Source organism: Diceros bicornis, chromosome 31 (assembly GCF_020826845.1).
Source record: "Diceros bicornis minor isolate mBicDic1 chromosome 31, mDicBic1.mat.cur, whole genome shotgun sequence".
NCBI lineage: Eukaryota > Metazoa > Chordata > Mammalia > Perissodactyla > Rhinocerotidae > Diceros > Diceros bicornis.
In genome coordinates, this window is record NC_080770.1 from 39268475 (window position 1) to 39412653 (window position 144179).

A 144179-nucleotide genomic window follows, 5' to 3' on the forward strand; every position below is an offset into this window, starting at 1 on the left:
CTGTATAAAAGAAATTATATTCAAAAGGCTATATATTTTATAATTCCATTTATATAAAATCCAATAAAGAAACAAAACCGAGGTCTGGCTTCTACTAATAGTGGAGTAGCTTGTTGAACTAACACTCTCACAGATAACAATGATAAAATCTGCACAAAATATTATATATATTTATACAGACTCGTGTAGCTATATGTAAAACACATTTAATAAATGTGTATATGTGTATATGTTTAAATCAGTTCCAAAAGCAAGCTGAACTGAGAGGGAATCTTCCCTTAAATGATGGGAATTGCACCAGGAGATATTTGCAAGCTTGAATCTTTTGCTTCAAAGCATTCCAAAATCTGTTCATGGCCTAGACAGGGGAAAAACTACAGTCTTACTTGTAATGTTAGAGGATGTATTTTTGGGCTGGCAGAGTAGCTGGAAAGTTAGGGGAGAAATTCTGGAAGGGAGGGAGACACAAAGAGGAAAATCGCAAAATATATATGTAAGTCTCTCCCCCACACACACCAAATTGGCAGATCTTTGAACAACACACATACAGGGTAGGCCCCAGAAGGCCTAGTGTAAAAACAGCAGTTGGAAGATGAAAGAACTGACTGAGGATTTCAGCTATGCCCACTGTAAAGGAGATAGGATTGGAATTTCAGTCCAGCCAAGTTGATTCCCTGCTAGAAAAGTAACAACACTCTTCAAAGAAATACAATAGAATCCGGAGCCTCTATACCTATCTTTCATGATTTCCAGTACACAATTTAAAAGAATCATGAGATTTGAAGAAACAGGAAAATGTAATCCATATGTGACCAAAAGCAGGCAGTAGAAACTCTCCCTAATGTGTTGCAATTAGCAGTCAAGAATACGAAAGCAGCTATTATAAAGATGATCATGGTGGTAAAGAAAAATATTCCCATAATGAATGAACAGATGTGGGAACTCAGCAGAGAAGTGGAAATTACACAAAAGCACCAAATAGGAAGATGAAATGAAATAAATACTTTTGAGTTTACCAGTAGATGAGAAACAGTAGAAAAAACATGAAGATACAGCAATAGAAATTATCCAGTCTGAAGAAAAGAATGTAAAAATTTTGAAGAAAAATGAAGAGAGCCTTATGACCTGTGAGATGATTGAGTCCCCAGCAGAGAGGAGAAAGACAGAAAAATTAAAGGAGGCAGAAAGGCAAATCAATAAGTAATAGCATAAAACTTCCAAAATTTCTTGGAAAATCTAAAATTTTAGATCCTAGAAAGTCAGCAAACCCACAAAGTAAAATATAAAATAAAAGCATACTTAGGTACATGATAGTCAAGCTACTAAAATCCAAAGATAAAAAGAAAATCTTGAAAGCAGTCAGGGAAATACATATATACAGGGGAAGACATTACATACAGGGAGAAATAAGGTGAATGATGGATGATATATTATCAAAAACAAAAGAGACAACTCAACACCAAAATGACATCTTTCAAGTGCAGAAAGAAAACCCAAAAGTCAACACAAGATTCTATATTTAGCAGAACTCACTTTCAAAAATGAAGCAGAAGCCACAATAAGATACTGCACGCCTATTAGGTGCCTGAAATAAAAAATAAAATTGCAAATACCACATGAGGAGGTGGGTGAGGAGTAGGAGCAATTACAACTGGGAATGCAACATGATAGTTGCATTCAGAAAACAGTTGAGCAGGTTCTTATAAAGCTAAACATACACTTATTATATGACTCAGATATCCTACTCCTAGGTATTTACTGAAGAAAATTGAAAACTAATGTTTAAACAAAAATCTTTGTGGGAATCTTTATAGCCATTTTATTCATAATTGCCAAAAGCTGGAAATAAACTAAATGTTCTTCGTCAGGTGAATGGAGAAAGAAACTGTGATGCATCAGTACATTAGAATACTACTTGACAGTAAAAAGGATAAACTCTTTTTTTTGTGTGTGTGAGAAAGATAAGCCCTGAGCTAACATCCATTGCCAATCCTCCTCCTTTTTTCCGCCCAAAGCCCCAATAGATAGATGTATGTCATAATTGCACACCCTTCTAGTTGCTGTATGTGGGACACGGCCTCAGCATGGCCAGAGAAGCGATGTGTGAGTGCGTGCCCTGGATCCGAACCTGGGCCGCCAGTAGGGGAGCGCATGCACTCAACTGCAAGGCCACGGGCCCGGCCCCAGGATAAACTCTTGATTCACACAACAACATGGATGAACCTTGGATGCATTTCTCCAAGTAAAGGAAGTCAGATTCAAAAGGCTGTACAGTATATGATTCCATTTATATGACTTTCTAGAAAAGGCAGAATTACAAGGATGGAAAATGATCAGTGGTTGCCAAGGGATGGAGTAGGGGAAGGGGTTGAATACAAAGGGATAGCATGAGAGAACTTTGGGGGTGAAAAACACAGCTCTGTATGGTACTGTGGGTATGGATGCATGACCATAAAGTCAAAACCCATAGAACTGTACACCACAAAGAGTGAATTTTACTCTGCAAATTTTAAAAATCAATCAGGATGCTGGGGAACTCAGATGGAATGCAGTGAAAAATGAATCTCACTGTATTACAAACATGTGACCTAACCATACAGAAGGGGTGGGGATGAAAGGTCCTGACCTAAGTTACTTTGGAAGACAGTGATTTGACGGGATACTGTAGAACTAAAGTACTGGACACAAACACTGTACTCTAGGTGGTAAATTTGTTTTTCATAAGGGTATGGATTAGCAATTCTGAAACTAGTTGACACAGTAAATATATTGTAGCTAACTGGAGTTAAGTTTCTCACTGTTGGTGAAAGAAGTTACAAATAAACAAAAGGAGAATGCTAGAATAAACTCTGTGGTGCTGGATTGGAGTTTGAAGTATCAGTATGAATCCATGTCTCTTTTAATATATCTATCCAAATAGATAGATAGACTGATATATAGATGGATAGATCGATAGACAGATGTGTCTACCTGAGTTTATATTCATGCATACATTTCCAAGCTCTGCTGAGAGGGTCCAGAAGCAATGATACTCTGGTATTAATGAGCACACCTAGCTCCCAGATCTTGTTTTCTAAATATCATTCTCCAATAAAATAAAGCAGATTTTCTTGGAGAAATGGCTAATTCTAGGGCTGGAGATGGAAAATACAAGATGAGCCTGGATCATCTTGTAGTGCCAGAAAGTAGGAAAGTGCTTTCAAAAAAAAACACACAGAAAATGATGGGACGTGTCAAAAGGAATCAATCTGAAAGACTTTCCAATGACTCAAGCTGGAAAACTCTGAGCAACAAAATAAATAATGGTAGCATTGGATAATTACTCAGAGAATAAAATAAATATCCACGAGGCTATACTGATATAAAAAAGATTAAACAAGAAAGGAAGGGAAGGAAGAAAGAAAAAAGGGGAAAAAAAAGAATGAGAGAATGAGAAAAAGAAAGGAAGAAGGAAGGGGGGGAGAAATCTTGCTCACAGAATTCCAAATAATAAAAGCGCTAGATAGCATGAAATAGAAAATCGCCACTTTAACACTACAGTAATAATTATTGTTGGAAAGAATGACTGATGAACGCAAAAACTGTGGATGAAACTTAAAGAAGAAACAGTACATTTGCAGAGTCTCAAAGCATTTCCTTTCCAAACACTTAACTTGTTTCTCTTATTTCTTTTTTTTATGATTTTATTTATTTATTTATTTTCCCCCCAAAGCCCCAGTAGATAGTTGTATGTCATAGCTGCATATCCTTCTAGCTGCTGTATGTGGGACACGGCCTCAGCATGGCTGGAGAAGTGGTGCATCGGTGTCTGCCAGGGATCCGAACCCAGGCCGCGAGCAGCGGAGCGCATGCACTTAACCTCTAAGCCACGGGGCCGGCCCCTCTTATTTCTTTAAAATATCTATGACTACCTAAAGCAAAAACTATAACACTGTGTTGTGGGATTTATAACACGAGTAGATGTAAAATTTATGACAGCAATAGCACAAAGGACAGAGGTAAATGGAACTGTTCTGTAGCAAGGCTTCCATATTTTACATTGATTAAACTGGTGAACTATTAAGTCTAGGTAGGATGTGATATCTTAAAGATGCATATTGTAATCTGGACCACCCAGTAAGAATGCAAAGGTGTGTCATTTAAATGCTAATAAAGGAATTAAACAGCATGCCAAAAAACGTTTTTTGTTTTTTTTTTAAAGATTTTATTTATTTATATTTTCCCCCTAAAGCCCCAGTAGATAGTTGTATGTCACAGCTGCACATCCTTTATTTGCTGTATGTGGGACGCGGCCTCAGCATAGCCGGAGAAGCAGCGCATCGGTGCGCGCCCGGGAGCCGAACCCGGGCTGCCAGTAGCGGAGCGCGAGCACTCAACCGCTAAGGAACAGGAAGGAGTTTTCTGGGGGTGATGGAAATATCCTATTCTTAAAGGGATGAAAGTTATATGGGCATGTTTATTTGCCAAAACTGTACGGTTGAGATTTGTGCCTTTCAGTGTGCATACATCTTACTCACCACACATGCACAAAGGCTTAAAAGAATAATAAAGTGAGGTGGGAATGGGATGGAGTGTGGATGAAACAAAAATGGCAGATGATTAGTAGTTGTTGAAACTGGGTGACGGGCCTACTGTGCTATTTTGTTTATTTTGTATATTGTTTAAATTGTTCTGTAATAAAACACTTGTATAAGAAGACAAACTTGACATACAGTGTTCGCTGGTAAGATATCAGTTACCTTTGGGGAGGAAATAGGGAGAAAGGGATTGTCGGGGCCTGAGTAAAGCTGGTGCTAGTTCTTGGTCACACAAGTGTGTTCACTTTTTAATAATTCTTTGTGATTTACGTGGATGACTTCTGCATATATTTCTGTACGCATGTTATATGTCAATAATCATTTTAAATCCTGCATATTTGCACAAAGATACTAACTCAATATCTCAGAATAACAGCAGTGTTTTGTTTTAAAGTGGAACACATTCACTCATGACACCATTAGATGGATTTTAATACTTCCAAGTATCTATTAATGCCCTCATCCTTGCATGGTCCCTTGGGTCTTTCCATTTTTGCCTCAGTTTTGTAAGTGGCATGGATTTGAGATTTCATGATGTCATCTTTCTCCAGCAAGGTCCACCCCCACCACGATGCTCACCAAGGCCTTGAGACCTAGCACAGTGCCGTGTTCACAGCATGCACTCAAGACCTGTGGGACTGGGTTGGAAGGAACAAAATGAGGAGCACATGATGTTCGTAACTTAAGTCTAGGTGTCATATTGTGACTTAGGAAATTGGTATAGTTTTTCGATAGATTTGCTATGCCTTCTAGATTTTCCTATTTAAAACAATGGGAAATAGGGTCTCAGAGTTCTTTCTCAGAGAAAGTCTGACATTTCAGGCACAGATTACTGACAATTATTAATGGCATATGACTTTCCCACCTCATCTTAGTGTTAAGTTTTTAATTCCTTACCTTGGAAATGACCTAACTTTGCTTCTTCCAAATCTTGTAGTAATACTGGTGCCCCAGAAAGTCAGGCCACGGATATTCTGCTGTTGTGCTTTCTCCCTGGAAAGAAGTGGAGCTGTGCATCCACCAGTCTAAGAAGCGTGTGGTGCTGTAGTATTTGGAGTCAATCAGAAAAGCTAAATGGAAAAACGACTTCAGAGAATTATCACCATAACCCTCCACAGCAACAAATTATTTTGCTTAATTATTTTGTGATTCTGCAGGTATATTTAAACAGGAATATTAAAACTAGTTCCCAAGGAGCCAGCCCTATATTAGAGCAGAAATTGCATATTACCTTCCTGCACAAACTTGCCTAACACTGTGGGAAGGACCAATGAGAAGTTTCGGTGTTGTTGCCTATGTTAACGAGGCCAGGAGGTCCACACTCGGATAAGAAAGTCCAGTGAACCAGCCTGTGTGCAGCGTGGAAATAGGGGCATGCATGTGTTCCCCTGAAGTGGCTTAGGGGTCACTTACCAGTGCACCTGAGTTTCCTGTCTGTATAATGCAGGTATTGGGGCTGTCCAATGTGATGTTTTCTCCTTTTTATGACATGGCTCAGGGCAGTCCTTCTAAGACTCCTGACCAAGGTATGGGCCCTTCAGGCAGATTGGGTCCAAAGGGAGGATCTCTGCAGCGACCCTGACCACGGGTTCCAGAGGGAGGATCATGGCAGCTTGGAGAGATAGGGGGGATGGTAGGACAGGTGGCATTGAAAAGGCAAATTCCAGGATCCCAGGCACCCGATATTTCCATTTTAGATATTGAATTTACATTTCAAATACTGGCCAGGGGGCTTCCACCAGGGCTGCAGGCAACCTCAGCAATAGCCAGGCTGGTGAGCCCCACCCCTATCTGAGTCCCGGCCTCAAGGGATGCAGCCCAACCACACTGCACATAATCTGGGGGGTGGGCAGGTCATGGAGATTGGGCGTGGTATACAGAACAGGTGGGGAAGAGGGTGGGATGGAGAAGCAGAGGGGTGGGGCCCAGGGGCCGAAGGACAAGGCAAGAGTTGGGGCCAGGAGCTGTGCATGCTGGGAGCTTTTCTCTCTTAACCGCTCCCAGCTGGCAACCTGTAGGGCTGCAGGACTAGAACGCCCAGGATGCTCTGGGCACAGGGCGGTGCCTGGCCCTGGGGGGAGGAGCAGGGCGGTGTGAGCTTGGCCGAGGGCCAAACCATTGACTCAGGACTCAGGTCCTGCACCCGCTCCATGTGGACTGATTCCCAGAGGGATGTGACGAGACGAAAAGTACCAGGGAGTCAGGAGGGTGTGGCGGCTGCATGGGAAGCCGCGGGCCTGCAGCGTGTAACTGCTTTTGTCCAAAATTGAAGCCCAGACTGGCGCCTCTTCCCCACCGCCTCCCTCCTTTGCTTGATTCCTCCTCCCCCCTGTGTACCTGTGGGTCCTTCCACAGCCTCCTACCTAATCCAAGGCCAGGTGTTTCTCTAAACTGCTTATGGGAACTGGTTAGACATTCCAGAAACTTTCCACTTTGCCTGCTGCCCTCTGCCTTCTCCAGCCAAAGTGCCATCATTTCATCAGCTTTTGGGAGAAATTCACCCTTGTGTTCCCTCTTGGATGCACAACTTTGGAGTTTTGCAAAGTGGTAACATTGGCTGTTGCTTGCCTTTTTCACAGATGTGGAAGTTAAAGCATCCGTGAGGTTAATCATTGGTTTCCCCAGGATCTGCTAAGGGCAGAGGAGAACAACACAATTCCCAGGCAAGTATCTAGTAGGCCGTTTTCACTAACCTATTCCAGTGCAGAGGCCTCCAAAACAGCATCGTTAGGATGAGAATAGCTTAAGCATTTTGCCCTTCAGATTGATCACCTAATCTCAGCTCAGGCCTGAGTGGCCAGTCTCTCAGGGACATAAGTGATGACTCTGATCCCTCAGGAAGAGACCGGTAGTCCTGCTTTGGGAGAGGCATGTTCATGGTAGACAACACCTGGGCAGCATTTGAAACCCGTCAGCTTTAACATCTCTGTTTGGATTCCGGCAAGGTTCCAGGATAAACATGCCCAGGGATAGTCAGATGTAACGTATTCTTTAAAAATTGATTACAGCAGTGAAAGGAACAGAGCATAAAATATCCTGATTATTTGCAAAAGATGAAATGCAAGCAAGACCTTCTTGTTAATTTTTTAATGCTCATTCTCTTGGCTGTATTGTACGCTTGAATGCATAAAAAAAAATTTGAATTGAAAAGTTATCTTTTCCTGAGATTGGTAAATTAACTTAAAAGTCTTATTGAAACCTGTGGAGGAATGGTTAGCAGCTTTCACGATTTATGTCCTCCCTAAAACTTTGGGTGTTGATCTCCATGAAAAAAAGTCCTTGTTTATATTACACATCCCAATAGGTTACATTTCCAATTCCTGAATGTGGGGTATTATCAAAACAACTGAATAAGCTGGTCATGGAAACTGGACCCTGTCAGTATGTGAAGAATTTGCCTCGCTATGAATTAATGACATGAATTCTTTAACATTTTTTTAAAGAACGGACGAGAAACTCTGCAGTATCTCTGAATGTGGCAAGACAGGGAATTCTCGTTGGACCACATACTCGGGTCCTTCTCTCGTGTTCAATAGACCCGGGTGATAGTCCGTGTTGTCAGGTGCAACGCCGCTCCCCCAGCCCCCAGTGTTCCATCCTACTCTGGCCTGTGACCTCTTCAGGGGGTTCTGATGACACTCCTCCACAAGGGTTGGAAGGAGACATTGTAACATGAGGATATTCATCATCTTGAAACAAGGATTAATGGAGAGGAATGTCTCGGGGTCTGTGTGCCCCGATGCAACTGCTGTTGGGTTGTGGCTGCAGTGACCACTGTGCTCCCAGCAGTCCCCACAATGGCTGTCTCAGACGTTTGATCTCCTGGTGCAACCACAGAAGCTGTTGACAGAGCTGAGCGCTCGTGGTTCAGTGTCTTCCGTCAGATTTTGTGGCTCTGACCCTCCTATGCTCGCCCCCTTCCCATTCCTATCTGCTGAGTTGATTGCTTTGTAGTTGTTTCCTAGGAGCCACTGTGTGTAACTGGATTTCACAGTGTCTTTAGGGACCCACCCTCACTACACGAGTCACTGTACAACAGCGACTTATCCTGGTGTAGCCCGTGTTCATCGTCTCCAGTGGAGCTGTGAAGAACCCTGCTTTCTCGGAGCTCCTCTCATTCTCATGCTGCTGGGGCTGCTTACGAAGTTGAGCATCCCGTCTTTGGTCTCATTAACATTATTCTTTTCATTGATTATTTTGAAGTCAGATATGACTTTGTTAATAATGTGACACTGGCTGTCACAGGAACTTTTATGTATCTTCCCCAACAGCTCTGTGAAGTAGACCTGTGATCCACACATTACAGGGGGGACACTGAAGCTCAGAGAGATGGAGTAGCTTCCTTCACTTCACAGTTTCTTGGTACATTTTGTGTCTCCACCTGGAGCTCCGCCTCTCAGGTGTGTGCACTTAGCTGGTGTTCCACTTTATGCCTCTCTGCCAGCCTCCCCAAAGGCACACGCTCCATCCTGAGTCAATTGTCTGCTTGATGGCAGTCACCCTGCACAAACAGGCTCCGGGCAGGGAGTGGACTAGCGGGCATGGTCCTCCGGCTTACCCTGGGCAGGTTCTAGGTTCATGGCGAGAGCTGAAGCAGTGGAAGATACTGACCGTCACTCACCTGGAAGGTATCTTATGGAGAAATACTCCACTGACTTTTTGCAGGTGTCATGTCTTCTTTGTCTTCATTGCTCCTCTGGGCTTTCTCCTACAGTCCATGCTGTGCAGTAACATAGAGAACAGAGACTGGTGAACATCATAGTGTTGCCCTGCACCAAACGGTCACATCACTCATTTTTCTAACTATGAAACAAGTACACACTGTAAAAAAAGTCAAATTGCACTGATCTATGTAAAGTGAAACATTCCCCTTTCATCCCCTTCCCTGAAAACTCACTATCCTACTCAGAAGGAACTATTGTTAAGAGGTTGTGACTTCTTCTGGAAATTTCCTATGAATTTGTAAATACACAAAGTTTTTTTTTAAACATAAATTACATAACTACATCGTTTTTCAATTTGTTGTTTCCCAAGCCATATATCATAGACCTCTCTCCTTATCAGTGCACATCATTTTAACTTACCTTTTTAGAAGTTTTAGAGGTATTCCAAAGAATAGGCATACCATGATCTGTTTATATGTTCTTTGATAGCAAAGGGATTACATCCAGTTTCACTATTATACATAATGCTGCTATAAGATCCTTGTGTGGAATTTATTACACTGCTTTCAACTCCTCGATTTGCTTTGTTTCCTTTTAGTCAGAGACTATGATATATTTGTAACAATTTTGTGGTAATTATTTTATAGGGAAATTAATTTTATCACTGAATAACGACATGTATGGGGAAGCTGCACTTCAAGGTCATCCATCTCAGTATTCTGGAGAAAAATCATGAAACTTAGAAGGTATTATGGTTGCTCCATCACATTCTAACAAGTCATGTTAACAATTTAAAGTTGAATCTTTGAATAGCCTCTACTCTTTCTGTTCAAATGAAGGATGACGTTTTCTTGTCTTGAAAACTTCTGACTCCAGGGGCTCTCAGTTGTGCTTCAGAGAGTGTAAGATATTGGTGTTGTATTTATTTCTCTTCACCTATAGGCTGCATCTTCTAAAGATCATAGAATTGAACATGGTCCAATCGATATATATGATTTGGTTCAAAAATTCAAAGTAATGAACCCAAGATAGGAATCTATAACTTTGGTTCTTAATAAAGAATTTCCTTTGATATCCTTCAGTACCTGTCATTACTTGTAAAACCTCACCTATGGGTGAAGAGATGTGGTTCTGCTGGCAATGTCTGGCTTGAACATCCATAGTTAATCCTGCCACATCTGTAGGTAGATTAGACTTGACCTCTTGATGACCTCTGCCCTTGGTCTTTGAGCTGGGAAAAATAAGAATTTAAAAAAGTTGCAGTTATTAGCACTCAATACTAGAAACGCCCATTAAAGAGTGTGTTTGGTTTGGTAAACCAAAGGGAGTATAAGCAGAACAAAGTCTTTAATATCTATAAAATTTCAAAAAATTCTAATTTTTAAAAATATAACTCTAGTTTTGCCACACTGCAAACTGTGTATATATGAATGAAGTATCCCTCTGTCCATTTCTTCAGTTGTTTCCATTGATTTGATGGATTTATCTTCTAACCCGGATTCCAAATGTGAAAGAACATCTTGGTCCTTCAAAGAAAAGAAACCATTGAAATATAATTTTCTTTTAGCTCGGCATCCCACAGGTTTGAGGAATAAATGATCATGTAATGATACAATGATTTTGAAACCTAATTGTTAATTAGGGGGGTGTAAGAGATGATTGAATGGTGGTTCATCCCTATAGTCAGGGGTATTGTACACATGGACGTGTAAACACGATTCAGGAAGCTGCTTCAGCTCCGTGACATCCCTAAGAACCACAGTGCAGGAGGATCTAGGTACACAGCCGTCTGCCTCGATCTCCTGGGTTACATGTAGATCCAGGGGTCTTGACAGTGGCTTCAGAGCAGCTAACTTTTATCTATTTCTCCCTTTCCTTATCTCCAGTTTATCTCAAACAGTCCTGACTACCATATTTTAAAGTAAGACCAATTGTAGTTATCTACATGAGTTTCTTGTTCATTATTGCAGAGTAATAATCAAGGATACCGTTAAATATCATTTAATTGACCTTATTAAATATGTTTTACCTTATAATTGATTAGAACACTGCGTTTAGTTCGGCGTTTGATATTCCCCAAGCGTGTTAATCTGCTTACAACTGCTATGTGCCTCATTCCTCTTAGAAGTGTATCTTTGGCCCATCACAAGATTTCAATGACTCAAATCATCATAAATTAAGATAATGTACTGTCTTTTGGATGATAGGGAGGCATATGGGTCCATTTTGGAAATATGCCCATCTGTCTTTGCTCCCCATGGGAAGTTTCTGGTCACTACGTCTCCAGGTGGCTTGCACAAGCCCTAGGTCTGTAATAGCTTGGTGCCTCTCCTTCTAATTGGGGTAGAAATAAAGGAGATTAGAGAGACTTATTAAAGTTTTGGTTGCATGAAGTCTTCTATGAAGACCATCCATGCATATTGTTCTGGATAGCTCTCTGTTCCTAAGACTACTAGTTATTTTAAGGGCTTGTCGGGAACTGTGAAAGGTCTGATATTTTACCTTACCTGCAAGCTAATAAGTTAGCCTACAATGGTTTAGCAGATGCTGACAAAAGACACAAGACCCATGGGTCAGAGACAAAGGACTCAATGACACAGCAATAGCAGTGGCCAGAGTATCATCATCTGCACCGGCTCACTAAATCTCACTTCCTACAGGGTGATACACAGTGGGCCAGGTGACATGCAGAGGGTTGCAAGATCTCAGAGCCTAAGGAACTCAAATCTTTGATAAGGGGCAGGATGTCTGCTAACCTTTGTCCTGGAGGGTGTTATTTTTATTATACTGGGCAGTAAGCAAGCCTGCCCTTTGTTCCAGAGTAGGCCACTATTTCTATCTCCCAGGGCTGACAGCTCTACACACATCCTTGAAAAGATAACCTGGTCTTACTGACTTTCAAAGATAAGCTTGAATGAGACTTGATCATCATTCGGTTCTTCTGTTTCCTTTATTGAGATTGTGCAAACATGCTCTTTTCTCTGTAAAGTTCACTAACTTTATTCATACATAAGGGATGCTGTTGGTTTTATTTATTAAGTTGAAATTGTCTTATTAGAGCAAATGATGAAACTGTTATGGGTTGGATCTGAAAGTATGATTTCCAGGAAAAATGTGAAAGAAGATTAGTGCGCACAGAACTTTGCCACAAAGAGCTGATAGCAACTTAAATGATTTTAATTTGAATACTGTTTTATACAACTTTCTTCCATTTACTTCATCCTCTCTGCTTCCTTTAACTCTCATATGGGAATGGGGCACTTTCAGGGATTCACTGAACTCATTTACAATATTCAAATGGTTTTGTCTGTTGTGTTTTTTTTTATTGAGGTAAAGTTGACATACAACATTATCTCAGTTTCATGGGTACAACGTAATGATTCAATGTTTGAGTATATATTGAAATGATCACCACAATAAGTCCAGTTAACATTCGTCTATACATAGTTACAAATATTTTTCTCTTGTTATGAGGACATGGCATATTTCAAGGTGCAGAAGAATCAACGATGGTGTCATATTTTTCTATATACAGCTTGATGAATTTGGACATAAGTATACACCCTTGAGACTGTCATCACCATCAAGACCACAAACAAATTCATCACCTTCCAAAGTTTTCTCTCACCTCCTTTATTACTATCATTCTGTGGTAAGAACTCTTAGTATCTACTCAAGTAGCAAATGTGATGTATGCAATAGAGTTTTGTTAGCTGAAGGCACTACGCAATATCCTACATCTCCAGAACTTATTTATCTTGATAACTGAAACTTTGTATCCTTTGATAATCAGCTCCCCATTTCCCCATCCCTCCAGCCCCTGGCAACCACCATTCTAGCCTCTGCTTGTATGAGTTTGACAATTTTACATTCCACATATAAGTATTTGCCTTTCTCTGTCTGTCTTATTTCACTTAGCATAATATCTTCTAGGTCCCTCATGTTGTCAAAAATGGCAGGAATTCCTTCTTTTTTCAAGGTTGACGAATATTCCATTTCTTTATCCATTCATCCATCAATGACGTTTAGGTTACTTCCATATCTTCGCTATTGTGAATTAGCTGCAATGAACATTAGAGTACAGATATCTCTTTGAGACCCTGATTTCAATTCCTGTGGGTATACACCAGAAGTGGGATTGCTGGATCATATGCTAGTTTTCTTTTTTGCAGGAACCTCCATACTGTTTTCCATAATGGCTGTACTAGTTTATATTCCCACAAGGTTTCCTTTTCTCCACATCTTCACCAATATTTGTCATCTTTAGTTTTTTTGATTATCGCCATCTTAACAAGTGTGAAGTGATACCTCATTGTGGTTTTGATTTGCATTCCCTGATGATTAACGATGCCAAACACCTTTTCATACACCTGTTGGCCACTTGTATATCTTCATTGGAAAAAGTCTATTATGATCTCTTGCCCACATTTTAAATTGACTTGTCTTTTTGTTATTGAGCCAACAGAAAAAAAGGAGAACAAAATTTCCAGGCGTTATGGGTGCTTCCCAGTTGATGCAGACGGTTTTGTGTTTACAGTGGTACCAAAAGGTCATGTTTCGTGCTTTTTCTTCAGCTTGTTATAAGACCAGCAGTAGCTGCGGCATGGCAGATAATCGGGATCTTCTGGGTTTGGAGGTTTACAAAATAAATAAGTGGTAAGGAATTTTTTATATTTCCAAGGAAATTATTGTGATCGTAGTCCATGGAATCCAGGATTAGATAGGTGTAGGAGGAAATTAAGGTGAGGATTGGTGATCTGGCATTACTTCTGATCTTGAGGGACAGGTATCTACTGTATGAGTGTTTGAATAAAAATATTAGGGAACAGGAATTTGTGGTGGGTGAATATGTTTTCTGAATTATTTACTTTTGAACATAACCACTAGGATTATGTGAACATCTGGGAGATTGGAGGAAGTCGATAACAGGGGGTGGTTGATAATATCACTATTGATTTAACCTCTATGAACAACAAGTGGTCAATGGATTAAGCAAATGAGTAGACAGAAAACACAGAAATGGTAAGATTTGGGTTTTAGTAAGGACTGGGGACTGACTGTCCTGAATGGGAGTGCCAGGACTTGTGCGGTTGAGAGTGACAAGGACAAGAAGAGAATAGAATCACACTCAAACAAGGAGGGGGTGTTAACAGGATGGAGGGGGAGAAATGATCTGGAGTAGCCTTGAATTTTGACCTTGAGCTTTCTGTTCTTGATGCAAATCTGCCTGATGACATCCCAGGACACAGGTCAGATCTATCCCCAGAGGAAAGAGAGGGGGTGGAAGTACAAAACAGCCAGGATAATTGTCCTAAAAAGGCAGGCTTCTTTTATCATTTGACCCACTTTCATGATTGGTTTTTGTAGGATAAGAGGAAAAGAAGGATGATAAGAAGGATGACAGTCATGTCTTCGCAGAGGAAGGAGCATAACTGTGAAAACCAGTCCAAACCATAGCCTGGTTTAAGCATCTCCATGCCTTTGAGGATGTCCAGTGACATATTCAAGAGGACGATGACTAGAATGCCATCACATGCTGGCAATGACGGGTCTCTGGGAGGATTCCTTGGACCAGCCCCACCAAGTCTGCTGGGCCGAGAGACCGCAAGGACTCCAGGCCTGCAGTAGTGCAGGACAACTCGTAAGTCCTTTCAATCTGGCCAAAGCATTGCAAAAACTTGCACCTAGTCACACAGGTGAATCCCTGCCAGGTGTGCTCGCAGGTGGTCTGCATTCCAGGTCCCTTGAGCACTCCTGCTGGTCTTCAGATTTGGCAGAGATGATTCCAGGAGCTGATATGGGCATTCCACAGCTCGACTGCCAACAATTTCTGACGACTGAAGAAGGTATCAGGAAGGAGGAAAGGGCAGTGAAGAGCACAGGAGCGATACTGGTGATAGCACTGATGGCGGACAGACTTGCTAGTGAGGCAGAGAAAGTGAGGGGCCAAGAAGGCCATCCTGACAGCAGATGAAATGGAGCAGGTACCTCAGTGAGGTCTCATGGCTGCGTCCCTAATGTTTCCTTGCTTTGAGCTCTTGAACTTTTAAAATATACCAATACTTTTCTTGTATTAAACTCTGCTGCGTGACATAGAAAATATAGATAGAGGTTTCTTTCTGAGGTGAGAGGTTGAGTTTCAGGTGAGGAGAGAAAGATCTTCCTTTTTCATGCTGTTTTCTCATTTTCCTTTACTATGTACAATATTTATTTGTATTTTAAAGTCAGCAGCCAGTTATCAACGTCACGGGATGATTCAGCTTTTCCCATCACAGTCACAGTAAAACCTACATAAAGTGGATTATTCTTTTTGTGTAATATTCCAATAGACTCCAAAATATTATTTCAAATCACTTTTGTGTCTACGTTCTCAAATTAGATATTTACTTCTAGGTCTCCATTTTTGTGTTCTCTGTTGCATGCCAATTCAGAGTTGCATCTAAGGAAATACCAGATTTCCCACAGTTTTTTAGATCCATATGTGTTGGAAATGTGATTCATGGAAATGGACATGGCAGTTGGGGGATCGTGCTATTACCGAAAGAGAACTTTTCAGCATCAGTAATGCTGAAAGAAACCACTGCTTGTTGGGATTTAGTTGTCTATTTGAGGGATCAAGCTTTCACTGTTGGCACTTCTCTTTCTCTTTGGAGGGAAAGTACGGCCTTCCCAGTATTTCCATTACCAAATCACTTTCCTGGGTGGCTGTGCCATGTCAGGAAGGTCTTGAGATGACGGGAACCAGGGTTCATCCTCAAATTCTGGCTGTTCTGACAAGGCTTCCCTGGCAGAGTGCAGCCTGTGTGTCTGGGTGACACTTGCAGCCATCAGAAAGGAGGGGATACCTCACAAGTGCCAAGCGATTCATCTGTCCCTTGTCTTACAGGGTGTTCCCAAGTGATGAGGTTCAAAATGCCACTTGGTAACCATTTGAAATCTCCTAGTCATGGGGTGGGTTCTCTGTGTGAGCTCAGAGCAGTGTCTGTTCAGCACCAGATGGGAAGCATTTCAGTATTTTAATTGATAAGGCTGTGTTCATGCACGTCCATGGACCATCAGTTCAGTGGCATTCCCTGCTGGAGCCCCCCACACCCCTGTCATACCTCGTCTTTCAAAGCTCCAAACAGTCTTCACACCCAGGAGGTTGTGATAATGTAACCACAGCACAGGATTGGGGAAAAAAACACAACCACCCAGGGGTGACACATTTTAAGGGCTTGGGCCCAATTGCCCCATTTGGACGAGTTGGTAACACCAACACTTAGTATGTAAACTGGAGGATTGTCCAAGATCACGGACCTAAGAATGACACGGGCTCAGATGTCACCTTGGACAGCAAGGGCCAGTGTAGAGTCACTCACTGGCCAGGATTATGGTCCCTTATACTGTCAAAGTAGAGCTCACCGGGGATCCTCTGGCCAAGCCAGAGAGGAGGCTTGGGACCTTCTAGGGAATTTCTGCCCTAAAGGGAATTGCTTAAGGAAGGCAGGGGTGCTGAAAATCCTAGTTCACAGGGAGCAGTCATGTTTATGGAACGAGGCCCAGCAGTAGCCTTAAAAGCTGCATCACAAATCTTTCCGCCTGGATACAAAACAAGCAGGAAAAGGAATTCAGAGTCTTGGACAAGGATCACAGCAGGATTCAAATCCAGGTCAGGGGTGAACAGGGAGCCCCTAGAGGGGCCTCAGGAGCTAGATCCTTCCTGTCTTTAGTCCATTTGCAAATGAGCTTCCTTGGGCCTTGTCCTCTCCAAGTGCACGTTTTGATCTTTTTACATTGTTTTCCCCACTTAGAGCTGATGCAATTCCAGAGATTGAACTAGAAAACTACAAGTTCCTAAAATTTAGTCAAAAGAAATCTCAACAAGAGAAGCAGAAAATGTTCCCTGTTCCTCAAGAATGTAGAAAGGCTGCCCCTGCCTGTGGCACGACATGGTCCTGGGTAGTGCTGTTTTAAAGACACCCACATTTCAGTGGTTGTTGCTCTGCCTGTGAAAGTACCTTCAACATTTAAATCCCAAGAGAACGGGCGGGGGGCCATGTCTGCTCCTGGAGGAGTTGAATGATACTGAAATGAACTGGTCTTCGGAATTAGGGGGATTTGGGGGTGTCCCCACTAGCCAGGGAAGGGGCTGGCCCTTCTCCCTTCTCCCACATACAATAAGCTGATGACCCGGAAGAGTTCGTGATTCAAGGAGAAATGTGAGATTCAGTGTCTCACTTACATGCCTACAGAAAGCGAGAGAACCACACCACAACTCCCAGACTGTAAAGGGAACAGGACTTTAATATAATATTCAAATATGGCATTTATTGTTTACAACAAATAACTTCTGTGCCTCCCCAGTGGGTGAATAGTTGCTGGGGTAGAGATATCAGGGAGCTAAGGTGGGTGTGTCCCCTCTCTCTTGGGCGTCAGGGGTCGCAGGAATCAGCTTACAATGCTCCCCTTCCCATCAGGTGGGAGGAGCTGGCCCAGTGTATCCCAAGCCTCCCAGCTGTGTCCCCGCTGCTGAGGATGGGGCTGTGATCGGCCACTGGTATGGGGCTCACTGTTGGGGCCTGGGGACTGAGTAGAAGAGTCGGGTTATCATGGTGGCCTGGAAGAATCATGGCCCCCACCCTGTCCCCACTGCACTGGGTGCTCCAGACCCTGTGCTCAGTGCTGTCAGCCACCAGTACCCCATTTGTCCCTGCCACTCGAGCGATCATTTAGTATCACCTATTTCACAGAGGGGGAAATGGAGTCTCAGGAAGCTGAAGAGAGTCACCCCAATCACAGGACTGCTCAGTAGTGCAGCTGGGATCCCAGTGCCAGCTGTTCGACTACCCAAGGCCATGCTGAGCCCGAAGCCTAACTGAACCTATAGAAGTCAGTCACCCCGGCCCAGACACTCACTCACCCCTGACCTTGATGATGGCGGGTTCTTCTTCGCCTTGAGTATTCTGCTGGCCAACTAGGTCTGGGGGTCCAGCTCGCAGGACAGGCTGTAGCTCCAGGACAGAGAGGCTCCTGTGAACCTAAGAGAAACCACACCTCAGGTGTCCCCTCACTGCCTGCCCAGCAGCTGGAGTCTGAGTGTCCCAGAGGTCGCCATGCAATAAGGCCTGGGGCTGAGTGGGGGGCCACGGAGACAGGATCTCTGGACTGGCCAACAGGGAGAGTCCACCCCTGCCCTTATCCAACTCCTGTCCGGCCTCACCTATCATTCTCCTTGAGCAGCTCCATGTCCTGGAACCAGGCCCCAAATCGCTCCTCGGGCTCTAGGTTGTAATTCTTTGTGGCCACCTGGAGCAGCAGGATCTCCCTCATGACTGGGTATTCCTGGGACCAGAGGGAATGAGAGGCTGAAGTTAGGGCCTGGGTGAGGGATGCTGCATGGGCCTTGTCGGGTGTCAGGGGTGGGGCAGGGACCAGTCCTGGGAACTGTCCTTCCCTCCAGTTCCTACCAGGTTTTACCTGTTCTCAGAATGGGAATAAGCAGCGCCTCCTCCAGGATTTTCTCCTTGATGCCATCCTCCTCTCAACCCACCTGCCAACTGGATGGGTCTCCCACTTCTCTGTTATCAAACTCGTCCACTCAATGTAAGATACAGGGGGTGGAGCCAGGGACTGTTCTGTCCAGAGGGTCTCTGAATTCCTCCTCCTTCCCCTCCCCTGAAGGGGGTGCGGCAGCTGTTCACTTCAGTCCTCTTGTCAGGTTGATCTCATTCTCCTGGAAGGCAGACAGCCAGAGTCCATCAGACAGAGCCCCCTAGCCTGACTAGCCCCCTATGCCCACCCCTTCTCATGTTGCACTACTGCCAGGTCCCCAGAGGGGGCCGGGCATGCAGAGAAAACAGGACTTGGACCTAGGCCTGGCTCTGGGATCCAGAGAAGGGGGACATGGGGGAGAGGCTAAGGGACGTGGCAGCACAACCCTCTCTGATGACAGACTTGGAGTCTGAGGCCTCAGGCAGAGGGGACTGCTCAGCCACTTATGTGCTGCCTGACTTGGAGGGGCCCGAATCCTCTCTCCCTCCACGGGCAGCATGGGAGGGAGAGGCTGAGTCCAGCTCAGATAAAACCTCACGCAGCTGTGCCATCAGGCAGCTCTGAGCTTCCCCAGCCTGGGGAACCGGAATGGGTGTCTCAGGTGGAACCTCTGTTCACTCATCCCTAAGATGTGCCTGATGCCCCAGCTCCCAGAGGCAGCTGTGAGGCTCTCAGGAGAGATGTACCAAGTGCTGAGAGCTCAGAGCTCAGTTCAGGGGCTCCCACATCCCAATGCTCAGGATCCTGGGCCTCAATGCTTGGTCCTCAGGTGCACCCACCTCGAGATTATCACCCATCAGCAGGTGCAGCATCAGCAGGTGACCAAGGAAAGTGCCAATATAGGGGATGACACTCTGTGACATCAGAGTGTGGGTGGGATGAGTCCTTGCTCTCAAGTCGGCCCCCTGCAGACCCTCCCCTGAAAAGTCCTCACCCTCAGCCTCCTGGCCCACCCCAGGGTTCCCACGGGGAGCAGCCTAGGACCCTTAGCAGCCTCCCCTCAATTCCTCCTCCCTTCACACCCCAAGAACACCACACTCCTCCTCCTCACCTCCCAGGGGAGGCTTCTGGCAAATCACAGGGTATGCGGTCCCTGGTCCTCCCCACAACAACCATCCTGCACCAGATCTCCCAGGCCCTCCTCCTGGTCACTTCTACTGGGGGATTCAGGCACTGTGGCAGCAAGAGGAAGGACCGTCCTCTCTTGATTTGAGGCCTCCAGCTGGGAGGGCAGAGCCCCTCCCCCACAGGCACACTCACCTGCTGCTGCTGCTGCTTCTCCTGCACTCTATTGGGGCTGATCTGCGGGGGGGTAAACGTGGAGGGCCCCTCCTGCCAGGGTCGAGGAGAGTGTCAACGGGCCATACTCCCCTCACCCCATTTCTCTCCAGCACCACTGGCCTCCGAACCTGGACATCTGACTCGAGTCAACTGGTACCAATGCCAATACATCCTCCAAGATGTTGTGATTCTAGAACAAGCCCAGCTCCAACTTTCACTCTGGGTGTGAGCTTGGGCTTTCTGTATGGCCTCCCTGAGCCTGTTTTCTCATATGGAAGGTGTGAGAACTCCAGCTACCTCACAAGTACTCCTGATGACTCAGTGTCACATGACTGTCATCATTGTGCTCGCCCTCACCCCTCCAGGTGGAGCAGGCAGAAAGCTCCCACAGTCCTGTCCACCCTCTTAACTCATCACCACCCTGTGAGGCCTGCACCACACAATCACCATCCCTCCCTTCCCTGATGAGGAGACAGAGACCCAAACAGGGGCAGTGAGTTGCTCAGGGGCCCAAAGAGGAGAGGCCGCTTGCCCCTCCCAGCCAGATGCCCTGTTCCCACATCCTCACCTAACCCGCAGCCCCACCACTGACAACAGTCCTGTCCTCTGAGCTCTCACAGCTTGGTCCTGGGCCGAGCAGTGGAGAGGACGGGGTGTCTTGGGCGTCTGGTTGCATGGCTCCTGCCTGCCCCAGTCTCGTGGAGTGTCTGGCCCCCAGGCTTGGCCAGAGGCCATGCCAAAGCCTTCTCCTCCCAAAGGAACCCCTCAGGACATTCCCCTGCCCTGAACTCTTTCTTTATCCACTCAGGAACTGAACCCCCAATGTGCCACCTCTGATCCACAGGGAAGGTGGTGACAGGACGCTTTGCTTCCTCATTTACGTGAAGCTCCTAACGTCCTTTCAGCAGGATCCACTAAGAATCCATGAGTTGCCTAGATGCTTCTCATAAGCCCCTGGGGGCATATGTCATTGCCAACCAGGCACTCAGATGAGACTCTTGTGGTTGACTCGAGTGACTGCTCTAAGGGTCCGGGGGTGGTCCCCGAAAGCACACACATCTGTCTCTGGTCTAGCCGTTCAGGCCCAAGGATGAGCAGCCTGTTTGTCCACCTGGACCATGGGAATCCTCTGCCATGCATGTCCCTGGGACAGGCAGGGTGTCCTCCCCTTGGAGACGTGGTGAAGACAGAAGGAGCAGCAGGGGCCTGGCTTCCTGAGGACAGGTTAAGGCTGAGGGCTAAACCCACCGCAACAGCTTGGAAGAAGCTACATCCAGCAGGATGGACGTGCATGGAAGCCAGAGACCTGCTGATGGCACCAGCTCAGCCACTCCTCCTGGAACAGCCCAAACAACACCACTGTGTCCCATGACCAGGGCCTCCTGCCCAAAAATGGCACCCTGATGCCCATGAGCTGAACAGATCCCTCTGCTTGTTAACCTGGACAAGATAGACTGTAATGTTTCAGAGAAAGTTCAAGTGAGAAACTATCAAAACCACAGCCTGCCCAGTAACCCTGCCCCTCTCCCCCTTCCTCTTTTTCCAGACTCGCAGCCTCCACTCTATCTTGGTCATCAGTTCTCTACTCAAGGACTCATCTTGGCTATAGAGCTCCTTAAGTTTTTCAGAGCTTTACCTTAGGGGAGGGGAAAGAGGGAAGGATAAATTTAGGGATAATGTGAGGGGTCTGAGTGCAAATCCCTTTTCTTTGACAACCCAAGAGATTCAACCTGCCTGGAGGAGTGTTCTCACTGGGCTCCTCTGAGCACTAAGGTCTCATGGGACTGGGAGGGGGCTCTCCTGTTAGTCACTGGGGTCTCCACTCTCCAGCTCTACAGAGCAGCTCTGTTTTGACCACTATGAATTTCAACTGACCATAGAGTTCTGTTGCTATAAACACTTGAAAATCTCCAATGTGGCTCAACCCAATAGCTGACATTTAGGGAAACCGAGTCCTGAAGCAGAACTGGTTCACTAAGGACACCAGGAGACTTAGAGACCAACTACCCACTCCCAGGCCCTGTCCCCATCATTTGCTGCCTCCCAGGAGTTCCCGGCTGACTGAGGCACCAATGGCAGACATACAGGAGATCCCCCATCCATCCTGGTCCTCCTATGCAGAGAGGCCTACCCACAGGGAAACTTACCCCCATGTATTCTTCAGGTGGCTTGTGGAGGTTTTCTGCAGAGCAGAGATGAAAGTGCGGGACGAGGAGAAGTTCTTCCAGATCTCACACTCCTGGGGAAGGGAAGAGAATGAGGTGTGAGGTTGGGCACTGGAGCCCCGCTTGCTCTAGCTTCAGTCCCCTTCTATTTACATCTCCCCTCCTGGATGAGACAGATTCTCAGGGAGCCCCAGAAGGACATTTAGGACCCAGAAAGTAACACTCACAAGGAGGAGGAGTTTAGCTCAACCCAGGGAAGGAGCCAGGTAGGAAGTGAGCATCCTCCCACTGGGACCTGGAATCAAGGTCAGCAAGGCCTCTGGCAGGAAGGGCCTAGGGACTTGCAGGAGCTTAGACCACACACTTCAATCCTGGGAGCTGATAAAGGTGGAGAGGCAGTTCCCAAGTCTCCAGAGAGGGGCTCCACTGGGCCTCCCACGGTACACCTGGGCCACCTGGACCCAGTGCTCTACCACCCTCGCCCTGTACTGGGCTGTCATGCTCGCATCCCCGAGGCAGGTGGTGATGACGAGGCTGGCCACCCTTCTGAACTGGTCGATGGTGGCCTGGATGGTGGGTGTCTAGTGTTCACTGCCAGGCTTATTCTTCTTGTGCCAGGTGGATCCCAGACACTGAGAGGGCACCACCTTCCAGAAGAGCTCCTGGGGGACAGGGGGAGTGTCATCCAGCCCTGCCACAGGCCACCTCTGTGTCCACAGCCACTAAAGTCCCACACAGTTTTCACAGTTTACAGCTAGAGCTCAGGAAGCTCAGGATGTGGCCTGAGCCTTGTGAGAGTCCCTGGGTTTTCTTCTCTGTCCACCGAGGGTACCCAACACAGGATGACCCAGGGCCCAATCACGGTAGGGAAGGGAGAGGGGTATTTGCACCCAGCCCGTCCTGGCTAACTCCAAGCTCCAGATGATGGCTCAACTCTGCTCATCCCAAGGGGGCATCTGCCACCACCCTGATCTCCACTCTGGTCCCACTCTCCATTCTGATGCACATTCCCCCGTGGCAGCTACAACCACTGGCCTTGTCTGTCACCCTTGTAGTGAAGCACACATCAGGTGTCAAGTCCTGAGGCTGTTGAGCCTCCTGAGGAGACGGCTGGGCCACCGTAGACCTGGCTGCACACACTGAGCTCCCCTCCACCACTGATGGGCCAGGCCCTGCCCAGCTTTCCATCTCTTCTACCTCATGGAGCCAGCACAGGCACTCTGTGGAGCAGGTCCTGTTAGTGTCCACCTCTACGGTCTGCATGTGGACAGCAAAGGCTTGAGGGTTCCGGGAGTTGCCCAGGTCATATGGTTGGTAAGGGGTGGAGCTGGGATTTGGGCCCAGATCATGGGAGTCTGGATCAGAACTGGGGCAACGATGGCAGAGGGAAGGCCTGTTCCACCCCGCCCTGAGAGCCCAGCTGCTCACTGCATCCATCACGGTCAACTGCTCTACCACCTGCTTAGGAGAGAAGGCCGTGAGGTTGGGCTTCTTCTCATGCTCCTTAACAGCCACAGGTGGAGACGGACTTCCCACTAGAAATGATGATCCAGGTGACTCCAGCTCAGCAGCTCCCACTCCTGCTGGAGCCAATGTTGGCCCTTGCTTTAGCTCCAACACTGCTGATGGAGGTGACTCTGGCTCCAACGCTAGAAGGGGTGTTGTCAACAGAGCTGGAGCCAGCTCTACCTCCACCACTGCCCACTGCTCTGCTTCTGCCACTGACTGGAGCTCTGCAGCTGGCGCTACAGTGGGATAAAGAGAAAGATTCACCCACATAGCTGACTTTCCATGTGTCCTTCTGAACAAAGGAAAAATCCCACTTCCCTTCCAGGAATATCCAGCCTGCAGTCCCCCTTACCCTCTGCCTCTGCCTCAGTGGTCTCCAGAAGCTCACATCAGGCAAGGGTAAGAGGGTCATGGCAGCTCAGCTCCGAAACAGGCAAGGTTACCTGCATGTACATCCCCTTTAGCTTGAAAAAGGGACAGCCCCAGTCTGGTCACTCCCTAGTTCTGGTCCAACCTGGTCATCTCAAGGTCCTGAGTGTGGAGACCCTCTGTTCCTGTTCTCATCTCAGAGCAGCACTGGATGGTGTTTGTGGCCTCAGGCACCTTCCCCTTGCCTAGTGAGTTGGTGAAATTGAAACCATTGGGCAGCTCCTCGATGATCTTCTTACTGGAGATCTGCAAAGACTGCTCCGGAGCTGGGCCTGAAGGGATCAGGGGCTGCCTGCACACTGCCACTGGGGTCATCCCCCAAGAGAAAGTCTGCTCCTCAGTTCAGGCACAGAGGGACATCCCTGCAAAGAACTATGGTCAGGCAGGAAAAGAGATGAAACCTCTATGGCTCAGTAACATAAGAGTAGAGGAGCTCACCTTCTCATGCTGCCAGCCATGACCTGGGCTATGAACATGACAGGCCCACCACACTTCCGACACCTAACAAGCAGCTCCTGCCCAGGAATGGCCTGCCCCTCATACCCTGCCTTCTCCCCTCCACACAAACACACACAGACACACACACACACAAGATGAGGGACAAGGGGTGTGGGGCTGATCAGGTGGGATCACAGTTGTGACCTGGCCTGCACTAGCCTTTCCTGGGCTGCCCCGTGTTACCCTTCACTGCCTCCTGCCAGACACCCAGAGGCGTCGGGGATGAGGGCTGAGCCAACGTCGGCAACGACCAAAAAGTTTCTCTTTCTGGGTTTTTTTGTGCCTAGATCCTCCAAAAGTTGGGATACAACAACAAAATATTTTTTCCTGTTGACTGTCTCCAGTCAAGTGAGCTGGATGGGGGGCTGTGGGTGCCTGGTTACCAGAGTTCTAAGATCTTTTGAGGTCTATGACCAAGGAAGTGAGGTCTTTTTTCAAGACTCCTTTACCTAGGCCCCTTCTCTCAATCAGACTTGTCCAGAGCTGCCCCCTGTGCCCTGGCTGCTAACCCTCCTCCCCCATGTCATCTCCTGAGCTGTACACAAGGAGCCTACACAGCCCTAGCCACAGCTCCCTGGAACCCTAAGTCGGGTCCTAGCTTTGAGGAGACAGAGATGAATGCAGACCTCCTTTTTCTTACCAGTTCTTCATCCTGAGAAAGTCCCTGTACCTCTCAGGTCCTCCCCAGTCTCTAAACCTGCACCATGGGGATCAGGCTAGAATCTACTTCCTAGAGATGTCGCCCAGTGTATATGACATAATATCTATTACCTCTGTGGGCTGGTGTCACATGAACCTAAGGCACAAACTTAGAGATGGAAGAATAACAAGAAGGGGTGACAGGTAGCACAGACCACCACTCAAAACAGGCCTGGATGAGTGACGTCAGCATGACGTTGTAAGGAGCTGGGCTCCTCTGTGCAGGCAATGCCAACTCGGGAGGGAGCCAGGAGGGGCGCCAAAGATTCACAGGACTCTGCAGCACTTCTGCAGCTCACTAGTGTGGAGGGGCACCAAGGCTTCACCTTGGCCTCTGTCTCCAAGTTCACATAAAGGAGGGTCGGTTTCTTCCAAGAGTTTTATAGTTAATAGTCAAAGATTAATAATGTAACAAAGGCACAACCACTTGAGTATTCGTTTATATTGAGACATTAAAATATCAAGCAGGGAGGATTAAAAGAAAGACCAAAAGTATATTCTTAGTTACTGCTATTTCTTTAAATGAATCATTCTGGATAAAAAGTACTTTATTATATTTTTTTCAAGTCCCAATAATCAAGCTGAATATATCAACCAAATACTTACCACGAAGAAGAGACTGTTGCCACGCTAAAGCAGCACAAAGTAAGACTAAGCTTTTCCCACTTTCTGTAGGGCTCTCCAACAAACAATGCTGCTTACTTTTTAATCCTCGGACAATCTATTGACACAAAAACAATAAAAAAAATCAGTAAACAATTTACTTCATTAGGGTCTGTCTCCATCACAAGTACAAACACAACAAGAAGTAAGGTTGTACTTGAGGGAACATAGCAATAGCAGAAGGGAGAATTAGTATTTAGTTCAATCTAGACCTTATTCCTTTATCTTTCTCCCTAAAATTATGTTGGACTTAAAAGCATATAGGCATAAAAGAAATGAACAAAGCAATTTGTGCCTTAATGATGCAAGCACCGTCATTTCTTTAAAACTAGAGTACACTAATATCTTGGATGAAAACTTAATGGAGGATACTGCTAGGGGGAGTGTAAATCGCTACAACCACTTTGGACAGATATTAACAATTTCTAGCAAAGTTGAAGATACCCAACACCAGGAAGTCCAGTCCTATGTATATATCCAAAAGCTTTCCCACAGGAACATAAGGAAACATGCATAAGAAAGTTCATAGTAGCATTGTTTAGAATTGCAAAAGAATGTAAACAACTTAAATGTCTGTCAAAAGGAAAATGGATAAAAAAATTCTGGTATATTCATACAATGGAATACTACACAGCAATTAAAATAGATGAACAATCAATAAGGCTACTTCTTAAAAATAATGTTAAGCAACTAAAAACACTTCTGAACAAATATGGGTACAGTATCATATCATTGTACAAAGTTTAAAAACAGGTAAAGTAATGCTCTATATTGTTTACGAATACATACATATGTAACAAAAGTATAACAACACGTCTAGGAAAGAAAAAGAATAAATTCAGCATACTAGTAATGTTACTTGCAAAGAAGGTATAAAGTAAATATGGCAAAATATTAAGATTGAACAACTCTGGAAAGTTGGCTTACCCATTGGTCTATTAATTTTCTATATGATTGAAACATCTCAAAAAATATGGTGAGAAATATAGTATTCTGTGTAAAAGACAGTAAATACTTTGTAGAAGGTAGTAATTCCGTAAAGTAAATAGAAGTGCCAAATGAGCTGAGAATAGTTTTCAGAATACTCTCCTTTGCCTCCTAACCATATACAGTTCATAGCGATTAGGATTATTTTTTGAAAGGTTACATGTTCTTCCATGAACCCAGCAAATATTTTCAATCCATTTACTATCTGAGAAAATGAATGTAGTCACAGATTCAGTATACGTTATGAATTATCGGCATCTTTATCTTAATGAAGACTTAACTGCTGAAAAATACTTGCAGAATTCATTATAGCAAGCTATGATGGACAAGCTTTACAAGGAAAGTTCATCTTCACCCCACCAACTGTACATTCAGACCATATTGAAGAGTCATGCTTTCCTGTTTACTTAGATTCCTAACTGCAGCAGAAATGAAAATCAAGACTGAAACAATGCCATTCAAAGAAAACCAGATACCCAACTAGACTAGGACAGAAGTCTAGAAATAAAAAGGGGATTCCTAAATGTATCAACAAAACAAATGCAAGTAAAAGAATTTCCTAGTCTTAACCATCACAGTGGTTGAGAACATGTCTCGGAATCTGACAAATCCGGATTTGTATCCCTACTCTGCCAAAGCTGTGGACCAGGAGGTAGAAGTACGAGTTCTAAATCAGGTTCCCACAACTCAGATGTGTTTCCTTGATCATGTCTTCACTTCTCTAGACTAAGATCCTCATCTGTAATAATCCCTAATTGAAAAACTGTTGTAAGGGAGAAAATGCCTTGGCACACAGTAGGTGCTTGATAATTCTGATTTAAAGGTCAGAAGGGTATAATGAAAAGAAGATGGGCTTTGGAGTAAAGCAAGCCTAAGTGTGAGTCCCACTGTGTGAATCACTGAACCTCAGTCTGTTTCTTCATCTGTGCAATGGAGATAAGATTATCTACCCGATAGAGTTTTGACGAAAATTAGCCAGGCATTGAGTTAAGAATTAAGTAAGTTAATGGATAGAACGTGCCTAAACTCCAGTATTTGACACAGAGGAGGTGATCTACATTAATCCCCACCTCTTCTAAACCACCTATGCTTAATCTAGGATCCAGAGACAGAAGTCAGAGACTGTGCTCTCTTGCTATTGCATGCAGAAGTCTTGGTACATGACTGCGTTTCTCTGAAGAGAAAGTCCGTGGATTTCTCATTCCCAGAACTATATCCTAATAAAATAACTGAAAACAGAGGGGAGACTGATATGCACTGTTATCAACTGAGGACTTCCTTGCAATAGTGGAAAAAAACGGCAAATTCGACCTGGGGATGGAGGGATGGTTAAAAGAGTAATTCAACAGCTTATGAAGCCAATTATACCCTGACCCCTAGCCTATGTGTTCCAAAACAAGCTAAGAACCACTATTCTGAGGCATTTCCCAGTTCTACTATTCTGTGATTCTATCTGTGCAACTCTTGAGTAGAGATTTGGTGGACTCTAACCCCTTCACCCCAGCCAATAACACAACGCCGGCTAGTTCCTCAGATACAGCCTAGGAATCCATCCCGCCTGCATTCACCACAACCCCCCAGGGGATAAAGGACGAGCCCCGATCCGCCTCCCGCCATCGTCCCCGCTGCCACGAGTCAGCGGAGGTTCAAGGGGGCCCGGGGCCTCTCCTCGGGGTTCAGGACAGGATCCCTCTGGCCTCCGCGTGTTCAGAACCCCGAGGCCCGTGGACGCGGTCACCCCGACTGCCCGCATGGCGGTCAGGCGAGAGCAGAAGGCTCTCTTCGGGCAGGCTGCGCGCCACCCCAGGAGAGACAGGCTGGCCTGTTCTGAGGAAAACCGAGGCAGCGCTGCCTGGGCTCCGAGTCCCGGGAGAAAAGGAAATGGTATCTGCGAGCACACACTGCGGAGCCTGGCAGAGAGGAGAAGCCCCAAACCTCTCGCCTCCTCACCCTGGCCGAGTGGGGACTCCGGCGCCTCACCCGCTCCTTCCTCCGCTCTCTCCAGGCCGCGCGCAAGCGCTCTTGCGGACGAATTCCTGCCTCCCGCCCCCTCGACTCCCAGCACCCAATCACCCGCCAGAGCAGAAACCAAGAAACCAGTCCCGGCATGAGGTTAGGGGGCGAGAACGCTGGCCCCCGAGAGAAGCCTCCGCAATGAAAACCAACGCAAAGTATTTCGTGGCCCGGAGGCGAACGCTTGAACAGCGAAGGATGGGAGCAGAGCGCAGCGTTTAAAGGAAAAGTCTTCTCCATTTTGAGATTTTGAAACCGGCGACTTAACCCATGTATCCGTTTCCTTGAAAACTCGCAGTCTCATTCTTCAGGTCTGTAGACCAAGCGAAAGGAAAACCTTGCCGAGTTCTTCCCAGAGCGCCCGTCAGTGCCGCTCAGCTCACGTTTCCGAACTTCACGTCGGCCCGGGTGTCGCACAGACGGAGGCGGGAACTGCCAGAAGCCTGAGCCCGGCCAGGCGACAAGGCTGGTTGACGAGTGGCCGCAGACCCTCAGGATGTTCCAGGCTTCCCCGGATAGCGACTTCAACCAGAGCAACGCTCTAGAGTGCTCCCGCCCCGGTCACTTCTGCTCCATCAAGGCTCATCCGCCTTCTGTCCCTCCTAAAACCGGGTTATTATTCTTTGCCACGAAGTACACTTCAGTTTCCTCAAAGGTAGGGAGTTAATCGTGATCTCTCCAAAGTGTGATTTTGTCAATTTCTGAATAGCCTAAGCTTGGCTCCGATACTAGTGTCTCAAAAAAGTAAAACGTGAGACAGTTTCTCAAGTTTGAGCAACTAGTTTGGGGAGATGTTTTATGCAGGCGGAGCAGCGGGAGGAGAGTGGATTTGTTTGCTTCCCTTTCAGTTTTACTGCATCTTCCCCAATTGCAAAATGTACAGTGCTAAAAATAAATTCTACCTTTTAATTTAGTAATCTCAGGCTCAAAAATTCATCCTAAAAGAGTAATCCAAAAGAAAGAAAAAGTAAAAATACCTAAATTGATAACATTGCCTATTGTAATCCTGAAAAAAGTCATCAACCTCCCGGTCTAGTAATAGCACCCTATACGGTTATGATACATCAGTTTGATCATTAGGAAGCCAATAAAATAATTATCAAAAGTAAACAACTTGCAAAAAAGATTTCATATAAATTTAAATGAAAGAAAGCAGACTCCCTACTGGGTATTATGAATTCCATTATGTGAAAATATATATGCATAAGCAAAGATGGAGGGAAAGTATAAAAAATGTAACTTACTGTTAAAACAGTGGAATGAAGGATAATTTATCAATACTTAAAAATATCTTCAAATTTTTATTCTGCTTTTACAATTTTTTTAAATATCAAATCCTTTAAGTAACTGCTCCAGGGAAACTACTACGATTTTCGATTTTCCTCCACTCAATTCCTAAGGCTCCCAACCGACTCTAGCCTTGTATGGCCATTTGACGTGTGTGGCGTTAACAGAAGTGGATACACGTAGGCTCTGGAGCCAGACAGTCCTGGATTCCAGTCCCTTGAACTGTTCCTTTCAGGTGAACAGTAGTGAAAGAAAACATAAATAAACTACAAGTTCATTTGATAAAGAATATGCATGTTTATAAACCAATATTCAAAATAGCTGCACACATCTGTTTTCACTGGAATAAAAAAATCACATTGTGACAAATTTTGTAACCTTAACTTAAAATACATGAATATTAACATTTACTAATATAGTTACACATTTTGTTTACATCATCAACGGATGTGATGAAAAACAGCATGTTGTTATTTAAACACAGCAGGTTTTGATCAGCCTTTGAAAACTGATCCAAGAATGTGCGCTGCATTTAGTTAGAAACCATTTATTTCAACCTTTTTTGAACTCCTAGAGGTTTCCTACTCACATAAAATATTCCAAAGCCTCAGTTTAAAATAAAACAAAACAAAAAAACACAGAACCGCTGTATTTAATCTTAGAAGACTACAAAACAGCCTTGTTTAAAAATATGAAAATTCTTACAGTATTTTTTAAGTGTATGCTTTTATTTTTCACATCGAACTTACTTGATTGAACATTAAGCATCTGATATCTCAGGGAAGGCCAGCCCAGTATCCTGGTTTTCAGAGCTGACCAGGTGTTTCTGATGCAATCTATGGACCAGCAGAGACCCATTTGACTAAAGAAATAATTAATCAAGTGTTCTCTAAACATTGCTGCATAATGGAATCAACTGGGGAATCTTAAAAAAAGAAAATACTAATGCTTGACTCCCAACCGCAGACATTCTGATTTAATTGGCATGGGTTACAATTGGGGAACAAGAGTTTTAACAGCTGTCCAGGTGATTTTAATGTGCAGCAAAATTTGGAGCCACCACAATGATGCAAGACACACAGTGATTTAAATCACAATTAGCCACAAATGACAGATGCCTATAGAGGAGAACTCACTTTTAAGGAAGTTTCTCAAGTTGGAAATACTTTATAGTTTCTCTCTGTTTCTTAAGATCAAATTTATGCTTTTTCTGAAAGTTATAATGACTCTTTAATTAGTAGTCTTCAGAGGGGATTTATATTGTTAAACACTCAACAATTTTTTTCAACCATTAAGTTTAGGTTACTGTATATAATCACTGCTATACACTTATCTATTACGTGTAACAATACACTGAAATTACCTTCTAGGCATCACAGTATTAAGAACCATCCATAGTTTATTGACTGTTTGAAGCATTCTCCACAGAACCCCTGAATTCAATAGCTGGTTCATATTGGATGTTAATACTTCTGCCTATGGTATAAGTTCACTGGCAGAGAGTAGAGTCAAGCGTTCTAGAATCTGTATCGTTTCCATATGTCTTACTGGGACAGCTGAAAATGCTAAAGGGGAAACTTAGCAGTCATAATCTAAATTCTATACAGCTTAGCAAATAAGAAGTAACATTGCTCTATCAGACTACAGGCCAAACAAATCAAGAAAACAACGTTGCTCTAAACGTAAAACTTTCAATCCTAGCCATAGTTTTGGTCATACTTAAAATAAGGACCTTAAGAAAAATTCATTTAGGTGTAGTTATTTCACAAAGAACAAAACATATCTCATTTAAGAAATCACATTAGTGACCCAAAGACAAGGTTCATTTCCTTGGTGATTCAGAAAGATTTTAAAAATTGATTGAAATATGAAAATATACACAAGTATTGCCTTTGGTAGTCACATTCATTTGAAAGATGGGAGTTTGTTGATACCTATAAAGGTGGCCCCCTTTATAGGTTATAAGCACTCAGCAGATTGCTGTTATTCAATAATATCAATCCTGTGCTCTTCAATAGAACAGACACTAACCACATCTGGCTGTTGAGCACTTGAAATGTAGCTAGTCCAAAATGAGATGTGCAGTAAGTATAAAATATACACTGGATTCCTAAGACTTAGTATGGAACAACAGTAAAATATCTCATTAATCGTTGTTTATATCGAGCACCTGATGAAATAATATATTAGATATATTGGGTTAAATGAAACAATTATTAAAATTAATTTTGCCTTTCTTTTTACTTTAATGTGGCTATAGAAAGTTTCAAATTATATGTTAAAATTATATGTGTGTCTTGCGTCTTATTTCTATTTGACAGTGGTGATCTAGAACGCTATCCAGTAACCGCAAGTCCGTTGCTCTATTCCATGGCACTTATTTCTGACTTCTTTCTATCGACCTTTCACACAACCTGTTCAGTGATATAACGTAGGACCTATGAGGTAACAGATACAAGCATATCAGAAATAAATGGTTAAAACTCCTTAAACTCAAAGAGAATTATTAAAATTATATTCACGAAAACATTATTATATCCCCAGGGAAATTCTGCATGATTTTAAGATTTCAATGAGCCTAACATCTCTTTGCACTACTAAAGGGGAAAAAGGAGTATCAATCTACTATACCTTCTTGGAGTTGTTTAGGAGAGTGGTTTTTGGCATTATTAGTCAGGAGCATTTCCCTTAACAGGGCGTCAGTCCCTGTGATTTTTTCTTCACAGATCCAATCTTTCACAATGCATAAATGTGAGTAGTTAGTTACAAGGAGACATAGTAAAGCAGAATGCGACCCTTAAAAATTTACAGAAAGTCAACTGGATTCTTCATTCTTAAAGACAAAACTCATCTCTCTCCTCTCTCCCCCTCCCTTCTCCCTTTCACTCTCAGCAATCCAAAGGAAGTTGCACTTCTTGTGCATGCATACTACAGTTTGAGAATTTCTGTTAGGTAGTTCAGCCAGGGAATCTGCTTAGATAAAAATCCCCAAGTGATCTGATACAGGGAAGTTGGAAACTACTACTTTTATCAAAAGTTCTCAAGCTTTCTTCCACTCTATCCCAACATAAAAGTCTTTCATCAGGAAAAGTTGTTTGACATAGCCATAGTTCAAGAGTTGAGAGGGGGAGGAAAGAAAAAGAGGAGAAAAGAATGTCCATTTGGGGGAGATCATATATGATTTTAAAAAGGCCTCACTCAGAAATTCTGATTACTAGTGGTGTAGTGATTTGCATGCTCTGCTGCAGTGGCCCCAGGTTTGCAGGTTCGGATCCCGGGCACAGATCCACACACCATTCATCAAGCCATGCTGTGGCAGCATTCCACATACAAAATAGAGGAAGATGGGCACAGATGTTAGCTCAGGGCCAATTTTCCTCAAGCAAAAAAAAGAGAGGAAGGTTGGCAAAGGATGTTAGCTCATGGCCGATCTTCCTCACCAAAAAAATTTAAAAAAAAGAAATTCTGATAGGTTTCTATAGGAGAACATGTCCTCTCCTCCAAACCAGTTGACAATCATTGCTATACATGGGTAAAATTCAAGTTGCTCACTTTAAATACCTAAAAGTTCTCAGGCACTTTATGTATATTTTCTCATTTCACCCTAACATTCCTACAAGGTAAGCAATATTGTCTCCATTCTACTGTAAGGAAACAGGCTGAAAGACATTTATTAATATCCCAAAGCCACACAGCTAATTATGTCAGCCAGTCGAAGCAGTACTGGTGATACCCACAAGAGGATGCATTTGTCTTCCTTCAAGAAGGGTTAAGGAAGCCCCAAAGGAATGGGAAAGCTTCCTTTTTGTAAATCTAATGCTTGTTTTTAACCTTTTGCTTATACCATGGTTTGACTATTCATGACTATTATTGTGTAATATCAATAATGAGAAAGTAAATGATGATATTGTAAAAATGCCTATTTAGATATATGAGATACCACTATGCTAAGTGCTTGGCACATAAATACTTAACAAATATTTTTGTTACTATACTACTAGTATCGTTATCAGAGTTGTAAGTATACTAGTAATAATATTAGTAGCAACAATGGTACTTTAGATACAATCATCAACTTCTCATGCAACTTAAATCAAATGTTACCAGTGCTTAGTCCCAGTAGAGATGGTATCTGCTTCCTTTCTCATAGAAACTGCTTAAAATTGATGTTTCTGTTTGAAAAGACACAGTAACAATCAAAAGTGGTATAATTTTAAAGTTCGAAAGTCTCAATGCACAAGTACGTGTACAGTGAAGACTATCCCAGGGCCGGCACCGCAGCATAGTGGTTAAGTGCGTGCGCTGCGCTGCTGGCGGCCTGGGTTCGGATCCCGGATGTACACTGAGGCACCACTTCTGAGGCCGTGCTGTGGCAGCGTCCCACATAAAGTGGAGGAAGATGGGCATGGATGTTAGCTCAGGGCCAGTCTTCCTCAGCAAAAAGAGGAGGATTAGCATGGATGTTAGCTCACAGCTGATCATCCTCATAAAAAAACAAAACAAAACAAAAAAAATTTCCAAAAACAGTCATACAAGTGACTGCTTACAATAGTACAAATCAATCTACATTTCATAATCTCTTCAATAAAACAGTTCCCAAATGCTGCCAAATACAACATAATTTCTTTGCAATTAGATTATGCAAAGATACGAGTAAATAAATGAAGACACCTGGCTGAAGATGACCAAAGAAGCTTCATGTTCCTCCTTGAAACCAACCATAACACAGAAAGAAAAAGAAAATTCCAACTTCCAGGAAACAAACCAAAAAAAACACACTCAAACGTTATTAAAAAAAAGAAAATATTATTAAAAAAATTAAATTTCAAAAATATCACTATTTCTATGACAGTTTTACACTAAAACTATTATAGTAATTCTATGCTGTGGAATATTATAGAGCAATTAGAAACAATAAGGTAGATCCACATGTACTGACATGAAAAGATTTCCAAGAAATATATTAAATCTCCAGACCAAAAGGAAAACGACAAGCACCCAGAAATCAACCCTGAAAGCACAGAAATGTATAACCTTAATGACAGAGAATTCAAAATAGCTATCATAAAAAAGCTCAATGAAATATAAGAAAACAGACAATTCAATGAAATCAGGAATTTTTTCACAAAAGAGATTGAAACTATAAAGAAAAATCCATCAGAAATCTTAGAGCAGTTAGTTAGTCTTCACTAAGTGATTTCAGAGATTTGATCAGTTTTAGAACAAGTAGAAGGGATCTTCCTAATGCACACCCCCTCTTTTCCCAGAGTGTGTGTGGCATGAGGGTGGAGGCTGCACGTGCAAGCCGGTCATGGCAAATATCACTTCAGCACTGGTTTCTGGGCAGAACTGCAAGATTTAGGGTGGAGTTATTTCCTTCTTTCCTCCTTCTGGGGTGCCTCCCTCTCCCCACAGTCCCCCAGCTGGGCTCAAGCACCCAGGATGGCAGCTATGATGATGGGTGACCCGAATTCACTTTTGGTTGGAGAGGCCTACAAAAGGCCAGCAGCAGCCTTTTGTAGGCCACATTTCACATGTGGTGCCTCAGAGAGTCTTTGGAGCCGCAGCAGCACAGAACATCTGATTTCGCTTGTTTTAGTCTCAGAGAAACTGATACATGTTGTTTTGCATGTAGTAGCATCAAAGGGAATTTGTCCTGCAGTTCTGAGTGTGCCCTGCCCTGCCTGGCTCTCGACTCTTCATTTTTCTTGCCACATCTGCGTCTGTGGGTGCCATCCACCTGTCTTTCTCAGCACCTGAAGCTCAATGAGAAGCGAACACTGGCCTTGCCTCCCTGGAGTCTTCAAGGGCGCCCTGCTCTATGATCACGTACATTGGGGCATTAGCTCTAAGCAGCCTGTCCATGGTGGCTATCTGGCTGGTGGCTCACCCTGCCTGGATGCCAACCTGGTTTCCACCCTTCTCCTTGAGCGAGTAGTGGACACCCACCCCAGCCTGCAGAGACTCCTGCCTGGGCTCTGCCAGTGAGCCTGGGGACCACCAATGTGAGTTTTGCAGGAGGAAGAGAGGAAGAAGTCTAAGCTCATACCCAACTATGTCTGGCCGTTAGTCCCTTCCAACCTCTTCAGATACTTAACCTGGTCATTTACTGGGAAAGTAACAGGTTTAAAACATGATTCCAGTCCGATGCCCACACCAGGGAGCAGAAGAACAGAGTCTGTCCCCATTAGTCCTGTTACCAGAGAGGCAGGAGCTGGGCAGGGAGCAGGACAGAAGGAAAGACCAGTGCTGCTGCAGCTGCTGTACTTGTCCCTCACCCACGCGTACCAGGTTTCCAAATGAGCCTGTGGGGCCAACACAGGCCACAGAGGAAAGGCTAGAGAGAAGCAAAATCCTTCTTGACTCTTCTTTTGGGTGTCCACTGGGCTCAGTGGAGGTCCAAATGCTTACCCCATTTCTAAGGAAGTGCTTTTGTGGGTCTTCAGACCTCCCCCCAGCTGATGGTCTCTGTCCTCAAGCCCCGGACAGAGGTGATGGTGCTCTGAGCTGACAGCTTGTGACAGCCCTTCAGGCCTGGCCTCTGAGGTCCACTCTCATCATAGGCAGAGTCCCCCTGAAGACAGCTCAGCCTGGGCCTCCTCCCAGCATTCACGCCTGGTGCCTGGGAAGCATGCACAGCCTCACACAGCTCGCTGTGGCCCTGAGGACCTGGGAGTTGGCCAGTCTCTGCCTTTAGAGCCTTGGGACAGGTGTCGGGTACCAGTCTCTGTGAACTTTGAGCCCCAGGGATGCTCCACATGCCTCAGCTCAACCTCACCCAGGGAAGACAGAGGCATAATGCAGAGACACTGACAACTCACTCAAAAAACAATCTCTCTTTTGGACTTCTGAACCCATAGGCAATGTGGGACCCCACAGCAGAGGAATCTCTCCTGGAAGAAGGAAACACACTACTATGGTCTGGTAGCTTGACAACACAAGAGTTATCTGGAGGGGAGAAAAACGTGGAAAGATCAGATGAGAGTGACTAAAAGCTGGTGTCTAATGCACAGCTCATACACGTTTACAAAATTAACATGTCAGAACAAAAATAAGCCTTGGTTCTTACAGCTCCTCACCTCCTTCTGAGATTTACTTGCTGCTGTGGGATCCAGGTGACCATCCAGAGCCCAAACGCAGCCCTGCAGGCTGTAGACATCAGACTGGAAAACCCTGCACCCTGGCATGGGAGGGCCACCGGGGGAAGATTTGAGCCCCTGGAGCCATTTAAAATTTAGGAGAAACCAGCCATGAAGACTTGGACACCATCCTCAAGGGCAGTTCCTTGCCTTGGTCTGTGTGGATGCACGGTGAAGGAGGGTGCTCCTAGGCCCCAGTGGGTGTCAGAGTCCCTAGCCCACACCAGGTGTTGTCCAGCCTGTCCCCAACACCTCCACTCGGCCTGATGGAAGAGGAGACCAGCAACCAGTAGGGTGCTTACCTGCTCCCCAAACCTGCTGGTCCAAGTTGCACTGCAGGGATTCCAAAAGAACAGAGGATGTTTTGGGGGGGAAAATAACATCTTCCATCTGTCATTCATTGCTCCTGACTAGACACATTTCATCTTTACAACTGAGACCAAATGGACGGTGAAGGAGTCCTGAGAGGAGAGGGGATGTTGGAGATGCATGACAGCTATTGCTGGGTTAGCCGGTGTGAGCAACACCAGAGCACACTTCCTGTGACCCCATTCACTCCCATTCAGCTCTGGGCTCTCTGAAGTCCCAGGGAGCAGGGGCCAAGGCTGGGGCCTTAGGTGTCAGATGGGTCCGACCAGCTATGTGACCATGGGCCCAGTGCCTCCTGGATAGGGGGACTCAGGGAGACATAGTATGTGCCGATGCTCACTTATTATTATTCTGATTGCTGTTGTCTTTCCCCACCCCAGACGAGACGCTGGGCTGGATTCAGTGCACCTGCATCTATGGAGTGTCTGCCTGTGGCAGGTGCCAGAGGGGCAATGATGAAAAGGATGCTAAGGAATACTTTAGACCCATCGCAGGCATCACTCAAGAGGCGTGGAAAAGTAGAGGGTGGAGTTCTCAGGAATGGATTGAGTCTTTACAATATTTGTCCCCAAATGTCCTTAAATAAGACAGACTTTTGGTGCTAACGTGCCGCATTATTAAAACAATATGACAAAATAACCCTGTAGGAATTGTGTTCACGGGTTTCCATATCTGAAGGTCTCATCTTTGCAGGGCCTTGATCGAGTGCCAGGCCTGAGAAATACCAGACTTGCTGCCAGTGGCTGAGGACCCAGATGCCAAGATGTGGAGCTCTGAGCCTGCTGGCTGGGCAGGACACACTGCTAGCACGTGCTGTCTATGGGCATCCGATCCTTTCTTGACCTACTTGGTGTCAACGCCCATACTCTCTATTTTTGGGGTGGGACTTTTTCTAGCAGCGACAACTTGGCCCTCAGCTTCAAAAAGTATGAACCAAAGCATATGCTTGCCTTTTGAAATCCTGGGGCCGAGGGCTCTGTGGCCGCCCCATTTGGCCGCACTCTTCATTCCCATACTGGAACATTCACGCTATGTCTGCAAGAACAAGTTACTCCCTACACATGCAATACAGCAAAGCCTTTTTTCCAGGCACACACATGACATCCAGAGAGCTCATCATGGAGACACTGGGACCCCAAGGGGTTTGACCATGTAGAGTTCATCTTTCCTGCAGACACAACATTTCTATTTCTCCCTTTCTACCCCTGGCGCCTTTTTTTGGTTTCTTACTCAGTTGGGTCCTTTGGGAAGTGGGTGCTGAGCTGTGTAGGAGAGCAAGAGGGGTGTGGGGGCTGATGCCTGATATGAAGGAGAAGGAAGCCCAAAGAGGCAGGAGACCCTCCCAGGAGCCTCACTGGCCCAGCAGGGAGGTGGGAGCCATGGTTGCCCCTGGAGGAGCCTGCAGATTGGAAAGCCCAGCCCAGCGCCCTCCTCCCCAAATCTCCCCATGTGCTCCATCCTGGGGCACTGCCACTGGTGGCTTTCAGCTAGCTGCTGGTCTTGCAGCTCAGTGGCGAGCTCTCTTGTGAAGAGGCTCTGAGCGGTGCTCTGTGAGGACAACACAGCCCATCTGCCGTGTCATGTGTGCAGGTAAATGCCCCTGCTCACCTTTGGGGAGCAGATTCTCCGGGTCCAGGAAATGTCCCTCCTGAGGGGACACTCAGAAGAGGGAGGTCAGTGGTCAAACCACAGCCCCGACCTGCTGCAGCTGGTCCTGGGGTCAATCTGACTGTCATTGCCTCCCCTCAGCTGTCCCTTCTCAATGCTACTCACCCTGAGACCCCCTCATCTCAGTCGTTCCCCGGGTGGGTGATGCCAGACTTCCTTCTGCTCACACGCTGGTCAAGAGGGCGGTGCATGTCCACTCATGATCACTATGCCTAGGAGCAACTGGTCTGCACATAAGAGCTGCCTGCCCACTGAAGTCTAGTTACGAAAGTGTTGGGAAGAACCATCTGGAGCAGGAGTCACGCTGGTCTCCTCCCAGAGGAACTCAGTTTGAGTCTGCCCAGCACTTCAAAGGCCCTGCCATCCAACTCAGCAGAAGGAAATGACCCACAGCCAAGAAGCTGGCCCTGTGGGGGCTCGCTGACCTCAACCCTAACCTTGCTGGGGTCAGCCTTGAGAGGTCCCAGCCATAGGTGGGGGTTGCAAAGGCCACTAGGCCAGCTAAGGTCACTGATCACTGCACTTTGGCTCCACATCAAGTCCAGAAACTCCACTCAACTCCTCCACTGCCCCTTCTGAGAGGCACAGCCCCCGGCCACACCTCCTCCACCCACTGTCTTAATCCAGAATACTTTCATCATCCTATAAAGCTTCCTCATGCCTATTAGCGGTCACTTCTCACTCCTCCCTCCCTTCCCCACCCCCTGACAAACACTAATCTACTCCCTATCTCTATGGATTTGCTGACTTGGGACATTTCTTATAAACGGAATCCTACAATATGAAAATACCTAGCATGATGTTGTCAAGGTTCATCCATGTTATAAGTGTGTGTCAGAACTTCATTCCTCTTTATGGCTAAATGATATTCCATTGCATGGAGAGACCACTTTGGTTATCCATTCTTCCGTTGGTGGACAGTTGGGTTGTTCCCACCCTTTGGCTATTGTGAATAATGCTGCAATGAACATGCTCATTCATGGACTTGTCTGAGTCCCTGTCGCAATTCTTTGGATCACACAAGTTTTGTAGGCTCTCAATGCACCTTCCAGGAGTTTTCTATTTCCCTTCACAAGCTGTACGTTTCATTGTCCTACTGTCTGGCAGACCCAGTCCAAGGACACTGGAAAGCTAGTTTTGCCATCGATCTCAAAGTGCAAGGGTCACAGGGGTGAATTTTTTCTTTATGAGCATCTGGACCAATGAGGGTAATTGACTACAAATACCAGAGGAAACTTTAGCTAATTTAAGCAGAAATATACTACAAGGAGATGATCCTGTAGTTCACAGAATTCACAAATGTCTGGACAATCGGCCTGGAGAATGTGCAGCAAGCAGGGGGCCATGGGACACCCCAGCCCCACCCTAGGAAGAGCCCAGTCAGTAGGCGACCCTAGGCCTTCAGACATGGGGCTGAGGCCACAGGTATCACTCATTGGGATCTGCGCTGTGTTAACACAGCTCCCTGACAACACCTTGATTTCAGACACCTGGTCTCAGAACCGTGAGAGAATGTTTCTGTTATTTTAAACCACCAACATTGTGGTGATTTGTTACAACAGTCCTAAGAAACTTACACACACACACACACTCACACAGGCCAATCTCATGCCCAGGGGTAGTGCTCTCCACCTCAGGCTGAATCACAACCCATTGAAACGCCCACTTGAAGACTGGAGAACAACTTCTGCCTGTGGTCCTGCAGGGGCTGGGCCAGGTATCTTCACATAGACACACCTCCTGTACCTTTTCTGTGCAGACCACCCCTGCCTCCTTGTCTACTGGACAACAGGACGCCTTCTTGACTCAGCTGAAGTGGTGCTGCTCAAATCACCAATTTCAACAGACCAGTGTTGTTTTTCTAATTCATGCAGGTTCCCTCTGGAGGCTCTGGGGAGGATCCATTTTCTCACGTTTTCCAACCTCTAGAGGTCACTGCATCCCTTAGCTCCTGGGTTCTTCCTTCAACTTCAAGGCTGGCAGTGTCCAGCAGAGTCCTCCTCACATCACATCACTCTGACTCTGCCTCCGTCCTCACGTCTTCTCTCCTCTGACCTTCCTGACTCCCTCTTCCACTTGTAAGAAATATGATTACTCCGGGCCCACCTGGACAATCGAGGATGTCTCCCATCTCAAGGTGAGCTGACCAGCCCCTTAATCCATGAGCACTTTCATGTCTCTTTGCCTTGAAACCTAACATATTCAGAGGTTCTGGCCCTTGACTGGATGGGAAGGGCATTGCATGTAGTGTTGTTAGAGAATCAGTGAGGATCCGTCTCTCTGACATGAACAATTCCAAGGGCCTCTGGGTGGGGCAGTGAACACAGAATGCAAATATACCTTCCTGCCTACAGCAGCCATTGATGGAGTCATTGGTGTGTGAGGAGCCATGAAAGGGGAACACAACAGGGTGGCTGACCCTCCTCAGGAGCAGCTGGAAGAAGTCTCAAAAAAGAGAGCCCTGAGCTTTGTGGTTCCCATATGCGTGATGCACCCCAGCAGGGGTGCAGCATGGTTGGGGCTAGAGGGTTCACAGAAGGTTATGGGGCCTGGTAAAGTTGGATTCACCCAACCCTTGGAGCAAGAACTTGGTAGCAGTGGGAATGTTCTGGAGCCTTCCCCCTGCCATGCACTGGCACACACACATACACATGCACTCACACACAGACACATATGCAGCACAATATGCACACACAGAGACACATACACAACTCTGCATATGCACACAGAAAACACACATGCACACATGCGTCTACGCACATACACATGGATATGTGTGGGCACAAAAGACATATATGCACGTGTACACATGCTGCATACAAATAGAAAGAAACATATGCACAGAGAGACATGTGTACACAGGCATACCCACATGCACACAAACACACAAATGCACCCACACATGCACAGGAGCAAGATGATGCCATTTGCATTTGGTAGAAAGTTCTGGGAGCAGAATGGAGTAGGAACGAGGGGCAGGGAAAGCAGAGACCACTCAGGGTGTGTCAGTCAGTGCAGTCACCCCAGTACTCACAAGTCTGGAACGGGGGAAGAGCAGCAGTAATAGAGGGAGGAGGTGGATTAGGGGCGTGTGTGGGGCCAGCAGACCTGGTGGTATGGGTAGCAGACATGAAGGTCAATGTGATCTCCCAGGGTCACTGGGGGCACTGATGGGAGTACAGAACACAGGAGCCAGGGTACATTTGAGGGAAAGGAGATCAATTCAGCCTGCAAGGGGTGAGGGGGCTGCAATGGGAGCCATGGGCATCCTGGTGGGGGCATTTAGAGCAGGCTGGACACTTTGCTTGTAGTTCAAGAGGTCTGGTAGGAAAGGGCGGGGTGGCGACATCAGCTCCAAGGCTGGAGCTGGAGCCTGGACTAGGACCAGCTCTCTCAGGGGAGCTTGGAGTGACCAGGGCTGGTCCAGGATCCCTGGGGCTAGGGCAGCAAAGACCATGGGAGTAGGGGGTACATACGAGGAAGCCATTGCTTTATCTTGCTAGCTCTTAATGCAGAGGTGTACTGCTTCCCATTCTGATAACATTCTCCCTTCCAGATAAGCTTTCTCAGAAGAAATCAAACCCAAAAGTAATGATGGCTAATTATGCAAAATTAAGAACATAAATTCACAGGATCCCCCCCAAAAATGATTTAATCACCACCTACAAGTCAAAATGAGGGGCCTTTATGAAGATGAGGGAGGGGCAGGATCCTGTCTCCAGGTCAGCCCAGGGCCAGACAGGTGAGCAGGGAGGAGGTGTAGGGTCCCCCACCCAGCCCTGCAGCTGTCCCTTGTGACTGCTGGACTGAGTCTGCTCTTCGTGCTGTGAGCTGAGGGACCCAGTTTATTCCTACCCACCCTGTGGAGGTCATTTGAGAGTCTCTGGGAGGGCTGGGCAGTGGGCACGTGTGTGTCCCAGGTCAGCCACCTGCACTGGGTTAGGGTCTCAGTCCTGTTGTTCAGAACCCCAGGTGGACTTGGGCCAGAATTTGCTCTCTTGTGTCTTTGATGGTGTCTCCCAGGCAGAGCGGGACATCTTCCTGCCCAGCATGGGAGAGGGGAACTCAGTGAGGCCTTGGACAGATTTCCATCCACAATGGGTCCCTGCTAACCCCTTACTCCTGGTGAAGTTATAGGCAAGTCAGGTAGCTTTTCCAAGACATAGTTTCCTCAGAGGCTAAAGTCATGTTTTGGAAGAAACTTTACATATTATAAGCCCATCTATAAATGTGAGGACTGTTGTCCCTATTATGTGTTTATATTTTGCAAGACTACTGCGCTGGGGTTGCCATTAAAAATCAAACACATTGTTACAAAACGTGTTGTCAACTTCAAAAATCCATGGTGCTGTTGGAACAATATTTGAGGTCTGCAAATATCTAAGTGCCACCCAGTCCCTAGTCACCACCCTCCCACAGGGACCGTCACAGCCTCACCTCTTTGTGAGCCCTCTGTGCCTCTTGTTGGTACTTATGTGACCTGGACATCCCTGACACTCAGGCCTGGGCTCCAGGCATCCCCAACTGTACAGTACAAGGTTCCTGCCCCCTGTCTGCCCATTTGCCTCCCTACGCCCACTGTCCCTCTCTCGGAGCTGGTCAACATGCCGGCCTCAGTCTTGTCCACCCGGGCCTGAGGACCCAAGTTCCCCTCTCTTTGCCTTTTCCTTCTTAAATGCCCATGTCTAGGTCCTCCCTCTCCCCTACCCCTGAAAAGACTGGTCTCATTCAGTTCTGAGAGTTGTCCTTAGCCTCTCAAGGAAAGTGATTCCCAGCAGACCCAGGAGTGAGGTGGGAGCTGGTGCTGGGAAACCAGATCCTGGTGGTTGGTCACACCCAAAACCTGGGGAATATCATGCAATGTGTGCTCATCATCAGAATGAAACTGTACTTGATTTCAGGGGAAACGGTTTGGCAATAGTAATGGTTAGAGGACCTGAGGCCTTCAACGGTGTCAGGACAAAGGAAGGTCTGGACACATAATCATTATAATTTTCATCCCATGTTCCTCAATTAAATGAATGGTCGGATGGATGCTGGATGGATGGATGATGAATGGTTGGATGAAAGGGTAGTTGATGCAAGGATAGTGAGTGGATGGGTGAATGGATGGATGGAGGGGTGGGTGGATGTGTGGTTTACCGTTGGATGGATGAATGAGGGATAGATGAATGGATGAATGAATGGTGGATGGATGGATCATGGGTGGATGCATGATGGATGGATGGATAGATGGATCGATGGATACCTATGAGGCCAGGATTACTAAAGCACACATGGACACCTCTAAGGTAATGGGGTCTAGATCCACTTGACCATCACTGTGAGCTCCATGCACACTTGCTCCATCCTCTCCTCTTGCTTGCTCACACCTTCCTTGATCTGGATTGGGGGCGTGTTCAGTTCTGAGAGGGATCCAATTTCTTTTGGAGTTCTCCTCTTAAAGGGCCCATTAACTGCCCCTCCTCTTCAGGATCTTAGGGCCATGGCAGCTCCTATGGAAATCTTACAGGACGTTTCCTATTAGTGTAAGCTTCCTATGCTGATCAGATGGGAGGGTGAACCCAAGTGTGGGGACACATGGCTGTTTGTCTCCCACAGCTCCCTCAACCATTTGATCTCTCTTTCTCTATTTCATCCAACTTCACAGTCCATATTCCTTGAGCTATGCACATCTGCTCCGATGTTAGTCATTTGAGAGACATCTGGGCTCAGTTCTATCAGCTTTTTGCATTTTTCTCCCTAAAGCTCTTATTACAGACATCCTTTTATTCCAGCTTTGAGGAAAATGGTATAGAAAGCCCTGGGCTAGACCAGTAACCTCGAGGAAAAGTGGTATCAGCCCTGCTGCCCTTCAGCTTCACAATGAACTTCAAGGTCATTTGGTTTTCAAGATGCTCATCATGTGGGTGTTCTTCCCTCCCCTCCTACTTCCAAGCTCCCCAATCCTGAGCCTGGGGTCCTGGAAACAGACCTCACCCCCCACCTGTGCTCTGGAGCCAGGCCGCAGCCTGCCAAGTTGATCCAACATCCTCTACATTATTAATGTGCTGGTTTTTCTAGCAGACTCAACACAATAAAGATGGTGGTGATGGTAACGAACGTAACCGTGAGTCACCATTGTGTACTGAGAACTAATTCTGGGGTGGTTCTCTGAAAAATGCTTTACCCACCTTACCTCATTCACATCTTGCAAAAGCCCTGTGCTGCGGGTGCTTGAGGAAGGGGAGTCTTTGTACTTCTCATGTGAGCTAGAAATTCGATAGATTGATAGTTATTGGTGATCTCTGAGCCTGGAATATAAGCTTCGGACTGGCTTCTGTTGAGACAAGGAACAGAGGTCTCTTGTCTACAGGACAGGTGGGCAAATGGGCAAGGGGAAGACAGTACCACTGTCATCCTGCTATAGCCGGTGCGGCCCAGGTAGGCTCACCTGTCGGCTCAGCACTGTAAGTGGGATGGGCGGGGGCGATGGTAGGGATATTCCCCACAGTAGGCTGACAGCCTCTTCAGGATCCTGTTGGGCGCTGTCAGCAAGATGAGCTTTATAAGTCCTTAGAATAGGCTTGAGGGGGCAATTCTGAAATCTGTTAATGAGAGGCCAAAATTCCCATCCTTCAGGGACAAGAGGAATTAGTCAGGAGGTTGAATGTTCCGTAGATCATTCTCTCCGCCCACCACACTTGCTGGGTGTTGTTTTATAACATCCTGGTCTCTGGAGACACAAAGAGAAATCAGATGGAGTCTTCAGCCCAACCTTCACCGTCTCCTTGAGCAGCAGATGGACAAGCTTGTCCCAAGAGGAATGACAGTCCTGCCACCTGCAGCCCGCAGCCTCATCATGCTTGAGATGCGAGGACTTCACCAAGGAGTGTGTTTCTGGCTGAGATTGGGGGAGGAGGAGTTTGCAAGATTCATTGGACAATCTCCTGACCGTTCATTCTATGTGGCCACATTGGTACTTCCTGGGGACATTGGTGGGGGAGGTCATGGGGGTCCGTGAGCTCAGAAGATCATGGTAGTGGAGGCTGATGAGAGGTGATGGAAGGGGCTACAGGATTGACCCTATCCTTTAATTTTGTTTGAGTAAAGATGGTTCAGAACCCCAGGCCAGGCAGGGGCTGGGCCGAATGGATAGGCTAGTGGCGCTTCCCTGGGTTGGGGGAGGCGGGATGGGCGTTGAGTGAAGAATGAGGAGGGTGCCTTTTGGTTTCAACAGTCGGGGCTCACCCCCTGGAGACCTTGGGATGCTTCCATCGCCAGAACAGGGCTCCAAGGTGGCTTCTGTTGTCCAGGAAGCCCAGTGGATTGAAAGTACTTAAAGTGCCCTTTGTGGAATCATCACCTCGAAATTCAAAACCTGTAAGTGGCCACTGGCTCAGCTGCATGGAGGGCCTGGGCTTCCAGGGGGCAGCATTTCTGCAGGAATGTGCCAGGTGACCACCTAGACTGTGAATTTGGATGAGGACTCATGTGATAGAGCCCCCCTCGCCTGTCCCTTGAAAACCTCAGATCATCACCTCGGGAGACAGTTTTCCCTCTACTGCTCAGAGCCATCAGTTATTCCGGCTGGTCCCCACACGCAGCTCGTGTTCTTTCCACACCATATCCACGAACCGACTTTCTCCAGTTTCCCAGAGCCCAGACACACTCTGCTGGGCACCCCTCCACCTGTGAGCCTTTCTCACTGAAACTGGCCCCATCCCCAGGGACAGGACACCTGTGCTTCTTCTACCTCACAGAGTCATCACCCTCAGGGGACATGACACCATGCTGATACAGTTCCATCATCTTCTCTTATTCCATCCAGAGACCCAGTAAAGAAGTTTGGGGTTCAGGTCAGCTGCTCCTAAGCTCCCTGCAACATATGGGAATACTTGTCCAAACAAGCCTCAGGAAGCCTTGGCTGATGGCAGTGATCTGAGGCCAGCAGAGAGACCTGGGGTGGACAGCATCCCTGCCAGCCACCAGACACGTCTACTCTGTACTGCTGGGGATCTGAGCTTGCATCCCTCCTGACCTCGCAGCTCCCTGCACTGGGGCCTCCCCCACTCTGTTCTCCCGCCTTCAGGCATTAAGACCCTCCCCAACTGCATGAACCCCAACAAGTCCAAATGGCCCTAACCCATATTGCTTCCAGGGTGGAGACCCATCATCAACACCTAGTTCATCCTGGAGAGGGACCATGGCATTGCTTACTTCCAAGACAAGATGAATAACCAGGACATGCAGATGATGAAGCTCTTCAGTGGGGGTCTCCACAGGGCAGGAGGGGCCTTAAAAGCAGTGGTGTGGCCACACAGAGTGGGATACCTACCTGGGCCAGCACATCTAGCAGCTGCACTGAGCCTATGGGCCAAACTGCACCCTGTGCACTGATGGGGAGTGTGTGTCTGTGTGTTCACCTGTGTGTGCACTTCAAGGTGTGGGTGTAAGGCCGCAGTGTCTGTCTCTCCACCACCACTGTGAATCGACCCCTTTTGTCACCCTGCATCCACCCAGATGATCTTTCTGACATCCTGGACCCTCAGGCCCTGTCCTCCGCCCACCTTCACTCAACTCCCACCACCCACTGCCTTGGCATCACTCTGAGCATTTAACCATCTCCACCATGACCGACACCCCCATTTATGGCCAGCCCATTCTAGCTAGTACCCACCAGTGTCTCTCCAGACCACCCACTGGAGGTTCCCTCCCCTGATGAGTCCTCAGCCCACTGGGTCTCCGTCTGCCAACCTTGTTCCACGTTCGCTTTCCTTCCCCTACGTCACGTCCTTCCTTCCTCTGCACACACTGAGTTCCAGGACAGCCCCACGCTCCTGTCCTGCAGCTCTGTCCTGTTCCTTCCATGGTCCTGGCCAGGTGAAATCCACCCTGGGACCCAGCTCTGCACCTTCTCTGCACCTGCCCCAGCTGTGAGAGGGGCAGAGGCTGGTGCAGAGCCAGGGCTGGTCCCACCGTCACATCATGACGGCAGACCACAAGGTCCCACGGTGCTGCCCACACCCCTCCCAGTGTCCCTAGGTCACCTCACTCCTCCCCGCTCTAGGTGCATTTCACATGTCCCTTCTCTCCTCACCATCCACCCCTGCTTCCCTGTGCAGGACAAACCTTTACCGCTAACAAGGCTCAGTGCATGGATTGTGGACACTGCAGTGTGCACGGTTCGGTGGAGCAGGTTGTGGGCATGGTGTGCACACATGTTGCCAGCTGGGAGAGGGCTGAGGTGCAGCTTCTGAGACTCAGACTCCCCCAGGGAGAGGCCAGGCCCAGGCGGCAGGGAGGGGAAGACACCCTGGAAGGGACAAGGGCCACACCAAGAGACTGTCCCCTCTCCAAGATGAACATCTCAGAGGGCTTCAGGTTCTAATGGGCCAAGCTGGGAAGATGGGACTCCACTCAGGAGTGGAGGCTGGGGGCTGATTCAGGTGAGGGGGAAGAGAGTGTAAGGTCACTGGCTCCTGGAGGCCGGGCACTGACAGCCTGAACCCCCTCCTCTTGGTGTGGACCCCCTGCAAGACGTCAAATGCAGGGATGTCCCTCATGGAGGGGCTGTAGCAGGGTGGACAGAGCAACCCCTGAGCCCAGGGAGTTCCACACCATCCCATCCACAGAGGGCAAGTCTCTGCTCTCCCGGGCCAAGGGACCCCCTTTCATGTGGTGTCTTCAGATAAGGGGAGCACCCCTGGGCCCTCAGCCACCCAGGTGGCTCCTTGTTTCAGGTGGCTCCTGTCCCAAATAGAAAAAAGTACAATGAAGAGTATAGATAAGACCCATAATCCCACCATTATATCCACCTCCCCTAACTCCCAGGTCTGTTTCCTTGGGTTTGAGTGTGGATCAAACTGGGAAATTTGATTTTGGCTTTTCATGGCATTTCCATCACCCTTCCGACTCTCCAATGTCCACGCTGGAAGGACTAACCAGCTAGAGATCACCCGATTAGTTAACCTCCTGCATTTATAGAGGGGCAGGAACCGAGATGGGGAAGGAAGGAGGAGCCCCAGGCCTTTGGCCCTTCCTCCTGCACCTCAGCATCAGCTCTGCTCTGTCCCCTCACCCTCACCTGGAGCATGTGTCTTGACTGGATCCCCATCCTGCACCACCCTCCACCACAGGCCATCGCTCACCAGCTCCCCAGCCCAAAGAGTTAAGGATGGCAAGAACAACTACAAGAGCCATTAGTTATGGAGTTCTTGCCCTGTGCCAGCAAGGAGTTAATTATCTCACCGAGTAAGAGAGAGGTTCCAAAAGTCACCCATTTTACAAATGAAGAAACTGAAGCCCAGAGAGTTAATCTCATGGCCAGGGTCTCTGAGGTAGGAAGAGGTTACATCCAGGATATGAATGTAGACCCATAAGTCTGGAGTCTCGCACTAACACGTGTGCTTTGGGACTAATCAGTAAAAAAGTTTATAATCATGAGACTGGATTTGCAAGTTGGAGCATAGCATACATACCAGCAAGTACAGAAATCATACTTGCATTGATCCGTGAATTATCCAAAGGGAACAAAACCGCTAACCAGTACCCACAAAAAATAGAACATGACTAGCCCTCCAACGGCCCTCTTATGCGCCCCTCCCAGGTCACTTCCCTCTCTCTCCCAAGGGGAACCAATATTCTAACTTCTGAATTTGTATTTCTTGTCTTTGAACTTTATTTAAATGGAGTCATACAGAGTGTCTTCTTTGGTGTCTGGCTTCTTTCATTTTGCTTGTAAGATTCATCAATATTCTTGAATGTGGTTGTAGTTAATTTTTATTTCTGTATAGTATTCCACTATAAAACATATAACCCATTTTATTTATCCATTCCACTACTGATGCAGAATGGGTTGTCTACAATTTGATGATATGCCAAAAAATGCTGCTCTGGACATCTTGTACATCTTTTGGTGAACATATGAACATATCTGTGTTGGGTATATACCTAAGCGTGGAATTGTTGGGTCATGGAGTATGTGTACGTCCACCTTTAGGAGATACTATCAAAGAGTATCAAAGCGGATTAAACAGTTTGCACTCCCAGCTGTGTATAAAAGTTCCAGTTTCTCCGCATCTCCACCAACCCTTGGTGCCGTCAGAGGTTTGATTTTAACCGTGGTGGTGTATGTGTAGTGGTAGTTCATTGTGGTTTTAATTTGCATTTTCCTCCTGAGTAATTACGTGGAGCCCTTTTCCATTTCATTGTTCCCATTTGGTTATCTTTTTTTTGAAGTGCCTAGTGAAATCTCCCCTTTTATTCTCGTGGATTGTCTGTAATATTTTTATAAATTTATGCCAGTTAGTCAAATATCCTATATGAGAGTCTTGTGTCAGATAAATACATGGCAAGTGTTTATCCCCTTTGTGCCTGCCCTTTTTCCTCTCTTAAAAGTTTCTTTTCACTGACAGTTCTCATTTTTAATAATTTCCTGTTTATCTTTTGGTTCCTTATGTTTACTGTTCTTTGTGTTCTGCGAAATCTTTGGCTGCCCCAAGATCTTGAAACTGTTTTTCTAAGGTACTTACTAGAGAAGTTGTTGTAGAAACCCCCGTTTAGATTTAAAATCCACCTGGAATTGATTTTTGTTGGTACAGCCGGTATGGAAAACAGTGTTTTCTCAAAGATTAAAGATCAGAGTTTTCTCAAAAGATTACAAATGGAACTCTCATATGATGCAGCAATCCCACTACGGGGTATAGTTCCAAAGGAAATGAAATCAGTATCTTCAAGTGATATCTGCCCTCCCATATTCACTGCAGCACTTGTCACAATGTTACCGAACCAAAATGAGTTCCCTATTTGGTGAGTTGAAATCAAAGCCTTTACTAGAAGTTGTTCTCACACAAAGTACAATTCATTTGCCGCAAATAAGGGGACCATAGGGAATCACTTCCAAAGCTGTGGCTCTCTCAGCAAGGGAAAACAAGTGCCTTTTATTTTTGGTAGGGAATAAATATTCAAAAGGAAAGTTTCGTCCTCACGTATAGAGGTGGGTATAAGCCAGCCCAGGCGTAGTTTGAAAACGTGCTTTTCCCTACCTTTCATGTTATGCTAATAAGGCTTAAGCTCCTCCTGGGGTGGAGATCTTAACATTAAAATGAAGCAAAAGTAACTTTGGAGACTTCTTGGCCCATCTGTGCAGGCGTTGCTTTTGCAGTGCAGTTTGGACTGGTTCAGGGTGGTTGGTGATTGCGTCTCTTAACGTAACAGAGAAACAACTTTGAGAAAGAGTTAAGGGCCCGGCCTGGTGGCGTAGTGGTTGGGTTTGGGCGCACCGCTTCAACAGCCTGTGGTTCGCAGGTTCGGATCCCTGGTGCCGACCTATGTACCGCTCATCAAGCCATGCCATGACAGGCGTCCCGCATATCAAACGGAGGAAGATGGGCACAGATGTTAGCTCAAGGCAAATCTTCCTCAGCATAAAGAGGAAGATTGGCAACAGATGCTAGGTCAGGGCTAATTTCCTCACCAAAACAACAAAAAAGAAACAGTTAAGTGCTTTCGAAATTGCCTTTTAATTACTCGAGGCAGTTAGTTGGTGACAACAATAGCCAAGATATGGACACAACTTAAGTGTCTGTTGATGGATGATTGGATTAAGAAACATTACATGTGTCTACAATTAAATATTATCCAGCTTTCAATATGAGAGAAATCCTGCCTTTTCTGACAACACAGTTGAACCTGGAGGACATTATGCTAAGCATAATAAGCCAGACACTGAAAGACAATCACTACATGATCTCATTTACACGTGGAATCTAAAAACGTCAAACTCGTGGAAACAGAGAGTGGAATGTGCCTACAAGGGATGGAGGTTGGTGGGTGCGAGGGGAATGAGAGATGTTGGTCAAAGGGTACAAACTTTCAGTTATAACATGAGGATGTTTTCAAGATCTAATATAGAACGAGGTGACCAGAGTTAATAATAATGCATTGTATACACAAGAGAATTGATCTTAAGAGTTCTTAGCATTAAAAGAAGGGGGAGTTATTACAGGAGGTGACGGAACTCTTCATTAGCTTGATTGTGGTATTCATTTCACAATGTGCACATACATGAAATCATCACATTGTACACCTTCAATATATACAACTTTTCTTTGTTAATCGTACCTCAATACAGCTGGAAAATATTTGTGCTGACTTCAGAAAATGCTTACGAATTAATGTGAATGAGGAAAACAAGAAGTGAAAGCACAAATGCAGCAGGGCCTAGGAGAAAATTTGCCAAATGTTACCCGTGGGTGATACTGGCCTAGAGCAAGTTGACTCGAGGGAAGCCGTGTTGTAACTTAGAGTAACGTCTGACTAGCTCACTCAAGCTCTGTGTGTTTTACCTTGCACTTAGCCTAGCAGATAAACAGGTCTGGGAAATAATCCTGGCTGACACACGTACATCCCAAGAGTGATCGATGATTACTTTATTCTTTTGAGTTTCTTAGGAACATGACGACCTCCTCAGGAAGATCGTCTATGCCGGCATCCATCATCGATGACAACTGAAAGACCTGGTGTGATGTCTCCAGTCTCCGATGCCAGATGGTCAATGTTCCTGAGCCCCCTTCACAGCCCACTAGTCCCTACAGAACTGCCTCAGATTATGTGCTTGTTTAAGATGGTCTCTGGGACATGAGTCCATCATCTTCCGATTTTGCTAGCTAATCGAGTAAATCCCTTTCCTCACCACCGACTCATCTTGTGATTGATTGGCTTCAAGGTTGCAGCAAGCAGAAGGAGCCTTTGCTCGGTTACACGGGCAGGGATTAGCAGCGATTATTAATTTCTTCTTTACACCTTTCTCAATTTCTCACATTTTTTAAAAGCACATTCACTTCACCAGGAGAAAACCAGCAGCAATTGTGAGTCACAACAAAAGGTGGAGAGATGAGATTGTGCACCCCTATCCCTCCTGGCCCCAGGAGGGCTGGAGGGAGAACAGTGGGCAGTGCAGGCAGCCCTGACCCTGCTTGGCCCAGGTTCTCCTTCCCCAGAGCCTTTCAGGTGTCCACCAGGCCCCACCAGTGTGGCTGCAGAGCTCCTGCTGCAGGTGGCCCCCATCAGGGTGAAGCCCAGCTGAGTGGTGGCCTCTGACTGACCAGCAGGACCTAGTTTGTGATCTTGGTCACAGGTGGGCAGGACCGAGGAGGGTTGGTAGCTCAGTTGGAGAGTGGTGGTGGGAGGCTGGACAGGGGCTAGGGCAAAGAAGAGCAGGGGCCTGGGAGGGAGTCCCAGCAAATGAACCAAGGGTTGACACGGGGCGGGGCTATGTCTGAGAGATGCTAAGGAGCACAGTGGGGTCAGTGGGGCTCAAGGAAACTTCCCAGGGCTGCCCTTGACAAGAGTCTCCCTCAAGGTCACACAAGGCCCCTGACCCTGTGGCCTTCAACCCAGCTCCAAGGCCAAGGGGATCCTTCCTTACAGAAGGTGAAAGGACCAGAGCACTCTGGGGCTCTAAGTGTTTCAAAGTCTTTGTTAATATGCTCCAAGTGCAGAGTGCCCATGCCTTCAGGGACCAGCCACCTGTGCTGATTAGGAGCACCTTCTTTATCCCCAGTGACTAAGCGAGGTCAGAGCTAGAATGTCCTTCCCCAGTTTTCCCAGGGGTTCTTACCTGGGCACCCTGGGTGTGGGTTGGGGGTGGCGACAATTCTTCAGTCTGTGGCATGTTCTGCCTCCTTAAATGACAGTGGTCTCCCCCGTTCGCTGGCACAGCCCAAAGAGCCTCCACACATTTCCCAAAACCCGGGAGACACGGTGCCGCCCAGGGCAGTGTGAGAACCCGGCCAAGCTCAGCAGGTAGAAACTCCAGGAACACTTTTCCTGACCGTCAGTTCCACACCAGGTGTACTTGCTAGCTGAAGGAGGGCATTGGTGACACTTTTTGCACCTCCAATTCCCCATATGACATGGGGACAATGCTGCTCCCAGGGTGGGGATTCTGTGCCGTTGAATGAGATCAGTGCATGTGGAGCAGGCAGTGCAGCGGTAGTTGTCAAGGTGAGTAGAATCAACGCAGGGAGGGCAGATATGGAGACACGACTGCACCTGCTCCTCCAACACTCCTAAGGATAAAATGTGGTAAAATTCATGCCTTCCCACTCATCTAAAATACCAGCGCCCACCTTGAGCCCCTATCCTGTCCTCCCCACAGCCCTGTGAACTCTACTCTGGGCCATTCATGGGACCAGGGAGTTCTGGGACTCAGGGCCAAGGTTTTCCCGGAGATTTCTCATCTGGGTGGTGGTTAGGGAGGTCCCCAGTCCCTTCTGCTCTGTGCTTGGTGCAGGACACCTGGGGTAGCCCTGAGCTGGACCATCAGTGATCTGAGGCTGTTCTCCTTCACTCTGCTGGGCTGACAAGGGGACTTACATCTGGCAAGCTCAGCCATCTGCGCAGGGGTGGAAATCCCACATCAGCAAAATGCCAGGGCTGCCAGTGCCATTCTCTGCTTCATGCCTCAGCTCTCCTGGGCACCGCCATCTTGCATGACCTTTGCCCTCACTCCCCAGTGGAAGGGCCCATGGCCACGTTTCCTACTGGCTGAAGGCAAAGGCAGTGAGGGCAGCCAATGGCTCAGGGAGGCCTGAGGAGTGTGTCCTGTTGGTGTTGAGCATCTCTGGGCCCTGGCTGGACAGACACGTGCACGGGACGACAATGGTGTTCCTGGGCCAGGCTGCCGAGAGGCGGGGTGGGTCAGTGACTGGAGCCCCCACCTGGGCTCCCGGGTGTGTCTTTGCCTCTGTGCTTCTCCCTGTGAGGAAAGCTCAGACCCTCTGCAAAACACTCACGCCTCGCCCATCCCTACACCATCCCTGTACATTCCAGAGTGGTGAGAGCTCAAGGAGGAGAGAGTGAGGGATGAGGGAGCCCTGACCACCCCTTGTCCCTCACCCCCAATTAGAAAAATGTGCTCTGGCTCAACCGTCAGCATGGCCTCCCCTGGTTCCCAAGAAACCCCTTTCTCCCTCAGCCCCCAAAGCTAATCCATTAGAGACGTGCAGTGTCACCTCTGCACCTCCTTACTCCACGGGGGTCTCCAAAGCCGCCAAGCAGGTGTTGCTCATGCCACTGCCCTCAGCCCAGGGCACACATCTGAGCTGGAGAGGCATGTAGAACTCTCCTCCCCAAGATTCAGGGGGTCCAGAGCCCCTCAAGAACCAGCATTCTCCCCCTCCCACCAACTCCAGGGCACAGGCCCCTTGAGGAGAAGGAGGGAGCCTGGTGACCCAGAGCTGCCCACTGTGGTCTCCCACACCAGGCAACACTGCCTCGGGGACCAGTGTAGTGTCCAGAAGAATACGACTGGTCTTGTGGGGCTTGTCCCCTCTGAGAGGACAGAGGAGGCCATGGAGGTCAGGAGAGAAGGCTCTGGGGAGATAGGAAGGGCCAGGATCCCACCCCAAGCCAGGGCACCATTTGCCTGATAATCAAAGATGAACCGGCTCACCCACCTGGCAGCATTTCCCTGGAAGAACTTTAGGAGTCCCACGACCACCCTGGGCCGCCTATCTGAGCCTCTGGATCTGGAGGTGGGGACAACTAGGGCCCTTGCCAGCCCCAGCAAAGAGAGGAGCCTTGCGGAGAACCCACATGAGAGCAGAGCACTACAGCCCTGTGACTGAGGAATTTCTGATGCCACTCTCTGAGTGGACACTGGGCAGGGGTAGGAAGAAAATACCCCCAATATATCTGTGCCTACTGTATGCTAGGGCAGGGAGCAGCCAGTCACTGCTGTCACCTACATGGAGAAATGAAGTAGGTGTGGCTTCGTGAGTGGAACCTGGGGGAGGATGATGGAGTCTCCCAGCAATGGAAAGACATGAGCTTTGGCCTTTCAGGTTCCTGGATACTGTGCTGAGGGAGGGGCAGCAGCCCTCCATTCACAGAGGCCTCCTGGGAGGGGAGAAACCAGGGTGGTGGACCATGGTCAGCCCAGCAGAGGGCAGGCTTGGGAAGAGTGGCGGGGCTGTCCTGAGGGGAGTGGAGCCCCGCTGAAGGAGAGACCTCTTCCTACCTCTCAGAGCTCATCTGGTTCTTTTCTTTCTTTCATTTTCAAATTAGAGGCAGCAAAAGGACAAGCTTAACTGTCTCTCATTCCCTTTCCATACCTTCAGCTTTGATGTCCACCCCTCTTATGACGCCTGCTCTCTTGGGAAGGTAAAGGCAGGAGCTGGTGGCTGAGGCAGCCTCTGGCCTTGAGGCAGGCGGCACCAGGAGTGGCTGGAGTGGAGGTAGGAGCCTGCGGCCCGGCCCCTGGCGTCTGTGGGCAGCCTGGTGATGAGGGAGTTTGTGGCTCTTGCTTCAAGAAGGTGGGAGGCTGAGAGAGCCAGGAGTGCAGGTGGCCCCTGCCCTCGGGTCAGGACAGTGTTCTGTGGACAGCCACACGTGTGTTAACACACACATGTTAGGTGTGAACATGTGGCGTGTCATCCACATTAGTGTCTGTGTGAGCACACGTGTGCAGAGCCCAAATCCTAGCTGAGGGACTGACTCATCCCGTATTTTGAGGCCTCGGTAGCATTCTTACCAGGGGGCCACATGTGGAGTTGATGGTGATGTGGCAGGCCTTGCATGCAGGACTGCCTCAGCCCACTTGACTGTGTAAATCTGCTCTGTGGAGGGGCCAGAGGTGTCCCCAGCAGGGGCTCTGCTGTGCAGCGCGAGGCCTGGCAGTCCATGCAGCCCAAAGGGGCAAGACCTGCTGAGCCGGCTCTTCAGAAGCATCCAGTCCTGAGGATACTGTTCACAGGGAGAGGTTTTGGGTGCTGGTGCCCCCTCGCCTACTGGGGATCATCCCTGAAGAGGGTCCAGCAAGTTGGAGAAGGGGTGGGAAGTGGGTTTGAAAAATAGGCCAAATTCATGTCCCAAGTCACAGGCCAAGCCCAGTGAATGTCCCTGTCCCCTGCCTCAGTTTAGCTATTCAGAAAATGGTCCAGGGAAGAACTGAGCAGGGTTGGCTCCAAAACTGGGGTCAGACGGTAACAAACAAAAGATCCTGCTCTATGCCAAGATCATTTCTGTTACCCTGAGATGGGGTGAGGGGATGTTGGGGGTATACTGGGATTCTGCGGAGCCTTACCCTGCCCAGGACCTCATCTTCGGGGGTCTAGCCCTCACCTGGCCTTCCCTAGGTCTCCAGCAGTAGCAGTGGCACTTACATCTGTCCCAAGGTCTGGAGAGGGGAGAACTGGGCAACCTTACACCCTGGTGGGGAACCTCACGCTTTCTTTCTTTCTTGAAGAAACATGAAACCCTCAAGATTCATGTACTATGTGATGGAGAGAAAAAATACCAACTGTTTCTCCAAAAAGACAATGTATTTTGTACTTTGTAAAGTATTAATTAAAACGGAGAAAAATATCATGTTGGCTGAGGGCGTCTGATTTTGTGCTGCTCCAGGGCCACATCTCATCTCTTTCCTTCTCCATTTCATGGTCAAGGAACATGGCCAGGGGCTTGGAGGAAGGCAGAACAACCTTCCCATCCACACCCAGCATCTGAGAGAGGGCACATCCCCAGAGCGAGAGGGGCTGTATTAGTTACCTGATGCAGGGTAACAAGTTGCCCCAAATGCAATGGATTAAATTGATTGTTTACGTGTCACCGTTTCTGTGGGTTAGGAATTCAGGAGCAGTTTGAGCAGCTGGCTCAGGGTCCCTCAGGATGCTGCGATCATCTGAAGTCCTGGCTGGGACTGCAGGATCTAATTCCCAGGTGGTTTATTCACAGGGCTGGCAAGTTGGGCTCAGCTGTTGGCAGGGAGCCTGTTCCTCTCCACGTGGGTCTCCCCATGGGGCTGCTTGAGTGTCCTCACAATACGGTGCCCGGATTCCCACAGGGCAAGGGATTCAAGGGCCAGTACAGGAGCCAAAATGGTTTTATGGCCCCGAACCTCAGAATTCACACCCCTCTGCCTCCACCATACTCTGTCACCATACAGCCCTGCTCTGATTTGACACAGGAGGAGAACACACAAGGGTGTGAAACCAAGAGGCCAAGGTCACTGCTGCCATCTTGGAGACTGTCTACTGTGCCCACCATTCCTCCTAAACCTCTGGCAGAGGTGGCCCTGGGGGTTAGGGGGCTTGCGGAGCAGGACAGGGCCTTGCTGGTGGCAGGGGGAGGATCAGGGGCTGGATCCCGGGCCACAGGGCTTCTGGCACAAGCCTGGAGCCCTGCTGTGGATGTCACACCCCCAGGAAGGTCCTTGGTGCTAGAAGCCCAGGAGCTGATGCCTCCCGACAAGATACCCTAGGGGCACGAGGGAGGGCTCCATGCCCAGCGTCCCTAACACAGGGCTCTGGCATTTGGTTCCTGCCCTTTTAGCAGGCAGGCACTTGGGATGCCCAGGCAGGACAGAGGTCTTGGACCTTGGACACACTTCACTGCCCCTCTCTGACATTTTCCATGGAAGGCTGGTGTGAGCAGGGCAGCGCTGAAGACCTGAGCCTGCACTGAACCCCACCAACCTCCATCTTCACCCGCCTTACCCCTGCCCGCAGGAAAAGCAGACCTGGTGATTGAAGGGAGTGACAATGGCTCTGAAGCTTTCTCACCACCCTGAGTCCAAGAAAGTTCTGGATGCTGGGGTTGCCATTAAAAATCAAACACATTGTTACAAAACGTGTTATCAACTTCAAAAATCCATGGTGCTGTTGGAACAATATTTGAGGTCTGCAAATGTCTAGGTGCCACCCAGTCCCTAGTCACTACCCTCCCACAGGGACCGTCACAGCCTCACCTCTTTGTGAGCCCTCTGTGCCTCTTGTTGGTACTCATGTGACCTGGACATCCCTGACACTCAGTACTGGGCTCCAGGCATCCCCAACTGTACAGTGCAAGGTTCCCGCCCCCTGTCTGCCCATTTGCCTCCCTACGCCCACTGTCCCTCTCTCGGAGCTGGTCAACATGCCGGCCTCAGTCTTGTCCACCCGGGCCTGAGGACCCAAGTTCCCGTCTCTTTGCCTTTTCCTTCTTAAATGCCCATGTCTAGGTCCTCCATCTCCCCTACCCCTGAAAAAACTGGTCTCATTCAGTTCTGAGAGTTGTCCTCAGCCTCTCAAAGAAAGTGATTCCCAGCAGACCCAGGAGTGAGGTGGGAGCTGGTGCTGGGAAACCAGATCCTGGTGGTTGGTCACACCCAAAACCTGGGGAATATCATGCAATGTGTGCTCATCATCAGAATGAAACTGTACTTGATTTCAGGGGAAACGGTTTGGCAATAGTAATGGTTAGAGGACCTGAGGCCTTCAACCCTGTCAGGACAAAGGAAGGTCTGGACACATTATCATAATAATTTTCATCCCATGTTCCTCAATTAAATGAATGGTCGGATGGATGCTGGATGGATGGATGATGAATGGTTGGATGAAAGGGTAGTTGATGCAAGGATAGTGAGTGGATGGGTGAATGGATGGATGGATGGGTGGGTGGATGTGTGGTTTACCGTTGGATGGATGAATGAGGGATAGATGAATGGATGAATGAATGGTGGATGAATGGATCATGGATGGATGCATGATGGATGGATGGATAGATGGATCGATGGATACCTATGAGGCCAGGATAAATAAAGCACACATGGACACCTCTAAAGTAATGGGGTCTAGATCCACTTGACCATCACTGTGAGCTCCATGCACATTTGCTCCATCCTCTCCTCTTGCTTGCTCACACCTTCCTTGATCTGGATTGGGGGCATGTCCAGTTCTGAGAGGTATCCAATTTCTTTTGGAGTTCTCCTCTCAAAGGGCCCATTAACTGCCCCTCCTCTTCAGGATCTTAGGGCCACGGCAGCTCCTATGGAAATCTTACAGGACGTTTCCTATTAGTGTCAGCTTCCTATGCTGATCAGATGGGAGGGTGAACCCAAGTGTGGGGACACATGGCTGTTTGCCTCCCACAGCTCCCTCAACCATTTGATCTCTCTTTCCCTATTTCATCCAACTTCACAGTCCATATTCCTTGAGCTATGCACATCTGCTCCGATGTTAGTCATTTGAGAGACATCTGGGCTCAGTTCTATCAGCTTTTTGCATTTTTCTCCCTAAAGCCCTTATTACAGACATCCCTTTATTCCAGCTTTGAGGAAAATGGTATAGAAAGCCCTGGGCTAGACCAGTAACCTCGAGGAAAAGTGGCATCAGCCCTGCTGCCCTTCAGCTTCACAATGAACTTCAAGGTCATTTGGTTTTCAAGATGCTCATCATGTGGGTGTTCTTCCCTCCCCTCCTACTTCCAAGCTCCCCAATCCTGAGCCTGGGGTCCTGGAAACAGGCCTCACCCCCTACCTGTGCTCTGGAGCCAGGCCGCAGCCTGCCAAGTTAATCCAACATCCTCTACATTATTAATGTGCTGGTTTTTCTAGCAGACTCAACACAATAAAGATGGTGGTGATGGTAACGAACGTAACCGTGAGTCACCATCGTGTACTGAGAACTAATGTACTGGAGCATAGCATACATACCAGCAAGTACAGAATTCATACTTGCATTGATCCGTGAGTTATCCAAAGGGAACAAAACCGCTAACCAGTACCCACAAAAAAATAGAATATGACTAGCCCTCCAACGGCCCTCTTATGTGCCCCTCCCAGGTCACTTCCCTCTCTCTCCCTAGAGAGAGAGGGCCAATATTCTAACTTCTGAATTTGTTTTTCTTGTCTTTGAACTTGATTTAAATGGAATCATACAGAGTGTCTTCTTTGGTGTCTGGCTTCTTTCATTTTGCTTGTAAGATTCATCAATATTCTTGAATGTGGCTGTAGTTAATTTTTATTTCTGTATAGTATTCCACTATAAAACATATAACCCATTTTATTTATCCATTCCACTACTGATGCGGAATGGGTTGTCTACAATTTGATGATATGCCAAAAAATGCTGCTCTGGACATCTTGTACATCTTTTGGTGAACATATGAACATATCTGTGTTGGGTATATACCTAAGCGTGGAATTGTTGGGTCATGGAGTATGTGTACATCCACCTTTAGGAGATACTATCAAAGAGTATCAAAGCAGATTACATAGTTTGCACTCCCAGCTGTGTATAAAAGTTCCAGTTGCTCCGCATCTCCACCAACCCTTGGTGCCGTCAGAGGTTTGATTTTAACCGTGGTGGTGTATGTGTAGTGGTAGCTCATTGTGGTTTTAATTTGCATTTTCCTCCTGAGTAATTACGTGGAGCCCTTTTCCATTTCATTGTTCCCATTTGGTTATCTTTTTTTTGAAGTGCCTAGTGAAATCTCCCCTTTTATTCTCGTGGATTGTCTGTAATATTTTTATAAATTTATGCCAGTTAGTCAAATATCCTATATGAGAGTCTTGTGTCAGATAAATACATGGCAAGTGTTTATCCCCTTTGTGCCTGCCCTTTTTCCTCTCTTAAAAGTTTCTTTTCACTGACAGTTCTCATTTTTAATAATTTCCTGTTTATCTTTTGGTTCCTTATGTTTACTGTTCTTTGTGTTCTGCGAAATCTTTGGCTGCCCCAAGATCTTGAAACTGTTTTTCTAAGGTACTTACTAGAGAAGTTGTTGTAAAAACCCCCGTTTAGATTTAAAATCCACCTGGAATTGATTTTTGTTGGTACAGCCGGTATGGAAAACAGTGTTTTCTCAAAGATTAAAGATCAGAGTTTTCTCAAAAGATTACAAATGGAACTCTCATATGATGCAGCAATCCCACTACGGGGTATAGTTCCAAAGGAAATGAAATCAGTATCTTCAAGTGATATCTGCCCTCCCATATTCACTGCAGCACTTGTCACAATGTTACCGAACCAAAATGAGTTCCCTATTTGGTGAGTTGAAATCAAAGCCTTTACTAGAAGTTGTTCTCACACAAAGTACAATTCATTTGCCGCAAATAAGGGGACCATAGGGAATCACTTCCAAAGCTGTGGCCCTCTCAGCAAGGGAAAACAAGTGCCTTTTATTTTTGGTAGGGAATAAATATTCAAAAGGAAAGTTTCGTCATCACGTATAGAGGTGGGTATAAGCCAGCCCAGGCGTAGTTTGAAAACGTGCTTTCCCCTACCTTTCATGTTATGCTAATAAGGCTTAAGCTCCTCCTGGGGTGGAGATCTTAACATTAAAATGAAGCAAAAGTAACTTTGGAGACTTCTTGGCCCATCTGTGCAGGCGTTGCTTTTGCAGTGCGGTTTGGACTGGTTCAGGGTGGTTGGTGATTGCGTCTCTTAAAGTAACAGAGAAACAACTTTGAGAAAGAGTTAAGGGGCCGGCCTGGTGGCGTAGTGGTTGGGTTTGGGCGCACCGCTTCAACAGCCTGTGGTTCGCAGGTTCGGATCCCTGGTGCCAAACTATGCACCGCTCATCAAGCCATGCCATGACAGGCGTCCCGCATATCAAACGGAGGAAGATGGGCACAGATGTTAGCTCAAGGCAAATCTTCCTCAGCATAAAGAGGAAGATTGGCAACAGATGCTAAGTAAGGGCTAATCTTCCTCACCAAAACAACAAAAAAGAAACAGTTAAGTGCTTTCGAAATTGCCTTTGAATTACTCGGGGCAGTTAGTTGGTGACAACAATAGCCAAGATATGGACACAACTTAAGTGTCTGTTGATGGATGATTAGATTAAGAAACATTGCATGTATCTACAATTAAATATTATCCAGCTTTAAATATGAGAGAAATCCTGCCTTTTCTGACAACACAGTTGAACTTGGAGGACATTATGCTAAGCATAATAAGCCAGACACTGAAAGACAATCACTACATGATCTCATTTACACGTGGAATCTAAAAACGTCAAACTCGTGGAAACAGAGAGTGGAATGTGCCTACAAGGGATGGAGGTTGGTGGGTGCGAGGGGAATGAGAGATGTTGGTCAAAGGGTACAAACTTTCAGTTATAACATGAGGATGTTTTCAAGATCTAATATAGAACGAGGTGACCAGAGTTAATAATAATGCATTGTATACACAAGAGAATTGATCTTAAGAGTTCTCAGCATTAAAAAAAGGGGGAGTTATTACAGGAGGTGACGGAACTCTTCATTAGCTTGATTGTGGTATTCATTTCACAATGTGCACATACATGAAATCATCACATTGTACACCTTCAATATATACAACTTTTCTTTGTTAATCGTACCTCAATACAGCTGGAAAAATATTTGTGCTGACTTCAGAAAATGCTTACGAATTAATGTGAATGAGGAAAACAAGAAGTGAAAGCACAAATGCAGCAGGGCCTGGGAGAAAATTTGCCAAATGTTACCCGTGGGTGATACTGGCCTAGAGCAAGTTGACTCGAGGGAAGCCGTGTTGTAACTTAGAGTAACGTCTGACTAGCTCACTCAAGCTCTGTGTGTTTTACCTTGCACTTAGCCTAGGAGATAAACAGGTCTGGGAAATAATCCTGGCTGACACACGTACATCCCAAGAGTGATAGATGATAACTTTATTCTTTTGAATTTCTTAGGAACATGACGACCTCCTCAGGAAGATCATCTATACCGGCATCCATCATCGATGACAACTGAAAGACCTGGTGTGATGTCTCCAGTCTCCGATGCCAGATGGTCAATGTTCCTGAGCCCCCTTCACAGCCCACTAGTCCCTACAGAACTGCCTCAGATTATGTGCTTGTTTAAGATGGTCTCTGGGACATGAGTCCATCATCTTCCAACTTTGCTAGCTAATCGAGTAATTCCCTTTCCTCACCACCGACTCATCTCGTGATTGATTGGCTTCAAGGTTGCAGCAAGCAGAAGGAGCCTTTGCCCAGTTACACGGGCAGGGATTAGCAGCGATTATTAATTTCTTCTTTACACCTTTCTCAATTTCTCACATTTTTTAAAAGCACATTCACTTCACCAGGAGAAAACCAGCAGCAATTGTGAGTCACAACAAAAGGTGGAGAGATGAGATTGTGCACCCCTATCCCTCCTGGCCCCAGGAGGGCTGGAGGGAGAACAGTGGGCAGTGCAGGCAGCCCTGACCCTGCTTGGCCCAGGTTCTCCTTCCCCAGAGCCTTTCAGGTGTCCATCAGGCCCCACCAGTGTGGGGCTCCTGCTGCAGGTGGCCCCCATCAGGGTGAAACCCAGCTGAGTGGTGGCCTCTGACTGACCAGCAGGACCTAGTTTGTGATCTTGGTCACAGGTGGGCAGGACCGAGGAGGGTTGGTAGCTCAGTTGGAGAGTGGTGGTGGGAGGCTGGACAGGGGCTGGGGCAAAGTAGAGCAGGGGCCTGGGAGGGAGTCCCAGCAAAGGAACCAAGGGTTGGCCAAGGGGCAGGGCTATGTCTGAGAGATGCTGAGGAGCACAGTGGGGTCAGTGGGGCTCAAGGAAACTTCCCAGGGCTGCCCTTGACAAGAGTCTCCCTCAAGGTCACACAAGGCCCCTGGCCCTGTGGCCTTCAACCCAGCTCCAAGGCCAAGGGGATCCTTCCTTACAGAAGGTGAAAGGATCAGAACACCCTGGGGTTCTAAGTGTTTCAAAGTCTTTATTAATATGCTCCAAGTGCAGAGTGCCCATGCCCTCAGGGACCAGCCCCCTGTGCTGATTAGGAGCACCTTCTTTATCCCCAGTGACCAAGCGAGGCCAGAGCTAGAATGTCCTTCCCCAGTTTTCCCAGGGGTTCTTACCTGGGCACCCTGGGTGTGGGTTGGGGGTGGCGACAATTCTTCAGTCTGTGGCATGTTCTGCCTCCTTAAATGACAGTGGTCTCCCCCGTTCACTGGAACAGCCCAAAGAGCCTCCACACATTTCCCAAAACTCGGGAGACACGGTGCCGCCCAGGGCAGTGTGAGAACCCGGCCAAACTCAGCAGGTAGAAACTCCAGGAACACTTTTCCTTACCGTCAGTTCCACACCAGGTGTACTTGCTAGCTGAAGGAGGGCATTGGTGACACTTTTTGCACCTCCAATTCCCCATATGACATGGGGACAATGCTGCTCCCAGGGTGGGGATTCTGTGCCGTTGAATGAGATCAGTGCACGTGGAGCAGGCAGTGCAGCGGTAGTTGTCAAGATGAGTAGAATCAACGCAGGGAGGGCAGATATGTAGACACGACTGCACCTGCTCCTCCAACTCTCCTAAGGATAAAATGTGGTAAAATTCATGCCTTCCCACTCATCTAAAATACCAGCGCCCACCTTGAGCCCCTATCCTGTCCTCCCCACAGCCCTGTGAACTCTACTCTGGGCCATTCATGGGACCAGGGAGTTCTGAGACTCAGGGCCAAGGTTTTCCCGGAGATTTCTCATCTGGGTGGTGGTTAGGGAGGTCCCCAGTCCCTTCTGCTCTGTGCTTGGTGCAGGACACCTGGGGCAGCCCTGAGCTGGACCATCAGTGATCTGAGGCTGTTCTCCTTCACTCTGCTGGGCTGACAAGGGGACCTGCATCTGGCAAGCTCAGCCATCTGCGCAGGGGTGGAAATCCCACATCAGCAAAATGCCAGGACTGCCAGTGCCATTCTCTACTTCATGCCTCAGTTCTCCTGGGCACCGCCATCATGCATGACCTTTGCCCTCACTCCCCAGTGGAAGGGCCCATGGCCACATTTCCTACTGGCTGAAGGCAAAGGCAGTGAGGGCAGCCAATGGCTCAGGGAGGCCTGAGGAGTGTGTCCTGTTGGTGTTGAGCATCTCTGGGCCATGGCTGGACAGACACGTGCATGGGAGGGCAATGGTGTTCCTGTGTCCGGCTGCCGAGAGGCGGGGTGGGCCAGTGACTGGAGCCCCCACCTGGGCTCCCGGGTGTGTCTTTGCCTCTGTGCTTCTCCCTGGTGAAGAAAGCTCAGACCCTCTGCACAACCCTCACGCCTCGCTCGTCCCTGCACCATCCCTGTACATTCCAGAGTGATAAGAGCTCAAGGAGGGGAGAGTGAGGGACGAGGGAGCCCTGACCACCCCTTGTCCCTCACCCCCAATTAGAAAAATGTGCTCTGGCTCAACCGTCAGCATGGCCTCCCCTGGTTCCCAAGAAACCCCTTTCTCCCTCAGCCCCCAACGCTAATCGATTAGAGACGGGCAGTGCCACCTCTGCACCTCCTTACTCCACGGGGCTCTCCAAAGCCGCCAAGCAGGTGTTGCCCATGCCACTGTCCTCAGCCCAGGGCACACATCTGAGCTGGAGAGGCATGTAGAACTCTCCTCCCCAAGATTCAGGGGGTCCAGAGCCCCTCAAGAACCAGCATTCTCCCCCTCCCACCAACTCTAGGCCACAGGCCCCTTGAGAAGGAGGGAGCCTGGTGACCCAGAGCTGCCCACTGTGGCCTCCCACACCAGGCAACACGGCCTCGGGGACCAGTGTAGTGTCCAGAAGAAGATGACTGGTCTTGTGGGGCTTGTCCCCTCTGAGAGGACAGAGGAGGCCATGGAGGTCAGGAGAGAAGGCTCTGGGGAGATAGGAAGGGCCAGGCTCCCACCCCAAGCCAAGGCACCATTTGCCTGATAATCAAAGATGAACTGGCCCACCCAACTGGCAGCATTTCCCTGGAAGAAGTATAGGAGTCCCACGGCCACCCTGGGCCGCCTATCTGAGCCTCTGGATCTGGAGGTGGGGACAACTAGGGCCCTTGCCGGCCCCAGCGAAGAGAGGAGACTTGGGGAGCACCCACATGAGAGCGGAGCACTCCAGCCCCGTGACTGAGGAATTTTTGATGCCACTCTCTGAGTGGACACTGGGCAGGGGTAGGAAGAAAATACCCCCAATATATCTGTGCCTACTGTATGCCAGGGCGGGGAGCAGCCAGCCACTGCTGTCACATCCATGGAGAAATGAAGTAGGTGTGGCTTCGTGAGTGTAACCTGGGGGAGGATGATGGAGTCTCCCAGCAGTGGAAAGACATGAGCTTTGGCCTTTCAGGTTCCTGGATACTGTGCTGAGGGAGGGACAGCAGCCCTCCATTCACAGAGGCCTCCTGGGAGGGGAGAAACCAGGGTGGTGGATGGTGATCGGCCCAGCAGAGGGCAGGCTTGGGAAGAGTGGCGGGGCTGTCCTGAGGGGAGTGGAGCCCTGCTGAAAGAGAGACCTCTTCCTACCTCTCAGAGCTCATCTGGTTCTTTTCTTTCTTTCATTTTCAAATTAGAGGCAGCAAAAGGACAAGCTTACCTGTCTCTCATCCCCTTTCCATATTTTCAGTTTTGATGTCCACCCCTCCTATGAAGCCTGCTCTCTTGGGAAGGTAAAGGCAGGGGCTGGTGGCTGAGGCAGCCTCTGGCCTTGAGGCAGGCGGCACCAGGAGTGGCTGGAGTGGAGGTAGGAGCCTGCGGCCCGGCCCCTGGCGTCTGTGGGCAGCCTGGTGATGAGGGAGTTTGTGGCTCTTGCTTCAAGAGGGTGGGAGGCTGAGAGAGTCAGGAGTGCAGGTGGCCCCTGCCCTCGGGTCAGGACAGTGTTCTGTGGACAGCCACACGTGTGTTAACACACACATGTTAGGTGTGAGCATGTGCCATGTCATCCACATTAGTGTGTGTGTGAGCACACGTGTGCAGAGCCCAAATCCTAGCTGAGGGACTGACTCATCCAGTATTTTGAGGTCTCGGTAGCACTCTTACCAGGGGGCCACATATGGAGTTGATGGTGGTGTGGCAGGCCTTGCATGCAGGACTGCCCCAGCCTACTTGACTGTGTAAATCTGCTCTGTGGAGGGGGCAGAGGTGTCCCCAGCAGGGGCTCTGCTGTGCAGCGCGAGGCCTGGCAGTCCATGCAGCCCAAAGGGGCAAGACCTGCTGAGCCGGCTCTTCAGAAGCGTCCAGTCCTGAGGATACTGTTCACAGGGAGAGGTTTTGGGTGCTGGTGCCCCCTCGCCTACTGGGGATCGTCCCTGGAGAGGGTCCAGCAAGTTGGAGAAGGGGTGGGAAGGGGGTTTGAAAAATAGGCCAAATTCATGTCCCAAGTCACAGGCCAAGCCCAGTGAGTGTCCCTGTCCCCTGCCTCAGTTTAGCTATTCAGGAAATGGTCCAGGGAAGAACTGAGCAGGGTTGGCACCAAAACTGGGGTCAGGGGGTAACAAACAAAAGATCCTGCTCTATGCCAAGATCATTTCTGTTACCCTGAGATGGGGTGAGGGGAAGTTGGGGGTATAGTGGGATTCTGCGGAGCCTTACGCTGCCCAGGACCTCATCTTCGGGGGTCTGGCCCTCACCTGGCCTGCCCTAGGTCACCAGCAGTAGCAGTGGCACTTACATCTGTCCCAAGGTCTGGAGAGGGGAGAAGTGGGCAGCCTTACACCCTGGTGGGGACACTCACGATTTCTTTCTTTCTTGAAGAAACATGAAACCCTCAAGATTCATGTACTGTGTGATGGAGAGAAACAAATACCAACTGTTTCTCCAAAAAGACAATGTATTTTGTACTTTGTAAAGTATTAATTAAAACGGAGAAAAATATCATGTTGGCTGAGGGCATCTGATTTTGTGCTGCTCCAGGACCACATCTCATCTCTTTCCTTCTCCATTCCATGGTCGAGGAACATGGCCAGGGGCTGGGAGGAAGGCAGAACAACCTTCCCGTCCACACCCAGCATCTGAGAGAGGACACATCCCCAGAGCGAGAGGGGCTGTATTAGTTACCTGATGCAGGGTAACAAGTTGTCCCAAATGCAATGGATTAAATTGATTGTATACCTGTCACGGTTTCTGTGGGTCAGGAATTCAGGAGCAGTTTGAGCAGCTGGCTCAGGGTCCCTCAGGATGCTGCGATCATCTGAAGTCCTGGCTGGGACTGCAGGATCTACTTCCCAGGTGGTTTATTCACAGGGCTGGCAAGTTGGGCTCAGCTGTTTGCAGGGAGTCTGTTCCTCTCCACATGGGTCTCCCCATGGGGCTGCTTGAGTGTCCTCACAATACGGTGCCCGGATTCCCCCAGGGCAAGTGATTCAAGGGCCAGTATAGGAGCCAAAATGGTTTTTTGGCCCCGAACCTCAGAATTCACACCCCTCTGCCTCCACCATACTCTGTCACCATACAGCCCTGCTCTGATTTGACACAGAAGCAGAACACACAAGGGTGTGAAACCAAGAGGCCAAGGTCACTGCTGCCATCTTGGAGACTGTCTACTGTGCCCACCATTCCTCCTAAACCTCTGGCAGAGGTGGGCCTGGGGGTTAGGGGGCCTGCGGAGCAGGACAGGGCCTTGCTGGTGGCAGGGGGAGGATCAGGGGCTGGATCCCGGGCCACAGGGCTTCTGGCACAAGCCTGGAGCCCTGCTGTGGATGTCACACCCCCAGGAAGGTCCTTGGTGCTAGAAGCCCAGGAGCTGATGCCTCCCAACAAGATACTCTAGGGGCACGAGGGAGGGCTCCATGCCCAGCGTCCCTCCCACAAGGGCTCTGGCATTTGGTTCCTGCCCTTTTGGCAGGCAGGCACTTGGGATGCCCAGGCAGGACAGAGGTCTTGGACCTTGGACACCCTTCACTGCCCCTCTCTGACATTTCCCACGGATGGCTGGTGTGAGCAGGGCAGCGCTGAAGGCCTGAGCCTGCACTGAACCCCCCAACCTCCATCCTCACCCGCCTCACCCTTGTCCGCAGGAAAAGCAGACCTGGTGATTGAAGGGAGTGACAATGGCGCTGAAGCTTTCTCACCACCCTGAGCCCAAGAAAGTTCTGGACTCTGTGAATGCTTTCCCATCTGGGGTCTTCAGACTACGCCCCCCCTCATTCCTTCAGAGACCCCCTTGGAGCTAGGACATCTACGGGGACTCTTGATTTCCCCCAAAATCTCAAAAGTTACAAAGGCCTCCAGAGCCCGACCTCCCTTTCCCGCCACTCATTCACAGTCACTGTCACTCGGGCGGTGCTGGACCTTGTGCCAGGTGCTGGGGACCCCGAGGAACCTGCTGTGGCCCCTACACCTGAGTCTCTCTAGGAGGTGAGAAGACAGGGAAAGGATCTATTCCAGGGAGTGCAGGGCCAGGCTAGACCACAAAGGTGTGCTGTGCCCAGGGGGAGGGAATGACCACTGTCCAGTAGTAGGGGGCAGACCAAGAAGCCAGGACATTAGGGTTGAGCTTGGTAAGATGGGGACCCAGCAGAGGGAGGAGCAAAGTCATAGAGGGCCAGAGGGAACCTTGGCTGGAATGGACGAGTGCGGCGGGTGAGGGAGGAATGGATGGGGCAGGTAGGGGTTGAGGCTGAAATGCAAGGTGGGTGCTCAGGTCTGCCAGGGGCCTCACCCTCCTACAGGCCATGGGGAGCCACTGAGGACTTCCACGCAGGGGACCAAACTTAGCATCTGAGTGGTGATCTGGGTTATGAAGAGGGCCGATAGGTGGAGGAAAGGGGCACTGCCAGGGTCCTGGCCTCAGTTCTCAGGAGGGGTCCCTGGTGGTTCAAGTGTCTTCTGTGTGCAGAGTTGGGGTGGTGGGGGCAGTGGCGCATGCAGGGGACCAGCAGATATCCAGCCAACCCTCAGAATCATGAATTTGCCCCACGCCCAACCAGGGTATAATTCTTCCTGGAGCAGCTCTGGCTGGTTCTTAGCAGGTTCTCACTGCAGCTCACATTCAGATCCGTGGGGGGGTTACCCATGCCAGGACTCCACCCCCAAGAATCTGATTCAGTTTCTCGTCGATGAACTATCTGTTTAAAACCTCCCCCACCCTCTTTCAAAAGGTAACATAAAGAACTCGGCTACAGGAGGAAAGAGCAGCTTCTGTGGTCACATGGCCCCCCTGGTTTTATCATGTGACATTCCACTGTGGGGACGGGGGCTCATGATGGTGAAAACGAGCTCTCCAAAGGGAATGTGTGGGATGAGATCATGGGGGTGGTTGCACCACATAGACAATACGCTAAAACCACTGAATTGTACACTTTAAAATGGTCTTACATCATGTGACTCACATGTCAATGTTTTAAAAATATCAATGTGGTAGAAAAACCAACAGGAATGGATGCTGGGTGTGAAGGATGGCCAAGAAAAAATGTAAGTTATTCTGACACTCTTGAGGCTTAAAGGAAGTCCCTATCAACATGGTGGAGGCAGCACAGAGAAGGAGGAAGAGGACGGAGGCAAGAAACCGGAGCTCCCACCTCGCAAAGGTTGATGGGGGAGCATCTCATTTGAGCTGTTTTTCCAGGAGCTCTGGACCTGAGCTGACCCAGCGGGAAGCTGTGCAGCATCAGCGAGACCCAAGCCCATCTGCCACCCTGATGAGCATGGGGCACCGGGAGGGTCCTGATGTCCAGGGAGAACCTCAGAGAAGCAGGCAGAGCCTCTGAGGAGCCTGTAGGTAATAGCCCGAGGTGTCTTCAGGGAAATCAATACTCGGTGTCTTGGACTCAGGGTCACCGAGCGTGTCATGAATTACGTGGTAAAAGTGTCCAAACTTAAAAAATTAAATGAAGGCACCAGTGATCTCACTCCTTAGGTATACACTCGAGAACACTGAGAACACGTTCACACAGACACTTGTATGCGAATGATCCAAAAAATAAAATGCTGGACCAAGTAAAACTCATACATGAAGTTCTTGCATTATTCATAATAGCCAAAATGTGGAACCAGCCAAATGTCCACCAAATGTTGAATACGGTACATCAAAACAATCAATCAGTAACCTCCCAGATGATTCTATCATACAGGCAAGGTTGAGAAGCTCAGGGGGGGGGGTTGAATCTGCCCAAAGGAATCCCCTCATGAACACGGCCTCCTTCGGCTGCTCTGGGGGCAGGTGACCTCATCTTGATTTCCTAGTTTGAGGCCAGACTCATGAGAGGCAGCCAGCCCCGAAATGCGCCAGCTGGAATGAATGCATGCTTCTCACCACCACATCCCCAGCACCTGGCAGCTCCTGGTGTACAGTCGGTCAGGAACAGGGACTCAATCAGGCCTTTGCTTCATCTTCAGTGTTCTCTCGCTGTAATGAAGGTGGATGACTGCAGCTGAGGAACAGCTTCGGGTCACAAGCCTGAGCCTGTTCACTTTCCATCTCTGAGGGTGGATGCACACATGGCATTTTTCTGATGGGCACAGATTCCGGTGCTCTTCTCTGGCAATTCAGCTGGCACCACCCTACCAGAGCGACAGCAAGAGCAAGTCTCTCCGCTCCTCATGGGCAGCTCCCCCACCAGCTACATCCCACCTGTTTGCCTCCCTAGCAAGACAATGGACTCCTGGTTTGAGAAGGTGACCACAATCTCTGGATTACTCTTTTTAAACTTGACTGCTCAGCATGCCCTCAGTGTGGCCCCTGAGAAAAGCACAGCGAGAGGGACTCCAAGCACTGTCTCCAGCTCAAGCTGAATCTGGGCTGCTCCGTGTGAAATATCAAGGTTTGTGTGGAAGAAAGGCTGGGTTTCTTGGTCGCCACAGCATGAGCGTCTGAGGGTAGCTGGGTGATGCACCCTGGGAGAGAGAAAGGCAAGTGTGGGATCCTTTGGGGAGGGGATACATTCCTGGGGCTCAACCACGGGGCAGGACAGGCCCCAGGACAATGGCTGCCTCACAGATCCACCCCAGTGCTAAGGCCGCCAAGGCCATCTGAAGTGGTCTGTGGGAATGTCAGGCTGCACGGTAGGCCGAGGCACCTGAGCAGCTCCCATGCAGCCCCTGCGGGGAGAATGACCCTCAGAAGGTGTGAGTAACTCTGCTGCTGGTCAGGAGGTGCTGGGACCTGAGCGTAATCTGTGAGAGAACAGTGTGGATCTTCAGAAATGCAGCCTGAGTGTCTACCCTGTGCCAGGTGCTCAACGAGACTGTCACCTGCTGTGCCAAGTCAGAGCACTCTTCCTGCAGCGTGGTTCTCAGCGTCTGACTGTCACATGAACACAGTGAGTGCACAGTAGGTGTTTCCTGACCTCCTGAAAATGTGAGCCAACCACATATTCAAGAAACAAGCGTGGTCAGGACAGGACTCTCCTGAGTGTGTCAGGGGCGGACCTGACGAGAACGGCAGGCCAAGTGTCTTTTATTCACTGATGTCAGGGTCTGTGTACTAGCAAGAGCCCCTTCTCCAGAAGTCATCATGGAGTGGCAGCCTGCACGTCCGGCGGGGGCTCAGGGGATGGAAGACGGAGACACAGGCCCCTGGCAACGACTGTCCACTGAGGGAGACGGTGGTGGCCACCGTGTGACAAGAGTCCCTCCACCTTCTCAGGCTGTGCCTGCCACTCGGGCTCTGCACTGGCCTCGCTTCTTCCCCAATATAGGTGGAATGACAGAGTCTGAGTGTAAGAAGACATGACGGCCAGGTGACACGTCACAGTGGCCCGTGGTCACTGCATTCAGGGTGTCCTCACACACTTGCTGAAGTGACAGGAGCCCGGAGCCTGCCAACACTGACTTTTCACAGGAAAAAAGGATAAATCACACAACCAACGTACTGTAGAAGCTTTCTCTCCATGTGTGTCAAATGTTGGGAGTGTCAGAGGCCTTGTTGCGAATTTCTCTGAAGATGAAATGTATTTGTAAAACCACTGGAGTAAAATAATGACGATCTGGCAATGGCAAAAGACTTAACATGATAATGTAATTACAAGGAAATTTGGTTATTTTATAAGCCACATTTTAAGATAACGACTAGAATTATACCAGGACATATCAGATTTTTAGGAATTTTATATAATTTTTAGAATACTGAAAACATGCTTATTTTCATCAAACCAACAAACTTAAATAAGCTTTCATTTACTAAAGATGATATCATGTTAACTTGAAAAACATTTGGGTTAGTTTCCATTACATTTAGAAACAATTTATATAAATGCTTACTTTAAGCCTACTAGTGGAGCTCTTTTAGAAATTACATCATCCAGAGGTAGAAAAATATCACATATATATAACGCGTACACATAGACATACATAGATACACAGACAGACACAAGCAGAGACCTTAAATAGTTTTCATTAAATGTTTCCTATGAATCAGGTACAATACAAAACTCACTAATTTAAAAAAGAATAGTTGGATCCAAACTGTGTTTTTGGCAGTATTAAACAACTCTATTAATTTTTAATTTAAGTTTCCCATTGACTGATTAAGGGAATAACGTTAAGTTTCCCAGAAAATCTCTCATGATCTCATTAACTCTGAGAGGGGCTCATACTGGGCCCTTCTTTGAAGGTCGATTATGGGGGTGTCTGTAAAGCCATAATTTAATAGACTTTTAGGTAACTTTTACAGCTTAATTTTTATTAGCTTTTTGCAACCAAACTTTCAGTAGGGCTCTTTTGGAATTTTGAAGGCTTTGCTTTTAAGTGCACATCTTAAGCAATCTTATCTAATTAGATCATTCCTTCTAATGGCCAATGTAACACCCTTGAAGCTGGTGGCATTTTGTAGGACCCTAGCCACAAATGGAGTTCAACCCATATTTCTGTCCAACCATACCTGACTGCAAATTGGGTGCAACCCGCAATTCTGTCTGACCATATTTTGGGGCGCCCAACCTGATGGTTACTAAGCCAAGCTCTCAGGACACAATACAAGCGTAGCAAGATTTTGCTGTTGTTTTAAATATTTACAACTTCTGCAACCTTTAGTTTTCGAGCAGGTGTGCTGGAAGGTGGCATGCTTAACTCTTTAGAGATTAAAGATTGCATTTAATCTGTCTGTTCCACGGTTCTCAAATCTAGTGCACAAAAAGACAAGTTTCGGAAGCTCAAAGGAGCCCCAAAGTGGCCAGTATAATTTTAAATTATCCCAGGTTACCCTGATCCAAAGATTCAGCCAATTACAGCTATCCCCATTTGGTTAAGTACTTGCAAGTAAAGGCTCCATACATATTGTACACAGAGCCAGCCAGAGTTCCAGTGGGTGGGTGCCCATCTGGCATTGTTGGCTTTGAAAGTGTGGTTTCTCATTTTCTTTTAGTTTCATTTTAATATCAAGTCTGAACAATTTCTAAGGACAGTGTAGCTGGTCAAAACTGTGCTGCTTGTGAGTGTCACTTCCTAAAAGGTGATGAACACTCTCTCACGTGTCTTAGCTTCTCCTGCGGGCAGTCTACAACTACCGTAGGGGTGCAGAGCACTGGATGAACAATCCTTGTGTGCGGGCCCCTCGACAAGACATTAATTATTTAAAGTGAATGATGGTGACTGAGTTCCCTATGGGACTGCCACATGTCATGGAGATTGTCCTCAGACACTTACACCAGGTTCTCAGTCACCTGAGAACAACTTGTGGCTGGAAAGAGCAAGTGCCCCTTTTCTTCAGAACGAAAAAAATTCAGTCTCTCATTTTGCTGTCAGTTTGTTCAGACTTTATCAACATGTCTCTTTTTCAATTGAAAGCCAAATTAAAGAGGTCAGCTAACCCAGTTCACTCCAAACTTCCCCCTTGGTTCCTCTTACCCAGGAAATGTCTCCCTGTTGGCTCCCCTCACCTAGGAAATGTCCCCCCCAGGTTCCTCTTACCTAGGAAGAGTACCAACACACCCTTAAGATGTTGAAGTCTTCAGACTGTTTTAACAGCTGGAATAACAAGTCAGGACTGTCAACTTAAATAAGGAGGTCCAGATTTCGGGAGAACTCACCAAAGCACCTGAAAAGTGCAGTGAAGCCGAGGGGAGGAGGGGTAGTGGAACGCAACGGTCCCCTGTGGTACCAGTGTTGGTTGAAAGTAGGCTCCACCTGGTCTCATGTGGGTGTCTCAGAAGTCCCTTCGTGGTTGCCAGGAAAAGGTGCCGCAAATAATCAATAATCGTTCTGTAGCACAAAGTTTTATTTGAGCCCAATTTCATTTGAGGACTCTAGCCCGGAGCACATCTTTGCAAGGGAAGAAAGCGCTGTGAAGAAGAGTGCTTTTCAGCAGAGTTACATCCTGTTTCCAAAGACAGAGACACACATCAAGCATGACAGGTGCACATTCTCTCAAGGATTCAAGGAGATATTTTGCTATTGATGAGCACATAGACAGCAAGTCACCATGGCCTCGGCGCTGGGGTAAATGAGGCATTCAGTCTTATCTTGAAAGGGTGCTGACATCAAAGGAAGGGAGGGATGCTTTTTTATCTTCAAAGAGTACATTCTTTACTTTAGGGTAATGATTAAAGCACACAGACAATGCATGTCTGACAAGCCACGAGTCAGGTTTCTTTGGTTCAAATACATTTCGGGCCAAATCAGGTTCCAACCAGAATGGTTTCCACATATACTTGAAAACATAAAATATCTTATATCGCACCTGATGACATCCCGAGGGAATAGACGCTAGAATGACCCCCACTGCACAGATGGGGACACTGAGGAGGCCCTGAGAGGCACGTGGTTGTCCAGGGTGACATCACTGGCAAGAAGCAGGAGCGGGACTGCATTCAACTCTGTGTCCTCAAAGCTGGGGCCCTGCTTGCGTTCAGACCTCCCCAGAGGCTGTGGGGTGGACTGTGTTGGTGTGACTGTGTCTGGACGTGGTGTGGAGATGGAGAGTGAGCAGTCAGCAGCCCCGGGGGCCCTTAGGGAGGTCTTGTGTGAGGAGGGAGCTTAGGTAAGTTGACCCCAGGAAGTACCCTCATGGAGCCCAAGAGTACTTGGAACCCTGGTAACTAGGCACCCACATCCTAGAGACAGCCCCCAAGCCAGCTCACTTGTCTAGCACTTGTCTAGTGGGAGCAAAGTGTTTAGTTGCTTCTTCTCGATGGTCAGGGACCAGAGCCCCAGGAAAGCTCCCAAAGACCACCTGCAATGCAGATGCTGGTTCCTTTCCCATGGCCGACAATTGTGGCCATTTAACCGGAGGGACAGAAAGGTAACACAGGGAGTCCTAGGGCAGGCCAATCCAGACCAGACCAGCACTGTGGTCCCATCTGGGCAGCCCTACATCCCCTCCCCATGTGTGTGTGTGGAAGGGCGGTTTCATGAGGGTGGACCACCGTGAGCAGGAGCAGGTTGCTGAGGTGTTAGAAGCCTGGTGGGCTTCTAACATGACCCTGGTGGGTCATGTTCACAGCCCAGGTCAAGGTCGGCTGGGTGGGATGTGGAGTGCTAGAGTGGCACCCTTCTGCCTGAGGTGTATGTCTTTCATCCGGGGTGGAATTCTGTGGAGACACAGGTATGTGCCTGATCTGGGAGAATTAGATCCCGAGGACAGAAGCAGCACAAGGACAGCTGGGCAGCTGGCAGGGCTCGGATGCCTCTGGGTCGGCTACCGGTCACTGCCGTTGCAGAGCTCCATGCAGGAGATCAGCGAGGAGCTGGTAGAAGGGGACATCCAATCCCTCACCGCCAGGGATGAGCAGCTGTGACACAAGACTGCATCAGCAGCTGTGGGGAGAACGTCTGCACTGACTGTTGGACAAGCCTCAGAGCTACCTCAGTACCCATCATCCATCCCGGACAAATATCATTACCACCAACTCCTGCAGGAAACCAGGAGGCAGCTGGGGCCCCAGCCTCCGTGCAGGGAGACCCATCCCCTGCACAGGCTCCAGCAGGAGACCAGGAGACAACTGAGGCCCCACCATGCAAGCAGGGAGACACATTCCCTGAAGAGGGTCCTGCAGGAGACCAAGAGGCACCTGAAGCCAAACCATCTGGCCTGGGAGAGCTGGCTCTGCAATGTCTCTCATCAGCAGCTCCTGTACCACCCATTCAAACTGCTCCCTCACCAGAAATTTCCTTCCCTACTCTCATTAATGTGTTTGTTTCCTTCTTAGTTGCTCTATTTGATTTTTCTTTATTGTTTAGTTCTTAATAATTATTTAAATTAAATGTTTCGATTTTTTAAAATTTATGTTTTCTCATTTTAAATTGTACACTTTATGAGCATTAAGTACATTCACAATGCTGTGCATCCATCACCGCTATCTGGGCTCAGACAGTTTCACACCCCAAAAGGAAACCCTGTTCTAAAAGCACTCACTCCCCATTTATCCCACAGGCCCTGGCCAGCCCTAATCTGTTTTCTGTCACTGTTTTTTGTTAAATCTATTCTGGATGTTTCCTATAAGTGAAATCATGCCATAACTGGCCATTTGTGTCTGCCTTCTTATTTTCACAGAGCCTTATAGGTTTTCCTTTTCTGTTTTTATTTGAAATAGAATTTCTCTAATTTGATAGGAAAATCCCAGGTGGATTCTAGATTTGATGTATCAAATAAAGCCCTTTCGGTAAATATGTGCATAATCTTGGGGTACAGACTGCTGTTCTAAGTGGGACACCAGAGCCAGAAGCCAGGCATGAAACGCCTGTGGCCAAAACAAAAACAAAACAAGGGTAGAATGCTGGAAAGACAAACCACAAACCGGAAAGCATTCCTCATAACCCAAGGCCAGGGAAAGGCTACACATCCCTCGCTTCCAAAAAATGCTTGAAATTCAGTATTTTAAAAAGAGATAAAGAGCAAACACACTCAACGCCAATGAGAGGTGATACACAGGGGCAGCATGTGTCAGAGACGCTCGAGCTCCACGAGGGGGACACGCGTACATGGAGACACTGTGGAGAGGGCACTGGGCCCCATCAGATGGGCAGGGTTCCAGTGTGGTGACAACCAGCCCTGGTGACAATGTGAGGAAGCAGAGGCCCCAGCAGACTCCTAGAGACAAGTGTGAAAGGACACTCCTCTCTGGAGACCAGCCTGCAGGACCCATCACAGCCCCCAGGGGCACGCCTGTGTTGGCGGTGCTGATCCCAGGACTTCATCCCACAGAAAGTCTGTACAGTGTGTGCACGTGTGTGCACATGCGTGCGTATGTGTGTGTGCGCTTGTGGGTGTCAGGAACGGAGCATTCCAGGGTGTGTGCTCTTCTAGAGCCTGATTTGTCCAGGCATGGCCACCGCCAGGCAATCCTCTTCCACTTGGTATTTTCTCTGTCCTGGCATCAGAATTTATGAAGACCCCCTGCTTGGACCAGGGGCCATTTCCAGTTTTTCACTCTCTGAATCGTGCTGAAGGGAACACCTGCAACCACAAATCTCTGTTTAGGACAGAATCCATGACGTGGAGTTTCTGGGTCAAAATATATACTGTTTTTAATGATCTGGCCCCAGTTTCCAACACCAGAGGGCTCTTTGTCAGCTTTGAGCCTTCTTTGGGAAAGCAGGGCCACAGAGACCCCGGGGCTGGGACCTCATGGAGTGAGGGAGGACGAGGAGCTGGCAGTGGATGTGATCAAGGTACTTGGGAGTGAGCTGTCTGGCAGAAAATGTCCCACCCCTCAGCCCAACACCTGGCCCCACCCATCATGGTGATGTCATGGGCTAGTTCTCTCGCTGGTGCTAGAGCTGGTGCTGGAGCTTGCTTTAGCTCAAAACATGGCTCTGATTCTAGAACTGGAGCTGAAGCTGGAGCTGGTTCAATCTCAGCAGCTCATGCGAGAGCCTGTGTTAGAGTTGCGCTATCTCTATAGCCGCCAGTATCTCTAGCTCTGGGGAAGGCACTGGAGCTGGAACTACCTCCAGAGATAATCTAGACCTGCTTCTGCAGTTTGATAAAGCTCTTGAGCTGGCTCCAACTCTTGCACTGGAGCTGGTGTAGAGTTATTGCTGTAAGTGGCTCTAACTGTGGTTCTCATTCTAGACCTGGTTCTTGTGGCTCTAGTTGTATAACCAGTCTTAGCTCTAGCTCTGTAGCTGGTGCTAAAACTGGTGGTGGATTGGTTTGTAGCTCTGGCACCGGCTCCACCTCTGGAATTGGTGTTGGGGCAGATTCTGGTACTAGAGCAGCACAGGCTCTGCCTGGGGGGTTGGTGATAGAGCTGCCTCCATCTCTGAAATCGGTGGTAGAGCTGGTAGCACAGCATGATCTAGCTCTGATGTTGGTGCTAGAGCTGTTGCCAGAGCTGGTTCTTTCTCTTGAGCTGGCATTGGCTCTAAGTCTGCTACTGGTACCCAAGCCAGCTCTTGCTCCAGCACTTGTGGGGGATCTAGCTCTGCAGCTGGTACTAGATCTGTTGCTGGAGCAGGCTCTGCCTCTGAACTTGGTGCTGACTCTAGCTCTCGAGCTGGTGCCAGAAATGGCTCTAACTCTGGAGCCAGTGTTAGAGCTGATGCTGGAGCTCGCTCTTCCTTGGAACCTGGCACTGGCTGTAAACTAGCTTCAACCTGGTTCTCACTCTAAAGTGAGCACTAGAACCATCACTGGGACTGGCACAGGAGTTGGTGATAGAGCTGCCTCTATCTCCAGCGTTGATGCTACAGCTAGTGTTCAAGCCAGCTCTAGCTCATGAGAGAACCCCGGCCCTGACCCTGCAACTAGCACTGGAGCTGAAGGTGGAGCTTGCTCTATCTCAGGAGTTTGTGCAACTGTGGGAGCTGGGGTTAGCTCTAGCTATGGAGCTGGCCCCAACTCTGGTGCTAGAGCTGTTGGTAGAGCTGGTGTTGGGGCTAGCTCTGGCTATAGACCTATCACTGGCTCTAGTTCTGGAGCTGGTAATAGAACTGGTTCGTGCAGTGGCTTGGGTGCTGAAGCTGGTCCTGAAAATGGCTCTGAGTCAGGAGCCTGGCTAGAGCTGGCTCCAGAGAACACTCAAGCTCTTGAGCTGCTGCTGGAGCTGGTCTTGGACCAGGCCCCAGCTTTTGACCATTTTCTGGAGTTGGCACTAGCTCTGTGGCTGGTACTACATCTAGCTCTTGGGCATGGGCAAGAAATGGCTCGAACTTAAGATTTGGTACTAGAGCTGGTGTGATGTCTGACACTGAAGGCGGTGCTAGCTGTGGAGCTGGTGGTGGAGCTGGCACTAGCTCTGAAGCTTGTTTTAGAGCGGGCACTGGTGCTTCAAGAGGACAAATGTTCAGCAACATGACTGCCTTTTCACGTGCCTTTCCAAAAACAGAAAACACCCCGCTGCCCTCCAGAGAAGCCCCAGCCCAAGGATCCAAGAAGCCTTCTAGGAAGCCTTCCCAGACTGTAGACAGTGTGCATGTATCAAATAAATTTTTTTCTTCTGTTCCTTATCTTCTTATCACAGAACATCATATGTAACTAGATGTATCAATAACAGTTAACTTCACATGATAGTATTTAAGTCATAGGATATCAAGGAAAGGAGTGCACATCACCCAAGAACTTTGCATCCTCCTTGGGGAGAGTATTTGTGTTTTGAGTTGTCCACAGGAGAGGGGTACCATGTTAGAGGGAAGAATGACTTTCTTCCTGTCCTTATTTGGAGATTAAATGCGGCTAAAGGAGATGTGAGTGGGCGCCAAGTTGAGGGAGCGTGGGCTCTGATGGTTAGTCTTGTGTGTCAACCCGACCAGGCCATAGTATGCAGCTGTTTAATCAAACTGGATATTTAATCGTGTCTTGCTGTGAAGGTATTCTGTAGATGTGGTTAACACGTACAATTAGTTGACCTCAAGAAAAAGAGATTACTGTCAATAATTTGGGTGGGCCTCATCAGCTGAGGGCCTTCAGAGCAAACACTGAGGTTTCCCAAAGAAGAAAATCTGCCTCGAGACTCCAGCATCTAGACATCTGCCTGAGTTTCTAGTCTGCAAGCCTGGTCTACAGATTTTGGACTTGCCAGCCCTCATGAGCACATGAGACAATATATTAAAATCAGTCTCTCTCTCTCTCTACACATACATATACACACATCTGTGTGTGTGTGTGTGTGTGTATGTGTGCACATGCATATGTATCCTGTTGGTTATTTTCTGGAGAACTCTGACAAACACAATGCTGAAATGCCTTTGTCCTTCCTTTTTCCACTTTAGAATCACTGTTCTTTAAGGGCTTCAGAAACTCAGTGCCATAGGAAGTTTGCAGACGAAGTGTCTGTCCAATCCAGACCTCGTACTGCATGTCGGGCTCTGCCGGCACTTCCTGATAATTCTGAGAAAGCGTGGTTGACGCTTTCCTGCTGAAGACATGCAAATGACCCCAAAGGCCTCTTACCTGAAACCGGGCAAAATATGGAACAGAAAGCTCACCCTCGTGAGGCCGGCCGACAACAGGGTCAGCACCCAGACTCCTGCAAGAGAAAAGTGATACACGAGGCCTCAGAAAATTAACCAGACACCGTATTTTCAGAATGTGGGCTTCCACGCCAGGAAGGTCTGTAGAGAATATGTCATATTTCCTTTAACACATTTCTTGAAGAAGTCAAGTTTTTTGCCTATTTATTGTTACCTTTCAGCACACACAATTGATATATGCTCTTTCCTGCACAATCCTCTCCCTTCATGCTAAATATTTTCACTCTACAGTCAGTAAAGAGAAGAGAACACGACGGAGAATGCAACCCAGAGGGAGCCACCACCCTCGGAATTATCATGAGTATGTGAATTTCTGTCGTCACCTGTTTGGAGTGGGCCCACCCCCCAGTTACACAGCAGCCAAGGCAGGGATGATGGGATCAAGAGGTCTAGACTAGTCATTCGACTGGCTTTCAGCAAGTATTTAATATGTGGGTTCTGGTTTGCCTCCAGAGAGGTTCTGTGTGTTTTTGTGAAGGAGAAAGATGGAGGAAGAGGGGAGGGAAGACGATTTCATGGTTTAAAAGCTGCTGCAAAAGCTAATATCCACTAGGTGCAGAAAAATCATATGACAAAATCCAACACCCTTTCGTGATAGAAACACTCAAGAAACTAGAAACAGATGGGAATATCTTGAGCCTCGTCCAGGGCATCTGTGAACAGTCCACAGCTCACCGACGTCATAGTCAGTGGGGAAAGACTGGAAATGCCACCCCTGAGGTCAAGAACAAGATGAGCATTGGCCACTCTTGCCAATTCTATGCTACATTTTACTGGAGGTTTTAGCCAGGTCAATTAGGCAAGAAAATGATGTAAAAGGTATCTAGATTGGAGGGGATGAAGTAAAACTATCTCAATTCTCAAATGATGTGACCACATATAGAGGAAATCACAGAGAATACATGGAAAAACTATTGGAACTAAGAAATGAGATTAACAAAGCTGCCGGATACAAGATTAATTTAAAAAATCCATTGTATAGGAATATAAATTGGTGCAGCCACTATGAGAAAGAATATGCAGATTCCTCAAAAAATTAAAAATAGAACTACCATATGATCCAGCAATTCCACTTATGAATATTTATCCAAAGGAAATAAAAACACTAACACAAAAAGATATCTGCACCCCACTGTTCATTGCAACATTTATTTACAATAGTGAAGACACGGTAAGCAACCTAGTGTCCTTTGATGGATGAACGGGTAAAGAAGATGTAGTGTAAGTATATATATATAACAGAATCTTATTCAGCCATAAAAAGGAAAGAAATCTTGCCACTTGCAACAACATAGACGGGCATTATGCTAAGTGAAATAAGTCAGAGAGAGAAAGACAAATACCATATGATCTCACTTAAATGGCGAATCTAAAATTAAAAATAAAAACAAAAACTGAGCTAACAGATACAGGGAACAGCTTGGTGGTCGCCAGAGGCAGGGGGTGGGGGTTGGGCAAATGAATGAAGGGGTCAAAAGGTATACACTTCCACTTAGAAAATAAATGAGTCCTGGAAATATAACAAAAAACATGGTGACTATAGTTAGCAATATTGTATTGTACATCTGAGAGATGCTAAGAGAGCAGATTTTAAAAGTTCTGATAACAAGAAAAAAATCTGTAGCTATGTGAGGTGATGGATGTTAACCAGACTTATTGTGTTGATCTTTGGTAATATATACATATATAGAATCATTATGTTATATGCCTGAAACTAATATAATATCATATGTCAAGTTTTAAAATATCAATTTTATTTCTATATACTAGCAAAGGAAAATCTGACAATATAAGTAAGAAAATATGTTAATTTACAATAGCATCCAAAACAATGAAATAATTAGAAATAAATTTATCATAAGAAGTACAGGAGCTGTACAATGAAAGATACAAAACATTATTGGAAGCAATTAATGAAGACCAAAATAAATGGAAAGACATTTCATCTTCATGTATGCGAAGACTTGATACTATTAAGGTGGCAATACTCCACAAATAGAACTAGAGATTCAGTGGAATTCCAAGCAAACTCCCAGCTGCCTGTTTTTGCAGAAACTGACAAGCCAAGGCTAAAATTCATATGGAAATGCAAGGGATCCACAAGAGCCAAAACAATCTTGAGAAAGAAGTTCAAAGATGGAGTATTCACACTTCCCAATTTCAAAAATTATTACAAAGCTACCATAATGAATACAGCGTGGTGCTGTCATAAAAAATAGACATACAGACCAACGGAATAGAATTGAGAGTCCAGAAATCAACCTACATATTTACAGTCAATTGATTTTTGATGAGTGAAAAGACAATTCAATGGGGAAAGAACAATGTTGTCCACAAATGGTATTGAAACAACTGGATTTTCACACGCAAAGAAGTTGGACTCCTTGCTTACAGTACTTACAAAAATGAACTCAAAATAGATCCAACAGCTAAATATGAGGCAAAACTATACAACTCTTACAAGAAAACACATGGGAATTGTCTTGACATGAGTACAGCCATGTTTGGCCGCTCCATTGACCTATAGCCACCAGCACACAAAGAAATACAAAGCTGCTTTCTGTGTGGTGGGAACTGGCCTTTTCCCGGGAACTGGCCTTTCTCCCATGGAGGGAGTTGCAAGTTGTAACAGTTCAAGGCTCTTAGAGCATGGTAGCACGGGATGGACTGGCCATCTGTGCCGGGCTAAGATGATAACCAAAGAAAACAATGCACGTACACAACCACTGGGCTGGGACGTTAGCCAAGGGGCTCAGTGCACGTATGCCACTGATAACTGTTTTGGGCATGGGAACACTAGATGCTTGCTCTGTAAACTCTGTAACTGCTTATATAAACTGCTGGAAGCTGAGACCTGGTGAGAGTTCCACCTGTGGAAGGGACACCTTGCCCAGGACGTGTGATCCTTGCCCAGCCGCGTCGATTGACAGGGCTCTCCCGGCAGTGGGGCGTGGATGTTGTGAGTAACTGATTTGATATGAAGTAATTGATTTGATATGAAGTAATTGATTTGATATGAAGTAATTGATTTGATGTGTTCTCTTTTCAGTCAACCTGGTGTTTCTCTTTCCGGTTGATTTGTGTCATTTCTCTTCAGCCGATGTGGGTGTTTTCCCTTTCCAATCGAGCTGATGTTTTTTCCCTCTTAATATTTGACCTATTTGATCTGTTTGCAGACTGTCACCTTTACTATCCTCTATATAATAAAATATACCTTCAGTCCATTTGTTTGGAGTGGAAAGTGTCTTTTACATCTCCGATCGAATCCCCGAACCTCTCATAACAGGAATAAAACTTTTATTTTATTTATTTTTTTTTGTGAGGAGGACCAGCCCTGAGCTAACACCCAATGCCAATCCTCCTCTTTTTTGCTAAGGAAGACTGGCCCTGGGCTAACATCCATTATCTTCCTCTACTTTATGTGGGACGCCGCCACAGCATGGCTTAACAAGCGGTGCGTCGGTGCCCGCCCGGGATCCGAACCAGCGAACCCTGGGCTGCCGCAGCAGAGCACGGGCACTTAACCGCTTGCGCCACTGGGCCGGCCCTAGGAATATAACTTTTGACCTTGAGTTAGGTGATGATTTCTTAGATAGGACATCAAAAACACATGAATAAAAAATAAACAAATTGGACTTCGTCAAAATTAAAAATTTGTGTGTATCAAAAGGCAGTATCAAGAAAGTGAGAAGACAGCCTGCTGAATGGGACACAATACCAGCTCACCATATATATAACAAGCTACTTGCAAATAGAAGATAGAGTGAATGCTTACAACTCAATAATAAAGAAACTAATAACCCAATTTAAAAATGGGGAAAGGAGCTGAGCAGATATTTCTCCAAAGAAGATATACAAATGGCCAATAAAGACATGAAAAACGTTCAACACCATTATCCAGGAAGAAAATGCAATCAAAACCACAATCAATAAGTATCATTTCCCATCCACTAGGATGGTTGTAAATTAAAAATATAGATATTAAGACGTGTTGTCAAGGATAGGTAGAAACTGGGATCCTCATACATTGTTGGCAGGAATAAAGATGGAAAATAGTCTAGCAATTCTTCAAAATTTAGAGAGTTTTCATATGACCCAGCAGTTCCACTCTAGGTGTGTACCCAACAGACATGAAAACATGAAAGCTTGTACGTGAATGTTCATAGCATCATTATTATAATAGCCAAAAGGTGGAGACAAGTCCAATGCCCCTCAACCGATGAATGGATCAATAAAATACAGTATATCTATGCAACGGAAAATCATTTGGCACAAAACAGAAAGAATTACCGATACACTAAAAACAAGGATGAACCTTGAAAACATGACATATTAAAGGAGCTATCACAAAAGAACACACATTGTACTATTCTGTGTATATAAGAGGTCCAAAGTAGACAGATCGAGGGAGAGAAAAAGTAGAGGAGTGGTTGTCTAGGGCTGTGGCGATGGGGGAAGGGGGAGTGACTGCTAATGGGTCCAGGGTTTCATTCTGAGGTGATGAAAATGTTCCACTGTTGTGGTGATGGTTGCCCAACTCTGTGACTCTACTACAAGCCATTGATTTGTACACTTTAAATGGGTGGCTTACACGGCATGTGAGCGATATCTCAATACAGCTGTTTTAAGAAAATACAGAGAAAGATAATTTGTTTCAACTTGGAGATGTGTCTTGGTCCCAGGAGCAGCCGGACTAGGCACTTGCTATAGCACAAAGACCCAACCCATGCAAACGATATGGGTCACAACCCCACAAAACCCACCTTCACAAAGCCCACCCCCAGGGAAATGGGGAAAGACGTCCTCAGAAGGAATGGATGGAGGAGTTGGCCACTGGAGGAGGGGGTGCAGACTTGGTCCAGCCAGCAGCATGGGCACGAGCAGCCCTAACCCTAACCTTCACACTGATGAAATTTTACCTTGAATTTACGCCTTGATCTTCCCAAGGTGAAGCACGTGCAGCTTAGAGTGTCTCTCTTGGCAGGAGGGTAGCTGGCAGAGGACAGAGAGGAAATTTTATCTTTTGATTTTCAAAGCAGCTATTCCATGTGGGAAATACATCAAAGGGGAGAAAACATGAGTGTACACGGGGATATCTTCACTACAATTCAATTGGACCAAGACACTGAGGTTTGCTTAGACAACTTGCCCAGAACAGGGCTGGAGATGGGATTTTAAAAAATAGGACTTGGAATTAATGAGTAATATTGGGAGTGATTCACTGGGTACGATATTCAGGAACTCATCAAGTTGAACAGAAATCCTCCCAAAAGACCAATGAAAGTGCCCAAGGTCAACGATGAACTCTGGCGATAGGTAAGGAGCAGGACCTGCGCAGGGAGCATGTAAAGGAGAACTTTCCATGACACACAAGGTGTGAAGGAGTTTCACTGGAATCATCCATCTGCGAGCTGGGCCCCTCTCATTTTCATATTTACTAGCTTATGACTGTTAAGCGGTAACAACACCATTTGTGACCCCTCCTTCATGGCTTCAGGAACATTTGGTAGCTTAAGGCATCACTCTCAGAGCTGTAAGAACTTCTGGAAACCACTTACGACCTCCACAATAGCCCTATTTTACAGATGAGGAAACTGACGCCCAGGGAGGGTTCAAGGACACACTGGGAGTGTCTCTGACTTCTGGTCCAGGGCACTGTCTCATTGGGGAGCCACGAAGAACTCTCCTCTCTATGCCAGAAATGGGCTGATCCTTAGGACATTTTCAAAGAAAGCTGCCTTTTTTTAAATTTTTAAAAATTTTTCCCCCAAAGCCCCAGCAGATAGTTGTATGTCATAGCTGCACATCCCTCTAGTTGCTCTATGTGGGACGCGGCCTCAGCATGGTCCGAGAAGCGGTGCGTCGGGCCGCGCCCGGGATCCGAACCCAAGCCGCCAGTAGTGGAGGGCGCGCACTCAAGCGCTGAGCCACGGGGCCGGCCCTATAGGATCATTTTAGTTCTTTCCCTGATACAGAAACAAAACAGGCTACTGGACAAGAGAAAACTCTAGGGCAAGTTGCCATTTTTAGTTCATCCCCACAGAGATTGGAACAAATTGACTGGAGTCCTGACCCCTCAGTCCACATAGTCGACCCACAATAAATGTATCAGCTCGTCATGAATGAGCATCAATGAGCCGAAACACGTTTGTCTCCTCGGCCAAGTAGCATCAACCTTCATGACAGGTATGCTCCTGCCACCAGGTCCCGTCTCTCCCACAGGTGCCCAGACAGTGGGCGGGCACAGTGGGCGGGACGGTGCTGCCTCTGGGGACTGGGACCAGCTCTCTCACCTGCAGGCTGGCGGGGTCAGGGCCCGTCTCCCTCACCGAGGCGATGGAGGTCTCCAGCTGTCCCTGCACACACGAACAAGCAGGCCTCCGTGACAAAGGCCCGGGACACAGAGCAAAGGGTATACCGTCCCCCCGCGTGCAGCCCGGAGGCAGAACCAAAGGTGGGTCTCTCTCGGGCTCGGAGGCCAGTCTCTCCGGGAGCCGCAGCCTCTTCTGATACCTCTCCCTGGGCGCCGGCTGTACCGAGACAAGGGGCTGGGAGTTCTGGGGAGACAGGAGTCCCCACACGCTGTCCTCCACCCCACAGCACCCACGACCCGGCCCCACACTGGATCCAGGGCCTCTTCCAACGCCCCAACCGATGTGGGGGTCACAGAGCAGTCGGCGGAGTGGGGACCCTCGGGACCAGCCCTGTGGCAGCTGTTGGTGTTGCGCATGTGCGCGGAGGAGCGGGGTCACGTGCATGCGCTGTGCGTGGGCCCCGAGAGCGTGCCCGGCTGGGGACGTGAGGCCCGGCTGCCCCGCGCGGGTCCACCCGCGACCGCCGATTGGAGGGAGGCCCGTGCGCCCCGAGCGCGTCCCTACCGCCCCCACGCCGGGGAGAGCACAAGCCGTGTCCACACTGAGCTGGCTGATGCAGTTCCAAGAGCAGGCTCTCAGGAGACAGTTGGGAAACTGAGGCCAGGAGAGACAGGGACTGGCCCGGGCCCATGAGATGGGCAGAGTCCAGAGGAGAAGAAACAAAGGCTCCTCCTGTTTGGATCACACCTGCTTCTGTGTTTTCATTCACTCACCCATTCACTCATTGTTTCGTTTATTCTCTCATTCCTTCAATCACTCACTCAGTCATTCTCTCATTCATTCCTACACTCATTCATTCAGTCATCACTCATTCATTCACTCATTTGTTCATTCACTGGTTCATTTATTCAATCATTCAGCCAACATCCTCCAGTCCTTGCTGTGTGCCAAGCACTGTGACTTCACCAGGGAGCACAACCTGATGTGGTCCCTGCTCACGTGGAGCTCACGTCCACTGTGTGACATAAAAGAGGGCAGTCCCTGGGGGTACCAGGGGTGATGAGCACCAGAAATCCACACCTGAAAATAGAGGCCAGTCATGCAGAGAAAAGTTCAGAGAAAACCCATGCTGGGCACTGCAGTCTTGCATGATCCTTGACCCCATGCCCCAGCAGAAGAGCTGGGGGCCACATTTCCCAACGGCTGAAGGCGAAGGTGGGTGCTAAGGGCAGCCAATGGCTCAGGGAGACCTGAGGATGATGCCCCGTGGGGGCTGAGGATCTCTGGGCACTGACTGGGGAGGCAGGTGGCACAGGAGGGAAATGGGGCTCCTGGGCCAGGCTGCCAAAAGGCAGGGTGAGCGGGCACTCAGATCCACCACCTGGACTCCCGTGTGTGTCTTTGCCTCCGTGCCTCCCCCTGGTGAGAAAAGCTCAAACCCTCTACACCACCCTCGCTCCTCCCTGCCCCATCCAGAGTGGTGAGAGCTCCAGGAGAGGAGAGTGAGGGGCAGGGGGAGCCCTGACCACCCCTTTCCCTCCTCCACCAAGTAGAAAAATCTGACCTCGCTCAACCTTTGGCATTGGTTCCCCTGGTTCCCAAGAAACATCTTTCTCCCTCAGACCTCAGTCCTGACCCAGGAGAGAGATGGACAGTGCCAACTCTGCACCTCCTTCCTCCATGGGCGTCTCCAAAGCCCCCAAGAGGTGTTACCCATGCCACTGTCCTCAGCCCAGGGCACTCATCCAAGATGGAGAGGTGTGCAGAACTAACTCCCAGAGATTCAGAGGGTCCAGAGCCCCCCAAGCACCAGCATTCTCCCCCTCCCACCAACCCCAGGCCACAGACCCCTGGAGGGAAGGGAGGGAGCCAGGTGACTCAGAGCTGCCCACTGTGACCTCCCCCCACCAGTCACCATGGCCTCAGAGACCAGTGTGGTGTCCAGAAGATGATGCACGCTCTGGTGGAGCCTGGCCCTTTTTGGTGACAGAGGAGGCTATGGAGGTCAGGAGAGAAGGCTCTGGGGAGATAGGAAGGGCCAGGCCCCCACCCCATGCCAAGGCACCAGTTGCCTGATCATTGAATATGAACCTGTTCACCCACCACCAACCCCTCCTGGCAGTATTTCCCAGGAAGAGTTTTAGGAGTCTCACAGCTACCCTGGTCCACCTCTCTGAGCTTCTGGATCTGGAGGTGGGGACAACTAGGGCCCTTGCCAACCCCGGCTAAGAGAGGGAACCTTGAGGAGCTCCCATATGATAACAGAGCACTCCAGCCCTGGGACTGAGAAATTTTTGATGCCACTCTCTGAGTGAACACTGGGAAGGGTTAGGAAGAAAATACCCCCAATATATGTGTGCCCACTGTAAGCCAGGGCAGGGAGCAGCCAGTCACTGCTGTCACATCCACTGAGAAATGGAGTTGGTGATTGGCTTAGTTAGAAGAGCCTGGGGGAGGATGATGGAGTCTCCCAGCAGTGGAAAGACATGAGCTTTGGCCTTTCAGGTTCCTGGATACCGTGTTGAGGGAGGGGCAGCAGCCCTCCATTCACAGAGACCTCCTGGGAGGGGAGAAACTAGGGTGGTGGACGGTGGTCGGCCCAGCAGAGGGCAGGCTTGGGAAGAGTGGCGGGGCTGTCCTGAGGGGAGTGGAGCCCTGCTGTAGGAGAGACCTTTCCCTACCTCTCAGAGCTCATCTGGCTCTTTTCTTTCTTTCATTTTCAAATTAGAGGCAGCAAAAGGACAAGCTTACCTGTCTCTCATCCCCTTTCCATACTTTCAGCTTTGATGTCCACCCCTCCTATGACGCCTGCTCTCTTGGGAAGGTAAAGGCAGGAGCTGGTGGCTGAGGCAGCTTCTGGCCTTGAGGCAGGCGGCACCAGGAGCGGCTGGATGGGAGGTAGGAGCCTGCGGCCCGGCCCCTGGCGTCTGTGGGCAGCCTGGTGGTGAGGGAGTTTGTGGCTCTTGCTTCAAGGAGGTGGGAGGCTGTGAGAGTCAGGAGTGCAAGGTGGACCTTGCCCTGGGGGCAGGACAGTGTTCTGTACACGGCAAACGTGTGTTCATACACACACATGTAAGTGTGAGCATGTGCTGTGTCATCCACAATAGGGTGTGTGCCAGCAATGTGTGCAGAGCCCAAATCCTAGCTGAGGGACTGGCTCATCCTGTATTTTGAGGCCTCAGTAGCATTCTTACCCAGAGGCCACATGTGGAGTTGATGGGGGTGTGGCAGGCCTTGCATGCAGGACAGCCCCAGCCCACTTGACTGTGTAAATCTGCTCTGTGGAGGGGGCAGAGGTGTCTCCAGCAGGGGCTCTGCTGTGCAGCGCGAGGCCTGGCAGTCCATGCAGCCCAAAGGGGCTAGACCTGCTGAGCCGGCACTTCAGAAGCATCCAGTCCTTGAGGACATTGTTCACAGGGAGAGGTTTTGGGTGCTGGTGCCCCCTCGCCTACTGGGGCTCGTCCCTGATGAGGGTCCAGCAAGTTGGAGAGGGGGCGGAAAGGGGGGATGAAACATAGGCCAAATTCATGTCCCAAGTCACAGGCCAAGCCCAGTGAATTTCCCTGTTCCCTGCCTCAGTTTACCTATTCAGGAAATGTTCTAGAGTACTGGGCAGGGTTGGCTCCAAAGCTGGGGGCAGGCGGTAACAAACAAAATTCCAAGCCAACCTCCTCCTCTATGCAAAGATCATTTCCATTACCCTGAGATGGGGTGAGTGGATGTTGGGGGTACAATGGTATTCTGGGTGGCCTTGCCCTGCCCAGGACCTCGTCTTCGGGGGTCTGGCCCACACCCGGCCTGCCCAAGGTCACCAGCAGTAGCAGTGGCACTTACATCTGTCCCAAGGTCTGGAGAGGGGAGAAGTGGGCAGCCTTACACCCTGGTGGGGACACTCACGATTTCTTTCTTTCTTGAAGAAACACGAGACCCTCAAGATTCATGTACTGTGTGATGGAGAGAAACAAATACCAACTGTTCCTCCAAAAATGCAATGTATTTTGTACTTTGTAAAGTATTAATTAAAACGGAGAAAAATATCATGTTGGCTGAGGGCGTCTGATTTTGTGCTGCTCCAGGGCCACATCTCATCTCTTTCCTTCTCCATTCCATGGTCGGGGAACATGGCCAGGGGCTGAGAGGAAGGCAGAACAACCTCCCCGTCCACACCCAGTGGCTGAGAGAGGACACATCCCCAGAGCGAGAGGGGCTTTATTAGTTACCTGATGCAGAGTAACGAGTTGCCCCAAATGCAATGGATTAAAATGATTGTTTACGTGTCACGGTTTCTGTGGGTTAGGAATTCGGGAGCAGTTTGAGCAGTCCACTCAGGGTCCCTCGGGAGGCTGCAATCATCTGAAGTCCTGGCTGGGAAGGGAGGATCTACTTCCCAGGTGGTTTATTCACAGGGCTGGCAAGTTGGGCTCAGCTGTTTGCAGGGAGCCTGTTCCTCTCCACATGGGTCTCCCCATGGGGCTGATTGAGTGTCCTCACAATACGGTGCCCGGATTCCCCCAGGGCAAGGGATTCAAGGACCAGTGTAGGAACCAAAATGGTTTTTTGGCCCCGAGCCTCAGAATTCACACGCCTCTGCCTCCACCATACTCTGTCACCATATAGCCCCGCTCTGATTTGACACAGGAGGAGAACACACAAGGGTGTGAAACCAAGAGGGCAAGGTCATTGGGGTCATCTTGGAGACCGGCTACTGTGCCCATCATTCCTCCCAAACCTCTGGCAGAGGCAGGCTTGGGGGTGAGGGGGCCTGCGGAGCAGAACAGGGCCTTGCTGGTGCATGGGGAGGATCCGGGGCTGGATTCCGGGCCACAAGGCCTCTGGCACAAGCCTGGAGCCCTGTTGTGGATGTCACACCACCAGGAAGGTCCTTGGTGCTAGAAGCGCAGGAGCTGATGTCTCCTGACAAGATACCCTAGGGGCACGAGGGAGGGCTTTGTGCCCAGCGTCCCTCCCACAAGGGCTCTGGCATTTGGTTCCTGCCCTTTTGACAGGTAGGCATGGGGGATGCCCAGGCAGGACAGAGGTCTTGGACCTTGGACACCCTTCACTGCCCCTCTCTGACGTTTTCCATAGAGGGCCGGTGTGACCAAGGCAGTGCTGAAGACCTGAGCTTGCACTGAACCCCACCAACCTCCATTCCCACCTGTCTCACCCCTGCTCGCAGGAAAAGCTGACCTGGGGATTGAAGGGAGTGACAATGAGGATGAAGTTCACTCACTACCCTGAGCCCAAGAAAGTTCTGGATGCTGTGAATGCTTTCCTTTCTGGGGTCTTCAGACTACGCCCCCCTCATTCCTTCAGAGACCCCATTGGAGCTGGGACATCCACGGGGACTCTTGATTTCCCCCAAAATCTCAAAAGTTACAAAGACCTCCAGGGCCCGATCTCCCTTTCCCACCACTCACTCACAGTCACTGTCACTCGGGCGGTGCTGGACCTTGTGCCAGGTGCTGGGGACCCCGAGGAACAGGCTGTGGCCCCTGGACCTGCGTCTCTCTAGGAGGTGAGAAGACAGGGAAAGGAGCTATTCCAAGGAGTGCAAGGCCAGGCTAGACCACAAGGGTGTGCTGTGCCCAGGGGGAGGGAATGACCACTGTCCAGTAGTAGGGGGCAGACCAAGAAACCAGGACATTAGGGTTGAGCTTGGTAAGATGGGGACCCAGCAGAGGGAGGAGCAAAGGCGGAGAGGGCCAGAGGGAACCTTGGCTGGAATGGACGAGTGCGGCGGGTGAGGGAGGAGTTGATGCGGCAGGTAGGGGATGAGGCTGAAATGGAAGGTGGGTGATCAGGTCCGCCAGGGGCCTCACCCTCCTATAGGCCATGGGGAGCCACTGAGGACTTCCACGCTGGGGACCCAACTTAGCATCTGAGTGGGAGTCTTCGTTATGAAGAGGGCTGATAGGAGCAGGAAAGGGGAACTGCCAGGGTCCTGGCCTCAGTTCTCAGGAGGAGGCCCCTGGCTGGTTCTAGAGTCGTCCCTGTGCAGAGTTGGGGTGGTGGGGGCAGCGGAGTATCAGGGGACCAGCAGATGTCCAGCCAGCCCTCAGAACCATGACTGTGCCTCTCGCCCAACCAGGGCATAATTCCTCCTGGAGCAGCTCTGGCTGCTTGTGGCAGGTTCTCACCACTGCTCACATTCAGACCCCCACGGGGGTTACCCATGCCAGGACTCCACCCCCAAGTGTCTGATTCAGTTTCTCTTGGATAAAATATCGGTGTAAAACGTCCCCCACCCTCTCTCAAAAGGTAATGTAAAGAACTGGGCCACAGAACAGCAGCAACTGTGGTCACATGGCCCCCCGGGTTTATCATGTGATATTCCTCTGGGGGAGCAGGGGGCTCATGATGGTCAAAACGAGCTCTCCAAAGGGAATGTGCGGGATGAGATCGTGGGGGTGGTTGCACCACATAGACAATACGCTAAAACCACTTAATTGTACACTTTAAAATGGTCCTACATCATGTGACTCACATGTCAATGTTTTAAAAATATCGATGTGGTAGAAAAAGCAACAGGAATGGATGCTGGGCGTGAAGGATGGCCAAGAAAGAATGTGAGTTATTCTGACACTCTTGCGGGTTAAAGGAAGTCCCTATCAACATGGTGGAGGCAGCACAGAGAAGGAGGATGAGGACGGATGCAAGAACCGGGAGCTCCCACCTCGCAAATGTTGGTGGGGGAGCATCTCATTTGAGCTGTTTTTCCAGGAGCTCTGGACCTGAGCTGATCCAGCGGGAAGCTGTGCAGCGTCAGCGAGACCCAGGCCCATCTCTCACCCTGATGAGCATGCGGCACCGGGAGGGTCCTGTTGTCCCGGGAGAACCTCGGAGTGCAGGCAGAGCCTCTGAGGATCCTGTAGGGAACAGCCCCGCGTTGTTTTCAGGGCAATTAATACTCGGTGTCTTGGACTCAAGATCACTGAGCGTGTCATGAAATACGTGGTAAAAGTGTCCAAACTTAAAAAATTAAATGAAGGCACCAGTGATCCCACTCCTTAGGTATACACTTGAGAAAACTGAGAACACGTTCACACAGACACTTGTACCGAATTCAACAGTTGGTGGACATTTGGGTGGTTCCACTTTTTGGTTATTATGAATAATGCCAGAACTTCATGTACGAGTTTTACATTGGCCCAGCGTTTTATTTTTTTTGGATCATTCGCATACATCAAAACAATCAATCAGTAACCTCCCAGATGATTCTATCATACAGGCAAGGTTGTGAGGCCCAGGGTGAGGGATTGAATCTGCCCAAAGGAATCCCCTCATGAACATGGCCCCCAGAGCAGGCGGCCTCATCTTGATTTCCTAGTTTGAGGGCAGACTCATTAGAGGCAGCCTGCACCCAGATGCGCCAGCTGGAATGAACGCGTCCTTCTCACCACTGCATCCCCTGCACCTGGCAGCTCCTGGCGTACAGTCAGACAGGAACAGGGACCCTATCAGGCCTTTGCTTCATCTTCAGTGTTCTCCCGCTGTAATGAGGGTGGATGACTTAGCTGTAGAACAGCTTCCGGTCATGAGCCTGAGCCTGTTCAGTTTCCGTCTCTGAGGGTGGACTCACAAGGGCTATTTTTCTGATGGGCACAGATTCCTGTGCTTTTCTCTGGCAATTCAGCTGGCACCACCCTACCAGAGCGACAGCAAGACCAAGTCTCTCCGCTCCTCATGGGCAACCCCCACACCAGCTACATCCCACCTGATTGCCTCCCTAGCAAGACAATGGACTCCTGGTTCGAGGAGGTGACCACACTCTCGGGATTTTTCCTTTTAAACTTGACTGCTCAGCATGCCCTCAGTGTGGCCCCGAGAAAATCACAGCAAGAGGGACTCCAAGCACTGTCTCCAGCTCAAGCTCAATCTGGGCTGTTCCATGAGAAATGTCAAGGTTGGTGTGGAAGAAAGGTTGGGTTTCTTGGTCGCCACAGCATGAGCGTCTGAGGGTAGCTGGGTGATGCACCCTGGGAGAGAGAAAGGCAAGTGTGGGCTCCTTGGGGGAGGGGATACATTCCTGGGGCTCAATCCTGGGGCAGGGCAGGCCCCAGGAGAATGGAGACCTCACAGAGCCACCCCAGTGCTGGGGGCCACCCCCAAGGCCATCTGAAGTGGTCTCTGGGAAGGTCAGGCTGCATGGTTAGGCCGAGGCAATGAGCAGCTCCCATGCTGCCCCTGCGGGGAGAACGGCCCTCAGAGTTGTGAGTAACTCTGCTGCTGGTCAGGAGGTGCTGGGACCTGACCAGGGCTGCCCATGAGGAGAGAGAACAGTGTGGATCTTCAGAAACGCAGCCCGAGTGTCTACCCTGTGCCAGGTGCTCAGCGAGATTGTCACCCGCTGTGCCAAGTCAGAGCACTCTTCCTGCCGCGTGGTTCTCAGCGTCTGACTGTGTCACATGAACACAGTGAGTGCACAGTAGGTGTTTCCTGACCTCGTGAAAATGCGAGCCAACCACATATTCAAGAAACAAGCATGATCAGGACAAGACTCTCCTGAGTGAGTCAGGGGTGGACCTGACGAGAATGGCAGGCCAAGTGTTTTGGATTCACTGATGTCAGGGTCTGTGTGCCAGCAAGAGACCCCCGTCCCCGCCAGAAATCATCATGGACTGGCAGCATGTACACCTGGCGGGTGCTCAGGGAACAGAAGACTGAGACCTATGCCCCTGGGAACGGCTATCCACTGAGGGAGATAATGGTGGCCACCGTGTGATGAGAGTCCCTCCACCTTCTCAGGCCACACCTGCCACTCGGGCTGTGCACTGGCCTCCTCTACAGACCCCAATACATGCAGAAGGACAGAGCCTGAGTGTAAGAAGTCAGGACAGCCAGAAGACACGTCGGAGTGGCCCATGGTCACTGCATTGAGGGTGTCCTCACACACTCGCTGAACTGACAGGAGCCCGGAGCCTGCAGACAGACTTTTCGCAGGGAAAAAAAGGATAAATTATAGCAACGAAGCTAATGGTGGAAACAGTTTCTGTGTCTGTGGGCCTGCCGAGGTCACAGGGAACCAACAGAGCCAGCGGCAGAGGGAAGGCCCGATGGAAACAGCCCCTGAAACACCAAAGTGCCTCGAAACACTCTGCAGTGGGTTTTTGAAAGATAAATCCTTATTGTATTTAAATTATACATTTTTTTTTGCATTTTTACAAGTGTTTTTTAAAAATGCTTTTCACAATTTCAAAAGACATTATTAGAATCCAGCCTTCAAAGGAAATACTTAGGCCTGTGTGTGCATACGGTCGCGCGCAGGCACACACACGCTCTCTCCGCAGTCTGTCTCTGGAGGCAACATGAGAACCAGAACCGGTGGTGCCTCTGGGACAAGAGACGGGAGACTTAGTTTTCATAAGACACTTTGTACCAAGTACGTATGTTCCGTGTTCAAAAACATCAATAGCTTTGTTTAGAACAACTGATTTAGTAAACAGTAATATAAACTACAATTTAAGAAAGAACACTTTAACACTGAAATGAGCCTTTTGGTCTAATTGCATTCTCCCCGGTATGAAAAACATTATTTTTCACTTTGGTGGCTGTGGTAAGGCACTCTAAATATTAAATATCCTGCTTTCTTTTAAATGCATGTAAAACATTCCTCCAAACGGGCCTCTGCAAACAGCTCCTGGCACGCCAGCTTTGTCATTTCAAATCTTTCCCCCTTGGGAGCCCCTCTGGGCCTTGTGGAGCCTGGCCTGTAGCTTCTGCCTCTCTGAGGCCCCGGGGGGCCTCTGTTTCTCTGCTCCACGTGCCCGTGGACAGCCTCTGACAGGGCCTCTTCCAGGGCACAGGGGGACTGGAACCCTTGGTCAGGCTGCCCCCTGCTTGCACAGGCTGCTCACTCACAGCCCCAGGAAGGAGCGCAGCGCCAGGGAGCCTGCAGCCTGAGAAGCTGCTGCTGGGCGCTCGCTCTGGCTCCTCACCACTACGCGGTCTCTCCTGATGCCCTGGCAGAGGGTGCGCTGGGGCAGGAGGAGGCCAGCTGGGACCTGGGAGGGGAAGCAGTGCCCAGGGAACTGGTCCTGGCCCAGCCGCACACTGGACGCTGCTGCCACATCAGGTAGTCTGCTCTGTGGGCACGCACTCACGCCCGTCCAGTCCAGCCTTACGCTCCATGGCAAATACCGGTCTTCCAGGCAACCGATTCCCAGGCACCCTCGGATGTTCTTGCCTCACACAAACAGCTCTCCTTTGTCTGCACAGAAAGGAAAAGGGTGGCTTGGCTGGGCTAGGCCAGAGGCAAGTCACCAAGAAGAGGAAGGGTCATGAGAATACGCTTTCTAGAACCAGGTACAAACAGAGCCCAATGTTAAACTTCAATTTCTACCAGGCATTAATGCCTCCTTTTGAAGGGAAAGGTATACTATCCCCAAACCAAAGACATGTGCAAGCCCAGAATGACGGTGTGTCCGTCGCATGGAGAAGAGTACATGCACAGAGCTGTAGGCCCAGGAGGCTCCTGGACACGGCCCACTCTGCTCGCCCCATATGCACGCCCCTCACCCACAGTCATGGCCCACTCTGCTCGTCCCTTATGCACACCCCTCACCCACAGTCACATCCGACCACACCCTGCCCTCCACACGTCCTGAAGTCTGAGCACCCTCCAGTCCTGGTCATGCCCTAATAGAGGGAGACCTCCATCCGTCATCCCTTGTCTGGGTTTCCACATCTCGGGAGCATTTGGTCAAGGGACACAGGGTGACTGGGCACCTCTTTGGGCCGGGTCGATGTCTGTGTGCTGGGAGCTGGGACACGACAGTGAGTGAACACGTACGGTTCCTGTCCTCATGGGACAAGAGCTAGTCAAACAGTTAGAAAGAAACAAACGATCAAACCAATATATACGTGTTTACAAACTGTAAAAAGTGCCACGAGGGACAAGAACGGACTAAGTGCTCTAGAGGACAGTCCAGGAGAACAAATCTAGACTGGGCTCGGGAATGCCCACCTCTGGACGGGACCCCAGACCTGGTGGGGCAGCCTCCTGCTACCCAGCCTTCAGACCCCACTTCTGTCCACATCAGCTCTGGGCACTCCTTGGCACAGAGGCCCCATTTTACCACCTCCACCTGAGAAGCAGAAGAAGTAGACAAGACATGGAGAAGCCAGGACTAAAATAATCTGGCTGATTAATAAGGAATCCTTTTGTTCCCATCCATCAGAGCCCCTCTGGTCTGACCACCACCCTGGGGACTCCACCCTCAGATTTTACGTGTTTAATAGAACAATTCAGTCTGGCCCCCAAAAGGTTAGCAGATCTCAGGGGAAACCAACCAAGTCCAACTCCCAGCTGACCACATGCAAACGCTGGGCACAGAAGGAGAAATACCCAAGCTCTGATGCTCCCTCTACTTAGGACAGTCACGGCACCTGGAGGGTGGCTGTGGGGTCTCGGGGGAAATCTAGAAGCGGATTTCATTTCGGTGTGACCCAAAACGTCCACATGGCATGACAGCAAACAGAAAACAGTGTACTCTAGTTGAATATTTTGCACATTTCATATGGATTTCCAAGGATGTGACTCTGCACAGTTTAAGCCATAGATCATTGATACCTCCAGATTGAGTCCATAATGACTCTTAGTTTTTAAATCAAAATAGCTTTAGAAGAGTCTGGCATCCTCAAGACATTAGCATATGGAAGTGCTGACTCCGAGTGACGGTGCTGAGGGACTACCCCGGTCATCACTGCGACCGAGGGTGCTGTGCACACAGTCACCCCCCCACAGTCCACGCCACAGCCCGTGTGTGTTACAGGCCTGAGATCTGAACCTCAGACGACAACTGAAGGGCAGTCAGGACTCTGGGTCGGGGGGGCCTCTGGATAGTCCTCACAGTAGCGTAGGGCCAGAGAACACTAACGAGGATGACCCCACTCTGTCCCGGCCCAGACGCCTAAATAGAAAACAATGACTCACCAGAGATGAGTAATTGAGATTTACAAATTAACATTCTTAGGTGCAAGGAAATAGCGAATTTACGTGAGGATCCCCACAAAATGAAATTAATTTTCTTCAGTCTTACCAGTCAGGTCAACTAAAGAGCAGCAGACTGACCTGACAGTTACTGTGGTGGAACGGGAGAGGCAATCAAGGAAAGCGCACATCCGAGGGCGGGAGGCACTTGGGTGTCTGACGGCTTTGTAACTGGGCAAACCTTCAAGAACAGCTCCATTCCAGCCTTGGCTTTGATCATTCTGTCCTGGCACTTTGGAGAAATGGGGCATATTTCCCTCCACAAAACCCCAGGGTATCTGACAAATCAGCGTCCTGCCGTCCCTCATTCCTGGGTTGGGTCAGGGTTTGGGCTTGGCCAGGAGCGGGATGAGCCCCACACTTTCATTTCCCGATGGCTCTCCCGGGGATTCATCAAACCTCTGCTGGGTTCCCCAGCACCCTGACATTCTCGAGGGTCCACCTCCTACCACCGACTGGCATCCTCTTGAGAAAATTCACTTTCACATGAGCCCAACCACAAACCAAAGGAACCAAAAACAAAACTCCAGGATGAAAAAAGACACACATTATACAACTTCAAGCCAAACAACATCTGGATGAGCTGCTCACTGTAATTATCCACGCGGGGCGCCCCTCCACTGGATGGATGGACACTGAAAGCTGCCCACGGCTTAGGGTGAACCCAAGAGAGTGCAGCTCGGCCCGTCACTGGGGCCACACAGGCTTCGCCACTTACTGGTAAGGGGAGCAAAGTGGCTGAGTCCACAGCAAATGCAGGAAACCTGGACTTCTGGGTTGAACTCCATCAAGCTGAAGAGAGTGGGTGGAATCATTTCCGGAAGAGCGGTTTCCACTAGGTTTGTTCCGTTGCCAAGAATTCCGTAGCCTCAGACAAAAACATGTCCTTCTACATGACAGTAAAAACAGCGGTCAGTAAGTCAAACCAAGTGCAGCTCTCCTCACCAGGAATTCAAACTGCACCGCTCGGATGCTTTCGATACACAGGGATTGTTTTCTCCTCCTTGGTTGGCAAAATCACGTTAATGACACTTGGAAAAGAATCAGTTTCTTTTCTCCTCTTTTAAATTCTTACTCTTGGCGTATGTCAAGCAAACAAACCAAGCTCAGAATACAAACTTCCCACACCTGGAGGGCAACCTGGAGGGGCCTAGTCAACAAATCACCCAGAAACCCCATGTGAACACAGGAGAGCCTCAGAAGGGCAGTTATCCCCCTACTAACAGCTCTAAGTTTCACACTGACCAGGAGAGCAAGCCAAATATAAAACAACTTCTGGCCAGATGCTGAAAACTCTCAGAAATGATGTTTTGCTTATAAAAAGTGGAATACTCATCAGTGGTGCCAGATGTTTCATCCCAGGGGCATGGACCTCAGCGTCGAAACCCTAAGGCTCTTCTCCCTCTGTCTCTGTTTCTTGGTGCAGCCTCTCTGGAGAAGGCAGGGCCAGAGTCTCTGGCCCAGGCGACAGGAGGGGAGAAAGCAGTTCCTTCTCCACTCCAGAGGTTTACTACAGAATTACTAAGCTCTGGGCTAGTTATTTGTCTACAGAGAAACCAGGGCTACTATCGTTCTGTCAGGAACGTCACCCTCACCCTCTATTAACTGAACTCACTCTAACTAGGTCTTCCCACAGCCACGTTCCCTCCCTCAGGCTGAGGTCTGTGCCTGTGAATCCAACAGACACCGACCCTTCGCCATCGACCCCTCTACACCTTGCCAATGACCTGCCTGCAAGAGGCTCTCACCATTTCATACAGCACAGCCTGTGCCCCTACACGCCACATGCTTAACCGTCCCCACTCCTGAGAAGGGCAAGTATCGGGGGACATTCACCCGAGTCACAGGAAGGGTCCATACTGTTAGGAAGACAAACTTGTGAGAACTTGGAAGGATTCTGGTGAACGGAAAGAGCAGATAAGTGCCAGGTCATTCATTCACCCCACAAATATGTCCCAAACAGTAAACATAAGCTAAACATCTAACTGGTGATGGGAACATGAGGGGAAGGAAGAGACCCGGTCCCTCTCTCTGAGTTCAGTCTAGTGGAGGAGGCAGAGGTCAGCCAAAATTAACACCCAGTTAATCTGTGCTGACTGCAAGGATGGCAGGACAGGGGCCTCCGTGAGGGAACGTCAGGGAGCCTGATGTAGTTCATGGGCAGGAGCAGTCGGGAGGCTTCACTCTATCCACGTAGTCTGAGGGATGAGTAGGAGTGTGGAGGGGAGGGGAGAGCACGGTATTCCACGTAGGGGAGACAGCACCTGCACAGGGAGGGAAGGGCCATGGCCCACTGAGGGAGTTTAAACAAGGGCCGAGTGGATGAAGCCAGGGGACGAGGGGGAATATTTGCAAGACGCCAGTGGGGAGCAGGGAGGGCAGGTCATGCAGGATGCTGTAGACCACGGAAGGGTCTGGTCTTTATTCTAAGCACAATGGGGAGACGGTAAGGGTTCTAAGTAGGGAAGGGACATGATTCCTAGAGGGGAACGTGAGTGGACGTGGCAAACAGTGGAGAAGGAGCGGGGGGGGGTGACGAGCAGGGGTTCACTTTTGGACCCACTGAACTCACAGTGCTTAGAGACGGCCAGGGGAAAACGTCAAGTGGCACTGAGAGATGTTCGCACCTCCGAACAGCAGGCTTGGCCTCACCAGCCAGCTGGAGAGTCCTGAGCACACAGACGGTGACTGCAACCACGGTGAGGGTGAGACCTTCTGAAGGAGAAGGCAGAGGAAAGGAGGAGAGCACAGTCCCGCCTCGGGGACCTCCGACATGGGAGGGCCTGGCCCAGGAGGAGAGCCAGGAAATGAGTCCAGAAGGAACGAGAAACGAAGAGAGCCCTCGGAGAGCCCAGTCACAGGGGCGAAAGGAAGACCGCTCTTCACCAAGATGCTCAGCACGTCACGGCCGATGTCAAACGCTGCTGAGAGATCAAGAAAGGGAAAGATTGGACAATGGTCTCCAGGTTCTTTATTATTGTTTTCAGCAACATGGAGGTCACCGTAACCCTAGCAAGAGCCATTCAGCAAACTGATCAGTGTGGAAGCTGAGTGGAACGGACAGAGGAATGAGAAGGAGACGAAGAAATGGGGACAGTAAGTCAATGCAGCTCCTGAGAACTCTCGCCTAGAAGGGGAGGCAGGAGGTGAAGCGAAGGGGTGGGACTTGGGGGAATGGGAGGATGTGGAGGGCTCCACACAGGGCCTCTTAAGATGGAAGACACCTGAGTCAGGTGTCAAGACTGATGGCGAGGGACGAGTAGAGAGGGAGAGGCTGAAGTTGTGGGGAAGAAGGCCCAGCAGATGGAGTGAGGCTTCTGAGGAACGGGGGGAGAAGGGATCCAGGGCACAGAGAGAATCATCAGCTTCAGCAGGAAGAGACACGCTTCCCCCACCACTATAAAGGGAAGGGACCCAGGGCGGGGACAGGTAGAGGCAAGTGTGCAGGAGTCCGAGTGGGAAACTGAGGGCTTTCTCAGCTGACGGCATCTGTTTCCCCTTTGAAACAGGAGGCAGGTTCTTCTGCTGAGAGTGAAAGATGGGAGGGTCAGCGGTCTGGAGGACGAAGTGTGGCCAACTTAGCTTTCCAGCAGGATTTGATCTTGGTGCCTCTGCTGAGGGATAACTTTGGAAAGACAGATTCTAAGTGCTTTGGTGAAGACCGCGGCACACCAACGGTCCCTAAGTTGACTCAAAAGGAAAAGAGGGGTTTACTGACCCAGAAAGTGTACACCTAGGTGAGCGAGGCTGGCAGAGCTGGGGCCTGGCCTCTGCTGCCTGGCTCGCAGAGAGCTTCTTTACCTAACTGTGCTCTGGCAAGGGCCACTGGAAAGAAATCACTGTTGTCACTGACAGAGGGAGGCTCAGGCCACAGTCAAGATCATGGTTGTGGCAGGCTACTTCTATAATGGCCCCTAGTGAGCCCTGTCTCCTGCTGTTCACACCCACGTGTACTCCCCACCCTTGTGTGGGGGCTGGACCTAGTGACTTGCTTCTCACAAGCAGAAGGCCAGCAAAAGTGAAGGTGAGGTCACTGCCCAGATTAAATGAGAGGACACTGGCTTCTGTCTCACTGGCACTCCGTCTTACCCTCTCATTTGGTCACTCTGACGAAGCCAGCTGCCATGTTGGGAGCTGCCACATGGAGAAGCCTACATGGCAAGGAACCGAGGAAGGCTTGGCCAGCAACCATTTGCTGGACAACTACCAGCAAGGAATTGGGGCCCCTGCATCCTGCCAACAACCATCGGTGTGCTCCTGGAAGCAGAGCCTTCCCAGTGGAACCCTACGATGACTGCAGCCTTTGAGAGACTCAGAGCCAAAGACCCAGCTAAGCCCCCCCACGATGCCTCACCCACAAAATTCAAGTGGTACTTCTACCCACTGCTGCTGGCAGTATCAACTGATAAAACTTCTGGAAAGCAATTTAACAATACATACTGACAAGAATAAAAATATCCTACTCCTTTGACACTCCTGGGATTTATTCTAGAGCAATAATCCAAACGAAAGAAAAAGTCACGTATGCACACAAGATAAATGTCATAATATCTCCAACGGCCACCGCACTCCGTCTCCAAAGAAGTATGCCACCTGACAACAGGGAAATGCTCATGTAATTTTATAATAAAATGGTTAAATTAATTATTAATTATGATAAATTAAATTGATGCTATATCATACAAATATTAAAAACTGTAACTGTGAAAATATTACCACCATGGAAAAATGCTTTATGTAAGTATAAATGATAAAACAAGCATATAAAACCACACCTATGCTGTGATTACTGTATACTAATGTGCACAAATGGGGGCCGGCCCTGTGGCGGAGCGGTCAAGTGTGCACGCTCCGTTGCGGCGACCTGGGACTCCCAGGTACTGATCCCGGGCGTGCACCGATGCACCACTTGTCAAGCCATGCTGTGGCGGCATCCCATGTGGAGTAGAGGAAGATGGGCACAGATGTTAGCCCAGGGGCAATCTTCGTTAGACAAAAGAGAGGGATTGGCATCGGATGGTAACTCAGGGCGAATCTTTCTCATCAAAAAAAAGGGCCGGCCCCGTGGCTTAGCCCTTAAATGTGCGCGCTCTGCTGCTGGCGGCCCGGGTTCGGATCCTGGGCACGCACCGACGCACCGTTTCTACGGCCATGCTGAAGCCGTGTCCCACATACAGCAACTAGAAGGATGTGCAGCTATGACATACAACTATCTACTGTGGCTTTGGGGGAAAAAATGTGCACATATGAACGAGGATTGGAAGAAAACAGTAGACAATGAACAAAGATGATTTCATCTGCTGGTAGGATTACTGAGGATTTCTACAAGATTTAGTCTTATATTAATGGCCCTCTCTTCAGACCAATATCAGAAACAAAAAGGTTAAATATACAAGCTTGAGAAAATGTGTCAATCATTCCTCCCTGCATTAATCACATTCTTCTCAAATCAGTGAACATCAAGCTCCTTTTAGGGGACACTTGTTTTCTCTTTGAAAGCCTCACACAGTTTCCTGTCTCTGCTGAGAGAAAGGCTCACAGCTCCTCTGCTGAGGGGTGGCTCTAATCCTCCACCCAATCCTTTATTGATTCCTTTCCATGGGAGCTGGGGATGAGGGAACTGGGAAGGGACAAACAGAACAGTGTCCCCAGGAAGTGATAAGAGAGGTAAGTGTCAAATGAAGGCAGGTGGTTCTAGCCCATGAGAGCCCCACTGCTCACAGCTCCAGACTGCACCATCCCAAGGAGGTGTAAGGTCCACTACCTGTTTGCCCAGCTGGGCCCCATCCATCAGAATAGACTTCTCCTTTATCCGTTAGGAACAGACTATGGTCCTGACCACAAGCGATCTATCAGACAAACAGAGGGAAGGTTGATGAGAAGAAATCTTTGGCAGCCCAGTGTCCTGCTCAAAGGACCCAAAGCACGGGAGCATTCCCTACTGCTCCTGAACCTGAGGGGGCCAAGTCCAGGCAGGCTGCCCCACACAACCTCTACTTCTTATTCTTTCTCACTCCACTGCAGCCTGGTTTCTGCCTGCCCCTCCACTGATGCGGCTCTTGCTAAAGGAAAGGGCCAGATGTCCTAAGGAGAAGACCCAAGAGCTCCTCCATCCCAGTCCATCCCTGAAGAACCACTCCCTTCTCCACAAGCCTTTCTCTTCCCCATCTCTCTCTTCTGCCTCTCCCATAGCTTCCAGTCTTGCTCCCTAGCTCAGCCTTACTCCTTACCCTTCAGTGTTGGAATCCTTCTCCAAGGTCTGTCTTCTGCCCTCTTCTCTCCTCCTCTTCACACTCCCCTGGGAGGCTGCATCCGTTTCCAAGGCTTTCTCTGTCACCTGTACACTGCTATCTCCATTCCCAACAACTTTACTGAGTTCCAGACCTGCTTTTCTAACTGCCTAATGAAAAGCACCGTTTACTAAATGCTTATTATGCCAGGCACTGTGCTAAGTCAATAACCAAGAACACCTACGAAGAAACTGAATCTCAGAGAAGGTTGGTAACTTGACCAAAGTCATCCAGTTAATATGTGGGGAAGCAGGGACTTGAATTCGCATCCATGGGACTTTCAAGTCTGTGCAAGACGCACTATACTCTACTGCATACTAAAAACAATTTCACTCTCTACCTCCTCCTTGCTTCTCTCTCCCACTCAACACGAGCCTCCTCCTCTAGGACTTCCCCATCCGGGTTGAGAACATCAGCAGCCACTCATTTGCCAGTGGAGTCAGGCTCCATTCCCTCTAGCTCACTCCCTGGACCTCTTATCAAGCCCCAAATCTGGTCAATCCTCCTTACATGTCTCTCCACATGTCCCTTCTCCCCACGCCTTCCCAAGTGGCCTTCATCACCTCCTCCCCCAACCCTAGAAAACCCTGCATCGCTCACTCTCCACCTGTCTTCCAGCCTATGCCACAGCACTCCCCTGTAAGCATACCAAACTCCAGCCACCCCACATGCTCTCAGCAGTTAAAGGCTCCACCTGCCACCTCCCCTCTGCCATGAAACCTTTCCCACCACCCATTCCTGGTCTATCTGGTAAATTCCTCTGTCACCTCCTCCACGATGCCTTCTGTGCCTTCCATTCCATCCCCGGAAGACTTAATGACTCCCCTTTGCTACTCTTATAGCACTTTCGGTATGCATTCATTTATGTATTTAAGTATTGATTATAGATATCTACCATGTGCCAGGAACTGCCCCAAACATGGGAATAAATGGTGAACAAGATAAAGCCAGCCTGAAACACACACAGAGCCTGGGCACACTCAGGTACAGCTAGTTTTTTCAACTTGTCTCTCCCACTAGAGTGTTTTCCCCCCAAACCTTATTCAAGTTGGTACCCCATGTTCCAGTACTGAACATCCTGGCCTACAGTAGCCAGGCGACCATTTGTATAAAATAATTTATTAATTCAGAAAATCCGCCTAAAAATTTCCCATCACCCCCCCCTAGTTTCCCCCTTTCAAAAGTGCCCCAAGGGGCAGAATGAGTAGCTCTCAGCCCACGCCTCTTACCTGGACCACCTGTCCATCGAAGGCCTGCGTTCTATGGACTTTGTGACTTCCGCTAATGGCTGAGGGCCATCTGGGGAGAAGCAAGACATATGGTCACGGTAAGCATTGTGGGGTTCTGGCCTCTCCTCTGTCATTCCTCACTGGCGGCCCCATACACACACATAGTAACTGTTAGGGAAACTCTCTAGGTCAAAAAGAAGGCAGAGTTAGACACAGGTGCAAAGGTAAAATAATACAAACTAAATCGCTTGGTGATTTTAATATGCTGCCAGAGCTGAGACTGGTGTTTAAACCCACCAGCATAACGCGAGGAACTAGAGGGAAATTTTTTTAAAGACCAACAGAAATAGAACTGAAACAGAGGAATTTTTGAAGTTAATCAATTTGGCTAAAAATAAAGAAGGAATCCAAAGAAGGTCTAGCCATCCCAATCAATGCTCATGCACCTGCCCTCCCACCAGGCTGATGCACGGAGCTCCCCCTGAGATGGAACAACACTCTCCACAGCTCTCCGTGGAGCGCTCACTGCTCCTCTCAGGCCTGAGGAACCTTGCTTGGTACTGCTCTGTGACTCTATCACACAGTAATCACTCCAGAGATGTTTAATGCTCAACACAACTTGGGGAGGGGTAGTCCTTGTGGGAACTCACCTGTAAGGTTCATTTTCCACCACCTTCCTTCCACATTGTCCGTAATAGCTGTTTGCCAGGCTGAAGACTAAAGAATACCACCACCAATGAAATCAGTTCTACAGGTGTGTGGAACCCAAGAATGTCAGGACTGGAAGGGGGTCTGGAAAGTGGTCCTAGTCCAACTGCTCACCCAACTGCCACTGGGTTTCCTTCTCCAATATTCCCAGCCAGTGCAGGCACACCTCCAGGCATGCTGGGGTCCAGACATGCTGCAACAGGCTGGGCCACCTGTACTTTCCCTCTGCTTCTCCTCTGGGCCCTCGTTCTGCCTCTCAGGAATTCCATGAGAGGCGAGCACCTCCTGTGAAAGGACTCAGCACCCCCTTGTCTTGACATGAGTACAGCCATGTTTGGCCACTCCATTGACCTACAGCCACCAGCACAAAAAGAAATATAAAAGCTGCTTTCTGAGTGGTGGGAACTGGCCCTTCTCCCATGAACATAGTTGCAATGTGTAAAAATTTCAAGGCCCTCGGGCGCCGCAGCCTGGGCCTGACTGACCATCTGTGCTGGGCTGGGACGATAACCACAAACCAATGCACGTACACAACTACTGGGCTGCGACAACAGCCAGGGTGCTCAGTGCATGTACGCCACTGATAACCTTTTGTGCATGGAAACACTGAATGCTTGCTCTGTAAACTCTGTAACTGCTTATATAAACTGCTGGAAAGCGAGGCCTGGTGAGAGTTCCACTTGTGGAAGGGACGCCTTGCCCAGGACGTGTGATTCCCACACACCCATGTCGATTGACAGGACTCTCTCGGTACTGGGGCGTGGATGTTGTGAGTAATGGATTTATTGTGAAGTAATTGATCTGATGTGTTCTCTTTTCGGTCAACCTGGTGTTTCTCTTTCCGGTTGCCTTGTGTCATTTCCCTTCAGTCGATCTGGTCGAGCCAATGTTTTTCCATTTCTGATCGAGCCAATGTTTTTCCCTCTTATTATATGACCTATTCGAATCTGCCGCTATCTCAGCTGATCAGGGGTTTCCCATTCTGATGGAGCTGGTGTTTTTCCCTCTTATTATTTGACCTATTCTGATCTGTTGGAGGACTACCGCCTTTACTATCCTCTGTATAATAAAATATACCTTCAGTCCATTTGTTTGGAGTGGAGTTTCTTTTACGTCTCCAATCGAATCCCCCGAACCGCTCATAACACCCCATTCCTTGCACCTGTCACCAGGTTGCCCTCAAGGCCAAGTCCCCTCTGGAAAGAGTTCCTAAACACCACCTTCGGCTTTTCCTACAAAGAACCCTAGCCAGAAAATGAAATGTGATGAATTTCATCAAGTTGGCCTTCCCTGGAATAACCACTTTTTTGGAGACGGTCGGGGTTACCCAGGAGCCTGGACTCTGAAAGCCCCGCGTCTTGGAGGAAGTGTTAGCAAACAGGCTTCTCTCAGTACAAGGGAAAAGCCGTTTACACACGTAGCCCAGCTCAGTGACTTCACAACAAAGGCAGGCGTTGATGAGGCTGCCTGGTGTGCACTGTCATGTTTACATATACCTCAGATTTCCCAAGAACCACAGAGAGCAGAGAACAGAAAAGAGTCAGCCAAGTCTGCCCAACATAGTCTCTTGAGCCATGCTCCTGATTTGCTCGGGAAATTCCAACAGCCTCACAATCAGATGTGGGTCAATCAAATGGGCCACTTCAGGCCCTAGGGCAAGAAAGTGGTCCCCCCACCATCCATCAATCTTGAACAGGTCAATTCACGTCCTTCACCGTCTTGTCAGGACGACAGTGGGCGCTGCCAAAGGAGACCTGTAGCACCTGTGTCTCCTGAGGTCTGTCCAGAGGCAGTGGGACGGGTGAGAGCTCCAAAACACACGCGTCTCCCCTCGCTGAAACAAACACAACCAGGGCGAGTGCACTGACGCAGAGTCAGAGCACTTCTAACATGAGAGATGACACTGCCCCACCCCTACATTGTTACACAGTGAGATCGGAATGACTTACTCAAGCCACATAAGTTAGTGGCACAGCAAGGACCAGAACCCTGGCCCCCAAGTCCAACCCACTGCACCACACTGCCTCCATGACACATGGGGTTACTGAAAAGCATCCTTAGTCTTATTAAAGAAAGCTCTTCACATGTCATTTCACACCATTTGAATTTTTCAGGAAAGTAAAAGCAATAGCCACTTTCTGCAATAGCCACTAGGATTTCTCAGTATGGTGAAAAACAGCACATGTTATATGACACCACTTCTAATAAAGGAAGCAAAAAGAATACATTTGTAGATGCATTTGCTCGCACATGCATTACATCTCTCCAGAAGGATAAACAGGAAACTGTTAACACAGGTTGTCGACAGGGAGAAAAATCATGATCCTGGGAGGACAGAGGTGGAAAGCAGACTCTTCATCATATGTTCTATGGCGCCATTACGATTCTAAATTATGCAAATATGTTACCTATTCAAAATAGAAAATTTTAATTTTTAAATAAGCATGTAAGATGAAATGTTGTCTAGAAGTCACTCTAAAGAGAAACTTGGGGCCGGCCAGGTGGCGCAAGCGGTTAAGTGTGCGCGCTGTGCTTCGGCGGCCCGGGATTCGCTGGCTTGGATCCTGGGCGTGCGCCGACGCCCCACTTGTCACGCCATGCTGTGGTGGCGTCCCATATAAAGTAGAGGAAGATGGGCACAGATGTTAGCTCAGGGCCGATCTTTCTCGGCAAAAAGGAGGAGGATCGGCATCGGATGTTAGCTCAGGGCTGATCTTCCTCACAAAAAATAAATAATAAAAAATAAAGGAATTAAAGCAGAAACTTATTGTTCTTTATAATCCTACTGGAGAGGCCAGATTGGTCTATGTATGGAATTCCTCTGACAGGTTTTAAACAATGAACTTTTGACTATTTACAGTGGAGTCTGGAGTTGAGGAGAAGATCTGCAAACGCACTGGTTCTCAACATACTCCTCACTAATGACCCCCTATCTTCTCCTATAATCCTCATCTTTAAAAACATCTCATCCACCAAATAAATGGCATTATGAATGTTATAATAATATACTTGCCCATCCATATTCATCAGTGACTGATATAATTTGCAGACAGAGCTTTTGATCTGCATGAAATAACTGGTTTATCACAATGAGATGATGTGATTCTAGGCAAAATCAAAGAAAATGGACAATGTTGTTAGCTCATATTAGTAGCTGAAAATATGAAGTACTTTAAAATACTGACAAGTGATTCACATCCCCCATTACTATCTGCATGGACCCCTAAGGGCCTGGGAAAAGTTAATATATAACATTGAAAGGGAAACTGGCTCTAGGTCCAACTACCTATTGACAGGAAATACAGAGGACAGAGGATCATGTCAACCAGCACCACAGGGATGCATTCAACAAACTGAAGACTGGAAAATTCTATAGAATAAACAATGAGATTTCTTCGTTAAATGCATTTCAAGGATAAAAGATTCAAACAGACTTAAAAGACTATAAAAGTCTTCTCAACCACTTGCAATGTCTAGACCTTATCCAGCTTTTGATTCAAATAAATTTTTAAAAATAAAATAAAAATCTATTGACACTTATAAGACAACTGTCAGTTTGAACACTGACAAACTATTTGATATTAAGGGATTACATTGTTAATTATTTTTAGGTGTGATGCTATACTTACCACTCTTTTCAGTCCTTATGTTTTTAGATATGTACTGAAATATTTATGAATGAAATCAATTTTCTTATGATTTGCTCTAAATTTGCTGAGGGAGAACATGGGGGAAATGTGTAAAACAAGATCGTCATGAGCTGATGATGGTGGAAGCTGGTGATGGCCCATGCGGTGCATTATCTTATTCCATCCACTTTTGCATATGTCTACAATCATTCTTAACAAAAGGTAAAAAGAAATGTCATTTGGCATCGTACAGCCAATAAAGACTTCAATACTAAGGGTAAAAGGATTCTGATATGAAATTCAGTGAAAAAAGGCAGAAAACAAAATATACGCTGTGATCAAAATTCTATAAACAGACATTTGCATACAAATGAGGGAAGAGGGAAAAAAATGAAAAGAAAGATTTGTCCAGTATGTATTTCTGGGTAATTCCCCTTTATTTTAAAAAATGTTTCATATTGTCCTCATCATATTGATTGACTCGTGTCTACTTTTGCAAATATCATAAATCATTTCTAACATTTTATAATCCAATTTCAAATATCTGGAATAAAGCCTCCATCTTAAGGCTTTCATTGAATTTTTTGCCCAGACCACATTCTAGGCACTGTAGAGTGCCTCAGGATATCTCAAGCTAGGAAACAAAGGTCATCACTCTGGGGCCAAAAAATAACATCCCTACTTATCAGCAAAGGACCTTTACCAAACAGGCTGAAAATAATCTAGTCCAGATAGTTCCAAACAATGTGCCTTTCAAGACTCCATCTATGTTGTTGTTACGGTTTGCTTTATGTCATCAGATTCTTGAAAATCAGAGGGAGCTTCCTCAGCAAATCACAGCAGAAAAAGCCAAGGCGAGAGCCTCAATTTTCTCTTCTCGGCTCCTGTGAAATCCAAACTGAGAATCTCTGTTGAGTTACATCTACCAAACTTTCGTCCCATCCTTAGCTTTAGAGGACAGCAGTGTGAATCCATGGCCACAGGCGGCAGGTGAAATCTGAAAAAAAGTTCCCATAAAGCATTCACTGATCTGGGACGTCCAGTTTTTCCAGCAATAAATGGCAGCTTGTTTACCCATTCCAAGAACACACACTATTAACACAGCAACCAACACTTATGGAATGTTTGCTACATGCTAAGTGCTTGAGATGCACTATCTCATTTCATCTTCACACTCACCCAAGGATCTAGTTATCAGATCCTCCCCATTCACCAAGACACAGTCTCGCAAAGAAGTAAAGTTGAACATTACCTTAGTTTGAATCTTGGCAACACCAGAGGGTCTACAGCTGGTAGACCCTGACCAGTTGTGTGATCTGAAACAGACTGCTTGACCTCTCTGTGTCTGTTTCCCTCTATGTGAACTGGAGTTGAGAACAATATCTCTCTTATTGGGTTGTTGTCAGGACTAAATGAGTTAATAGAGCTAAAGCCCCTACAGTGAATAGTACTTGACTTAATGTGTAAGAGCGACGGCACGTACTCACTATCATTACTGGTGGTAGTAAGAGGAGTAGTCGATAGAGGAGAAAATCGAGGCTCCTAGAGATTAAGTAACTTGTCTAATACAGTCACGCGGCTAAGATGTGGAGGCTGTCTGATTCCAGAATGCACCCTCTTGACCCTGATACTGCACTGTGACATTCTCAAAGCCCTGCCATGAAGAAGCATTCATACCACAGCCACAGCGAAAGTGACACATTCACAGCCCAGTGACTCTGTTGGGTGTTTCACCCAAACGCGATGTGATGTTATCAATCCTCACTTTCACTGGCCACATGAGGAAACGGAGGATTTGGTAGGGCTGAAGCCAAGGGCAGCCTGGCTTTAGAATCAGCTCCTTTCCCATAAAACCCAGAGTGAGCACCTTCCCGGGTGGCCTGGGATAGTCCTAGCTTACACCTGATGTCCCAACGTTCACTCTCGAACAAACTGGACAACAAATTCTACAGTGACCCAAATGACGCCCCACTGTCCCTTGGCTGTTTACAGTTTATCACAGGCCTCTGTAGTCAATCTCAGAGACTATATATAAACCTAATCCTTAGGAAAAGCCAGCTGACCAATAACGAGCAAATGTGAAGAATTTTCTTGGCGGGGGTGCCGGCCATGTGGACTAGTTCCCAGTGAGTGAGTTCGGCGCGCTCTGCTAGGGTGGCCTGGGTTTGGTTCCAGGATGCAAACCTACACCACTTTTGGTGGCCAGGCTGGGGCTGCGACCCACATACAAAATAGAGGATGACTGGCACATGTGTTAGCTCAGGGTGACTCTTCCTCAGCAAAAGAAAGATTTTCTTTTTACTTGCAGCATGGCCTGAGGAAAGCTAGCTAAATATTTCCTTTAAATTTGACGTGTTGGTGACTTGTTTAATCAAGTCATCCCAAAGTGACATATCCCTCCTTTTTCCCTGTGATATTTTCTCTCCTCACATTCACAGGGAACATATACACATGCACCCTTGTGTGAGTCAAAAAGCTCAGTTCCCTGGCCTTTGGGAATGGCTTGGGTCCACAGAAACGACCCACTGGGGAGGCAGGAGCCAGCCCCTGACCACACGGCAGGAAACATAGAAAAGAAGCGAGTCCACAGAGGATGCCCAGCACTCTATGCTTTCTCTCATTGCTTGTGGTAGCTGTTGATTCAACACTCAATAAATACTTGGTGAGCACCTACTGTGTTATTAAATCTGCTAGTATGGGAAAAGGCTTCGAACAACACCTGACACAGAGTCAGCATTCGGTAATGTGTGTTATAATAATGTGCCAGCAGAGCACTTCCAACTATGGTGGAGTGAAGAAGTTAGTGAAGCTCTCACCAAAAAAGAACTGCAAAACTGGACAAAATTATTTAAAAAACACCACTTCACGGCCTGGGAAATCAATAAAACACAAAGAAACTGAGGAATTATTCACAGAAGACTGTGAGAACTACAGGTAAGAACAGCTGGAGACTTCAGACTTCCTGTCTTGTGTTGTTCCTTCCGCCCCAGCTCAGTTAGCACAGAAGTTTGAACAGGACAGGGCTGGCCATGAAAACCTTCAGCTTTGTTGCCAGAATGCACAGACCTTCATTGGATGCTGAAACTGGAGGGTGCAAACTCATGCCCATCAGCAAACTAGTAGGAAACAAACAAGTAAAATGCACAACTCGACGAGCCTGATTGCAATGGTGATTGGGGCAAGAGGAGAGGCAGACCAGCCAGAAATTTCATGGGAAAATGCTAGAAAGGAGAGAGCGACAGGAGCCTCTGCCCACATCCACGGCTTTCTGAGAAACTGCACAAATGGACAGATGAGACCTGAGCACCGGTGGAAAGTAAAGATGAGGAGACTGGAGAACAGGCTGAACTTTGATGTGGTTCCAACCTACAGACAATCAAAGGTAGAGGGTAGAAACCTTAGAAGCTCAAGTTGTTTGAGCACAACCTCTGCCCAAATCATTGGCTGACCACAAAGGGATGCAGACTGGGGGCAACCCTCAGGAAGTCAGGCTAAAAAAATAAGAGGAACCGAGCAAAGACATCAGTGGCCACGCACAGCCCAGGAGGCTGAGGCTATAGATCAAGTCCATAAAAATTAAAAAACAAAACAAAAGAAAAAATCCTCAGCATGAAAAATATCAGAATCCAAAATTGTTATAATATATCATGAAAAACTCCAGTTTTTAACAAAAAAAAAAAAATACAAGAATTAAGAAAGAGTGACATATACCAGGGGGAAAAAAGCAGCCAACAGAAACTGACACGCAGTTGACCCAGATGTTAGATTTATCAAAGATATCAATGAACTGTTTTTCAAAGACTATTTTAAGACCATGTTAAAAAACCATATGAATACATGATGACAATGACTTGACAAATACGGACGCTGAATACAGAAAAACAAACACAAAAATCCTAAATAGAAATTTTAAAGTTGTAAAGCAAAATAACAAAATAAAGAATTCACTATATAGGCTCAACAGCAGATTTGAGATGGCAGAAGAATCAGTGAACTTGAAGAAATAGCAATAGAAAGTATTCATTCTGAAAAATAGAGAAAAAAAAGACTGAAAAAGAAAACGAATGGTGCTGCAGAGACCTGTGGCACAACATCAATTGTATTAACAGTCAGGAAATGGGAGTCTCAGAAGGGCAAGAGAGAAAGAAAGTAGAACAAAACACTTATAGAAAGAATGGCAGAAAACCCACCAAATTTTATGAAAAAACATAAATCTAAGATCAAAGATGCTCAACAAAACACAGTTAACCTGTTAAAAAACAAACTCTGGAAAGCACCCAAAGAAAATGGACTCATCAGGTACAAGGCAACAACAATCAGATTCACGGCTCACTTCTCATCAGAAACTACGGAGACCAGAAACGAATAGAATGACATATTCAAAGTCTGAAAGACAAAAACTGTCAACCAAGCATTAATTCTATATCCAGCAAAATTACACTTTAAAAAAAATTGAAGCTGGAATAAAGACATGACCAAACAAAGACTGACAGAATTCACTGAGAGGAGACGCGTCTGAACAAGAACTAAAGAAGTCCTTCAGGCTGACAGGAAATGACAGCAGATGGTCAGTAACAATCACAAGAAGAAATGAAGAACATCAGTCAAAGTAATTATAAAGGTAAATATAAAACACTGCACAAATATATTTTGTCTATCTTCATCACTTAAGAGATTTAAAGGACAATCGCACAAAATCATAATTATAAATTGCTTTGCTGGGCTTCAAATGTAGAAAGATGTGGTATATATCACAACAACCACACAAACGAGAGAGGAGGAAATGGAGCAATGTTGAAACAAAGTTAGTTTCCTCAGGATTAGGTCACTATTAACCTGAAGTAGATTGTGATAAATTAGGACACATATTTTAATCCCAAGAGCAACTACTAAAAAAACAAACAAAATATAGTAAAACACCAAACAAAGGAATTTAAAAAGTCCGCTAGAAAAATAACTATTAACCACAAAAGAGGGCCTCAAAGGAAGAGCAGAGAGAAAAAAATGACATAAAGAAACAGAGCAAAATGGCAGATGTGATCCGACCACATCCGTAACTACATTCAAAGGACATGGATTGAGCAATGTCGGTGAAAATAGTGGAGCAACAAAAACACTGGGAAACTGTCAGAATCCACTTTTCAAAACTCTGACAAAGAACCAAAGACTTCAAGCAATCTGGGGGATGTTTACTCCAGGAAAGCAGCTGACTCTCAGTCAGAACAGCAAGCTTGGTCGCATTTTAATCTGACCTATTCCCATCCACCTCTCCTCAGCTCTGCAGGAGCCCTCAACACAAACAGCTCACAATTTCAGTGGAAATCAGCAATCTGGCAGCCATGGGGGGAGGCAGAAAAGGATTGGAACAACTGCAAAGCCCCACTCCCAGAGAACTCGCGTTTCATCTGTCTGGTAGTGCCCTGCAAGACCCCATTAACAAGGCTCTATTTTTCTGACCTGATGCAGATATCACCCAAAACAAACAGCCTTTCCTCCTGGAGTGTCTGTTGAAAACAATGAGAGGCTAATAACGAACATTAAAGCTGCCTGGGTGGTGCATAATAGTAGGAGCAAACAATATAGATTAACCCAGAAACTATCAACCAACTTGACCTGACATCTCTAGAACACTGCACCCAAACAACAGCAGAATACACATCCTTTTAGAACACACAGGGAACATTCTCCAGGATAGACCATATTCTAGGCGAAAAAAGAAAGTCTCAATACATGTAAAAGGACTGAAATTAAAGTATGTTCTCTAACCACAACAGAATGAAATTGGAAATCCACAAATAAAGAAATTAGGAAAACCATCAATATTTGGAAAGTAAACACTTCTAAATGACTCCAGGGTCAAAGAAGAAATTCCAAAGAAAACTGAAAACTACTTGAAGGTAAATGAAGACAGAAGAAATACAACATATCCGAATTTATGGGCTGTAGCTAAATAGTGCCTAGAGACAAAATTATAATTTTAGCTTTAAACTTTAGTTTAAAGCTTGTAATGTAGCTTTCAATACCTACATGACAAAAGAAAAAAGATCTCGACAATAGCCAAACCTTCCACCTTAAGAAACTAGAAAGAGCAAACTAAACCGAAAGCAAGCAAAGAAGGGAAATACTAAAAATACAACTAGAAATCAATCAAACAGAAATCAGAAAATCAATAGTGAAAATCAATTCAACAAAAATTTGGTTCTCTCAAAACATTAATAAAGTTGACAATTCTTTAGCTAGACTGACAAAGGAAAAAAGAGAAAATACAAATTACCAAAATCGGGAACTAAAGAAAGAAGATTACTACCAACGTACAGAACTGTGGGAGATCAGAAGTGAATACTAGAAACAACTTTATGCCAACAAATTAGATAACTAACAAGAAAAAACACATTCCTAGGAAGACACAAATTACCCAAGCTGACTCAAGAAGAAATCGAAAATTTTAATGTGCCTATAACAAGCTTAAAAAAATTAAATTAGTAATAAAACAAGCTCTTCTTACCAAGGAAAGTCCAGACCCAGATAACTTACTTCACTGGTAAATTAACCCAACATTTACCTAAGGAATAACACCAATTCTTCACAAACTTTTCCAGAAACTCATTCTATGAGGCCAGGAATATCCTGATACCAAAACCAGTCAAAGACATCACAAGAAAAAAATCCTCAATAAGATGTTAGCATAACCAACCCAGTGGAAAAAGGATTATTGTCCAAGAACAAGAGGAATTTCTCCCAGGAATGCAAGCTGGTTTAACATCCAACAATCAACTAACGTAATATATCCTACTCACAGAATAAAGGACAAACATCACATGATCACCTCAACAGATATACAAAAAGCATTTGACAGAATCTAGTCCCTATTCAGGATTTTAAAAAAGAAAAGAAACTCCGCATAAGGTAGGACAAGAAGGGAACTTCCTCAACTTGAGGAAAGACATCTGTGAAAACCTTACAGCTCGCATCACCCGCAATGGTCAAAGACTGAATGCTGTCTCCCTAAGATCAGGAACAGAACACGGACAGCACTTCAATTCAACACTGTACTGAAGGCTCTACCCAGTGCAATTAGGCAAGAGAAAGAAACAAAGGCATGCAAATTGGAAATGAAGACGTGAAACTGTCTTGATTCACAGACAACCAGACAACACCATCCTGTATGTAGAAAATCCTAAGGAATACACAACAACATATAAAACTAATATACAAGTTCAGCAAACTCAAAAGATAGAAGGTCAATGTACAAAAACCAAAGGTATTTCTATATACTAACAAGGAAAGCTCCAAGAATTAAGTTGAGAATACAATTCTATTCAAAATACCATCAAAAAGGATAAAATGCTTAGGAATAACTGTAACAAAAGAAATGCAAGAGTTGTATACTGAAAACTACAAAACATACTTGAGAGAAATTAAAGACCTACTTAAATGAGAGATTCTACGTTCATGGATTGGAAGACAAAAGAATGTTAGAGGGCATTTGTGCCCAAATCAATCTACAAATTCAACATAATCCCTACCAAAATCCCAGCAAGTACTTCTGCAAAAACTGACAAGCTAATCCTAACATTTATGTGGAAAATCAAAAGACTCAGAATAGACAAAACAATTTTTAAAAACAAGAACAAGCTGGAGGACTTACATTTCCCAATTTCAAAATTTATTATAAAGCTACAGTAATCAAAAGAGCATAATTTTAGCATACGGTTAGACATATAGATCAACGGAACAGAACTGACAGTTCAGAAATAAACCCTGACTGTTTACAGGCAACTGACTTGGACAAAGGTGCCAAACAATTCAATAAGGAAAGGATAGTCTTTCAACTAATGATCCTAGGACAATGGGATATCCACATGGAAAAAGGCCCCTACCCCACACCATACACAAATACCAGGTCAAATGGCTGGCTCATAGACCTAAACAGAAGAACTAAAACTATGACGCTCCTACAAGAAAATATAGGAAAACTATCTTTGTGATCTTGGGTTAGGCAAAGACTTCTTACACATACCAAAAACACAATCCACAGCAGAAAAACTGATCAACTGAATTTCATTAAAATTTAAATATTTGTCTCTTCAAAGGACACTTAAGAAAATCAAAAGAAAAGCCGTGGGCTGGCAGAAAATATCCGCACATATCATGTATATGATAAAGGACCTCTATCCAGCACACATAAATAACTCTTACAACTCAATATTAAGGAAAAAACAACGCAACTTGTCATTCCTCTGGAGCTTCAATGCCCCGTTTCTCTTGATCTCCCCTTTTCAGTTCAAGATCACTTGTTACCCTTGACAGACAAGTCAGAAGCCACACTGGTCCAATCTGCTGCTTTTTCATCCCGCATCGAGATTCCCACAAGCATCCCCAACAAGAACCTATCCCAAGCACCTCGTTTTGCTCTTCTGACTGTTGGCTCCAAGAGAAGCTGCCGCAGGTCGCCCTCTGCTGCCATCTTTTCAAACCTGAGTCAAGGCAGACGCCTCCTGTGCAAACACCCTAGTGTGTGCGGACCTCCGCTCCTCCTCGCTCATCCCTGTACCTGCTCCAGTTAACGCTTCCTTTCCCTCTGGCCCACCGACTCCAGCCGGCCCGCAAGGTCCCAGAGCTTTTGCAGCCGTCTGTCCTAACATCAGAACTTCCGGGGCCAACCGCCCGAGTGCTGATCCCACTGTACCTCCCCCTACCAGCTGTGGGGTCTGGGGCCTGTCCTTTGACCTGTCTGAGCCTCCCTCTGCTCCCTGATATGTGGGGACAACCCCGACCCGCCGGGGAGGTGTGGCTCCCACGGGCCGCCACAACCCCGCCGTTTCCGCGCCTCCATCAAGGCAGGCAGCGCCCCTGTCGCCTCCCCCTCCTGTGCCTGTGGCCGCTCGAGGGGCGCCCTCCCGGAGTCTCACCCTCCAGCGTGGCAGCTTCTCAAGAGGCCGAGGGCACGGGGAGGAGCAGCGGCGGCAGTGGCCGGAACGCGCCGAGGGAGGGGCCGCCCGCTCCTTCCGCTCCAGCTCCAGGAGGGATGGCAGCGGCTCGACCCGGCGGCGCGGACGCGAGCTGGCGCGGGGCTCCGCCCGGAGCTGGGCAGCACGAAGGGGGGGCGCCCTGCGCCCCGAAAAGCTGCAGCCTCCCACGAGGATGCGGTCGGCGCCGGCCGCGCGCTCGCCAACCTACAGGCCCACAGGCGCGCCCCCGGCCTCCGCCGCCTCCTGCCGACTCGGTGAGCACACGGCCGCCGTTCAGAGCCCTCGCCCCGCCCCCGGGGCAGCCCAGCCGGCGCCCCAGCCGGGCCCTCGCCGCCGGCGCCATCGCCGCTTCACCCCTCCAGGCCACCCAGCGAGGCCAATTTGTGTGACCCTTGACCCCACGCCCTGGCGAATGCGCCCGCCTCCAGGTTTCCTATTGGCTGAAGGCAGAGGTGCTGAAGGACCCCAGTGGCGCATCCAGGGGGGGTGGCTGGGCTGGGCGGAGCCGGGGACCTGCGATCCTCAGGGTGGTGGATGGGGCCCAGGTCCTGGCCCTGCCACCTGGTGCGCGACCTTCCTCTGAGCTCCAGCTCCGCCTGAGCGCCGTCCCCTTCCCGCGGAGCACACGTTTCCCGAGCATCTGCCCGGCTCCTCAGGGCGCAGGGCGCTTTCCTGTCGCCAGGTCCTTTGCTTCTTGGCATCAGCCTGGGAAACGCTGGAGGGGTGGCGCCCTCCGCGCATCTCCAGGTAAGTCCTTCCCCTGCCCTGTGTAGTCCCTTTGCCACTGTCCGTTGTCATCTCTTCCCTGGCCTTGTCGTGGGCGTTCCCCACCCTCATCAGCTACTAGGCAACTCAGTCCCTGCTCCAGCCACAGTGAGCTAGAGGGTCGCTCTTCCTATTGGCATTCGCTGCCAAAACCCCTGCAGGCATTCCCCACTGTCTTCCACAGTGCATCCTCCTCCCCGGCTCACCTCACTCCTCAGCGCTTCATCCACTTGAGCAGAGGGCTCCACTTGTGCCTTCTGATCCCACCGCTGTTTCAGGCCTCCCTACTTTGCACGCACTGCCTCCAATGCCCTTCAGATGTCTGGCAAACTCCTAGTCATCTTCTAAGATCCAGCTCAAGCACCTCCTTTGAACTTCTGTGAAAGCAAGTACTTCAGTTCCTTCAGGTTGTCCTCACCAATGTTGTCCTCCTACAGGTTGGGAGGCGGCCAGGAACAAGGGGTGTCCTCCTGAATGAATGACCAGGAGTCTGGGGCCCTTGTTTCTAGTCCTGCTTCGGCTACTGACTAGTTGTCTCCCTTTTCTGGATCTCCTGTCTGAAATGAGGGGACGGGTTAAAACAAAAGTCAATACATGAAATGATATTTTTAAAATGAATGAGGTGTTTTGACTTTATGGCTTGTAGGATGTCTTGCAGCCGGTTATGATCCCTGGTGGGCATGCCCAAATACTAGCCCCAAATGCTGAGGGCCAACGCCCTCTGTCTTCCCTCCCTTGCTTCCTTCTCTCTCTTTCTCTTGATATTGCTTGATCCCTAGAAGTAATCCAGTTTTAATCTACTCCCAACACCAGTTCAGATTACCTTGTTGTCCTGGAATGTGCCTTGTATCCAGTCTGAAATGTGTTTTTACTGTTTCCTGGTGAAATGTGGTGGATGTTTTACTGTTCTGTGGGGCTGTTTTGCAGAGAGTGATCAGGGAAAACTGACTGATAAGATATGGTATCCAGGAGACTGCTCCTCGAAGGCCTCCACCTGCAGCAAACGTAATTAACCAAAGCTATGAAGTCAGTAGTCTGCTGGGCTATGAGATCTATCCTCTGTTTGCACTGAGGTCGTGCTTCCCTTGGACTGCTCTGAATCAGTGAGTGAGGCAGGGATAGACACTCAGGCAGACCTGTTCCTGGGAGGCATGGACTCCTCTGCTGATCTGCTTGTGCTCAAGGACTCCCCAGTGGCATTCCTAAGCCTTCCTTAGACTATACAGCAGTGTAGGACACTTGGACCCATCCTTCCCTCTATCTCCCCCTCATTTAGAGTCAGACTTGCATCATGGCCTGATGGCTCTCCCACTTTGCCAGGCTCCCCCACCCCATTTTCTGTTACAGAAGCATTTCCCCTCATAAAATCCTTGCCCGTTTAATCCTGTCTTGGTGTCCACCTCTCAGAGGACATTTGAGCCAAGCCATGATAAATGAAGAGTGAGCCATTTACACATCCTGGGTAGAGGTTCTAGGCAGAGGCTACCTCAAGTACAGAGGCCCAGAGGTGAGAGACTTCTTGGGGGTGTGTGCTGCAAACCAGCCCAAATAACACCAGATACACCAAAATAGTCCTGCCCAACTTTAGGTTGCTTTTGGTAGAGAGGAGAGCCAGCAAAACTTTGCCTTGGTAATGGTTAGCTAAGGCCCACAACCTCATTACCAGGTTATAATGCAAGCGAGTCTCACGTGAAATGTTGTCACACAAGCAGACATTTACTTAAAAATATTCCTTAGGAATCAGGGAATGAAAGAACTCGTAAATCCTATTCTGTAAGCTCAGCAAAGTCTCAGCTCTCTGTCCTTTTAGATGAACCTACCAGCCACATGCTTGCAAGATTTTCTTTAGGCAAATAGCACATTCCAGAAACAGAATTTTTGTTTCCTTTTTCACAGCAGTTGGCATTAGGCTGGATAGAGCTGCTTGGAGATCAAACCTCAGGCAGACCTGTTCCTGTGAGGCATGGACCTGGTTCTGCAACCTCCTCTTTTCACTCAAAACTACATTGGAGATATTTTTGTAACAATTTGCTTGGACCTATGCCATTCTTTTTCACTGTTACATGTTAGTATGAGTAAACGACATCTCCTTTGACTGTTCTTCTTTTGGTGCACACATGGGTTGTTTCCAGTTTTTGCTATTACAGTATTAAAACTCTTGTTTTAATTCTCACGTCAACAAATGTCCTTTTTCTAATCTATGGAATGCTACGTTTGTCACCTTTTGTGCTTCTCCTTGGTGCTTTAGCTCTTTAGAATGGCCCTCAAACGTAGTACTGAAGTGTTGTGTAGTGTTCGTAAGCACAAGGAGCCTGTGATGGGCCTTTCGTAGAAAATGGTTGTGTTAGATGAGCTTCCTTCAGGCATGAGTTACAGATAGTGCTGTTGGCCGAGAGTTCAACTAATGAATCAACAATCTATATGAAATAAGGTGTCTTTCAAGAGACACACATAAGACAAGGTTGTGCATTGAGAGGTTCCCAAACATGTCACGACCAGAGGCTACAGAAACCTCACCTTGTCCTTCCCCTGGGAGCACTGATTCAGTCTCGCTCATGCAGTGTCAGCGAAGAATTGACAGAACATAACTCTTCCAAATAAGGAGGGTCAATGGTAACATAATGGAGATATTTTCAAACCTCTCTTTTATAAACGTTATCTACAAAGCAGGTACCTTCTCAACTAACTGTTGAACTGTTGTCTTTACTTTGAAAGGACAGAGTTTTTAACAGTATCCACTAGGACGCATATCTTTGATGGCCACTTATAACAAAAATCTCAGCAAATTTGGGACGATTGTCTTTTTGCAAAAGACAACGTGTAAAGAATACATATATTAACGTCAAGACGGTAGTTACCTCTGGGGAGGAAAGAGAGAGGAAGGAGAATGATGTCTTCCACTGTGTAATATTTCTTAAAAAACGACATCAATAAGGTGTGCTCTGTTAATTCTCAGCAAAGAGTAAATGGTTTCTGTTATCCTATTCTCCTTCTAAGTATATTTAAAATAAATATGTAACTAGAACTGAGATGAAATAACACTAATCTAATAGATCCTATTTGCTGGAGTGCTCCCACCATCTGATGGACAGCTCATGATGGGTTGGTGATGTCACTGACCCCATCTAAAGGTCAGGACACGTTCTTTACCAGCTGTGGAGCTAGAGAAGGCTCGGTCACCTGCAGCGGAGCCAGAGTTACCTCAACCTACAAAGTTAGAGCCACATGGCCCCAGATCCTGCTCCAGCTGTGGACTAGTGAGAGCTCTGGTGTCAACTCTAGAGCTCAGTTGCGGCCAGCTCCAGAATGAGAGCTCTCTCCAGCTCCCACAGTTGACCAGCTCCAGAGCAGCAGCCATTTCCATCACTAGCTGCCGCACCAAATCTGTCAACAATGCAGAGCTAGAGTCAGTCTCAGGACTGGAGCCAATTCTAGAAGCAGGTCAGGCACCATCGCCTGAGACAGACCGAGCTCCAGCCCCACATCAGGTCCAGCTCCTGGACCAGTTGCACAGCCAGAGCTGGTGGGATCTCTAGCATCAGCCACAGCAGTGGCTCCAGTGCTAGAGCAGCTGCAGCACCGCCAGCAACTAAGGCACGGCCGGCTCCAGCTCCACCCTAGAGCTGTCCTTCACCTTGCCTGTGAGGGCAGGATGTCTTTTCCCTTTTCTATGTTTTATGACTTTTTATGTTTTATGTGTTCAAATTTAGATTCAATAAAGTTTAATGTTTTCATCACTTAAAGTTGTACAATTCAGGGCCGGCCATTAACTACATCCTCTGCGCTGTGTACCGTCGCCGTTATCTAGTTCCAGATCATTGCTTCACCCCACCAGAACCCCTGTACCCACGAAGCAGCCATGCCCCCATATCCACTCTCCCACCCCATGACAAGCACTGATCTGCTTACTGTCTCTGTGCATTACCCTGTCCCTGGTGTGGCTGTCCTGAGCATAGGCAACACTTCCTTGGCCCCTCCCTCCCATGCTGAAGACCCCTGAGGATGGCAATGTGTTCAGTACCCGAAGTCTAGTATGACTTGGACCTGAAGAAGCCCATCGTCACCAAGGGGGTGAGGTCAGGCATGGAGCCAGCTCAACCGGCCTCACATGAAGAGGAGGGACTTGATATTGCCAAGGGCACCTTCTCCTCAGTCCCTAGTGCTGTTCAGCCACAGGGCCACCCTTCCCAGGGTCTGGCTAGCTGGGGAGACGAGCATGTACAGACTAGAGTGACAAAAACCAGGTGGCCATCTTTTCTGTCCAACCCGCTGTCCCAGGCTATCCAGGAGCAGTTTCACCCTGAACCTCTCCTGCTGCAGGCCTGATGCCTGCCAGTCAGCAGGCTGTCCTGGCCTCCTGTGGACCACTGGCATCCTTAGGTGCCTTCTGCCCTCTAGGGTCCAAAGGACTAGCTGACCTTTGCCAAGGAGTGCTGCCCATGGGCATGAAGCCCTGCCTGCCACTGAGGCACTGCCCTCTGTGCACCTCAGTCACACCTTCCCAGGTGCTGGTCACTTGCATCTGTGACATCAGGTGTCCCAGAGTCCCCACTCACCCAGGGGGCCTGACCTCTGCAAATGCAACCCTTCCATCCAGCCTCCAATCCTCCAGGCCCCAACACAGGCTTCAGGACCAGGGACAGCTCCCAATCCAACTGCTGGGACACCTCAGATGGGGCTAGGACCTCAGTGGCAGGGACAATGTCCAATGCTCAGCGAGCCCTTGGCTGGTTCCTCCAGCTCCAAAGTGGAGGAGAGCAACATGAGTTTTGACCCAGAGTCCCCTGATTTCAAGGAAAAGAAGGTGGCTGCCCTACCCATTCTCCCTGACAGCGCATTCCCAGTCCCTTCTTGCCCGGGACCAGTGTTCCACATCCATATCCACAAAAGGGGCAAGAAGCCCAGGAGCTGGATGCTGGCCTGGGGTGTCCTGTCGGGGTGTCCAGAGAATCTGCAGATCATGCCATTCCCCGCAGTTATGGAAATCAACCGCCCCCTGGTCCCCTATGGTCTCTGGTTTCATCTTGGTCTCCAGCAGCACCTCTTCCTGGTCAGCCTCCACCACACCCATGGCAGCTTTGGTCACACACCAGCGTTGTCTCTCAGGCTCTTCAACAATAGCTCCTCGCTGGCCCTCTCCATCCACCCGGTGGGAGATGCTGCATCATCCCTGTCCACCTGGAATAAACAACAGCAACGTGGACAGGAGCATCTTGTTTAGCCCACTGGTGGGACATGCCCTTGGTCCCATCACTCAGAGCTCTCTGAGCACAGACCTGTCCTGAATGGCTACTTTGACAAGAAGCCCTCTCTGGGCCCTCCACGCAGCATGCCCAGCCCTGGGAGCAGGTAGGCGACCGCCACAGTCCCCACTGTACATGGGAGGAAATGGAAGCAGCCTTCTCATCCTGTTGGTTCTTGGGGATCTGGGCTTGAGTGGAGGTGGATAAGTTGCCCACCAAGCTCCCTCCAAATCTAGGATCTAAGCGCCTGAGACTCTGATGAGACTGCTCGTTCACGTCCAACCAACCTGTAGTGAGACCCGACTCCTTGCCTGAGTCACGGCCCTGTGTGATCTGGTCCAGACATCGTCCCCAAGTGCACCCCCGCACCGCACCCCACCATCCCTAGAGCCTTCCTCCCCAAGGACCCTGCCAAGCACCTGCCCCCTTCAGAGCTCCTAGCCTACAGTGCCCCTCCCCTATGCCCCTATCCAGGATGCACTCACCTCCGTGCTGGTCTCACAGGCCACCTCCTCAGGCTCCTGTGCTAGCAGAGCCTTTAGGGTCAGATTGACCTGGGGTCAAACACACAGCTAGGTCACCTCACAGCCCTGTGACAGGCAAGTTCATGTGGTGTCTTCTCGGAGCCTCAGTTTACTCCATGAAAATTGGAGTCAGTGACTCTGACCTCAGGAGGGTGTGTTGGGATTCAAGCAGGGAGAAGAAGGTGCCTAAAGTGCTTGGACTCAGGAGGTCGCCTGGCTGGGGGAGCCCCAATGCACGACAAGGACTCGATGGTCAAAGCTGGGCTCAAAGCTGGTGAAAAGCAAGGAATTCTAGTCCCCTGTTCACGTCTGGATTGGTCACTTAGAGTAGAGTGACCTTGAATGCTGGGACCACTGGTCATCTGTAAAATGGGGTGCAATCACTCAGGACGCAGAGGGCTCCCTAATAACAGTAACTCCCTCCAATAGTTGCCCAGCTGGGTTTCCTTCAGCTCCTCCTAAACCCACCAGGGCCGCAGGCAGGAACTGGCTGGACATCATGTGGCCGGTAGGGGGTGTAGAGGAGGAGGGAAAAGGGCAGACTGGCCTTCTCCCTGCCCAAGGTCTGTGTCCACCACAGTCTTCATGTCCACAGGACCAGCCAGTCATGGAGCTGGGCCCTGGGATGCAGTCTTTGGACCAGGACAGTGAGGTCGGTGTATATTCAGTGACCCTCACCTCCCCAGGTGTCCAACCTACCCAACTGCGCACCGTTGGCCCACCTGCCTTGTGTGGTCTGTTCCCAGGACGTAGTGGATGTGAGGGTCACCGAGCAGTTGGCTAGGGAGGGGACAGACGAAAGCAGCCATCTCAGGGGACCGTTGTGTTACACATGTGTGCTGCGGGCCTTGTCACCCAGAAGTGCTGTACGCATGGCCCCTCTGTGTGCCTGACCATGGACAGGAGGCCTGGTTGCCCCACAGGAGAGAGGCTTGTGAGACCGTGAGGGTATCCCTGCCACACACATGCGGACTGAGATCCCGGGCCATGTCCATGCTCATCGGGGCTGATGTTGTTCCGTGTCCAACCCTCACAGGAGAGTTGGGAAACTGAGGCCAGGAGAAGTAGGGACAGGCCCTGGGCCCACGAGGTGGGCAGAGTCCAGAGGAGAAGAGAGCATTCCAAGCTCTTAGGCCAGCCTCAACACTTCCAAGGGGTTTGCTTTGGGAATGAGAGCCCCTAAGATCCTGCGGCACCCCTGCCAACACCCCCCCATGTAGGGCCCTTTCCTCTACGCATCCCCACGTGGACACACTCACACACACAAGCATACACACACACTTTGACTGCCCAGTCCTGTGTCAGAAGGGAAGTGCACACTGGGGAGGTGACAGGAGGAAGGAAGAAAGAGGTTGGAGGCAGCTCTGCCATAGGGCAGGGGCATCCGGTCCCCTAGCCACATGCCCAGGCCCATAGCATGAAGGGGAGAGATGCCAGACTGGTGTGCAGGGGGTCCCCAAGTTGCACAGGGAGATGCAGGGGTTCGGGCCATCCCTAGAGCAGCCTGCAGAGAACCAGGTCTGGCGTCCTGTGTCCACCACTCTGGGCACCGGGAACTAGGATGTGACCCCCTAGGGGGGAGGGGCTACAGGAGAGAAGGCCTGATCTTCGGCCTCTGTAATTGGGGTGCATAGATGGGGTGACTCTCAGGGTCCCACAGGCTTGTAGACGAGTCTATTGACCTTCTTTCTCCATCCATGACCCACTGTTCTCTGAGTCGTTGTAAAATGCATTCCATTCCCTCGAGGTCTTGCTTTGCAGAGGGCAGCCTGAGAGCTTGGGGACTGGGGACCCAGGCAGTGCAGAACATGGTAGAGCACTGGTCGACTTGTCTGGGGACCAGGAACAAGGCTATCCTTGTCGGAGCCTCGGGGTCCTCCTTTGGAAGTGAGGTGGAGTCATTGCCCTGGCTGGGGTGAGGAGGCCTTGTGAGTCAACTGGACACACCAGGGCCAGTGGAGTGAAAGCGGGGAGCAAGAGAGGATTCTGAGGTCCCTCACGTCACTCCTGGAGCCTGCAGGTCCTGCTGCTTTGCACCCTCGTGCCTGGTGGAACCACTGCCTTGAGGACCCCAAACAAAGAAAGGTGTGTGTTTTGCCTTCTGCTTTCCTGCGTGGGGCTGCAAGGCTGGGGCTGACCACCAGGGGTGTCCTGTGTCCACTCGTGCTCAATGGAGCAAGTGGAGCAGGGAAGGGATGCCCAGGGCTCGTTCTGGGTGTTCCCCTGTCTAAAGCAACAGGCACCTTTGATTACTGACATCCACGTCCACAATGGGAGCTGATCAGAGGCGGGAGGGGACTCTGAGATCCTCTCATGATTCTTTCAGCTACTGTGGCCCCAGCACTCACTCTGAGCAGGGCCCATGTTAGTCCTGAGGGCAGTGCTGAAAGCACCCACATGGTCCCTGTCCTCCAGGAGCTCACAGCCTGGAGGTGGAAGGGACAAAATCATGATCAAATCCATGCGAAAAAGAAGAGCAGGTGATACAGGGCAATGAAGCAGGGTGCTGGAGGGAGGGAGGGCCTGGAGCCCCTAGGTGGGTGTAAAGGGCCCCCCTGGGGACATTTGTGCCCTGAGCAGAAGGACAAGAGGAACCAGCCCTGCATCTGTCTGCAAACATCGTGCTGGGGGGAAGCTCAAAAGCACAGAGACTTGGAGGCAGAAGAGAATTTGATGAGAGAGGAGGTGAGAAAAGAGCCAGTGTGGCTAGAGTGAGCTGAGGAGGAGAGAAGTGAGGGAGAGACGATGGTAGGGCCAGACACAGGCTTGGAAGGAGGTACTAGCTGTCTATGCTGGGTGACAGCTTTAGCCTCACTTAGCACTTACGAGACCTGTCATTGAGCATCTGACAGTGTCTCTACCAGGGTCCAGGCTCAGGTCAGCTGGGAGGCTCCCTGTCAAGGTCTAGCAGGAGGCTGGGGCTGTGTTCTCAACTGAAGCTCGATAGAGGCAGGAGCCATCTCGGAGATCATTCACAAGTATCGGGGCAGTGGTAGGATTCAGTTTGGATGGGGGGTTTCAGGCCTTTTCTGTCTGTGGGCCGGGACCCTCTGCCAGTTCTTTGCATTAGGGGGTGCCATAGGGAAGCAAGCTCATAATATCTGATCTGTCTTCTCCTGAATAGTGGATCAGAGAGACAGAAAGTGAGAGAGAAAGAGAGACAGAGACACACAGAGATAGAAAGATGGGTAGGAGAGACAAAGAGAGGAGACTCAGACAGAGACAGGGATACAGAGAGGAGAGACAAAGAGATAGACGGAGAGACAGGGAGAGACCAAGAGATATACAGACAGCCAGAGACACAGAGACAGGGAGACAGAGACAGAGAGACAGAGACAGAGAGATAGAATGAACACAGGAGAGACAGAACCAGGCAGAAGTCACAGACTTTTCATTAAGCCGACCGTGGAAGTGACATCCCATCATTCGGCCCTATTCTGTTGGTTAGAAGCCAGCCGCAAAGTCCATTCTCATTGAGGAGCGGGGATTACATAGGATGTGTGCCTAGGAAGTGGGAACGCTGGGGCCACTGTGTGGGCTGCCCACCACATAGGCTGAGATGACCGCCACTCAGGTACTTGGACCTGAGTCTAAACATAACAGGAGGCCCTGGAGGGTTGCGAGCCAGAAGGAGATGATGTCTGAACGTCATTTCATTTCAACCCTCCCTAGGGACACTGGGAAACAGGCAAGAGGGGAAGTGCCTCTCCCAGACGCCCAGCAGACCCAAGCCTCTTTGCATTGTATTCTCTGCCACAGCCAGCCCTTTCTGTAATCCTTGCACTGCCAAGTCTGTGCAGGAGCTACGTGTGGGAGCAGCCCACGGGATTCACAGATTCTGAAGGGATCTCTAGGTCTATACACCTGATGACATCCCTAGGAAGTAGATGCTAGAATGACCCCCACTACACAGAGAGGGACATGAACACAGGAGAGACCCTGAGAAGGGAGGCCCTGAACGGCGCAGGGTTGTCCAGGGTGACATCACTGGCAAGAAGCAGGAGCGGGACTGAATTCAACTCTGTGTCCTCAAAGCTGGGGCCCTGGTTGTGTCCAGACCTCCCCAGAGGCTGTGGGGTGGACTGTGTTGGTGTGACTGTGTCTGGACAGGGTATGGAGATGGAGAGTGAGCAGTCAGCAACCCGGGGGGCCCTTAGGAAGGTCTTGTGTGAGGAGGAAGCTTAGGTAAGGGGATCCCAGGAAGTGACCTCACAGAGCCCAACAGAACTTGGAACCCTGGTAACTAGGCACCCACATCCTAAACACAGCCCCCAAGCGAGCTCACTTCTCTAGCACTTGTCTAGAAGGAGCAACATGTTTAGTTGCTGCTTCCCAATGACCAGGGGCCAGAGCCCCAGGAAAGCCCCCAAAGACTGATGCAGATGCTGGTGCCCCTCTCACGGCCGACTGCTCTGGCCGTTTACCCGGAGGGACGGAAAGGTAACACCGGGAGGCCCAGGGAAGGCCATTCCAAACCAGGCTACCACTGTGGTTCCATCTGAGCAGCCCTACATCACCTCCCCATGTGTGCCTGGAAGGGCGGGTTCATGTGGGTGGACCACCGTGACCAGGAGCAGTCGGTGAGGTGTTAGAAGCCTGGGGGGGTCAGTCAGGTTCAAAGCCCAGGTCAAGGCCAGCTGGGTGGGACGTGGAGTGTGGGGGTGGCGCCCTTCTGCCTGAGGTTTATTCCAAGCCCCTGAGGTGTAGGTCTTTCCTCAGCGGTGGAATACTGTGCAGACACAGGTGTTTGCCTGATCTGGGAGAATTAGGTCCAGAGGGCAGAAGCAGCAGCAAGGACAGCTGGGCAGGGCTCTGATGCCTCTGGGACAGAGCCAGTCACTGTCTTTGCAGAGCTCCAGACAGGAGATCAGCGTGGAGCTGGTGGAAGGGGATATCCCATTCATCTCCCCGATGGAGGCGCCGGAGTCCCACAGGACTGGATCAGCAGCTACCGGGAGAGGGTCTGTAGTGACAGTGATAAAACCGACAGAACCACCAGAGGACCCAGCTTAAATCCCGGGAGAACAATCATATCCACCATGTCCTGCAGCAGACCAGGAGGCAGCTGAGTCCCCAGCCTCCATGCAGGGAGCACCATCCCCTGCACAGGATCCTGTAGGATACCAGGAGGCAGAAGAGGCCCAAACCTCTGTGCAGGGAGAGCCATCGCCTGCACAGCCTCCTGAAGGAGACGAGGAGGCAGCTGAGATCCCTGCCTCCGTGCTGGGGCAGACATCTCCTGCACAGCCTCCTGCAGGACTCCAAGAGGCAACTGAGGGCTCAGCATCCAAGCAGTGAGAGCCATCCCATGTACAGGCTCCTGCAGGAAAAAAAGGAGGCAGCTGAGGCCCCAACCTCCGTGCAGGGAGAGCCATCCCCTGCACAGTCTCCTGCAGGAGACCAGGAGGCAGCTGAGGCTCCAGCCTCTGTGCTGGGAGAGCCATCCCCTGCACAGTCTTCTGCAGGACACTGGGAGGCACCTGAGGCCCAAACCTCTGTGCAGGGAGAGCCATCCCCTGCCTGGGCGCCTGCAGGAGACATTGAGTTAGCTGAGGCCCCAGCCTCTGTGCAGGGAAAGCCATCCCCTGCACAGGCTCCTGCAGGAGAAGAGGAGTCAGCTGATGGTCCAGCCTCCGTGCAGTTAGAGCCATGCCTTGCACAGGCTCCTGCAGGAGACGAGGAGGCAGCTGAGGCCCCGGCCTCTGTACAGGGAGAGCCATGCCCTGCACAGGCTCCTGCAGGAGAATGAGAGGCAGCTGAGGCCCCAGCCTCCGTGCAGGGAGAGCCATCCCCTGCACAAGCTCCTGCAGGAGAACCGGAGGCAGCTGAGGCCAATCTCTGCAGCCTGGGAGAGCTGGCCTGGGAACCTCCCTCATTAGAACCTCCAGTCCCACCTGTTCCACCTACTCCCTTACCACAAATTTCCTTCGCCACCCTCCTAATTGTTTCTCTATTTCATGTTTCCTTTCATTGATTTTTTTTATTGTTTATATCTTGATTATTTAAAATAAATTTCACTTTCGTCGTTTAACACTTTACTGTTTTACATTTTAAATTGTACACTTCATGAGCATTAAGTACATTCACAATGCTGTGCATCCATCACCGCTGTATGGGTTTAGAATATTTCATTCTCCAGAAGAACACCCTGTTCTAAAAGCACTCACTCCCACTTTCTCCCTCAGGCCCTGGCAACCCCTAATCTGTTTTCTGTCACTGTTTTTTTTTTTTAATCTGTTCTGCATGTTTCCTATAAGTGAAATCATGCCGTAGGTAGCCATGTCTGTCTGCCCATTTATTTTCACACGGCCTGATAGGTTTTCCTTTTGTTTTTATTTGAAATAGAATTTCTCTAATTTGATAGGAAAATCCCAGATGGAGTCTAGACTTGATGTATCAAAGAAAGACCTTTTGGTACATATGTGCATAATCTTGGGGTACAGACTGCTGTTCTAAGTGGGACACCAGAGCCAGAAGCCACACACGAAACACGTTGCGCTTCCTGCTGCCAAAACTAAAACAAGAAAGGGTAGAAAGCTGGAAAGACAAAACACAAACCAGCAAGTATTCCTCATAACACAAGACCAGGGAAAGGTTATGCATCCTTGTGGTCCAAAAAAATGCTCGAAAGTCAGAGTTCTAAAAAGAGATAAAGAGCAAACACATTGAACGCCAACGAGACGTGATACACAGGGGCAGCATGTGTCAGAGAAGCTCGAGCTCCCCAAGGAGGAGACGCGCACATGGAGAGGGCACTGGGCCCCATCAGACGGGCAGGGTTCCAGTGTCGCGCACACTGTGGAGAGGGCACAGGGCCCCATCAGACGGGCAGGGTTCCAGTGTGGTGATGACAAGCCCTGGTGACAATGTGAGGAAGCAGAGGCCCCAGTAGACCCCTAGTGACAAGTGTTAAAGGACACTCCTCTCTGGAGACCAGCCTGCAGGACACATCGCAGTCCCCAGGGGCACTCCTGTGGCGGCGGTGCTGATCCCTGGACTTCATCCCACAGAAATTCCTGCCCAACTTTTCAAAGATGTATTTTCCAGAATATTCATCACAGCACTGGTTGCAATAGCAAGCAATTGGAAGGAGTGCTACTGTCCATGGCGAGGCGATGGGATCCATTTGTCCCATCTGTAAGACCACGTATATGTGATATCAGCCGGGAGACACGCATCTACGAAAATGAATCTGTGTGTGAGAGAGAGACAGAGATAGACAGACACAAAGAGAGAGACAGAGCCAGAGAGATATGCACCAAATAGTCCATGGGGTTCACCTCTGGGGATGGGAATTGCCACTCACTTCTCTTCTCCTTTAGGGGCCTGCGTGATGTTTCAACTTGATAAAATGTGCCTCTATTCCTCTTATAATTCTAACAAGATTAAAATCACATGGTTAATGTTATCCATTTATCACTCATCTTTGGACTGAAGTACATTATTTAGTTTTTCTTTGTAAAGGTTTTTATTACAAAGACAGTAAACGTTTATTAGAATAAAAGAATGAATTCTAAGGGAATTAAGAATTAAGTGGAAACTGAGGAGTGCCCTTAACAGGCAGTGTTCACCGTTTCAGTCCTTTGCCTTTGTATGCACGTGTGTGTGCACGTGTGTGCATGTGCCCATTCAGCTGTGTGCATCTGTATGCACATAGGTATGTCTATGTGCAAGTGTGTGTGTGTGTGTGCACTTGCGGCTATCTTGTGGGAAGGACTTCAGGGAGTGTGCTCTTCTGGAACCTGATTTCCCCAGGGCTGGACCCTGGCCAGTGAATCCTCTTCCTCCTCTGCGTCGGCCTCAGAATTTCCTAAGAGCCTCTGCTGGGCAACACGGATCATTTCTGATTTTTCACTCCCGTCAGCATGCTGAAAGGAACACCTGCATCCATAAATCTCTACTTCTTTAGGACCGATCCCTAGAGGTGGAGATTCTGGCTCATAATGTAAACATGATGTTAAGGTGTTGGGCACAGTCTCTGACACCCAAGGTCTCCTTCTACGCTGTGATCATCTTTGGGAACAGGGAGTTCAGAGACCCTGAAGCAGAGACCTGAGGGAGGGAGGGAGAAGGAGGAGCAGCTAGGATGCAGGGGATGAAGGTACCTGGGGTGACCTGCCCAGCTGGAAGGCCCCGCTCCTGTTGCTTCTGTCCCTACCACTCCCCTCACCCCTGGCCCCGCACCTAGCACACCTGACTCCGCTTTGGCCTTGCCCATGCCCCTCCTGCTCCCTAACTCACCTGAGCTGAGCAGCCTGGCCTGCCATCCAGGACAGATGATGATGAGGGTCTGGACACTCCTGCCTGCTCCCTCTCCGTCCAAGCAGAGAGCCCCATCCTCAGTAGGGAAAGCACATCTAGGGCAGTGCAGTGAGTCACAGGGACCTCCTTGAACATGCTCCCTCCACGGGGAGTTCTCAGTTGCAACAGCAGGACCCACTGGAGCTTGTGTGAGCAGAAGTGACTTTGACAAGACACAGTGGAGGTGTCATAGAAGGTGCCAGAAGGTCAGAGCACAGGGCTGGAGGCTTTGGAGAAGGTCATTGTGCCCAAAGCACACCTCAGAGTCTTCCAGGAGTGATGGCTGCCTCAGGCACTGTGCCAGCCCCAGCCCACATATCCAGCACATTCAGCCTCTGCGATGGAGGGGCCCTGCTCAGTGGGGATGAGCGAGAGAGCCCTGGTGACCTCAGAGAGGCACTGCCATTGGAGCCTCGGTTTCCTCACCTGTGAAGTGGGGTGGCAGCCGAGCTTTCACGGTGGTGTCAGACAAGTTCGCTGAGGCTGCACCTGGAGTGCCCTGCACCTTCTCAGATCTCAACAGCTACTAGCTCTACTGAAGAGGAATCACGGGAGGAGAGATGGGGCTGGGTCCTGGATCCCCACCTGGCTGGCTGACTGCCGTGGGACGAGATGGGGTGGAGAAAGGCATTCCAGAGGAACAGCGGAGTCAGAGCGAGTAGGGCATGCCTGGTGGGAGATCAGAGTGGGCAGAAGAGAAGGGCCCCAGGGGGCTCTCAGTGGGGTGACATCAGCAGGAACAGCTCACGGTGATGAGCACTTACCGGGGCCTCTGTTCTCCTCTTCAGCTATCTCCATGAATCCTCCCCACAACTCTTTGGGGGAGGAGCAATTATTGTCTTCATTTCACTGATGAGGAAACTGAGGCTTAAAGAGACTTGCTCCCTCTGTGCCCTGCAGAGTGGCAGAGCCGGGATTTGAACCCAGTGCCTCTTAGACCCCATGGGGCCTGCCTGAGAAGGGCTCCCCCATGCTGAGGGAGGGACCTCTTTTCCCTAAAGTTCTGACAAGTTTTGGTCCTGATGCCCACAGAGACCTTACTCTGCGGGGGGATAGGCTGGTCCTTGGTACTGGGAGAGCCCACAGCGCCCACGGCTGGCCATTCCCCGGCCACCATACCCAGCCCCAGGCAGACGGAGTGGCCCTGTCCGTTTAGTTCAGTGATGGCTGGAGGCCAGAAGGGTGCAGGCCCCAGGGAGGCCAGGACCCCGGAGCCCGAGGAGGCCGCAGTGCAGGACAGTGGTTTGGAATGATCCAAAGTCAGAGAAACAGGGGTACTAGTCCCTGCTCAGCCTCTTTCTAGCTGGTAATGCAGGTAAGGCTCTCAGCCTCAGTTTCCTTATCTGTACAATGAGGAAATAACTTGGCCTCCTGATGGGCTGTTGGGAGACTTCCCTGCGGAATGGCTTGAGCATCTCTAGCCTGGTGCCTGGAGCGTGTTAAGAGCCCCCTGCCAGGCTGTCACAGTGGTCCTCCAGGGCGCAGGGTCTGGGAAGTCCCTCCTCAGGTTCCCTTCCTGCTGCCCTGCTCGCGGGAACATTCAGCAATTTTTGAGGAGGAGCTGAAGAAGATCCAGGACCACACTGTGTTGCAGGTGACGGAGGCTCAACGCTGGAAGGACAACTGGACATGCTCCATGCGACGGTGCAGGGCTTGTGCTGTGACACCCTGTGAGCCCGACACAGATAAAGGCTCCTCTTGTGTGGATCCAGCTTCTGTGGTTTATTCACTTACTGCTTCATTCACCCAGTCATTCCTTCACTCATTCCTTCACTCACTCACTCCTGCACTCATGTACTCATTCATGCATTCGTTCATTGTTTCCCTCACTCATTCAGCCAATACGATCTGGTCCCTGCCATGGGCTGAGCACTGTAACTTCACCAGTGAGTATGACCCGACGTGGTCCCTGCCCACCTGGAGCTCACATCCACTGTGTGACCTGAAAGAGGGCTGTCCCTCGGGTTAGCAGGGGTGATGAGCACCAGGAATCCACTTCTGAAAGTAGAGGCCACCCATGCAAAGAGAAGAACGGAGAAAACCCATGCTTGGCACTTCATCGACAAAAAAAATAATTAAAAGTTAAGAAAAATAAAGATATCCTATATTTAACAAAATGTGGGTTCTAATCACAAGTGTGCACTCATTCCTACAACCAACGAGAAGTAATCCAGAGTGGACTGGGTATTTGTAACACATTTTTCTGGCCAATAATAGTATTTCAGTAAACCTGTTCCAGGGCCTCACGATTTTTCTAAGGCCTCTGTGATCCTCCAACGCTTAAATCTTTCTCCTTGGAAGCCTCTGTCCTGTCAGCCTCCTTGTCGAATGGCTCTTCCACTGTTTGGGGGCCTACCCTGCACGCCCACACTCGTCAGTGACTCTCCAAGTTTTTTGGACAGGCTGCCCGCATTTCTCCCTCAGCCTCAAGAGCTTCTGTTTCTTTGGCAAGGTTGGTGTTTTCACTGGGTGATCATCTGACATCCTTCTTTGCAGCGGTTTGCATCTTCCCACGCTGTGTCTCCTCTGACGACTCCGGGAGGCAGGCCTTTTGTCCCCATCTTACAGATGAGGAAGCTCAAGTCCTGAAGGCTGGACGACCTGCTCCAAGTCGCTTCCAGTGTGGAATCTCGGCAGGGTTTGGGCACAAAGTAGACAAGGATGTAGGGCAAGTGGTTTGTTTGCAGGTGATGGAGGAGGCCCGAGGGAGGCCAAGGGGAAGGGAGCATGGAGCAGGTGAGCCAGTGCGGGGCCTGACGAGGGAGCACTGAGGTGAGCATCCATCCTAGTCCTGTTGGGAGACGAGATCCCACCCGGACTGGCTCTGTCCCCGTGGGTGGAGGGTTTACCCTGGGTCATGAAGGCTTCTGTGCTACAGGCTGGCACAGGCTTGCAGGAGAGGAAGCTCCCGGTGCAGGAGAGTGCCCTCAGGCAGAGAGTGGATGCAGGTGCTCCAGGGGGACACTGTGGACCTGCTGGGGACTGGCTCCCAGGGACTGCAGGGACTCAAGTGGGCTGAGGGAACTGAAGGGCAGCAGCAGCAATGTCTGCAGGGGGGATCTGCACACATGTCCCACACTTATGCCCCCAGAAAGGCTGCTCTGCATGACATTTCTCCTCCCAGATGCGTAGTTGGCCCAAACCGCCCCTCCACTCCACACTCCCAATTCCTTTCCACTCATCTCAGGTTACTAGAAATTCAGAATATTTTAGTTGCTGTTGGAGCCCAGAGACTTTTGTTTGTCCTGCCCATGTTCTAACATTGCTGGCTTTTTAAAGATCTCAGGGCTTTGACTCCAAAACAGCAAGATGCTGAGGATCCCAGACAGCTTTCTGGAAGCAAGACTTTATGCTTTGCAATACTGCAATCCCACCAGCTCTTCTCAAAATCCCTCCAGGACACAGACTCACAATCTTGGGTCCTCAGATTGCTGAAAGGATGCGCCTTCAGAAAGTGATCGGTGTGAGGTGGCAGGACACACCGAATGGTGGAGTGAGGAATTCAGCCAATCCTCTTTCCGGAAGCCATGGTCACACTGGAAGCGCTGTCAGAAAACAACCTCTGGGAAGAGACCAAAGACATACAACCAACTGAGGAGCATTTGAAGCTGAGGGAAGAACAGTGAGAGTCGTGGTGTTTTTGCCCGGGGCAGGTCCTGTCCCCACCCCCTCAGTGTGACGGCCCTGTGAGCAGCGCAAGCTTGAAGGGGGGTGGTTTCACTGTCAGAGGTTGTCCACTTGATGTCGCCATGGGTGGACAAAGCCCGGCCCCTAAGCATTTCTGGAAACAGTAGCCATCTCAGTGGCAAGCTGACGTGGCAAGTCAACTTTGCAGCCGCCTGAGGTTGGATCTAGAACAGAGCAGCGAATCAGCCAGGAAAGTGAGACGGACAACCACACAATGAGACAGACACAGCGGCCTTGATGGGCTGCACATGACCCCAGGGGGTCTGAAATGTTGTGTGCTTGTGCAGGCCTGTGCCCAATCAGGAGAGACCAGGAAGATGGGCATTGTGGGGAAGCTTAGAGACCTTCCACCAGCCTAGGCCCTGCCCCCAGGTGTTGCTGCCTCCCAGGAAGTCCAAGTTGACTGAGGGGACAATGCCCAGCCCTGTCGAAGTTCCCTGTCCACTCTGGGGCTCCCATGGAGAGAGGCCTTCCCACCTGCAAACTTCTCCCCAGGTCTTCTTCAGAGGCTGAAATGAGGTGCTCTCAGAGCAGAGAAGATGGTGAGCAGTGAGGAGAGGCTCCTGAGGAGTTGGCCCACCTGGAGAAGGAAGCAAATGAGCTGGGAGGGTAGAGTGATCCCTGCTTGCTCTGGCCTCAGCCCCCTCAGTGTACATCTCCCTCCTGGAGGGAACAGGAGCCCAGGGAACCCGGGAGAGCACACACCCGGGCCCCGACGAGCAACACTCCCAAGGAGGAAGATCTGAGCTCAACGTAGGATGAGCCCAGGTAGGAAGGGAGCCTTTCACCACCAGGACAATCGAGTCAAGGTCAGCGTGCCCCTGCAGGGATGATCTCCCTGCCTGTTCTATACGTCCCTGTGGACCAATGACAGCTTAGGTATTGGCTTCTGACGAGCAGACTCAGCACAAGTGACAAGACGACCCTTCCCAGATTCCACCACCGAGGCTGTCATTCTCTCTCACTCGCTCTCTTGTGTTCCCTCGACCCTCTCCCTTTGCTCCCCTCTCTCAGTCTGTCTGACCCCTGGACCTGGGGAAATACATGGATGTCCTGAGCTCCCCTATGCAGAGGCCCACACAGAAGAAACCAAGGGAGTGCCCTGGCCAACAGACAGAAAGGAGCCGGGCTCTCAGTGAAGCTGCACCTGATCGAGCCCACAGGAGTTAGCTTGACAGCACATCTCATCATGGTCCAGCCTCAGTGGAGGCCACATCCCCAACCTGGAAGTCACCACGAGCAGAGGCTCCAGCTCAGTTGTGCAGGATTTCTGGTCCACAGAGATGGAGAGAGAGAGAATATTTGCGGTTTAAAGATGCAGGGTGGGGAGCCGTGTTGTCAGAGAGGAGGAGACACCCCACACCATCTCCCAGTTCTCGGGTCTGGCCTGCCCTTCTCCCTCCTCTCCCCTCCAGGCTCTCTGCAGCCACAGTGCCCACCTCTCTAACCTCCTCTGGCCAAACTCACTTCTGCCTGGCTGTCTCCACACCAGCAGTGCCTTCTCCTTAGCATGCTGATCACAGGTGAGTGCAGCGCTGGGTCCTCCTGTCATTCTGGTCACAGCTAATGTCACCTCAGTCAGGCCTTTCAGACACTCCTACCCAGTGAGACCTCAGCTCTCCCTGCAGGACACTCTTTATTTTCATTCCAGTTCATGCTCTTCTCTTTCACGTGTCTCTGATTTTGTGCTTTTGTCAATCTGTCTCCAGACTGAGCTCCTGGTGGGCAGGGACAGCTGGGTAGATTTCAGCACCACCCTTGGGTCCACCAGAGCTCCTGGCCCAGGGTGAGGGCTTGGCACCTGGCTGCTGAATGAACAAATAGGGGCATCTTGGATCCGTCCTTCCTGCTTTTGCTCCACTCAGATGATGAAGAGGAACACTAGTAATAGGAAGTGCAAGTGGGTCCTGAGGCAGGAGGAGGGTCAGCATGACTTCTGCATGACTCCTCCTTTCTCCAATTGCTCCAGCAAAGCTCAGTGGGCACCACTGACACAGGAGGCTGCCACTTGATGGCCAGCACAGGAACTGCAGCCTCAGGCAGGGACAGCACAGCACAGCACCAGGCAGGCATATATTTCTTGTGGAGAAATGCCTATCCACATGCATTGCCCATTTTTCATTGTGCTATTTGTATTTTATTGTCGAAAGGCGAGAATGTATTATATATTCTCAATAGTAGACCCTTATCAGATATGTAAAGATCTGTAAACATATTCTCCCCTTCTGTGAGTCGTCTTTTCACTTTCTTGATCCTGTCTTTCAACGCACTCAAGTTTTAATTTGATGAAGTTGAATTGATCTGTTTTCCCTTTGGTTGCTTTTGTGTTGGGTGCCATAATTACAAAAACATTGCCTAATCCAGGGCCATGTTTTCTTCCAAGAGTTTTATAGTTTTAGGTCTTACATTTACATCTTTGATGGTAAGAAGATGTAACATTTTTCTATATGGTGTGAGGTAGGGGTTCACCTTTATTCTTTCACATGTGGATATCCACCTGTCCCAGCACTACTTGTTGAAACGATTATTCCCTCCTCATTGTCTTGGCATCTCAAATAATTCTAGAATCTGTGGTTGTTGCAGGTGGTGTGACTCACAGTTCCTCAGAATTTTTCTTTACACGAAGGTTGCTTTTCTCTGGCCTTGTGGACTTTCACCCACTGCATTTGTAGACTGATCATTAGCGAAATAATCATATCACGTATTTTGACTAGTTTTTTCTTTGCTTGCAGTGGGTATGTAAGTCCACACCCTGTTACTCCCTGATGGCTGGGTGGACCACATTGCACCATTGTTCTGGCCTGGATTATCGCTGTATCCTTCTAACTGGGTTCTCTGCCTCTATATTTGACCCACAATCTATCCCCAATGCACCAATTGGAGTGACCCTTTAAAACCAGATGTCACACCCTGACATTGTGAAATCTCTCAAGGGGCTCTCCATTTCTCTCAGGAGGAAAGTTCAAGTCCTTATGCTGGACCTCAAGCACCATACAGTTGGTCCCACACTCTCTCTGACATCATCTTTGGCCAGTCATCCCCTGTACCTCTGCACTCCATTATGCTCCTGGTACATGCCAGACACTCTCCCACCTGTAGACTTGCACTCTATGTTCCTTCCATTTGGAATCCTCTTCCACATGATGATTTCATGCCTCATCTTCTTCACTATCTATAATTCTGTGTTCAAATGTCATCTTGGTGAGGCTGTATTGACCATGTCATTTAAAATATGAACTATCCTCTTGTCTTGACACTCCCTATCCAACTTGTCCCCCTTTTATTTTTCCCCTTAGCACTAACATCCTATAAAATAATATATAATGATAAGAATCAGTGTTCACTCAGGACAGGGAAACCAACAAATAGATTGAGCAGGGACAGTTTATATAATGAACAATTAACCATAAACCTTTAAAGGGAACTATAGAGAATAGCCCAGAATTACAGTAGAGTAGTTAAGAAAGAAACAAATATGGGAGAGGACCCCTTCACCAAGGCTGCCTTCAGGTCTTGTTGGAGAAGGAATGATTGCAACACAGGGATGGTGGAGAAGATTGTCATGTTTCCCAAGGCCAGTACCAGTCCCTGATCAGGGCAGAGCTCAGCAGGTAGGGAACAGCAGGCTGAGACTGGCAAACAGGAAAGCCCTGTCCCATCCCGGGGGAAGGTAGGCTTAGGCTGGGAAGTCTACTGGATTCACTGGGATTCCACTTGCAGGGGTGCCACTCATTCTCCTTATTAAGCCATCCAAGGGGATCCACTGAATCCACTGTGGATCACCCACTGTGGGTGAGTCCCTGTAGACACCCTTGAATTGTGCCACTGCTGGTTGTACTGCAGGAGAAAGAAAAAGGAAAGAATGGAAGCACCTTGGAATTAGGAAGGAAGGCCCTTTGTCCTAAACTTTCTCTGACAAAGCTTAACCCCTGCCAGGTGCAAAAGAGAAATGTCTACTGGGTGCAGCTCCATTATTGCAGAACAGACAATAGAGGGCAACACTCTGATGTTGTTACACAGGGGCAATCCATTGATAACTGGCACCATAATTCCCTTATTATTTTGTTTATGTATTCCATGCTTTTACTTCCAACTTGCCTCTATTGCTTTATTTGAAGTAAGATTTTGAAGACAGCATATGGTTGTATCAAGGTTTCTAAAAAAAGGTATTTTGACCCCCCAAAATGCCATTATTAGATCAAAACAACAGAAGAATTAAA